Source organism: Monodelphis domestica, chromosome 1 (assembly GCF_027887165.1).
Source record: "Monodelphis domestica isolate mMonDom1 chromosome 1, mMonDom1.pri, whole genome shotgun sequence".
Taxonomy (NCBI): domain Eukaryota; kingdom Metazoa; phylum Chordata; class Mammalia; order Didelphimorphia; family Didelphidae; genus Monodelphis; species Monodelphis domestica.
In genome coordinates this window covers 173,359,510-173,503,688 of record NC_077227.1, presented here as the reverse complement: position 1 = coordinate 173,503,688, position 144,179 = coordinate 173,359,510, and the positions used below count along the sequence as shown (strand labels likewise).

The window sequence follows — 144,179 nt, the reverse complement described above, 5'->3', positions numbered from 1 at the left end:
TTGCTTATATGCAATGGTCCCCTGTCTTCTCAGTTGTTACCCCACAAAATGCCCCTTTTCCTATTGATCCATTATGGTCTTTAGGCATATCTTGCAACTAGACATGAGAAGAGGTTCAAGGGAAGAAATGTAAGGTCAGATGACTGTGGGGGAGCTAAGGACATTCTGGCCTAGGATGTTTTGTCTATTAACTATTCATGTCTCAGAGAGCTCAGGATGTACCATTAAATCAGTTATTTGGAACATGTGCTAATGTCTTCCCCCCACTAATCTTAGACATTTAGGCTTCATGACTCTGTTCATTTCAAAATACTTGGTATGAGATTTAGTAAATGTAAGAAAAAATTTTTTTCTGAGAATAGAGAATAAAACATACCTAACTTAACACTAACTAAACCCTCTCATTTTCTCATGTGCCTCTTTCTACTAATTTGTCTTTGTTCCTTCTATTTGTTTTTACAGTGGCTACTTATTCTTTATGTACAAAGTTTATATTTCCCCCATGATATTTGTAAAAGTTTATCCCTTCTTTCACATGTTATCTATGACACCAAGTTCCAGAAAGCATAAGGACAAAGAAAAAGTATAAATCTATTGAAAGGAAGACAACAGTTGGTAGCAGAAAGGGTCTTGGATTAAGTTTTCGATGTCTAGCATCTAGTCCTTAGAATGCCACTAAATGGCCATGTGACTTCTGTCCCTAAATTTTCCTTCCTTTGTTCTTTCCCTGCATTTTTTTCTTCTATCATTCTTTTTAAAATTCCCCTAACAGCTGTATAGGAATGGCCAATATTCACTTCTCAAAATCTGCTTTACAAGTGCTATGAATCCAGAATTAGTTTTCTGTAGGGCCAGATAAATCATAAAATCTGAGTTGAAAGGATCCTCATAGTTTAAAAATAATCTAATATTCTACCCAATTCCAGGATCTCTTCCAAAACATCCTTGACAGATCATTTGTCATCCACCCACTACTTGAATACCTACAGTAACAAGATATCTCTATCTAACAAAATTGTTTTTAATTCCTTTCTGGGAAGGTATTTCTCAAGTTGAACCAAAATTTACAAACATGGGGTTACAGAAACTTAGAGGTCACCAAGCATCACTCTTACCCCAAAACAAAAATCCTGACCATTGTATATCTGACAAGTGATCATCCAGCCTCCACTTGGAGACGACCAATAACAAAGAACTCAATACTTCCTAAAACAACTCATTCCATTTTTGGACAGTTCAAATCAGGTGCTGGGGATACAAGTAAGCAGTCACTACTTTTAATGAAATTTGATTCTAAATAGGAGGAAACAAGGATGTGTGTGCCAACATGTGTGTGTACTTATGTGTATAATGTTTACATTATAAATATAAAATTAATAAATATATATTTATACATAAAGTAATTATAATAACGCTTTCAGACATCTTGAACTAGATAGATGTTCAATGAACATCCAATGTGTCCAAAATGGAATCCATTGTCTTTTCTCCTAAATCTTCTCTCCTTCCAAACTTGGAAGGAAATAAGCATTTTAATAACACATACTATGGATCAGACACAGTGCTAAGAGCTTTACAAATACCATCTCTTTTGATCCTCACCACAGCCTGGAAGTTAGGTACTATTATTATTCCTATTTTACAGTTGAGAAATCTGAGGCAGGTTTATATAGTTAAAAGATGTCTCAAGCTGGATTTGAATTCAGGCCTTCCTAACAGAAGTCCAATGCTCTATCCACTGCGCCACTTAGATAATTCAACTTTCCTATTACTATCAAGGGCACTAGCATTCTCTTAAATTTCTCAGACTCTCAACCTGAATGTCATCTTCAGATGCTCAGTATCTCTAACTCCTCATATCCAATCTCTTGTCATAGCCTGCCAATTTCACCTTTGCAAAAGTCTCTCAGATATACCCCTTTACCTCTTTTGATATTGCTACCACCCTGGTATAGACTCTTATCTCATGACTGGACATTTTAATTGCCTACTAGTTGGTCTGTCTATTAAAAGTCTCTGTCCACTCCAGTTCATCCTCCATTCAGCTACCAAACTGATTTTCCTGAAAACACAGATCTGACCATGTCATCCATCTACTCAATAAACTCCATTGGTTCCCTATTCCTAGGGAGATAGATCTTCCCTGCCCACCATCTACATTGTCTTGGCTAAAAGAACAGTTTCACCTTATATTTATGTTGGTTCTGATGCTCTAGAATTCTTATTTAGGAATTTTTTTATAGTTGTTTGGGAGTGAATTGGGGAAACTTAGCAAGTTCCTTATCCTGCCATCTTGGCTCTGCCTCTTCATGCAAACTCTTTGTGTCTTTTTAAAAAATAAAAGTTGTCATTTATGGAAAACCCTACTATGTGCCAGTCACTTTACAAATATCATCTCATTGGATCCTCACAATTTGGAAAGTAGGTGCTGTTATTATTTCTCCATTTTCAAATGAGTTCAACCCAGCCTGGGTTGAACTCAGTCAATTTGAGTTCATCCTTAGTCAACTTGGAGAAACTACTAACAACCAGATAAACCAACAAGGGAGGATTTTAGTGTCAGGTAGCATAGAGGGGGTTTGGGGATACTTAGCCAGAAGCAGGGAGTGATAGGGAGCTTCAAGATCTCGAAGAATCCATCTCATGATGGGTGTAGAGGGAAGAGGGAAGTATTAGAATTTAGAAATTAGGGCATTCTCATTTCTAAATCCTCCCTCCTTACCTTCTGTTAATAAATAAATGAGTTACTGTTATACCAAATAGTATTGAAAGACTGGTTTGCACTCTGACCCTAGTGTAGTAAGGCTCAATATGCCTTACTTCACTAAAGGGGACTGTGATACTTATAACCAGCTCATTAAGTATCAAACCCGGTTCCCTAGGATGGATAACAACATCCATCCACCTCAATTATAATCCATTACTTAACCACCAAAGGGTATTTATCACATAATTTTGGCCACCAATCCAGGAGTATGCTATGTCAGTTGATCACACCTGAGTTTTTCCAACAGTTTAGTCTCCATCACTACTTACCTAACTACACTATAGTCTACCCTCTTATCCTTTTAATCTGACCTTTTTAGAGTCATCCTTTTTGTATATACAGATCTAGGGGTATGATTTGGAATTTGTTCAAAATTACCAATAATACCCTTTTACCTCCACTCCAAGCTTTCATTTCTCAATTTTGGAAAACTTTCCTTTATCACTTATATCCCTTTTTTGTTACTATGAAGATAGGATTAATTCTCCCCTTGTCTATTTTTAGCTAATCAAATCAAGAACTTAAAGTACCCCTACTTAACATTAAATATGAGAGTTTACACGTCACTTACTAGAGTAAGCTCATACCTGCAAAGTGTAAGGATAGGAATCCTGACATCAGGGCTGAAGGAGAGAAAGCATGGAGATTCTGGAAAGTAAAATGACCTGAGGAAGATTTAGAAATAATTCTGGGCTTCTGATCTGAGTCTTTGACCTGACAAGACCTATTCTGGGCTGAGGATTTCACTGAAAGCCACCTGAGGGTATCCTGTACCTACATTCAAGCTTCCTAGAGATCTTTCTTCAATCTGACATCTCCAAACACCTCTTAACTGAGAAGAAAATATCTCAAGCCACAAAAGGGGACTGTGGACTCCTGGAGGACAGAGCCCAAATCCCTTGCCCATCCAGCCTCCCCTATACCTGTCTCTTTATAGTTTCTTAGATCACTTAAAGAGATACATAGATTAATAGTGGGATTGATTAGTTGGGAATATGGGTCAGAGAAACCTGAATGGGCAATATCATGCTGTTCAGGCCAAGGACCAAATAGGAAACATTAGAGCAACCAATCCCCACTTTCCATCACCCAGTTTACCCAAAGATCCTCCATTAAAACTTTATAAAGGCAGTCAGATTTGCTAAACCTCTTGATATAATCTTGGAAAGGTATATGATTCAAGAACAAGGGAGTGTCATCTGAGGCAACCCCTTCTGAGGCAAAGCCCCTACTTTGCCTCTAAATCCTCTCAATGGAAGAAGAACTGAGGACATCCTTAGGATTAGTTGGTAGGGGAAACCTGTCTTCAATTCCTCACCAGCCATTCCTCCAGGAACCCAGTGCTGCAACTGACAACTGTATCCCTAAGGGAAAAGAAAGGAAGACAGAAGCTAGTTTCATTCAAGCTTGACTCTCTCCCTCATATGCTGATCCTGCTCTAGAAACTCTCTCTGAGCTCCACTGATACACCATCACAATCAATGGAGAGAACATTTATTTTTACTTCAGAAAACCACCATTTTTTTATGAAAGGCCACTGATCCCTCCCCCATTGGGCAGTGCTAGGCAAATTGAAAGATAGCCATTGGTTTTTGTGAGGAAGGGGGAGTAACAGGAAGTGATATGGAAAAGGAAGCATAAAAGAAAAGACCAGCATTGTCTAATATTTTCATTCCCTTCCTGGTATTTGGAGAGATTGGTTTCAGAGATTCCTTTCCTGGCTTGAAGAATACTTTTTCCCTGGATCCTGTGTCAGCTTGCTGGGTGAGTGGCTGAGATTCCTACCTTGGCTTTGGAGGAGGCTATGTTGGTGGAACCCTGGCTGAAAATATCACAGGAACTTCTGGCTGAGGATTACTGGGAAATCCACATGGAGACAGAGTCTTGGGGGGAAAAGGCTGGTAGGCTTATTAGGAATCTGTCTCTTTATCTACATTCACACTCTCACTCTTCCAACCTCTTTGTAAATAAAAGCTGCTAAAAGTCATTTTGACTTAAGCTATAATATTTTAAAATCAGGGACCATGATATTACTTTATAACTCTCATATTTAACATAAAACCTAAATTTAAACTCTTACATTTCTTACTTTACTGAACTAGTAAGGTAACTTTTAAAATGTAGATAGCAAAAAAAAAAAAGTGTAAAGAGCAAGTGTCACTGTATACTGTGTCAGTATTGATCCCCTTTCTCATTCTTCCTTTAGGAGACAGAATCCAGGAACTGACAAAAAGAAGTTTGGCAAGTTTTGGTACCTGCCAGAATTTTATTGTCAAGTACTCTAAGAAAACAAGAGAAAAAGAACACAAGTGGAGTTGGTACTTTGGTTCATAAAGTGTTTTGTGAATTGTGCTTCAGAAAGTCCCCCTCTAAGCAGTCTTAAATCTACTCCAGAAGGAGAACAGGGGGATAGAGAGGTGTGAGAACTGAACTGGTGTCACATCAAGAACTATCAATGAGGGGAAGAGGACCTCTGTGGTCTCAGAGAGAATCTTATATAGCAATGGTTGAAAAGGTGGAGGGAAAAATTGGAAAAGGGAGAAAAGGAAGGAGACCTTTTCCTTTTGAAAGTGAGAGGGTGTTCCATTAATGATTTTCCTAAAAATGAAGGGAGATGAAGACCCTAGGCTGGATGAGGTTTGGCAGACTTGATGCCTGAAAAATCTACTTATCTTGGTAAGGTGGAGGGGGGTGGGGGGAGGGCTAGAGCGGAATCCTTGGGGACAACTGGCAGTTGGAGGAGTAGGAGAACATGGATACAGGAAAGAGATCTCTAGGCAAATAGAAAGAGGAAAAAAAGGTCAGCCCAGGAGGGTATAGATCTGAGGTGAAGGAGAAGGCCTACCACAAATAGAAAAAGATGGATAATGAAGAGAGTAAAAAAAAAATCCTTTTGGGGAAGAGGCATAATTAAATGCAATCTTTTTTAAACTGATGAGCAGAACTAGCTGAAAGGGAGTAAAGGAAGGGAAAATCTATCTGAATAAGAGGGGGAAAGAGGGTAAAGAAATATTTAACCAAATAAAAGCAGGAGAGAAAAACTAACAAACAAAACTCTAAATGGAAAAGGATAATGAAAATAGGAGATCACTTTTTTTAACTTAAAGTAACAGAAGGAACACAACTATACTTATAATGGAAGAAGAATGAGGAAAATTGTATAACCTAAAAAAACCCAGTTTTAGAAATCAATGGAAGAAAATTTAAATCTAACTCATAACTTTAAGTGTGAATGAATTATACAATTCAACAAAATAAAAAAGTAACAGACTGATAAAAAAAGACTGATAAAAAAACCTAACCCTAACCCTACAATCTGTCATTTACAAGAAACGCACACAAAATAAAACTGAGGAGATAGGAAAGGATTTATTATGCATCAGTTGAATCCAAAAAGTCAGATGTTGACATCATGCCATCAGATTTTTTTATTAAAATAAACATCTTTATTGTATTCTTAGATCCAATAACTCTAAGAGCATTTCCCTCACAATTTCCAGAATAGCAGTATTGTCCTAGGTCACCCACAACCAGCAATATATTGTGATTACAAAACCTAAGACTGTCCATCAGAACTGTGAATGTGGTCAGGGCTTGTGGAGTTAGATGGAAAGAAAAGATACTGAATGTTCCAGGCTAGAAATGTCTTCCTTCTAGAATGGGGCACCCAGAAGTGCAAGATTTAAGGATTATGTGGAATCATAGCACTTTCTGATTCTTTAGGAAATGCTATTAAGAAAGTTCCTCCTCCCACCTTCATTTCAATTTTCTTCTGCTATTCCATCCACAGAGGGAAATAAAAAGGAATAAACCAGGAAACTATATTATGCTGAAGTTAGAAGCATAAACAATTAAACAATATAGTTATCAATTTATATGCTCCAAATGCCTCAACATCTAAATTCATAAAGGAACTATTATCTAAGCTTCAAGAAGATGTAGACAGTAATACAACAGTGACAAGAGACTTTAATATCCTTCTATCCATTTTGAGTAAAACTAACAGAAAGTTAACCAAAAGAGATAATTTGTAATTGAAAAAATTTTTGTTTAATATTAAAAGACTTAGGGAATCTTCTAAATGGGACAGCAAAAAAAAACTATATATGCTTACATACACAAACACACACACACACATATATATATAACTTTTTTTTAATTAACCATGGATGAAGGAACAAAGATATGGCAAGCAAATAAAGAAGAAATAGCGAATATATCCTTAATAGATCATATTGCAATTCAAATAAAAATTGATCCAGGGACCTCAAACAAAAGATACAGACTTAAGTGGAGACTTAACAATGAAATTTTAAATAATGAGTGGGTCAAAAAACAAATTATAGAAATAATTAATAAATATGTGAAAGAAAATTATAATGATGAAATAGCATGCCAAAATTTGGGGGTTGCAGCTAAAAAGTCCTTGGAGTGAAAATTATATCCTTTCAATCATACATTAAACAGAATAAAGAAAAAATTAATGAGTTGAGTATGAATTTTAAAAATTAAAAAGTCAAAAACAAATATTTAAACTATAAACAAAACAAAAATGATAAATGAAACTAAAAGTTGATTCTTTGAAAAAACTAATAAAATTGATAAACCCTTAACCAATTTGATTAAAAGGAATAGAAAACCAATCAAAATAGTAAATAAGGTGAAATAATAATAAAACCAAAAGAAATGTTTTTAAAGCATATTATGTATAGTTAGTTATATGTCAAGAAAACTGAAAACACAAAATAGCAGAGTACCTTCGAAGTATAAAATATCCAAACTATCAGGACACCAGATAGTGATCTTAAATAAACTTATCTCATATAAGGAAATAGATCTAGTTGTTCAGTCATGTCTAATCCTTAACGATCTCATGAATCATAGTACATCAGTCACTTCTATCCTCCACTATCCAAGCTTACTTTCACTTCTATGACACTATCCAGTAATTTCATACTGTGCTGTTCCCTTCTCCTTTTACCTTCAATCTTTCCCTATATCAAGATCTTTTCCAGTGAGTCCTGTCTTCTCATTATGTGGCCTACTGTGATTTATTGTGATTAAATGTGGGTCAGAGTGTCGAATTAGGGGTCTTGAATCAAAGATGGGAGCAGGAGATAAACAAAGGGTTAAAAGGAAAACACTTAGCACCAGTAAGCTTAGTTTATTCTGTCATGTTTCTCCTCCATTAAGCTTCTGTCTTCTCCCTCAGGCTTCTGCTTCTTGCTGAGTCAGAAGCAATGTATATTTATCTTCTCTACCAAGATAACTCATTATGGGAATCAAATGGTCAACAAAAAAATAATTTTGAATAGAGCCTGAAATCTGGAGCCAGAAAGAGAATTGCTCTCTGCCTTCATATCATTATCTTCAAGGTTGCCCTCTTCTCTGCGACTGTTCCCTCTTCTTGACCCCTACAGAATGTAAAGAATTAAATTAAAGGTTTGACTAAATATGTGAGAACTCTAAATTAATATCGTGACTGTCGATTTTAAAATATAGCTCAAGCCAAAATGACTTTTTGTAGCTTTATTTACAAAGAGGTAGAAAGAATGAAAGTAGAAAAATAAAAAAAGAGGATAGAGAAGATGTCTAGTGTAGCACACTAAATATTGCTCTGGGGCTCAGCTCAGCCCAGCAGGGCTTGTTAACCTTCAACAGGAGGACCTGGAGTTCCACCTATGGGGGCCTCCTACAAAAGGGGAAGGCCTCTCTGGAACTAATCTCTCCAGAAGCCAAGAAAGGAAGGTCAAATACTCACTCACCCAGGTGAAGCTCCAAAGGAGAAGATCCAGGAGCAGTCTTACTAGAAGCAGTCAGAGTCCCAGGACGAAGTCTCAAGTCTTAGCTTCAAGCCACAGTCCCAGTCTAAGATCCTCTGAGCACCAGATTCAGTCTGAAGATGACTTTAGCTGAAGAAGTTCAGGACTTTTTATAGTCCTTTCCTGTCCCTTCCCCTCTTCACAGGAGTCAATCACAGCTTCCAAATTGCCTAGAACTGAGGTGGGGTGGGGGTGGGGGAGGCAGTATCTGTGGGATCCATGCCTCATCCTCTGAAGGTGTCAACTCTTATCAAAGGATTCACAAATTTCTGATTAAGTTAAAAGGGTAGAGTTCTCCAAGTAAGTGACTTGTGAATTCTCTTATTTGATAACAAAGTGTTAAGTTTGGGGTTAAGTAGGGGTTTCTTAGATTGATTAAAAATAGAGAATAAAGAATTCCTTTTCACAAGGAGTAGAAGAGTGAGAGTTGGGGGTGGGGTGGGGATTTAACCCCTGGCTTCCCACAAGTGGCCAAAGTATTTAAGTATCAATTTCAGTATTTGACTAGGAAATGTCTTACAAAACAGGTGGAGCTTTAGCTAAGTCCATAATGAAACTAAAGAATCTATCAATCCGTAAACACTTATTAAGCAGCTACTATTTGCCAGGTACTGTGCTAAATGATGTGACTACAACAAGAGACGAAAGATAGTTTCTACCCTCAAGGAGCTTATAGTCTAATGCGGAAGACAACATGCAAACAAATATATACAAAGTAAGTTATATACTGGAAAAAATAGGAAATAATTAACAGAGAGAAGGTACTGTAATTAAGAATGGTTGCAGATATTATCCTGTAGAAAGTGAAATTTTAGCTGGAACTTAAAAGAAGCTGGAGAGGTCAGTAGTTGAAGTAGAAGAGGGAAAACATTTCAGGTATGGGAGATAGCCAAAGAGAAAGCCCAGAGCCAAGAGATGAAGTGTCTTATTGGTAGATTAGTCAGGAGTTCAGTGTTACTGGATAGAAGAGAACATTTTGGGAAGTGTAAACCTTAAAATTTCTTAGACTTATGAATGTTGGAAAATTCCCCATTGGGAAATTTCATACTTGAAAAAATTTTCTACTGATAGTAAGAACTCTATTGGAATGTGAACCCCCTTGGCATGGGAGGATCCTTCTCCTCCCTACTTAAGACTACTTTAAGACAGAAACCTTTTGCTAAACAATGGAAAGGGCTTTGATCTATGCTTAAGCATAGAACAGGAAGTTCTTTGAGTCATGATTGATTTTAGAATTGATACAATAGAGATACTTGGAATGACAGAACTAGGTCTTGGAACTTATAATCTCCACCCTACTCAGAGTAACAGGATTTAGGAAGGGCTGCAGCAAAGATCAAGATTTAATTATTTGAGAATATGACCTTCAACAGACATGTGCAAAGGAAACAGACCTCTGGGTGGTCCTGGGTTAAGCTAGAGCCACCATTGGCACAGGGGAGACATCGACAGTGATTGGTAGATGTGAGAACTGAGGGGAGGGGACTTATATGGTTGCCTTAAAGATAGCGGGGTCTGAGGACAGGAGGAGGAGGTTTTGCTCTGAGAGGTTTTGCTCTGAAGGAGTCTGAGAGGAGAGAGGTCCTGGAGGGAGAGCTCCTGGAGAGATCTGAGAGGAGGGCTTGCTCTGAAGGAGGCTGGAAGTGGAGGCCCCTGAGACTGTTTCTCCATTTTGGTCACGTGAATGATAGGGACTGATCTCTTTTCTTTGCCTCAGCTATCTAAGGGCTTGGGCCTTTGGCCCAGCCTAAGCAGAGGGGGTATTTAAGCCCTATTCCCTTCTCTCCCCTTTCTCTCTCTCTCTCTCTTTCTCTATCTCTCTAATACCTTTCTTCCTCCTGTTTGTAATTAAAAACTCCATAAAAGGTTGACTGCTGACTTGAGTTTTCATTGAGGAATTACATAGCTGAATTCCTTGGTGACCTTAAATTAATATATATCAGTCTTTTAAAGTGATTTCCATATCACAGAAGTAATATATAAGAAACCCAGGAAGGTAAGTCAGGCAAGATTATGAAGGGCTTTGAATGCCAAATAGAGCATTTTATATTTACTACTGAAGACAATGGGGAAGCCATTAGAATTTATTGAGTAGGGGCTGACATGATGGATCTGTATTTTAGTAAAATCAAATTAGTGGCTACATAGAGAATGGATTGGAGTGGGGAGATACTTGAGGCAGACAGACTCATCAGCAGGCTGTTGCAATAGGCCAGGCATGAAGTGATAAGGACTTGAACTAGATTAGTAGCAGTGTCACAGGAGACAAAGAGATATGAGAGATGTTGTAAAAGTGAATCAGCATGTCTTGGCAACAGCTTAGATATGAGGGGTGAAAAGATAGTAAGGAATCCAGGATAATTTCTAAGTTGTGACCCTGAAGGACCAGGAGAATGGCATTGCCCTCTCTTTTAATAGAGAAGGTAGGAGAAGGGGAATGAATTCCATTTTGGACATATAATATTGAGTTTAAGATAATTACTGGACGTCCAGTTTGAAATGCCTGAAAGGCAGTTAAAGATGCAAGACTAGAGGTCAACAGAAAGATTAGAGAAGGAAGGGTAGATTTGAGACTCACCAGCATAGAGATGGCTATAAATCCATAATTGCTGATGAGATCACCACATAAAGTAAAATAGAGGGAGTAAAGGACCAAAGACAGAACTCAAAGGGACACCAGTGGTTAGAAGACATGATTTGGAGGAAGATCCAGGAAAGAAGACAGAGAAGTCAGAAAGGCAGACTAAAAGGTGAAGGTGAGCAAACATACATTCTCAGCATGAAGGACATCAAGTACAAAGATACAAAGACAGTAACCGGAGTGCTGAGTTCAGGGAATAGCTATTAGGTTACGTTGGCTAGTACACAGCATCGCTGAAGGAATAATATGAAATATGTGCAGAAAGGTAACATCCAGCCAGATTGGGAGTGGCAGGCAGAGGGGAATCTAAGATGCCAAATTCAGAAGTTTGTATTTTATCCTAAAGGAAATATTTCACTGATGATTTTTGATGATTTAGATGCCTATAGATAAGGGAACACACATTGGAAAGACAGCTCATGCTTCCAAAGCTACAAAAAGTCCCAGTGTCTTTTCTCTTGTTGTGGTACTCTTAAATTCTTCCTCCTAGATACAGCAACTCTGCTGGGAAAGTCATTTGGCTGGCTTCCTTCAGTTTCTGTCCTTCTGAAACTCAGTTACTGATACCCAGGGCTATCTCTTTCGATATTCACAAAGCTCTTTGGGTCTTATACCTTGACTTAAAAAAACAACGACAAAAACAAAGCCCTTAACTTCTGTCTTGGAATAAATTCTAAGTATATGTTCTGAAGCAGAAGAGTGGTAAGAGCTAGGCAATTGAGGTTAAGTGACTTGCTCAAAGTGAAACAGCTAGGAAGAGTGCAAGCCCAGATTTGAACTTGGGACCTTCCATCTCCATGCCTGGCTTTCTTGTGGAATCATTGAACAATTTTTACTTTCCTTTCATTTTGCACCTTCCAATTCAGAATTCATTTGAGATACATATCTTCTGGTCAGTTAGGTATGGATGAACTCATCCTCCTGGCAGCAGTCATCTCTGAGAAAGATATAGGTACAGAAATCACCTCCTGCTAAGCACCAAACTGGCACCAATACTTACTGTCTCCAGACTTCAAGCTTAACATCAATCTCTTGGAATTTCCATTTTGTTACATGTGGTTGGAGAAAAACACAAAGCAGAAGCGGTATCTAGAGACTTGAGAACCATTCTCATATTCACATAGGCAAGCATATAAACTCATTGCCAGGTATGTGCAGCTATAATAACTGATGCTAGAGAAAAGAAAAAAGAGAGAAATCATCCTCTTATCATAACTAGAAGAGCAAGAGGAAATGTATATAAGAGAAGAATTAAGAAAAGAAAAAAGACTTTGGCTCCTTTTTATTGTTTGAGAAGATTTTCTTGACTCAGTTGATAACCAGTCCCCTTTGGCATAGTCTCTATTGACAGAGGACACAAGGAGCAAAAATTATTTATTAAAAATTTCAATAAATTCAATTATTAATTTTTTAAACCCTTACCTTGTGTCTTGGAGTTAATACTATGTATTGGTTCCAAGGCAGAAGAGAGATAAAGGCTAGGCAATGGGGGTCAAGTGACTTGCCCAGGGTCACACAGCTGGGAAGTGTCTGAGGCCAGATTTGAACCTAGAACCTCCCATCTCTAGGCCTGACTCTCAATCCACTGAGCCACCCAGCTGCCCTCAATTATTAATTTTAAGTAAATTAATATTTGTGATTTCCTATTAATATTATCAATAGCATATATGTTATATAAATGCAATTATAGATAATTATATATTACATATAATTATAGCTCTATTATTATATCATGTATTACATATAATGATTTTTAAATATTCTATATAATTATAATTCTATATTATGTTGTTATATATAATTATATAATATTTATATAAACAGTAATTAATAATTTGATATTTAAGATAATTATTTTAATAATTGGTATTACATCTTCCCAAAGTGCAAGTCCACAGAGACAAGTAAGAGGTTGCTGCTTCATCCCAACATTCAGTTCTTTCAGTGTGGAGCCAGAATATGTCTTTCTCCAAAGACTGACAATTCCCTAGTCAGTAACAAGTGCTCCATCCCAGTAGAATCAGAGACTCCCCCTGATTATTCCCATTTCAATAGTATTACAAAAGCTATCCCCTACATTTAATATAGGAGTGTATTATATGGCTGGAAGGAAGGCAGAATAGGCATCTTTAGTCTCTTCTCCCTGCTCTTCTCCAAAGGTGACTTTATTTCCTGCCTTGAGAGGAAGCAGAAGGTTAGAAGCAGAAGTCTGGCCTCTCTGCTATCTTCAGAAAGAGGATACTGGGCTAGAATTATATCTGTCTGCTCCCATAAATATTATTAGTCTAAAAGACATGATTTTCAGATTCAAGTTAACCTCCAGTTGCTGTTTCATTCATTGAGGGGAAGGGAAGGACCTCAAGCTTTATAGCTAAGGTTTAATTCCTTTCCCACTAAATATCATTTCTACAATGAACACATGTAGTATAAGTAGACAAGAAACCCATTCATCTAAGTCAACAGCAAAAACAGAAATCAGCCATAGTGTGCACAGGAGAATATATATCATAATAGCATAAAGAAACTTTTCCACTGGGAATGAGGTAATAGCTCAATCAAAAAGAGCCCTATATCTCACCCAAGTGAAAGTTCCCCTAAGTCTCTAGTACAGCAAGCTGAGGATAGACACATTATGGAGACTATCAGCTCCTCTCTTGTCAGCTTCTTCCCAGAGTCTTAGTGTCCTGTCAACAACCTGATGTAGGATGGGTATAGTCCATCTTCTCTCACAAAGGTGGAAGCCAGTAGCATCCAAACCAATTGCAGAGCAGAAAGAAACTCAAAGAAATTCAGCAGACTCAAAAAGAAGCTGGTGCTCTCCTCTCTCCCAGTCTCACCAACTCCATCCTCCCTCTCACATAGGCACAGGATATTATCTCCACCAGTATGTAGAGTTTCATGCCCATGGGCTTTAGGACCTAAGTGATAGTAATAACTAAGTATCTAGGTCCAATTTGACTTTCAAAATCCTTAATGTCACTTTAAGGGCGCAAGTTCCAATTGAGGTATACTTATCTCTAAAATATCATCCTTTGAAACTAGTAATCCATGAAAAGTAAAGGATGAAGTAGAAAATGGGCTATAGCATGGGTAAGAAAAAATGACCAAATTTCAGTCAGTGCTCCTGAGCAATTCTTGGGACTCAGCCTGGAACTGGGAGAAAGACAGGGCAAAGATCAAGATTACCAGATAAGGGAAGATATGGAAAGTTAAGAACATTCTGTACTCTGCTATTCTACATTGATGCTGTCTTTCTTGTCCTCATGAGTTCAGGATGTGATATGGGCTCCCTGTTTATCATTATGGAGAAGATGAACTAATCTCTATCAATTATATCATGAACCCCTGCATGCCAAATCTTTTTATTCACCTTTAAGTCCTTAGAGGAATTTTTGAGGATATTTTTGAAATATTTTTATGTAATTTTAAAAAGGATAATTTTATCACATCCTTTTTCCTGACTTTTGTAACTTTTTTTCTCATGAATTCTTCATGGGAGAGAAGCTATCTGATGAATTGTAATGGCAAAGAGGATACCTAAATTCTAACCCCAAATCTGACAATGAGTAGATAAATTAAAAGTTTATTCATAATAAGGGCCCTAGATCTAAAATTCTATTTTACAATTTGAACAAAGGCTAATCATGTTATAGGCCTGTCTATTGCTTTTTTTTTTTATGTGTTAGATGTGTTGTCAGGGGCTTACTTATGTTATTACTACATTCTTTTCATAGGGCCATGTTGGTATGGCAAAAATTTATCACACCAATGCAAAAACTCCAAGCTAAATAGATTTATTGAGAAATGGCCAAAACTCCCAATAAAGCCAGACCCTGGTAAAGAGCAAGACCAGAGATCCTGAGCCATAGGAAATAGCCTTTTTTATGCCAAGAAACTTAATGACACAGTGACAGCAAATGCAATCAACAAATGGGCAGTTCTTAATTATAATGATGCAAGTGTTGATTAAGTTAGAAAGTGTAAAAAAATTTACTATGAGTGGTAACATTTATTATTATAGCTGACCTTTCCAAAGCCTCTGTAATAAGGGGCTGGGGGCTAACTATTTTTCTGCTTACAATTATTATGAACTGCTAGGAGTCAGCAGTTGGGTGCCTGTCTGACTATCTTGTAATTAAAAAAAAAAAAAGAGTAGTCCTCCACTCTTGTGGTGGGCTAAATGGAAACTCTGGGGTAATAGGTTTATGTCAAGATGTAAACAAGATTTGATATCACCCAGAACTGTATTTTTCTTATATGAAGCAAACTAGATTCAAAAACTAATGATTGTATCATGGAAATAATCATAAAGGCTAATACTATTATAATAAATTTTTTAAAAAGGGTAGGGATCTTCACACTCACACTGGCAAACCTATGGCACTTGTGTGGGGAGGGGACTGCTCCTCCCCCATCTCCACCAGGCCTGAGGACATTTCTCACTTCACCCACCCCTCTGCCCAGCAGCCCAATAGGAGTGTCTCCTCCCTCCCCAGTTTGGGGTAAGGGAAAGGCTCACATGTGGCATGAGGGTGCATTTTGGGCACAAGATTTCTAAAAAGTTTACCATCTCTGTCATAGGGTAATCCACAAGAAAAACTATTAAATCACTTGTCCTCATTCTCAGTCGTTCAGTCTTTCATCTCCCTTGCCAATGATCAGTTCCTCCCTCTTCAATTGGAGTCTATAATAGCAGGCCCCAGGGCCTCCCCAAGGCACAGGACCAGGAACTTTGATTCTCTATGAGTCCCAGAAGTTGAATTTATTATTTAACCTATTTGCCTCAGCTGCTTCATCTATTAAATGAGGATAACAATAGTACCTAGTTCCTAAGAGTTGGAGTGTAGGATCAAATGAGATAATATTTATAAAGCAACTATCACAATGCTTGGCTTATAAAAGAAAATGCTTGTTTCCTTCTCTCCTACTTAAAAAGAAAAGTCAATCAATTGCCTAGACTAACAGAAGAAGAAATAGTTTTCTTAAATAATCCCATATCAGAAAAAGAAATCCAACAGGCCATCAAAGAACTTCCTAAGAAAAAATCCCCAGGGCCTGATGGATTCACCAGTGAATTCTATCAAACATTCAGAGAACAGTTAATCCCAATACTATACAAACTATTTGACATAATAAGCAAAGAGGGAGTTCTACCAAACTCCTTTTATGACACAAGCATGGTACTGATTCCAAAACCAGGCAGGCCAAAAACAGAGAAAGAAAGTTATAGACCAATCTCCCTAATGAATATAGATGCAAAAATCTTAAATAGGATACTAGCAAAAAGACTCCAGCAAGTGATTAGAAGGGTCATCCACCATGATCAAGTAGGATTTATACCAGGGATGCAGGGCTGGTTCAACATTAGGAAAACTATCCACATAATTGACCACATCAACAAGCAAACCAACAAGAACCACATGATTATCTCAATAGATGCAGAAAAAGCCTTTGATAAAATACAACACCCATTCCTACTAAAAACACTAGAAAGCATAGGAATAGAAGGGTCATTCCTAAAAATAATAAACAGTATATATCTAAAACTATCAGCTAATATCATCTGCAATGGGGATAAACTAAATCCATTCCCATTAAGATCAGGAGTGAAACAAGGATGCCCATTATCACCTCTACTATTTGACATTGTACTAGAAACACTAGCAGTAGCAATTAGAGAAGAAAAAGAAATTGAAGGCATCAGAATAGGCAAGGAGGAGACAAGCTATCGCTCTTTGCAGATGACATGATGGTCTACTTAAAGAATCCTAGAGATTCAACCAAAAACCTAATCGAAATAATCAACAACTTTAGCAAAGTTGCAGGATACAAAATAAACCCACATGAGTCATCAGCATTTCTATATAATTCCAACACTGCTCAGCAGCAAGAACTAGAAAGAGAAATCCCATTCAAAATTACCCTAGACAAAATAAAATACTTAGGAATCTATCTCCCGAGACAAACACAGGATCTATATGAACACAACTACAAAACACTTTCCACACAACTAAAACTAGACTTGAACAATTGGAAGAACATTAACTGCTCATGGGTAGGACGAGCCAATATAATAAAAATGACCATCCTACCCAAACTCATCTATCTATTTAGTGCCATACCCATGGAACTTCCAAAAATTTTTTTTACTGATTTAGAAAAAACCATAACAAAGTTCATTTAGAAGAACAAAAGATCAAGGATATCCAGGGAAATAATGAAAAAAAATACAAAGGAAGGGGGTCTTGCAGTCCCAGATCTCAGACTATATTACAAAGCAGCGGTCATCAAAACAATTTGGTACTGGCAAAGAGACAGAAAGGAGGATCAGTGGAATAGACTGGGGGCAAGCAACCTCAGCAAGACAGTATATGACAAACCCAAAGATCCCAGCTTTGGGGACAAAAATCCACTATTTCATAAAAACTGCTGGGAAAATTGGAGGACAGTGTGGGAAAGATTAGGCTTAGATCAACACCTCACACCCTACACCAAGATAAATTCAAAATGGGTGAATGACTTGAACATAAAGAAGGAAACTATAAGAAAATTAGGCGAACACAGAATAGTATACATGTCAGACCTTTGGGAAGGGAAATACTTCAAAACCAAGCAAGAATTAGAAAGAGTTACAAAATGCAAAATAAATAATCTGGATTACATCAAACTAAAAAGTTTTTGTACAAACAAAACCAATGTAACCAAAATCAGAAGGGTAGCAACAAATTGGGAAACAATCTTCATAAAAACCTCTGACAAAGGTTTAATTACTCAAATTTATAAAGAACTAAATCAATTGTACAAAAAATCAAGCCATTCTCCAATTGACAAATGGGCAAGGGACATGAACAGGCAGTTCTCAGCCAAAGAAATCAAAACTATTAATAAGCACATGAAAAAGTGCTCTACATCTCTTATAATCAGAGAGATGCAAATCAAAACAACTCTGAGGTATCACCTCACACCTAGCAGATTGGCTAACATGACAGCTATGGAAAGTAATGAATGCTGGAGGGGATGCGGCAAAGTGGGGACATTAATTCATTGCAGGTGGAGTTGTGAATTGATCCAACCATTCTGGAGGGCAATTTGGAACTGTGCCCAAAGGGTGATAAAAGAATGTCTGCCCTTTGATCCAGCCATAGCACTGCTGGGCTTGTACCCCAAAGAGATAATGGACAAAAAGACTTGTACAAAAATATTCATAGCTGCGCTCTTTGTGGTGGCCAAAAATTGGAAAACGAGGGGATGCCCTTCAATTGGAGAATGGCTGAACAAATTGTGGTATATGTTGGTGATGGAATACTATTGTGCTAAAAGGAATAATAAAGTGGAGGAATTCCATGGAGACTGGAACAACCTCCAGGAAGTGATGCAGAGTGAGAGGAGCAGAACCAGGAAAACATTATACACAGAGACTGATACATTGTGGTACAATCAAAGGTGATGGACTTCTCCATTAGTATCAATGCAATTTCCCTGAACAATCTGCAGGGATCTAAAAAAAATACTACCCACAAGCAGAGGATAAACTGTGGGAGTAAAAACACGGATGAAAAGCAACTGCTTGACTACAGGGTTGGAGGAGATATGACTGAGGAGAGACTCTAAATGAACACTATAATGCAAATTCCAACAACAGGGAAATGGGTTCGAGTCAAGAACACATGTGATAATGTTACATTGTGGAGGCCCCGCTGGGATTGCAGGGGAAGGGTTTTGGGGATTAAATTCAGACAAGATTTGCACTACACGAGAGAAGCAGTCTGTTAACTGGGCTATTGGGAAGGTGTTTTCCATCTCTATTTCAGGGAAGGAAATTTCCTCATTCAAAGGTTCAGAAACAGGTCTGTTTCTGGTAGAGTGGTTGTTTGCCAATTGATCCTGTAAGAAACTTTTTAGATCTTCTAATTGGGCTTGCATTTTATCCTCAATTTTTCCTATTTTATCTTCCATATTTCCCATTTTATCCTCAATATTTCCTATTTTATTCTCAATATTTCCTATTTTATCCTCAAGTTTTTCTATTTTATTCTCAATATTTCCTATTTTATCCTCAATTTTTTCTATTGTATCCTCAATTTTTTCTATTTTATCCTCAATATTTTCTATTTTATCCTCAATATTTTCTGTTTTATCCTCATTTTTTTCTATTTTATCCTCAACATTTTCTATTTTATCCTCAATATTTTCTATTTTATCCTCATTTTGTTTTATTTTATCCTCATTTTGTTTTATTTTATCCTCATTTTGTTTTATTTTATCCTCATTTTGTTTTATTTTATCCTCAATATTTTTTATTTTTTCATCTCTAAATATAGTATTGAGGAGTACAAAAATGACAGTACCTATTAATATAAAAATTTGGAGGTATCCTTCATTCCTCAATGCCCCTACTTCTTCAGCTGCCATATAATTGTCAAAGAATGTAGTACTCATTTTTATATATATATATTTTGTAATTTCACAAAACACGTGGGGAGCAGGGCAAAGCAACAAACTTTCCACAGGTTTTTTTTTTTTAATGCAGGAAGTTGTTCCTTAAGGGAAAGGATATTTAGAAACAGCTCTTCCAGCCAGGACTTTAGAGTCCTGTTGCTGAGATTTAAAACAGCTGTTTTCTGTCTGAGTCACACAGCTGGGAAGTATCTGAGGTCCGATTTGAACCCAGGACCTTCTGTCTCTAGGCCTGGCTCTCAATCCGCTGAGCTACCCAGCTGTCCCTTAAGATTAAAGGGAAGAAAAAGAAAAAACTGCTGATTCCAATTTAACTTAAGGAGAAAAGAGAAAAAGTTTTTTATACTCACGTGTTCTAGCAGCTGTGTCTTTAAGCCAAGGTTTTTGTTAAAAAAAAAGGACTAAGTGGTGAGACGGTATAGTAAAAAGGCAAGGAATTTCAAAAGTTTTATTGAGAGGATTCTTTACACTCCCTTCGTGGTTGCCACAATGTAACAAGGGAATCACTTTAAAAGACTGATATATATTAATTTAAGGTCGCCAAGGAATCAGCTATGTATTTCCTAAATGAAAAACTCAAGTCAGCCGTCAGCCTTTTTTGGAGTTTAATTACAATAGGAGTAAGAAAGGAATTAGAGATAGAGAGAGAGAAAAAGGGAGAGAAGGGAATAGGGCTTAAATACCCCTTCTGTTTAGGCTGGGCCAAAAGGCCCAAGCCCTTAGATAGCTGGGGCAAAGAAAAGAGATCAGTCCCTATTACTCACGTGTCCAAAATGGAGAAACAGTCTCAGAGGCCCCCACCTTCAGCTTCCTTCCGAGCAAGCCTTCTCAGAGCCCACACGAACCACACCGACCAACTCTCCACCTCCCGTCTCTCGACCCTCCTATCTTTAAGGAAACCATCCAAGTTCCTCCTCTCAGTTCTCCCATCTACCAATCACTGTTCATCAATTTCCCTGTGCCAATGGAGGCTCTAGCTTAACCCAGGACCGCCCAGAGGTTTCTGGCTTTTGCACATGTCTGTTGAAGGTCATATTTTTAAATGATTAAATCTTTGATCTAGGCTGCAGCCCTTACTCAATCCTGTTAGGACTGAATAGGGTGGAGATTTATTCCAAGTATCTCCATTGTATCAATTCTAAAATCAATAATGATTCAAAGAAATTCCTGTTCTATGCTTAAGCATAGGTCAAAGTCCTTTCCATTGTTCAGCAAAAGGTTTCTGTCCTAAAGTAATCTGAAGAAGGGAAGAGAAGGAACTTCCCATGCCAATGGGGTTCCCATTCCAATAGACTATCAGTAAGAAATTTTCCAAGTATGAAATATCCCAATGGTGAAATTTCCAACATTTATAAGTCTAAGGAATTTTGAGGTTTACAATAACCAGTGGAATCATGCGTCGGCTATGGGAGAGGGAAAGGGGGGGGGGAGGAAAAGAAAATGATCTTTGTTTCCAGAGAATAATGTATGAAAACGACCAAATAAAATAATGTTTTAAAAAAAAGAAAAGTCAATCAATTCACCTCACAGCCTCAGTTTCTTCATCTGTAAAAGAATGAGGAGCTACTACATAGCCTCTTTAAGATTACTTCCAGTTCTAAATCTATAAGCCCATAATCTTATAAAAAAAGGAAAAATTAATAGAAATGAATAGTATAAAAGTTAACATTAAATCTCTAATAAAATATTATATTTTAAGAGATTTATTAACAATCATTAGAAATCAAGGAATAAAGAAGATACAAAATAAAGACCAAAGTGCCCATGACTGATCAGTCAGTTCAAACACCCACCTTACCACCACCAAGCTCAGGACAGGAAGTAAAGAGCTGGGACTTTCCATGTCCCCATCTAATATCCCCTATCTACAGGAAGTACATAATGACAGGAAGTCAGTGGGCTCCTGGGAATTGTAGTTCTTTTTTAGGGTAACAGATTTTTAATTATACAATAGACAAAAAAAAAATCATGTCTCAGTGTAACTGATAAGGAATATTTTGGGGACTGAAATTAATTCTTTTAAATAAATAATTATTTTAAATGGTGGTCAATATTAAATATATAATGTCATTTGCAAAAATAAAAAAAGTCATATCACCTAGATTAAGACAGGTAAGGTGACCTAGAATAGACACAAGGCTGGAACCTCCTCCTCAATGACCTGATAACCACTTCAATCTTTCCTCATTAGAGAAAGTGTGACTGAGGCTGGCACTAAAGAAAAAGTGCCAGACTGAAGAATATGTGAAATTGATCATCTCAATGGGGGAGGGGCCAGAGTGAAGATCCGGAGGAGAGAAGACTCTGGGGAGGAGAGCAGTGAGGCTCTCTGGGTCTTGAGACTTCGAAGAGAGAAGGTGGGAAAAAGACTTTCTCCTGAGGGTTACCCACTTTTCCTGCTGGTGACTGGAAATCCTCCTCCCCCCCCCCCCCCACCAACACTTTGCAATTGAAGGGACTTTCTGAAGAGACTTTTCTGAGCAGACTTTACCCCAGGTCCTGTTGCCCAGGGTTGCGTCAATCTGACTTTCTCTCAGGGGACTCAGGCTGTCAAGGCCTGAGTTCCCCCCAAACTCCAGGAGGGAGGAAAAGAGTTTAGATAGAGACAGGGACCCCCTTTTCCCACTTTCCTTTTCCCATTCTTCCCTGCCAGTTATTCCTTTTATATTACCTGATTGAATTAACATTAAAAGTTATCTGTTCCCCAAGCTGAGTGTGAGTGAATGGTTCAAGGGGAGAACTTTTGGTCTTGAGTAGTGGAGGGGGGGACACAAGGGACAAGAGTGAATTGGGCAGAGCAGCTTTAGCTAAGGAGGGAAGGCAGAAGAGGGAAAATCTTCAAACCCCCTTTCCACTCTCTGAGCCAACCCATTACATCTGCTGTCTCCCCTGAACCCCACTTTTAGAAGAGGGTTCTCCTCTCTTTCCCTCTCCATACTGAAAGTCCAAGCTTCCTTCGGGGTATGTCCCTTCCTTCTTTTATTTTTTTTTAAGACAGAAAGAAAGAGAAATACTGAGATTGGGGATAAGAACAGAATACATATAGTGAGCCAGAATAGGGCTTCTTGAGACCTAAAGAGAAGAGTAAAAGAAACCTCCCTAAAGTATCTTACTGATTCTAGGTATAGGATCTTAGGTAGGACCATCATAGATCAATGTGCTTTTCAGGGAGATCTACTGGACAAGGATATACTAAAATATTAAAAGGTCATTTCATTTTATGTTGGCAAGTCTCAGCAGTGTTTTTATTCAATATTTCAATACAATATATCTGAAATTTCATCAATATAGTTTTCTCTCCACTGATGCAGATCAATATTATATATATATATATATATATATAATAAACCCAACCAGACTTTTGTTACTTATTTTTAATTCTTGTCCAGGTTCTTCTAGATTCTTCATTTCAGATATTCCTTAAATTCTCAAGCTTTTGTAGTTTTTCTTTTTACATTTACCTTTGTCCCAGACTGAGGTCACATTTCAAATGTAAGCTTCATCAGTGCAGAGATCATGTCATGTCCTTAAATGCTTCCAAAGTTCTATACACATTTTCCTTGCACATAAGGAGAGCTCTCTCTCTCTCTCTCTCTCTCTCTCTCTCTCTCTCTCTCTCTCTCTCTCTCTCTCTCTCTCTCTCTCTCTCTCCCCTTCCTTCCCTCTCTCTCTCCCCTTCCTTCCCTCTCTCTCTCTCATCCTCTCCTTCCTCTTTTCTATTCTTTCTTTTTCTTCTCCTCTTTCTCCCCTTCCTACTTCTCATTCTTCCTCTCATATCTTCCTTTCCCCCCTTTCTTCTTGCGTTTTTCCTTACATCTTCCACCTAAATTTATTCTGTTGTTCTTCCTTCCCTCTCTGACTCCCTTCTTCTCCTGTCTTTCCTTTCCTCCTTTCTCTCATCTTTCTTCTCACTCCTCTTCATCTTACTCCCTCTTTATCAATCTATCTCTTCCCTGGGGGCATGAAGTCAGATCCAGGTCTTATTCTGAAAGATTTAAATACTAGGCTAAAATATCTGGCCTGTCTCCATTTTTTTTTTTGCAAGACAATGAGAAGCCATTTGAAAGTCAGAAGAGCAGAGAAGTGATACTTAAAACTCAGCATTTACTAAAATCACTTTCATGATGGTTTACAGATAGTTTGGAGAGGGAAACCAATTAGGAAACTATTAAAGTAGTTTAGACCTAGAAAGCATAATGGCCTGAACTAAGGTGGGAATAATGATAAAAGGAAAAGGAAAGATTATGAGGAATGTTAAAACCAACAATAGCTAAAAAGTAATTGGATATGGGGAGGAAAATGGAGAAAAATGGGTCAAAATCATAGTACATAGAAGAATCATGGTACCATCAACAGAATAAATTATAAAGACCTAGTGACTTGGGATGAATAATAATAATAACTCACTTTGTTGTTGTTTTTTTGATATATCACTTTATATCCTATAAAAACTTTCCTTAGCAATGACCCTGTTAAATAAGTAATACAACTATCATCCTTATTTTACAAATGGGGAAACTGTCTCCCCAAAAGTCTAGCTTTCAGTCTAGTGGATGTCCCTCCAGGCTCAATCAGGGTGTTTTGTTCTTCTTACATTCTTTGTCTTTGAGAAGCCATCAGTTCCCATCAGTTCAACTATCTCTCTATACAGATACCTCCCTAAACCCTCATCCATTCTAATCTCTCTCAAACCCAAGTACCCACTGGGCATATCCACAGGGATGCCAAATAGGCATAGTAAATCAGCATGTCTAAAGCAAAACTCATCTTTCCTTCTTGCCCCACTCCCATATATACCTCCAAATTTTCTTATTTCTTTTGATGGCACCATCATCCTCCTAGATTCTCAGCCTCAGTCATCTTTGACTTTTCCCTCTCCCTCAAATTGCATATCTAATCAGTTTCTAATCTTGTTAATTCTGCTACTCTTCATAATATCTTAAACATTCAGCTTCATCTCTCTAGTCACATGACTACCACCGTATTTCAAGTCCTCATCATATCTTGTTTATAATATTGGAGAAGAAATTGGTCTCCCTGCTTTCTATTTCTCCCTTCTTCAATCTGTTCTTCACATAACTCTACATAGATAGCATTAACTTGGGAAAAAACAGAACTATTAAGTAGTCAGAAAAGCCACTCTTTAATAAAGAAAAGGGGTTCAGTGCTTAATTAGACCTCCACACAGAGCTGCGCCCTACACACACCCACACAGAGCCCCGAAACTCGGGACTCTGGTTGCTCTGACCACTGACTCCTAGGAGAGCCAGGAGCATTAGATTGACAACTCCGAAGACAGATAGAACTTGAGGGTCTCACACCCTCTGGAGAACTCAGTTTGGCAAGCCTGCCTAGACAAACTGCAAGCAGGCTGCCCAGAGGTCTGCAGCCAGCCTCAGGAGATCAGGGAGCGGTCAACCACAACAATTACAAATGGAAAGGGTCAAACTAAGAGCTGGGCTTCCAGAGAGAACTTTAACATAATTAGAGAAACTTCTAAAATAAATAAAGGCACTCCAAAATTTGACTATATCTATAGATCCCACCCACACTAGGGTTCCGAAAGAGTTTTGTTTTTTTTTTAAACCCTTACCTTCCGTCTTAGAGTCAATACTGTGTATTGGCTCCAAGGCAGAAGAGTGGTAAGGGCTAGGCAATGGGGGTCAAGTGACTTGACCAAAGTCACACAGCTGGGAAGTGTCTGAGGTCAGATTTGAACCTAGGACCTCCCATCTCTAGGCCTGGCTCTCAATCCACTGAGCTACCCAGCTACCCAGCTGCCCCCTCTGAAAGAGTTTTAAAGTCTATATATCAACCCAAAACCGGTGTGTCTGGCACTGGGGTGTCTAAAAGGGCAGGGGTAAAATTGAGGTATCCAAATTTCCCGTGGACAAGAGCAAAATTAGTTGGCTAAATTTTAGGTGTGGCCAGATCACTACCGTTCTCAGGAATATTTATGCCTCCAACATAACATGCAAACTCCTAGGATTTATAAATTGATTCCATTCTATCTTTGAAGTGACTCTTTAGAGCAGTAGGCAGTGCGCTTAAAGCTGAAGGTCCTGAGTTCAATCCTGGAAAGGAGAGTGTGATATACTGGGAGAGGCTTCTGGAGACAAGAAGAGTCACTGGGCTTGGGCTTTGTCCCCACCTGAAGTGGAGTGTCATTTACCTTAGGATCCATTATTCAATCTGAAACTGCTAATCTGGAATTCCCTTCAGGGTGGATTCCGAAGGGAACAGGGAACAAGGACAAGCTTTGGTGTCTCCAACTTACAAACTAGTCCTAAAACTTGGGACTTGTCAGATATTACTGGGTTACAAGTTTGGAGTTTCTGGATTCCATGTTTACATTTCAATAGAATCAAGGGCAACGACTAGTATTTGTTTTAGCATTTTTCTCTCCAGCTTTGCATAGGATAGGTTTTTAAAGTTCAATTTTATTTTATTTTCTGTTCCAAATTCTCTCCCTTTCTCTCTTCCTTCAGCCACTGAGAAGTCAATAAAAACATGTTTAGTCACCCAAAACAAAGTCTCATGTTAGCCATATCCATAAAGAAGGGGAAAAGAAGAAAAGAAAAGGAGAGAGAATGAATCTTATTTTCTCCTTTATACTCTTGAGTCCTTCAGTTTTCTATCCAAAGGTGGATAGTATGTTTCATAATAACTCCTTTGGAATAGTGATTAGTTATTGTGTTACTTAAAGATCCTGTCTTTCAAAGTTGATTACCTTTACAATATTATCATTGTATAAATTATTCTACTGGTTCTGCTCACTTTACGCTGCATAAGTTCATACAAACAAGTTTTAAATAAATGTTTATTTAATTGAATTGCACATTCACAGGAATGTGGAAAATGTCCAAGTGATACAATAGATAAAAGTATATCAAGCTCTGAGTTTAAACCATGCTTCAAACACTCATTAGCTGGGTTACTTGGAGAAGTCATTTAACCTCTTTTGGCCTCAATTTCCTTATCTGTAAAACAGGGATGTTGTGAGGATGAAATGAGATAATATATGCAGATTGCTTTGCAGACCTTAAAGCCTATTATATAAATCCTAGGTGTGAGAAAATAAGGTCATAAATTTGGAAAGTTGAAAAGAATCTAGAAGAGAAGAACAAATATTGAATGTGCCCAGCCAGAAGAATGAATAGTGGGGCAGTAAACCTTAGGAAGATAGAGGATGGGCACAGGAATATTTGAAAAAGAAGGAAGGATAATATGTAAAAGAATGTAAATGTAAATGTAAAAGAATAGTAAATCTTTGCTGTGTGAACATGCTTACAAATAGCTCCCCAAACTCTAGCAATAAAGAAATCTGAAATTAAGTGAATAACCTTGATATCAGGATATCAAAAAGGCAGGATTGTGATAAAGGACTAGAGTTATAGAAATGAGTCCAACTTTCTTATTAGAGAGACCAATAAGCTCCTGTTACTTTGTTACTCCTATCAACCAAGGAAAGGAGGACAGGGAGAACCTCCCTGGGACTCATTTTCCTAATTTGTAAAGGGAAGGGATGGGGCTTCTAAGACCCTTCTCAGCTATAAGACTATGGTGTTATGCTGGTGAAGGCTCAGACTAATGCAGCCCTCTCCTTCCCTACCTGAAAATCTTGCTCTGGTGCCCCATTTTTCTTTTGCTCCAGAAGATGCTTCCAGGGCTCATTCAATTAAAAAATATGTCTAAGGCCTCATTTTCTTGTGCAAAGGAAATGTACTTTTTTGGGGTGGCACACTTGACCTCATCTCCTGCCAAACATTTAACCCTGAAGCCAGGACTGTGTGAGAGAAATCAATGGCAAATGAGGTCACTAGGTCACTTGAGGCTGCAGGAGTTTGCATCACCTATGTCACCTAGTATGGGTCACTGGACTGTGGCCTATGAACTTGAAACAGAGATGACTAAATAGAGAACCCCATTATTTAATAAAAAATAACTTGTACAAGCATACCTAGGCACTTTACTACTTTTCTTAGGCATATTAGAACTACCAGCATCATTACTCTTCCTACTTTGGGGCCATTATTAATAACTAAGTTGGTGAAAACAATGTAAATTTAGTTCACACTAATCTTCTCAGAGCAAGAATGAGCATGACTAAACAATCACCCCAGTGCAAAGATCAATAATATAGAAACAGGTCTTGATCAATGACACATGTAAAACCCAGTGGAATTGTATGTCAGATACGGGAAGGGGGTGGGGGGAGGAGAGGGAAAGATCATGAATCATGTAACCATGGAAAATTTTTCTTAATCAATTAAATAAAATTAAAAAAAAAAGAATGAGCATGATTGGGCAAAATGCATCAAGACTATGCTGCTTGGGGAAATAGTGTGGATTTAGCTCATAATTGAAGCTTTTTATTTTATTATTTTCTTGTCTTTATTTTTTCTATTGCAAATCACATATGCCTGAACACACAATAGTTAAGAGTAGGCACATCATGAATACTCTACACATTTGTAAGCCACACTATTACTTTTTTCACCTTTCATGGGACAGACTCCAAAACATCTATTAGTATATGAGAAATATTCATGCACAAATCAAGAAAGTAACTGTAATCTGCTCAAAAGAATCCAAACTGTACATTGTTCATTAAATGCAAGAGTAATTTGTCCTCATTGTATCTACTCATCTCATAAAAAAAACCATACATCTTCTGTCTTGAGGCAAAAAGTACAAGTATCCTCAGACCTTTGGAGGTTGAAAAATTGTTGAATAAGCCAAAGGAAAGATGAGGCCAAGCAGAGAAGCAAAGGGTATTGGGTCCCTTGTCTACCTCTCCCACTCCCAATGAAATCTCTCAAATATAAAGGGCAAACAGATATAATCCTAAACATTGGTCTTCACCATAATATTCCTTGATGAAAGAAAATGAGCTTAGTGAATTATGATGCATCACTTTTTTCCCTTATAGCTCCTCGTGGCCTGAGTCCATAAAAAATCTAGAAGAGAAAGTATGGCAGTCACAATAGCTCCAGGTGAAGAGAAAGAACCTGAAAAAAGAATTGTGTCAAGCTAAAATTTTCCTTCTCTAGCTTAAAACCCTGATACTTACCTGGTATTAAAATTTTCAGCTGCAGAACTCTGGACCTCATTTTCTCCTGACTCTGCTGGACTTGGTTGTCCTCCTTCAGAAATTTCAAGCAATTAACCCTTTCAGGAATCAGATCTACACCTAAAACCTAACTTTCTTATTCCTACTATGATTCTACCCTTCCCATAACTCCAGAGCCTTTATTAAAACATCATTGAATCAAACTTCTCCCCTGGCTTTTCAAAAATAGAAGGGTTTGTGAAGGGAACACAAGCACTAATGAACCCTGAGATCAATGGTGTGGTCATGCTGAGCCTCATGGCAATGGCCAAGGGTCAGTAAAAACAAGACATCTTTGCAAAAGCAATTTTTTTGTTGTGGCCATATCAGGAATTCACAGGGTTAATAAGTACTGAAACCTTCAATAGAAGAAATGATTTATAAGATTTTCACTAAATTCCTAAAGTTAATTAGATATTGCACAACAGACTATTAATTAAACTTCAGCTGCTTCAAATAGGCTAGCCAGTTTGTAATTACAAACAGCTTTGGAATTTTCATAGCAATGTTCCCTTTATAGTTAGATAGTGCCCTTTACAAGGATTCCTCAGTCCTCTAGTTTCACCTATAACTTCACAATCCAAAATCTTCTTTCTCTCATCTTCTCTACTTCCTTATCAGATATTACTGAGACATAAAATGACCTTTGGCTGTACCAGAAATTTGGGGTAAACTATGTTAAAACAGGGCTGATGACGTTGATGTAACCCACTACACTGTTCCTTCTGTCTGCCTCGGGTTGTTAAACAGATAATGAATTCTATCTGGAAGCCCCTGTAAGGGTGGAAGCAAGTGAGATTGGTTTCTAAACCTACCTCTGGCTACAAATCTAATTTCTATTTTTTTTTCTCTCTTTCTCTCTTTCCTCATTCCATATTTTCATATTTGTTTCCTCTGCAGTTCAAGAACCTAACAGTTTGATGGCAGTTATGTGGATTGGCCAATGGATAGAGAACCAGGCCTAGAATTTGGCATCTGGGTGACTCAGTGGATTGATAGCCAGGCCCAGAAAGGTCCTGGGTTCAAATCTGACATCAGGCACTTACTAGCTGTGTGACCCTGGGCAAGTCACTTGACCCTCATTGCCTAGTCCTTACCACTCTTCTGCCTTAGAACCAATACATAGTATTGATTCTAAGATGGAAGGTAATGTTGGGATTGGAGAGAACCCCTTTTTGGAATTCTACAATGATGGACAGCAGTTAAATGACAGTTGAGGACAGCAAAGGATTGTGGGAGAAAACTGTTGGCTGAGGAAGAGTCTGATGAGTCCCAGGTCTTCAGATTCAGGAGGATGAGCTAGAAAGTTCATTTCTGAGGGGCTGAGGAATCATTCCCCAAAGCCACTAGAAGACCTAGACTTCCTGCCTTTGACTTCAGAAGCTATATTCTCTCAAAGAAAACTCATTCCAATACTTCTACCTGCCATCAAGATCTGTTCCTGAGGAGGGCCTGAAAAAGGACTCAATCAACACCTTGAGCCCAGCCCCCTTGCTTCTTCCTGGTCTCTCCTATCCTTCCCTAAACTGATTTAGGACTTAGTGATAAGATACCTTAGCTTAGAGATAAAGAGAGCAGATAGCTGGAAAAGGGGTTTGAGTCCTTTGAGACTTGGACTCCTGCCTCTTGATCTGGCTGCTGGGGGGGGGGGGGGGTAACTTAACAGGGCATCCTTCCCCCATTTTCCTTAAACACATTTACCCTTTTCCTTTCAAAAATAAATCCATAGTTAAGTCAGATCTGGGTTTTGGCCTATCTTCATAACAAAAGGGTGTTGGGCAATTGAGGACAGAATTCAAGGCTGAATTCTGCCCTGTCTGTGGCAAGACTAGACTAGGTCTGTCACAATCCACATTGAGGAAGGTTGACTACAGACCTTGTTCTGAAACAGCTGATAGGGAACAGACATCTTTCCCTTCAGCTTGTGTCCACATTAGTGCTCAAGGGATATATATAGTCTGTTAAAACATCCCTTGTGAAGAGAGACGGAGTCTCCTTTCTGTCTCTCTAGAGGTTGCCTCAAGCTCTTGTTTCAGTTAACCCTAGTGAGGGAAAGATCTTGCCATCTTCTCTCCACCAACATATTACACCTCAACTTCCATATTTTCCCTCACCATTTGATTCACTCAACTGTTTCATTGATGATTACATCTTTCCAGTGAGACAAGGAAAACCTCCTTTTTTTTCTTTTTAACAGTAAAGTGTTTAAAAGGGTTTAAAAAACGGGGTGGGGGGTTAAAAGGGTTTAAAATGTCCTCAGATGCTTTCTAGCTGTGTGACCCTGGGCAGATCACTTAACCCAAATTGCCTAGCCCTTACCACTCTTTAGAACCAATATTTAATATCCATTCTTAGATAGCAAGTAAAAACTTAACTTTTTTGAAGGTGCAGAACACTGAATATAATGATAGACTTGTCGATATTTTGCTGGTGTATTTTCTTCTATTTTATTCTTCCATAAAGGGTAGCTCCCAGGGAAGAAGCAGAGAAGGGTTACAATGGGAAATGTAGATAGTATAAGCAGGTGGTTTTAGAAAAAGTTTGTGTCTTCAGACTCACATCTCAATCCAAATCCCTGTTAAGTACAAGGCAGACAAGGTATAACATAAGCAAAATGTGAGTATTCCTCTCAAAGACGTTATAAGTTAGTGTTGTAGAAGTGATAAATATAGTCATAACTAGAGTAGTAGGCAGAATAAGTTAAGCAGCACAAGTGCAATGCAGAGAACATAGAACATACATCTGACTTGAGGGATAAAAGGAAGGTTTTATGAATGATATTTTACTTGAGACTAGCTCTTGCTTCAAATACACCTGGGTGAAATGTGGTCCTGATCCCTACCCTAGGCAGAGAATGATGACTTTGGTCTTCAGTCTGGCTTCTTTGTCCAGCCCTGGAGAAAGGCCTAGAGCAAGAAAAGTAAATTCATATCCAGAGAATAGCCACTGGTTTTTAATCTGAGGGTTCCAACATCCATGCAGTAGGAGGGAGGGCAGGGGTTGGGACACCACTGATTTCTTTCCCATAGTGGCTTAGAAAGCATTTTCCCTATGTCTCATATCAAACAGTCCTCTAAAAATCACATACCTCCAAAGGAGTTGGAGGAAAAGGGGAAAGGCAGGTTGGTAAAAAAGGGATGCCATGGTGATGGAACTCTGGAAATAGTGGGTCAATTCAGAAGAGGGACCAGGGTTCAGGGCCATAGGGGATGGCAATAGAGGGCTTCCACCTCTCCAGCATGATGGAATTTGTGATCAGAATATTCTCTTCTCTATACCACCACCATTTTCTTCCCCAACTATTTTTGCCCCAGGGAAATAAGATCCCCTCTTTAGGATCTAAAGAGAAGGACCAAAGAATAGATCTAAGAGAATTGGGGAGAAGAGAGAGGAACATTCTGAACTTCACCATTCTGCTTCTACACTGTTCTCCTTAAGGGTTCAACATGTACTAGAAGGTTTCATTCTTCTGGACTGACTTATTACCTTGTCAACTACTACCACTACTGCTCATATTTTCACTATCTGAAACCAAGATATCTCATTCACCTCCAGATCCTTGGTAGGCTAATAGAGATTGGGAGACAGTTATGATGAATGAATTTCTGTCAACAGGTAAATAAAAATCTTGGATTCTTTCCCTGTTATGACAGAGGAGGCAGTTAGGACAGAAAGGAATAAGAATCCTTCCCCTTCCCCACTTGATGTGGGAAGTGCACTGCAAAGACTGGGAAATAGGGACAGGAAAGGCTAGATGAATGACAAAGTTGCAGACTTTATAATTTCGCTGTTGCCTTGCCCAGTTTATTTTTTTCATCTAAGCTGGAATGATGGAAAGCTTTAAGCAATGTACCGTCTTTATCTGTTCATGGTTCCTCACCAATGTAACAATTTGGAGACAGAACAGAATGGCCTGGCATGCCCCTCAGTTAAGTTCCATCTTTAAAGAATGTAATCTCAAAGGTATTGCATACCTTCTCAGTGCCTTAAAGAATCAGCTCTTCTAGGAGCCAATGACTTAAATTCCACCATTAGATATCCATTCCTTTGGTTGATGACTTTGTCCCCTTTTGAAATATAGATATCCCTACAGGGGTATACTGGAGCTAGCTCAAAGGAGCTCTTAAATGCCAACTGGTAAATTTTCAGAGTGAACATTTATACCTTAGAAATCAGTAAATGCCTCAAATCAGGGCTTAGTTTATTATTTTGTTGATTGTTCAGACTTAAAAAGTCTGGATGGAGAAAATGTTAGTAATGCATATTAAACTTAAAAATAAGTCCTAGAGCAGCTAGTTGGCCAAGTAAATTGAGAGCCAGGCCTAGAGACAAGAGATCTTGGGTTCAAATCTGGCCTCGGACACTTCCTAGCTCTGTGACCCTGGATAATCCACTTAACACCCATTGCCTAGCTTTTTCCACTCTTCTGCCTTAGAACTAATACAAAGTATTGATTCTAAGATGGAAGGTAAGGGACTTTTTAAAAGAACTGTGTCCTATGTACATTTTTTTCAAGAAACAGTTGTTAAACATTTACCAGAACATCTCTGCCTTTTTTTAGTTATTAATATCTTAATGTGTTTCAGGTTCTTTCCTGAGAATAGATTTTGAGAGACAAGAAAGTAGAGAAAAGATGAAGATGTTGGGAACAGAATGTGAGAGATAAAGATTTGAAGGTTTAAAAGAAGGCCGCCCCCAAGGGGCAGAGAAAATCACCTAAAAGAAGTCAAAGCTCTCCTATCTCATACTGTTACCTGAGGTTGTCCCTGCCTGAGTCAATCATGCTACACAAATGCAATCTATATTGTTCTTTGGGAGTAGGAGGGGTGGTTATCTATTCACATCAATATTTTAAGTTCAATATTTTTAGAATGTGACCCCAAGAAAGATCTCATTCTTTTGCCCTTGTTCTGTCAAGCCTAACTCCCATTGGACTAAGTCAGCATGGGCGAACCTTTTCGAGATCTTGCACTTCAAGACACTTGTGAGCCCCCACATTACCATAGACAGCAGAGGGAGGAATTAGACTGCTGGACAAAGGGGTGGGTCACATGAACATTGTTTTCAGGCAAGGTAGAGAGGGGGAGGGGAACAGCCCCCTCCTGCACGCAGGTGTATGCATGCCACATCTTCACCAACACAGGATTAGATGCTGTCTAAGGCCTCTTTCAGCTCTCAAATCTTATAGTCCTATGATCTTCTTATCTGCTTTCAATTCCACTCCCTCAATGACTACCTCAGCCACAGAACAAGACTCATTTTTTCTCTGCAGAAACCACAGGACAAGGACGCCAATAGGTGAAATGGCCCCATTTGGATCTCTCCAAGAAGAAAAGCTCAATAGACAAATAGAGAAATTGAGATTCAGGATGGAAAAAGAATATGGTAAGCAGAAATAACAAGGAATCTTTCACAAACATCATTTCATATGGCCCATTTACCAAATTCCTGTGAAACACATAGGCCAGGAATAAGTATGCCTCTTTTGTAGGTGAGGGGGAAAGACAGGTCTAGATTTGCTGTGACTACATTTGCTGTATTACGATGCTTTTTTAAAAGGAAAGTCAGGATTGGGAATCTCTGACTCTTTGCCCAACATACTTCCTACTGTAAGACAATGGAAAAATATATGATGAAGTTCCTCTGACTTAAGTGAAAAACAGAAAGCTACTTAGGACAGAAGAAGGCATTCTTCAGATGCAGGAGAGGAACAGAGTACAGATATTGGATCTGTGGTACAAAGATATGGAGTTAGGATGGTCAAAGGAGATACTATAAGCAATGCTAGTTCGCTTCCCACTGTAGTGGACTCTAGAAATGTAAAGCATTATTTATTAAGAATGACTGAGCCTGGGGGCAGCTGGGTAGCTCAGTGTATTGAGAGCCAGGACTAGAGACGGGAGGTCCTAGGTTCAAATCTGGCCCCAGACACTTCCTAGCTGTGTGACCCTGGGCAAGTCACTTGACCCCCATTGCCTAGCCCTTACCACTCTTCTGCCTTAGAGCCAATACACAATATTGACTCCAAGAAGGAAGGTAAGGGTTTAAAAAAAAAAAAAAAGAATGACTGAGCCTAAGGTGGAAAGCTCCATATAGGCAGTGCCTCCAGCTCATGTAGGACCATTCCCAATTTATCACTGGATGAGATGAGAGAGAAAAAGATGCTACCTAATAAGGGAACCAAGACTAAAATCTACAGACACCTAATTCAATACAGTCTTGCAACTTGGCAATGGAAAGGCTAGAATTGTTACAATGGCAGTTGAAGGTGGAGATAGAGGTTTCCCAATTGGAGTAGGCACCCTGAAATAGGATTCAGGATGGAAGAGGAAGTGTTTGTATATATAGGGACAAGAAGGGACACAGTGAGGACTTAGGGGAAGGCAGGTAGTTGAAAGCAGGGGTATCAAACTCAAAAAGGAATCCCTGTAGCAGCCCATAAACTTAGAAAATCACAATTTGACATTATCTATGTTGTATTGTATTTTTATTTATTTTTTAAATATTTCCCAATTGAATTTTAATATGGCTCTTGTGTAATTAGAATCTGTTACCCTAAAAATTACCAGCCCCTTCTTTTTCCTGCCTATCAGGGCTTTGGTGGAGCAGGGATTTTTGAGCAGGTAGAAAAATTAGTCATGTGGTTCTATTTTGTCAGATAATAAACTTTATAAAAACAATACTTGAAGTATCGAACATTAATTTAACTTTTACACTCTGCTATACTTGGGAGTTTTGCCTGTGGATCTGTGAGCTTCTGTAGAGTGGTGTCATCAAACAGATGCTAGAGCCCCTAAACCGTACATCAGGATTCCTGTGGATGCATATTGACTTAGAAAATCACATATTAACACTTTCTACATTTCATTATTATTTTGTTTAATATTTCCCAGTTATATTTTATTCTGATTTAGGTCTGCTTTGCAGAGAATTGAAGGCACACCCATACTCTAGAGGAAAGAACACTGGATTTTAAATGGAGAGACATGAGTACAAATCCCATGGCTACTCTTGATTTTTTAAGCCCTTGCCTTCCATCTCAGAATCAATACTTTGTACTGGTTCCAAGGCAAATGAGTGGTTGGGCCAGGCAATGGGGGTTAAGTGACTCGCTCAGAGTCACATAGCTAAGAAGTATGTGAGATCAAATTTGAACCCAAGACCTCCTGTCTCTAAGCCTAGTTTACAATCCATTGGGACACCTAGCTGCCCACTATGATATGCTTTTTACTAGCTCTATAGCTGTGTTCAAGTTACTTCACTTCATCAAGCCTCAGTTTACTCATTTATCAAATGAGGATCATAATACTTGCCCTCCTTATTTCACAAGGATATCATTAGGAAATTACTTTGTGAACTATACCTTTTTTTTTATAAATATGAACTATTATTATATTACTCTATGAAATTTCTACTCTGGAGCCTTATCATGGTATAGAAGTGACTCTTCTTGAAAACCATGGTCCTGGGTTCAAATGTGACCTCAGGCACTTTCTATCTGTGTGACCCTAGATAACTAACTTAACCCCAATTGCCTAGCACTTACTACTCTGCTGCCATGGAATCAAGATGTAGTATTGACTCTAAACCAGAAGATAAGGGTTCTATATATATGTATATATGTAATATATATATTTATATAATGATACTGTTCCATATAATTCAAACTACTAAGAGAACACTTTATATAGGAAAATAAATTAATATCATGATTCATTTAGGGCAGAGATTCTTACCCTTTTTTGTGCCCTAGTCTCCTTTGGACAGTCTAGTGAAGCCTATGGACCCTTTTATCAGAATAAGGCTTTTAAGTGTCTAAAATAAAGCATAGAATTAAAAAGGAAATCTATTATATTGAAATACATTTATCAAAATATATTTTTTAATCCAGTGGAATTATGCATCAGTTATGGAAGGGGGATGGGAGGAAAGGAGGGAAAGAACACGAATCTTGTAACCATGGAAAAATATACTAAATTAATTAATTAAATAAAATCTTCCAAAAAAAAAGAACTAAAATATATATTGTAGCATACCAGGCATATTAGCATCATGGAAGTATTATTGGTGTATTGATGTTATATTCTATGTATTCATTTACCAGACTCATGGCCATGTTACTTATTGATTATTGTATTGCCAAATCTTCAGTCCTAAGGACAAAAAGAATTCCTGAACAGGACATTATTTGCCATAGGGTCCTAGCTTAAACATTGTTAGACCACATGCCTTACCAAGTCACAAGCTTGATTAGCCTCCTCCTCTTTGATTACATGATTGTCAATTCAACTAATGTTAAAACCTATGCTGTGTCAAATGTTCATTAGTTACCTCCCACTCCACATTCCTAAATTCTCCACTAAAAGTTTGAGGGCACGTGTAGAATCCTCTCTCAATTCCATCAGAGGAGCACAGCAACATGTAGCCCATATTTTTAAACTCCTTGTCTCTGAGTCTTTATTCCTTTGTTTCTCTCTTTCTCTCCTCTATCCATTTTCCCTCAGTTTCCAAACTCCTTCTCAGGTGTCCACCCACGAGAATTTTAAGATGTAACTACAGGAGGTTACATATATTTTTTAAAAGGTCATGGACCTTGGGTTAAGAATTTTTCATTTAGAGTAAGAAACTCAGTTTCTAATCCGCTCATCTACTTAATAACTGTATGATCCTAGATAATTTATTTTACCTATCTGGCCTTATCTGTAAATTGGACTGGATAAGTCCAAAGACTGCTCCCAGAGTTAATAAATCTTATAATAATATTAGCTAACATTTATACAAAGCTTTAAGGTTTATAGAGAGTTTGATCCTTACTATAACCCTGGAAAGTAGATATGATATTGTTTCCATTTTAGAGATCAGGAAATTGAGGCTGAGAGAGTTTGGATGACCTGCCCATAGTCACATAACTCCTAATTGTCTGAAGCAGTATTCAAGTTCACATCTGAATCCAAGCTCTATTCCCTACATCTGATCATTTAAAAGGAGGGAAAGAGTTTATTAGACTATTTGTTATACTATTCAGTTCTGAAGAAGTGTGATTGTTAAGGTTGTCCACTACCTGAGGTAATCTAGTACCTATCCTTCCCCTACTCTCCAACCCCCACATCAACTTTTTACAAAACAGAAACCAAGAGATCTTCAGATCTCAGTTCTAATTCCAGGCTGTACTGGAAAAAAATATGATCTTGGAACCTTTCCTAGTTGTTGACTCTTCCCAGTTTTAAACTACTTAGGAGATTCCTAACAACCAGGTCCCAACACTTCCCTAGTTACAGTTTTGATCCTCATTCCACTCTCTTGAATCAAGAGTTCCCTTCAACCCTCACATCTGCTTGCCTTAAGGTTCACTTTTCATCACTCCTAAATAGTCACTCCCTATAACCACTCTTACTTCAAACAACTCTCCAAACCCAAATATCACACAAATCCACAACCAAAACACACTTTTATAGCAACAATTACTATGGTATATGAATGGTATATGGTCAGTTTTGAAGCTGACATCATAATAGCATCCAGATCACCCTCTAGGCCAGTGGTGTCAATTTCACAAAGAAATGGGAATCATCACATAAGGATCGATGTAGGCCACTTAAAAAACAAACAAACCATATACTAGGGGCAGAGGAGTCAGTGGATAAAGAACCAGGTCCAGAGATGGGAGGTCCTGGGCTCAAATCTGGTCTCAGACACTTCCTAGCTGTATGACCCTGGGCAAGTCACAACCCCCATTGCCTAACTCTTACTACTCCTCTGCCTTAGAAGCAATGCATAGTAATGATTCTAAGACAAAAGGAAAGGGTTAAAAAAAACACATATTAGCATTATCTATGTGCTAATATATATATATATATATATATATATATACACACATACATACATATATATTTTTAAGGAGTTCGACAAAGTGAGGAGAGCAGTTTAACAGAAACTTTGCTTAATTTAAGAAAGAAGTACAGATAGAAAGATAGAAAAGAGGAACAAGAGATTATTAAACTTATACCCTATAAATATACCTAAAATTCCTAATAACTACCTAAAATTTCCTAAAACTGTCTTAAGACAGTTTCTTCTGCTTGACATGCCAGGCCTATCTAACCTACTCTATCTATAAATGATTCACTAATTACCTAACTCCCTAAAATAATAGACAGCCACCACTCGCTCACTCCTTCAATCAGTTTTCTATAGCAGCCCAACTGTCAGTAGTCAACTGCCAGCAGGTATCAAATGGTTAGGCAAGAAAACAAAAAACAGAAGACAGCTTTGTATGTGTTTCAGCCAGGGGCAGGCTTGAATCTAATGGCTGCTCCACCATGCCCAGGTCTGGTTTTTATTCTTATATCCATTTTTTGGGCACATACCTAACACACATGCTCAAATAAAGATAATTGGGAAAAGTGATACATTAACTTTCAACAAATCACTTATTAATATTCTGAGATCATACTATATTCTTGTATTGTGGTTTCAGATTTTGACAGGATGAACAAAGAGTCACTTTGTAACTTCTTGGTTACCATGAGTGACTTTGTCAAGGCATCATGGCTTGATGGCTCCCAACACTTTGCTACTAACAGCAATATAAGATCTAGGACAATTTTGAGGGACTTATGAGAAAAAAATGCTATCTACTTCTAGAAAAAGAACTTTTGGAGTAGAAATGCAGATGAAAATGTATAATTTATCACTTGTTTATATGAATATAGGATCTGGGTTTTATAAGATTATCCACTTACAAAATTGAATAATATGGAAATATATTTTCAGTGATGATACATGTATAACCCAGATTGAATTGCTTGTCAACTCTGGGAGTGGAAGAAAGGAGGGAGACAACATGAATCATATAAATTTTGAAAACTTGTATATAAATTTATTATTAAAATAAAATAAATATAAAACTAAAAAAAAGAAAAGAAAAGAGTTCTGCATGCATGCCATTCTACTAAGAAGAATAAACAAAGAGCCTTTGCCTCCCCTTGGATGTCTCTCTCATTCAGTTTAGCTCCTGGAGTCAGTAGAGCTAGACACCTAGGAAGGTGTGGGTTAACAAAGGGAAGGTGCCTAAACCCTCAGCAAATTCACATAAATTGAATTATCAAGTTAGCTAATTGTCACCTTGGAAGGTTCACACATTCAGAGGATAGAGCTCAGGACAGACCAGACCCAATTAAAGAGGGAAATTGGAAGTTCTCCAGTGATAAAGGAAGTCTATGGAGGTGCTGCCCTGGACAGCAAGCCTGCCTAGACCCTCACAGGAGGCACCCTGTGAGAAGGCAAAACACACAGACTGAGACAGATGGGCCAAAAAGAGAGGCACAACATTGAGAGACTTAAGGAAAGAGCAACTTGGTAGCTCATCTGCCAAGGCTTATTCCCATCCTGCTCCTACATGGTTATCTCTCTTTTTCTCTTTCCTTTCTCCCTTGTTTCCTCTGTTCTCTATACTTCTTAATGGTCTTCCAGGATATTTTGCAAACCAGAAAGCCACTCAAGAAGTATTTCTTGTGAAGAGATCAAAAATCAGCAGAACTCCAAAAGCTAAACACACAAAGGGGATTTCACTCTCAATATCACCTGGACTCTGTGAAGGTTTATAAAAGGGAAAGTGAATGCGATTCACACTCCTAGCTCATGTGATACAGTCACAGACTGGAGTCATCACACATGATGAGGTTTTCATGTAAAAATAGATATGTCTATACTCTGATCCCTTTATGAGACTGAAAAATTCTCTTATAGAGAGTTGGAAAGGACTAACTTGGCTGAGGGTGGAAGGTAATTTAGCCATGATTCCAGAGGCTTTAAAAAATTAGGTTCTTATGCCCAAAGGGCGCTAAAAGACTGTCTGCCCTTTGATCCAGCCATAGCACTGCTAGGTTTGTATATTGAATATTCATAGCTGCATTCTTTGTGGTGGCAAAAAATTGGAAAATGAGGGGATACCCTTCAATTGGGGAATGGCTGAACAAATTGTGGTATATGTTGGTGATGGAATACTATTGTGCTCAAAGGAATAATAATGTGGAAGAATTCCATGTGAACTGGAATGACCTCCAGGAATTGATGCAGAGTGAGAGGAGCAGAACCAGGAGAACATTGTACACAGAGACAAATACACTGTGGCACAATCAAGTATAATAGACTTCTCTACTAGCAGCAATGCAATGATTCAGGACAATTCTCAGGAACTTATGAGAAAGAACTCTTATCGATATTCAGAGGAAAAACTGTGGGAGTAGAAACACAGGAGAAAAACAACTGCTTGATCATATGTATTGATGGGGATATTGTTGGAGATATAGACTCTAAATGATCACCTTAGTGTAAAAATCAATAAATAATATGGAAATAGGTTTTGATCAAAGACACATATACAAGAGAGGGTGGGGACAGGGGAGGGAAAGAACATGATTCTTGTAACCAAGGAAAAATATTCTAAATTGACTAATTAAATACAATTTTCAAAAAATAAATAAAAATGTAGGTTCTGAGAATTAGGGCAATTATGAAGTTAGACCCCTACAGGAAAGGAAGAGGATATTTATCACTCTTTTTGTCTCTGATCTGTCATAACATCTAACAACAGAAGAGGAAACATCTCATCCAGCAGTTCAAGAGTTAGAGAGATTTCAGCAACAATAAGAGACACTGCCTCTATTAGAGAATGGATAAGAAAGTAGAGGAAAAAGAACACACAGACATACAGTCACCCAGAATCAGAGGCAAATGGCTCAGGAACACACACCTCAAACAGACACTAATACAAAGAGATTGTCACTCAACGGAGGAAGCAATTTCAAGAAATATGACCTCTAACAAATGAGAGTCAGGATATGGAGAGGAAAACACCCTGGAAAACCAAATGAGGAACCAGTTAAGCAAAGATCCTCTGTGAGGAACAAACTCAGCCTAGCACTGGAGCAACATGCCCAACAGAAATGCTGTAGTCAAAAGGGGTAGCAGGAGGACTCTGGGGAGAGGGAAAGTCTTCCAAACCTTGCAATACTATGAGTTGTGTTGCCTTTGCCCCATACCTTTTCTATACATGCGCCTAAATACCATCATGTTCTCTCCCCATGAACTTCAGAGCACACAACTCAGAGAATTGGCCATACTGTTTGAATGTTAAATACTCATTTGCCTAAAAGACTATTTTGCAGAGAATTCACACAAGGCAAACACTCACATGGAGGTGAAAAAAGGTGATACAAGGACACTGTAAAGACCTATCTAAAGATCCATTGTGAGACATGAGAGACATGGGTATAGGACCATCCAGCATGGCATGCCTGCATCAAAGAAGATGCTTTGCTCTATGAGCAAAGTAAAATTTCAATAGCTCAAAAGAAGTATGAGTCACAAATTTAGAAATATCTCTATCCCAAATGTTCATATAGGCTATATGTTCACAACCTATAGTAAAGCCTTATGAGCTCTTATTAATTAGTCTCATCAACCAAAGTCAGACACACAGTACAACAACTCAGACATAATGATGTCATTTTTATCCTCTTCAAATATGAGGGACACAACAACCAAATAATATGGATTTGTGGGATATTATGCCTCAAGTTTATGAAAGGAATGTTTTCTAGAAATTGTCTTTACCCAATTAGTTTAATGAATGATTTTGCTAAAAGCTAATTGCCACTACTGACTGCTTGATAAGAAGAAATGCAACTGCAGGAGCTCCAGAGCTATGGTGTTGTAAAGTGGAGATTTGAACCCTAGACTTCAATCCCCAGAAGTCCTTGGTACTTCCCAGAATTCCCTATAATCTCACCTGAGTCTCCACCTGGGCAAGATCACAAGGACTATTTAACTGGCAGCTTCCCTCTCTGCCATTGCAGTGATGTAGTGGTTAAGCTAAGCACGGGGGTTTTGAATGGGCTAATCAGCCCTAGGCACATGGTTTTTCTATTTTGTATTTTCTTTATTCAATGATTTCTAATAATCTTTAATAAACCTCTTAAAATATAATATTTCTATTACTAGAGACTACTTTAATTTTTATAGTGTTAGCAGCGAGATCCCATAGGACTCCCTTAGAATTTGAGGTAGGAGTAGTGCTGTGTTGGTAAATATTTCACAACCACCCCTCTGAAAACACTCCCAAACTCTAAAGTTTATTCTGCATACTTAGTATTTTCTTCTTCACTTTCTTGAGACTAGAAAACCAACAAAATAAATCAATCAATCCCTGATTTGTAGCATTTACTGATTTCTAAGATGCAAATATTCACAGTGAAAATTTAATGATCAACACTCGTGTGCCAGTTCTAGCTGGCTTCAGCACAACCCTAAACAAATTATATTGAGGTATAAATATTTCCAATATGAGAATTCAATGATTCTAAGGCCTTCTCGTGGTCTTGGAATTTCTTCTGACTCCTTCTGCCTTATCTGCATCAGAAACTTACTATCTATATGTCTCTGGACAAGTCAGTTTACCTCTCTCTGCCTCATTTTTCTTATCTGTATAATGAGGAAAATAATAGGACCCACCTCACAGGGTTGTTGTAAGGATAAAACGAGTTAATATAGGCAAACCTTAAAATGTTATAATTGTTGTTATTATTTCATGCCAGAAACAATATAGAGTTTGTCATATTGTAAAGCCCTAAAAGATTAGAGATCAACCTGCAAAACCCTTTAGAGACAATACTAATGGTCCTTAAACTACATTTTAAAGACCAACAGGGCATAGTAGGCCTACCTGGGCCTGTCTTAACTCTCATATATTACTTTTAAGACCTAAGCAAGTAATTTTAACCTGTCTGAGCCTCAGTATCTTCATTGTAATTCAAGATGTTACTTGTCATCCTTACTCAAAAAGTACTTGTGCAAATCAAATGATTGAATGCTTGTGGGGGCATAGGTGGCACAGTGTAGAGAGTGCTGAGTCTGGAGTCAGGAAGACTCATTTTCCTGAGTTCAAATCTGGTCTCAGACATTTTCTGCCTGTGAGATCTTAGGCAAGACATTTAAACCTTGTTTGCCTCAGTTTCCTCATTTGTAAAATGAATTTGAAAAGGAAATACCAACCTGCTCCAGTATCTTTGCCAAGAAAACCCCAAATGGAGTCACAAAATGTCTAACACAACAGAAACAACAACATCAAATTGATGGGGCACTTGAACAAGTTGTCTGAAACTTAGAAATCTTTGAGATTTTTCTAGAAGCCTCAGCAATTAGACTCACGATCCTACTCATGTGATCGCATAGCTAGTATATGTTAGAGCTAGACCTTGAGGACTCTAAGACTAGACTTCTATCCACAATGCCATCCTAACTCAACAATCATGAAACCTCTGATTTCATTAACATGTGGCATTCCCAAATAAGGGAAACTCTCTCTGCCCATTTGGCATCTTCTCTGCAACACACAGTCTTAAAGCATGCTCTGTCTTAGATCAGCAAAGTAAATGACTTGCCCAGGATCACACAGCCAGTATGGGTCTTTCTCCTCTGATCCTGCTTATTTGACAGCTTTGTTTCGCTGATAGCAATGCTAATTTGACAATTACTTTTTTAGGTCCCTGAGGTTTGATTCTTTCTTTCTCTTACTTTCATCTCTTCTTGGAGCTGCTGAAAGGCCTGAATCCCAGAAAGAACAAGTACAGAGGATTTGAAGATCAACTGCTTTAAGTGTCTGTTACAGAGATATGCTGGGGGCCATCAGTCCATGACGCCTTGACAGAGTCACACGTGGTAGCTGGGGAGACCACAGAGTGGTCCTTGGCAAGATGTGACTGCCCACTCTATTCCCTTTTGCATGACCTCTTTCATCAATGCCCCTCACCTATAAATTGACATGATTATTATTCCCCCTAGTCTCAAAAGAAATAATGCAAGAGCAAAATACCTGTACCCTTATTCCCCAAAACATCACCAAAAGATCAGACCCTCAAACCCAATTCCAAAAGGCTATCATGGGTTAACTTTTATTTAGGTGCATAATTTCCAGTGAAATCGCAGGTACAGGCCAAGCCGAAAACTTTCTCATGAAGCCAGCACACAAATCAATCATAGAGGCCCATACAATACATACAGGTACAATATAGGTACACTAAGCTTCAATATGCCTCAGTGACTCAATTACACAAATCAGTAATTCAAACTCCTAGCCACCTGTGATAAAATCATTTATCTTGTATTCTGTCTGTAATCATAATACAAAAATATAGAATGTTAATCAAGTAATTTTTTTAAAATTAATGTATCACTTTTCCAGTTATCTCTCTTTGATTTTGTATACCTGCATGCCAAGAATATGGATATAAAAATAAATCCCAAGCCTGGGAATGTCAGAGCAGCTGAGATGCAAAGCAGTCCCATGGCCATTATGATTAAGCTGTCTTCTGTTTGTTATTTATTTTATTTTATTTATTTTGACTGATCATTTGCCACCAGTTGGGAACCCTGAAGTCTCAAGTGAGACTGGACCCTGACCGCAACAGAGATATGGGGTAAGGGAAGAGAAAATGTAAACCAAATGAGCTAGCAAAAACATACAAATATCCTGGCCTTGAGGATACTTCCCTGTCCAGAGAAAAGGAGAATATGTTATGGGGACTGGCCAGGGAATTGAAGCATAATGAAGAGAAGTACCTAGTGACATGTGATGCCAGAGATTTTGTATTCAAATCCTGTCTCTGCTATTTACTCTATGTAGGACATTGACACCTACAACCAATCAGAGTCTTTGCTTTCTCATCTCTAAAACAAGATGGTTTGATGATTTGGTCCCTTGAAGATCCAGTTTCTATAATTTGCAATCCTATAACTCATCAGAACTTGCTTCTGAGATTCCTATGTCCCATGGCCTCTTCACTCTCTATAAGACAGGACCAAACAAGTAAAAGTAAAATAAAATAAATTTGATTGAGTAGAAGCCAAAACCCAGTCTGAGATTTCCCAATATTATCCTCCAAACAACTTTAAAATAATGAATCAAATAAAATTTTTGAATGGCATAGACAAAAAAAGATTAAGGGGAGACATTTTTCCTTCCCAAGAAAATTTAGGAGTTCAGAAGGTCTTTGAAACTGGGGTTGGGGCTAGTCTAGAGCCCACACTGAGGTAACACCAGTAGTGGGCTTTGAAAACACCTGTGACAGCAACAGAAGCAGCTTCAGGAGCTCTCAGCCCAGAGATAATAAGGATATTGGACAAATGATCAGAAAGAAATTACAGAAGATACTTAAGCTGATGCTGGGCAAAGAATCAGGTGCTGTTTGTCATCTCAATTCCCATACATAGTCCTGAGTCACAGTTTCACAGTGGAAAACAATGCTAGCTGCAAATGAGCAAGGGATCTTTCTGTTTAAGGATCAGAGGACAGACTAGGAAAACAATGACCAGAACTCTTCCAAAAACTACACCACCTTGGTTCCCAAATTCCCAAAACTAGCTTTAAAAATAGCAATATAAAAAAGCTTGAAACTTGAACCAGTGCATCTCCTCCCAGGTGAGCAGAGAGCCTGAGTTTAATAGCTCAATATCAAGAATTAGGATGGAAAAATAAGCAAAGAACAACAAAAGAACTTGACCATAAAAAGCTACCATGGTGACAGAGAAAATCAAAACACAAACTCAGAAGAAAATGACCTGAAAAATAGCTACAAACAAAGCCTCAAAGAACTTTACATAATCCCAAAAAAGAATTCCTGGAGGAGCTTAAAAAAAACAACAACAAATGGTTTTTAAAAATAAATGAGTGACAGAAGAAAAATTAGAGAAAGAAATGCAAGAAAACTTGTAGATGGCAAAGCCTAACTAACTCCATTCAGCAAAGTTGTGGAGATTAGGCCTCAGTAAAGTCACAGCCATAGCTTAAAGTCAGACACATAGCCCCATGATTTCACTTGAAGCTTCTAACCTCTCCCTGCTGTACCTGGTAGTAACTGGATATCCTTACTAAACCCATTGAAGTAAACATTTTCTCAGGGAGTCTAGACTAGATGGTTATATATTGACATATTGATTTGTCAGCCTATAGAAAACTCTGTCTAGATTCTATGAGGTAAACTAAGTCTATTGTAAGAGAATGATGTCATTATTTTCCATTGTGTGTGTGAAAAATTTATCTAATCCTTTAGTTTATATAACTTTCTCTAGAAAATACTAACAGAGATCAATAAAGTGCTTTTGTTTGCTACCAGCACCTCAAGCTTTCTTGACCATCAATTGTGTCTGGGTCATTTTCCTTGTTGCTTTTTGAGGACCCTAAATGATTTTGTCAAGCTGGCCCTTGCTAGACTTGACAAATATTTTGAATTAATAACTTGGCAAAAGAAGCATTAAAAATGCTGAAGACAATAACACTTTTTAAAAAAGAACTGGACAAATGGAAAAAGAGGTACAAAAGTTTACTAAAGAAAAGTATTTCTTTTTTTCTCAGCTATACATGGCATCTTCACAAAAATTGAGCATATAGCATAAAAACTTCCCAAATAAAAGAAGAATGGTAGAAATAGTAAATGCACTATTTTCAGATCATGAGTAAATATTTTTCTAATTGTTTAGATATATCATTATTTGCATAATTATGTTCCTGTAGTCCCTGGATTTTTCTTAGCAAGTAGTCTCCCAAGTATATTGTCTAAAGTTATTTTAAGTGGAATTTCTCTTCCTGGTGATTTATGTGGGTTTATTGCATATTTTGCAACTTTACTGAAGTTGTTAATTCAACTATTTTTTTTTAGTTGACTATCTAGAATTCTCTAAGTATACCATCATATCATTTGCAAAGGATGATAGTTTTATTTCCTTCAATTCCTTTTTCTTGTTTTATTACTATCATCAGCACAATTCTATTCTAGCACAAAATATTCTAGCACAATATTGAATAATAGTAGTAATAATAGACCCTTATCTTATTAGGAGGGCTACTAGCTTATCTTCATTAGAGACAGTGATTGCTGATGGTATTAGACAGATTCTACTTATGATTTTAAAGAAAGCACCATTCCAGTGGGTTTTTCAAAAAATAGGAATTATTGTTATATGTTATCAAAAGCTTTTCTTGCATCTATTGATGTAATCATATGCTTTTTGTTATTGCTTTTATTGATTATGCTGATAATTTTCTTAATATTGAATCAGCCCTGAATTCTTGACAGAAATATCCATCACCTCCCCATCATAGTGTATAATTGAAAATCTGTTACCCTAAAAAAAAAGAACTACATTTCCCAGGAGCCCACTGACTTCCTGACATTACATACTTCTTGTAGACAAGGGATATTAGGCAAGGATGTGAAAGGTCCCATCTCTTTACTTCCTATCCTGAGCTTGGTGGTGATAAGGCATATTTGAACTGGCTGATCAGACATGGTCACGTGGTCTTTATTTTGTATCTTATTTATTCCTTGACTTCTAATGATCATTAATAAATCTCTTAAAATATAATATTTTTATTATTGAGATTTAATTCTAACTTTTACAATAGTGAATGAACTTCATATATATTGCTTTAATCTCCTTGCTAGCATTTTATTTTAAAATGTTTGTATCAATTTTCATTAGATAGATTGGTCTACAATTTTCTTTCTTTATATTTGCTCTCTCTGGCTTAGGTATCAAAAATATTTTTGTCATAAAAGAAATTTAGAAAAACTCCTTCTTTACCTGTTTTTTAAAATGGTTTATATAGTGTTGAAATTGAGTATCCCTTAAATATTTGGTGGAATTCATTTGTAAAGCCATCTGATTCTGAGAATTTTTTTCTTTGGAAGCTTATTTCAATTTCTTGGCTTGTTCAACTTATTTTATAAGATAAGGTTATTTAAGAACTCTAGTCCATCTTCTGCTATGAATATTTAGTACAGATAAGTTTTTATGGTCAATAATCTCCTTAAGGTGTACTAGTAGTGGAATTTTGGGAAACAAAGGTTCAAACAATTTAATAACTTTTCTTGTATAATTCCTAATTGTTTTCTGTTAGCAGTTAGCTGATTCACAGTGCTACCAGCAGTGAATTCATATTCCTGATTTTGTAGCTCATCCAACAACAAAAAAGTGCTGTTGGGGGAGGGGGGATTTGCCATATTTGTTAAATTGATCTTCAAGACAAGATGGGAGAACACTCAGCAGCAATATTTTGTTAAGAGTTTGTTAATAATTTTGTTCCAAAAAAAACTTGAAACTTGAAACAGATGGAATCCTGCCCTCATTAGGAATGGAGGCTTCCAACAAAGTCAGCACCTAGTTAAGGATGTATAGCCTCATAATAATTTGAGAGCTAGAAACATATGTAGATGGCAAGGCTCTGTGTCTAAAACAAGAAGAGGAAAACTCTCCTCTGAGAAAGCCCCAGAGTAGTTAGCCCCAGTCTGGAGACCATAGTAAGCACATGACCAGGAAGACACCAGTAGGGCACCCAAGTACTCTGACTGAGTCATCCTTATCTCAGGGCCTCTGAGGTCCCTAACACTCTATAGTATACAGTGCTATATACTAAAACATGAGAGAACTAAAGATATTTTGAACTAATGATATAGCACCTTGAAATCCAAGGATCCATAGAGATTTCCAGTGCAGAAAGTCAGGTAACCCAAGGTAAGAACAAGCAGGAACAATTACTAATCCAAAAAGCACAGCAGGAATAAAGCCTGTCCACAGCATAAAGACTCAATTCAGGAACTAAAGTTAGAGATGAGTAAAAACATTAAAAATAAAATTAAAGTTCTTGAGGGGAAAATTGAAAGGAGAATAAATGGCTTCAAAGAGAAAGTGGTAAACCTTTACACACTATTAGGCTCCCTAAAACCTAAGGCAGACCAAATAGAAACAAATGATTCTTTGAAACATTAAGGATAATTGGAAACGCATCCAGCAGAAAACCAGGTTAGGACAAAAGAATTTAAGAATCATTAGATTCCTTAAAAACCATGATAAAACAGGAAGCCTGAACACTACATGTCAAGAGATCATAGGTAAAGCTGACCAAATCTATTTGAACCAGTGAGCAATGAAATCAGAAACTCCCTATTCCCTGCTGAAAGAAATCCTGACATTAAAAATCCCAGGAATGACAAAATCCAAAGGTCTCATACCAAACAAAAAATATAATAAGTATTCAGGAAGAAACAGTTCAAGGACCTTTAGAAACATCTACAGTGATTGGTAGATGTAAGGACTTAGGGGAGGTAACAGAGAAGATTTTGCCCTTAAAAATAAGAGCTCAGGGAAGAGCTGGAACATCATTCTGAAACATTCAGATTGGAGAGACTCATTCTGAGGAGACCGATTCTGAAACATTCAGATGGAGGAGGGAACTGGTGAAAGCAGCTGGATGCTGCTGGCCTGGTGTTATTAGAAATCCTTACTTAGACAGATCTTATGGTGAGTTATAAAAAACTGACTGATTTCTCTTTTTAAGACTCAGGTCCAGGCCATATTGGCTTGAGGCCCTTCATACTTACTCCTTTCTTACTCTCTCTCTCTTTCTTTGATTACTCATTGTATTGTTAATTAAAATCTCTATAAAACCCAATTGACTTAGGTATTTGAATAATTGGGAATATTTCCCTGGCAACCACCTTATATTTGATTTTAAACCCAAGACACTGTAGTGAAACATATTTCTGCAGTCAAAATTTACTCACTCTCTCTTATATCTATCACAATTTATATCTTCCACTATTTTAATCACTACAGTTTAAGACCTCAACCATTTTAAATCTCACAATTGCCTCAATCAATTGGGGAATGACTGAGTTAATTATAGGAGAGGAATATGATGAGATATTGCACTATGAGGAATAACAAAAGAGACTATTTCAGAGAATTTTGATATATTAACCAACACAAAGTGACAGTCTAACAACAAGGCGAATATCAACATCATAAAGAAAAACAATTTGAAAGAATTAAAAATTCTGATCAATGAATAATTGTCATCTGTGCAGTGGCCAATCATGTATCCAGGGGTCTATGACAAATCTTATTAACTGCATCCTGATAAAGAGGTGACTGATATAAGGTGAAGAAAGAGACACAAATATTTTGATACAGCCACTGTGAGTCTTGAAATTTCTCAGATTTGTGAATGTTAAAAAAATTCCCCATTGGGGAATTCTCCATTGGAACAATTCCCTACTGGGACATTCCCCATTTGGAAAGTGAGAACTCTACTTAGATCAGAAATGGGAAGACCTCTACTCCACCGTACTTAAGACTGCTTTAGAGGAGAAAACTCCTTGCTGAAACAATGAAAAAGTACTTAAACCCATACTTAAGCCATGCCTATTTTTAGAATTAATACAATAGGGTGCTAAGTACCTATAAAGGTCAGGCAACTTGTGAATTTACAAGTAGCAAAGAGGTGAAAACTTATTCAGAAGTTTTTTCTGGTTCAAACTTACTAAAAGGATTAGTCGACTCAGCTGTGTTTTTTCTGGTTCAAACTTACTAAAGGGATTAGTCGACTCAGCTGTGAATTCAGAATGGGCTGTCCTTTGGAAAACGTCTACTGTGATTGGTAGATGGAAGAATTTAGGGGAGGTGACATAGGAGAAAACCCCCTATGTAAGAAAAAGGGAGTCTTGAGAGAAAAACTCTTGAGAGACAGGCTCTAAGGAGGGTCTCTTGAGAAAGAATCTCTTGGAGGAAATCTCTAAGGAGGTCTCTCAAGGGAGGCTGACTCTGGCTGGAACTCCCTCTGGGGAGACTCTGTCCCTCTGAATACTTGCTTGGACAAATCTTATGGTGAGTGATAACTGACTGGCTGATCTTTTCTTTTAGGACTTGGGCCTGGGTTGGCCAGGGCTACCCTGGGCCAGTCTATCCTTTTCTCATTATTCCCCTTTTTCTCTCTTTCTCTCTTTCTTTAATTCCTCATTGTATTATTAATTAAATTCTCTATAAAACCCAGTTGACTTGGGTAGTTAAATAATTGGGAATATTTCCCTGGCGACCACCTTATATTTTGATTTAAAACAAGACACTGTAGTGAAAAAATATTTTCTGCGGTCACAATTTACTCACCCACTCTTATATCTATCACAATTTATATCTTCCACTATTTTACTCACTACAGTTTACAACCTCAACCACTTTAATTATTACAGTTTATGGCATCCACTATTTTAATTGCCACACCACTTTATATATTTGTTTTATTTAACTTATTTGTTATAAAGGTTTATTTTCTTTCACAGTTAATTGGACAAGAGGCAGAGGGAGAGGGTTAGCAATATTACTCTCCCTCCCACCCCAAAAAGAAAGTCATTTAAAAAATTTTTTTTTGATGTAAAGAAGAGGCCAGAAGGAACTTTAGAAGGAAGCTCAGCAGAGCAGGCCATTTCTGAAAGAAACTTGTAGAATTTTTTTTTTCATGATTACATGATTCATGTTCTCTCCCTCCCCCCTCCCAAAGCTAAAACAATTTCACTGGGTTTTACATGTATTATCACTCAAAACCTGTTTCCATACTATTCATTTTTGTAATGAAGTAATCTCTTAAAACCAAAACCCCAAATCATATATCCATATAAACAAGTGGAAAAGTCATATGTTTTACTTCTACATTTCTACTCCCAAAGTTCTTCCTCTAAATGTGGATAGCATTCTTTCCCATAAGTCCCTCAGAATTGTCCTGGATCTTTTACATATGATCGTCCCACAATTATTATATACTTTAGAAAAAAGCAAATGGATATAAAGACATATTACATCTAGAAAATGGGTTAAACAGGGGTAGCTGGGAGGCTCAGTGGATTGAGAACTAAGCCTGGAGATGGGAGATTCTAGTTTCAAATCTGGCCTCAGATACTTTCTAGCTGTGTGACCCTGGGCAAGTTGCTTGACCCCCCATTGCCTAGTCCTTACCACTCTTCTGCCCTAGACTTGTTGATGCTAAAATGGAAGGTAAGGGTTTAAAACAACAACAAAAAATGGATTAAATGAATGTTACAATTTTTGTGTTCTTTTGTTTGTAGGTGATGGCAAGATCAAGAGTATGATCATCTTTGTGTGTGGCTGAGTAGGGGGTGGAGAAGTAAGTAATGGAAAATTAATAAATTAAGGAACTAAGAGGTTAGAGTGATGTGGGAGAAAGCACACAAGTTTGTAATGAGATCTCACCCCAAAATGGGAGACTCAAACTCCATTCAGTCCAGAAGTCATAAAGTAATTTTATTTGAAGAAGAGGTGGTTTATGGTGGTATAATAGCAGGTGAAATAGTCTGAGGGCTAAGCAGGTAGCCCTAGACCTGATGGATAAGCCCAGGGCTAGTGAAGTAACCTCTTTGGAGCTGATGTGGAGTAGTTCTGCTAGGGGGTGACAGCTTCCCCCAGGGATGGAGCTACCACACCCTGTGGATCCGGGTTGGCATATTTATTGGGGTCATGGAGCTTGGCATCTCCCTTTCCAAACTCAGGTGGAGGTTCCTCCATTGTCCAACTTGTCATCATTTTTCAGAGAGAGGTCTTGATGCCCTTCCAGAGTGGGAACATGGGGGTTGAGGTATGGTACATTGGAAGACCACTAGAGGTAATTTTTTCTAAGAACACTATAAGCAATTAATAAAACAAAATGAGTACAAAGCTGATGCCTAGCTTAGAATGTTACGGATCTGGTACACAGAGTGTATAACTGAACAATCTACAATTCATGTTTGATTAATGCTGAAACTGCAGGTGTTGCAGCTGATGTTTACCTAGTGCTAACTAGTGAAAAATGCAAGATTTCAGAGTATGAGAGTGCGGTTCTTATTACTGCCCCTTATGTGGCCTGCCAGCCCACATCAAAAGTGCTTGAGGGACTATGCTGAAGTTCTTTAGTATGAGTCAAGAGTTGAGGAAGAGAGAAAAATTGTGAGTCAAAGATCAAAGTCAATAAAGAAGCTGAGGGACTGTAGATAACAGCTACCAACATTTTGATTGGGTGGTAAATATGAATAGTATGAACCTTAGAGAGGTCCTTAAGTGGTACAGTAGAAGTGGCAATGGGAAGCAAGAAATATTCTAACTTCCCTGGTTCTGATGTCTCTTTTTTGGCTCCTAATACTGACTTTTCCCATCTCTTCCCCTATGCTTGCTTACATGTGGAGTGCTAGTAGGTTTCAGACCCCTTCCTGGTCTATTCCTGCTCAGAGCACTGGATCTCTAGGTCCCCTCAATAATTCCCAGAATGCTATGCTTCCCTCCTCTTTGACTTACCTAGTCAAAGCTTCTGCTTTCTGGCAGTTTCAGCTCTATTTATCTCTGCTACCTCCAACCACACCTCCCGTAACAACTGGCGCCCCATGCCCCATGTGCCACAAACTCTGCACCTCAGTCGTTGGACTTCAAAGCCACATGAGAGTACATCAATAGATGATAATGCACAAAAACAATAGTCATTTTCAGTCACGGAGAGACTACCACTATCTCTGCTAACTTTTTGGGTGGAGTCCCTTTTGCAATGCTCCCAGGCTTCTTGCTTTTTGTGTGTGCATGTAGATCTGGGCTGGCTGAAGGAGCATATTATTGTTGTTCTTTGAACTTATTGATCAATACTCAGTTTGGTATTCTTTTTTAGATTTTTGCTGGAATATTTATGAGATAGAGGGGTTCCTTTACAGCCATTCACATCACCCTCTTAAATGGAAATCCCCATTAAAAGTTTTTTTTTACAACTTTGTGAGGTAATTATAGCAAATATTTTCATTCTCATTTTATAGATGAAGAAGCTATAGAAACTGAAATTCAAAAAGCTCAAAAAGACTGATCCAGTGTCTTACAAACAAGAAGGGTAAGCACCAAAATTCAAACTCAGATCTTTGTAAGTACAAGTACTGTTGTAAAGATTAAAATTTAGGGGAGACGGGGAGACTGAGGCAGGTAGAAATTAGTTTCTCTCTGCAAGGAGTATTATATTTTTTAGAGGTATATTAAAGGATAAAGATTAAAGAATATACAAATAAGAAACATGTGCCTAGGCCAGAGGCCTAGACAAAATAACCTCACATCACGCAAGAGACCACCTGCTCCAAAACGGAAGTCCAAAAAGAGCCAAGAGAGAGAGCCTCAAAAGCCTTTGAATCAGCTTAAATACCTTCTCGATCTCGGCCCAGGTGAGATTACAAGGCATTCTGGGGAAGTGGAGCAAAGGCTCGTGGGGATTGTAGTCCTATATTCGAGTCTATTTTTTACATTCCCTCGTATAATCATTTTTGGAAAAATTAATTTTTCCCCAAAAGGATCATAAAAACATAATAAACTTAAAAGATTACAATAGTGTGAGGATAAGAGAAAAAAGAATAAAACCAATAATTGCTGAACACATTGACAAAAAGCCGTTAGGGGGCAGTCCCCTTTGGCATAAAAGTATACATACAAATAAATGTTCAATCAACCACACCCAAAGTTCAATTTTGTGCAACTTGTGGTCTGGAGGCTTCTTCATGGTGGCTTCTCCAACAGTTCAGTTCTGGATTCAGAGAGGTAGCATCTTCTTTACCTAAAATTCTTCTCAAAAGGAATTTAAACTTTGCAATTTAAATAATGATTTTTTTTTTTACATTCTCCCGTGTTGTGGGTGATTGAAAGATTCAGAATCAGTTAGGGATGCATGGCTGAGGTATGAGGTATATGAATCAATTGGCAAGAGATATTAAAAAGACATCAGAAAATCCAAAAGAAAAGAAAAATTTCTGGATGAAAATATAGACTATCAAAGTCTTATGTGTAAAAATTCCAAGTAGAAGAAAAATAAATCTATAACAGGTCCTTCAATCAGGGACCAATCAAAATGATCTAAGTAATGATGCATTTACCCAGTCAGTGCCAGGACTACAGAAAGGTACCACACTATGAGAGGCAGAAAAGGGGACCAGATTATAGGAGCCAAGGTTTCGGGGATACTCATCTGTGAGTATTTTCAGGGTGAGTGTGGATACAAGGAAAGCCTTTGTCTTACCACATGTTAAACATAGTAACCTCGAGTCTTCACACTAGGTTCAAGACCTTTGAATTGGCCTGGAAGTGCATCAATCCATCCTAGATTGGCCTTTCTTTGGCCCTATGAAATGGCTCTTGTTTGTATCTCTTGTCCTGGAATCAGGCAGAATCATTAAGCAAAGTCCCATAATTTATTTAAATAATTAGTGGCATCATTTTTATAGTCACAAGCCTTTTAGGGCATGTATTAGCAAATGTATCTTAAACTTAAAAATCAAAAGGTTAAAGAAAATCTTAATACTGGTGACATGCGCTTCAAATATAAAAAGGAGAGAAAAAATAATAAAAAAAAACTGAAAAAGTATATTGCACATGCAAGAAAAATATAATAATAAAAGAGCTTTAAAAAATTCAAAAATATAGCTTATAACCTGTTAAGGTCCAGGATTTCACCCACCACCATGGAAGTCCACGAACAATGCAAACTGGCAGAGAAAGGCCATTTATTGAACTGATACGCGCATCAGTGGGAACCTCTATCATCAGAGTTCCGAGTTGCTTCTGACAGGCTGGGCTTTTTATACTTTTCTGTAGGTACCTTACCATCCTTGGAATTTTGCCTGCACGTATGGCCCTTATCTGCTTCCTACTATTCTTGGAGCTTTGACAATTCTATATTGTTGGGGTCCCCCTGACCTGTTGTTTGACATATTTGTTGGGGTCCTCCTGGCCTTTATCTGGTACCTACTGCAGCTGGAGGTTTGGCATATTTACGGTTCTGATAAGTTTCTCAAGGCTGACCAGCTCATTAGGCCTTCCTGCTAGGATTTGGTATATTTACGGTTCTGACAGGTCAGCTTGTTAGGCCCTCAAGTTTGGCCATTTTCCGGCCTCCCTCAAACCATTGACACTCTGTCAGTTAAGAAAATATAAAATACAAGGCTTTCTCACCAAAAAATGAGATCCATTTCCTCTTTGTATCTGGCCATGATCACTGTGAGTAGAAGGCAAATGAATTGAACAAGGTTAACAATTTTTTCATTTTTAAAAATACAGTAGTACAAATATGTAGATATCAAAATCCCCAAAATTCTCAATAGCCCAATTAATTACAATAGCAAACAAACACACTTTCATATTTCACATAAGTTGCTGTATGACATTTTTAAAACCTATGAATTGATGGACATTTGTCACAATTTTTACAAACATAGCAATCCTTCAACCTTGGTATTTAAACATATTTTTTAAAACAAAGTAAAACTCATCTTGGGTTTAGAACATAATCAAGAAATCTATATATCATTCTGGTAGAAGTAAAATAGTGAGCTGAAGAGCATAAATAAAGGGATGCTCCTTTTTCTTGGAGGCTTATAGGGATACAAATGCCCTGAGATTAACTGTCCAACTTCCATTCACATGTGGGAAGGTTGGGGGTTTATAAAATGTATTTCACTTCAGCTAATGGGCCTTAGGGCAGGCAAAAATAACCAGATTGTTAAAAAAAAAATTCCAAAAATCATATTTAAAAAACCCTTAAAATCAAATCATTTGAGGTATTTAGCACATTAAAATTCCAAAGGTTGTTAATACAATTATAACCAGTTCTGAAGTCCATCTATCCTCGGCAAAATAGAAAAAAGCTGTTTTTTCATATATGGGCTTATTCACAATAATATTTGTTCAACACAGTTATAGGGGAAAAACAACAGAATTTTAAAACTCAGTATATTCAAAATAAATTCAATCAACCTTCAGTTCACAGAATAATATTCAATCCAGTAATATATGAACTTAAAATCACAAAGTTATATCTTAAACAAAACAATGCAATAGAATACAGAGATTTTTTTATAAACCATTGGAGTCTGAAATGCCTTAGAATATAGCCTTTAGTCTCTTCAAAGTTCCTTGGGTGTTTTTTTTTGTTTGTTTGTTTTTAATTATCCATTTAAATGTCTATTGTCCGAAGGTAGAGTAGCTATGGGGTTCAAGGGATCCGTCCAGGGCCCCATAGCTGGGAAGCATCGGAGGCCAGATTTTAACTAGAGACCTCCTGTCTCTGGGCCTGGCTTCCAGTTCGCTGGGCCACCCAATTTCCTCCCCAAAGTTAAAGTTGAATCTTTGGGCTGAGTCTGCTCCCAGACAGGCAGGTAAAATCAATGAAATTGCCAGAAGAGTCAAAAATCCTTTTAAACAGCCCATTGCTTTTTAGGTTTCTGTTTGAAAAGATCTGTTTCTTCTCTCTAGTCTTTTCTCTCTGTCCCCTCTCTGATCCCTCTATGGCCAATACCCCCATCCACGTGGAGGCTTAGCCTAAGGGAAAATTGCCCTTTCTCCTTTCCCTCTCTTCTCTCCCCTCCACCCACTTGGCCAATACTGTTACCAGCTGGTCGCAATGAGTCCTGAGCGATCTGCTCCAAGGATCTGGGTGATGAGCCAACTGGGGTCACGCTGGTGGGTCTGGGGCGCAGAAATAGGCAGGCAGCGGGCCAGTGAGAGGCCAGGAGCAGGAGCGGCTGCGGGGGTGGGCAAGGCCGGGACCAGGTACCAGGTGAGGAAGATCAGGGCTGCAGGCTGCAGGCAGGAAGCGGCGGGGCCGAGCCAGGTGGGGTGGGCAGCAGGTCTGGAGCCTGTAGCAGCTTTGTGAGGGTAGAAAACCTTGGCCAGAGAGATATGGCTCAAAAAAATTTTTTTTCTAGGTACTAGCTATTAAAAGTTGAACTAAAGATCAGAAAAGAATTCAGAAGATTGAGGTTTTTTTTCCCATTAGGTCGCCAAACTGTAAAGATTAAAATTTAGGGGAGATGGGGAGACTGAGGCAGGTAGAAATTAGTTTCTCTCTGCAAGGAGTATTATATTTTTTAGAGGTTTATTAAAGGATAAAGATTAAAGAATATACAAATAAGAAACATGTGCCTAGGCCAGAGGCCTAGACAAAATAACCTCACATCACACAAGAGACCACCTGCTCCAAAACGGAAGTCCAAAAAGAGCCAAGAGAGAGAGCCTCAAAAGCCTTTGAATCAGCTTAAATACCTTCTCGATCTCGGCCCAGGTGAGATTACAAGGCATTCTGGGGAAGTGGAGCAAAGGCTTGTGGGGATTGTAGTCCTGTATTCGAGTCTATTTTTTACACTGTTCAACACTGTTTCATGCTATTTCTCAGAGGTTTACATCTGACACAAAGTGCCACAAGAGGGCAACACAATGGCACATGAGTTACCCCAGTCCCACATGTTCCCTCCCTATATCTCTTCCCAACATATGTACTTCTCATTTCCTAGCAACTGATCACATGTGTAGCATGGTAACATGTGTATTCAAAGAAAATCTTCCGTCTCATTTATTTGTGATATACTTTTTTTTATTTCTTACCTTCTAATTTATTTTTCAATATAATTTTATTTTAAAAATATTTTTCCATGGTGACATGATTCATGTTCTCTCCCTTCCCTCTTATCTCCCCACTCCCAGAGATGACAAGCACTTCCACTGAGTTATACAAGTGTTATCACTTGATTGCTATTTCCATATTATTCATTTTTATAATAGAGTGATCTTTTAAAACCAAAACCCCAGATCCTATATCCCTATAAACAAGTGATAAATCATATGTTTTTCTTCTGCATTTCTACTTCCACAGTTCTTTCTCTACATGTGGATAGAAGTCCCTCAGAATTGTCCTAGATCATTGCATTGCTCTTAGTAGCAAAGTTGATTACATTTGATCATTCCACAATGTTTCAATTGCTGTGTACAATGTTCTCCTGGTTCTACTCATTTCGTTCCACATCAGTTCGTGGAGGTCTTTCCAATTCTTATAGCACAATAGTATTTCATCACCATCATATACCACAATTTGTTCAGCCATTCCCCAATTGAGAGACACCCCCTCATTTTCCAATTTTTTGCCATCACAAAAAGGGCAGGTATAAATATTTTTGTACAAACAGATCCTTTCCCTTTTTTTAATCTCTTTGAGATAAAAAAAAACCTAGTAACTGGTGTTGCTGGGTCAAAGGGCATGCATTCTTTTAAAGTCCTTTGGGCATAATTCCAAATTACCTTCCAGAATGGTTGGATCACTTCACAATTCCACCATCAATGCTAAAGTATCCCAATTTTGCCATTGTTGACTTTGAAAAACTCAGAACTATTAAATAGTCAGAAAAGTCATTCTTTAATCAAGGAAAAAGGTTCAGTGTGATATACAGCCTATATACAGAGCTGTGCACTAACAACTACCCAGAGTCTGAGGACTGAACTCTGGATGCTCTGGACACTGACCCCTGAGAGAGCCAAGTACTCTAAATTGACAACTCCAAGGAACCATTAAAGTTGGGGAGCTTAAATACCTTTCTAGGTGAAACATGGGGGCTGAGGATGAGATGGAGAGAGTTGATTGACTTTACAATCATAACAAAGGAAAATAGTAGTTCCAGATAGGAATAACAGTGAGGGGTCTATGCTTTACAATGGACACAAAAGAGAAAGACCCAGCCAAAGGCTGGGTCACCTTGGTAAAGGACTTTAGCCTAAGGGGCCAAAGTAATACTTAACACCTGATGGGATTAGTTACCTTAAAGTCTATTGTTAGTCTGAGACCAGTGAAGTTGGACTTTCCCTCAGGGAGGGACTCTCATGTGACAAGGTCAAACCTGAGGCTTTCACCTTTAAGCTAAGTAAACTGGGGGTCATTAAATCTTTCTAGACTACAAGTTTGGGAACTTCTGGATTCCATATCAACACAGATGAAAGCATTCTTCTTTTTTTTACTTTCTTTATTTTTCTTTATGGGGGGGGGGGGGGTCATCTGTGATTTCTCCTGCAGAATATTTAATATGGAAATCTGGTTTACCATGTATAATCTATATAAAGTTACTTGCCTTCCCAAGGGAGAGAAATTTTTTTAATTTTTTTTTAATTACATGTAATTGATAAAAAAAAAATAATCTAATTCAAAAGAAATAGCCATTCTTTATGTCTGACCTCCAATATTCCTAAACATTGCTTTTCTACTTCTTAGGTAATTTTATTTTTCTATTCCTAAATATTGTGACAAGAAATGCTACCATACTAAAAATTAAAGCTAAAATGCAGGCAGACACTCAAATTCAATTAGACAATTTCAGATACTTCTTACATGGCCAAATAGCAAATACTAACCCCACCCAAAACATGTCTGATTTTTACAAGTCTGTTCTAGAACCTCTAAATGAGGAAAATCCTTCCCCCAAACTAGAGATGGAAGACCCCTCTCCTATATCAGCTGCAGAATGACCTCTCATGCTCCGCAACTCAGCTGACCTTACTTCCCAAGATCCTTCTCCTGAAATCCCATCTTCTCCTGTTCTTTCTCCCACCCCAAGACCAATTCCAGCCCCAAGGAAATCTCTCCTCCTTCTAACAAAACATTTCCTCCCCAAGCTGACTCACCATTACCTTATTCAAATAAAGGCCTTTTTCCCTTAAGAGAAGTGTCTGAAATGGGAGGCATGTGAATTTTAAAACTACTCCACCCTACTCAGACCATACATTAGAAGATCTGATTTAGCTATCTCCTGATTAGTAACAATGGAGATACTTGGTTTAACAGAATAAAGTCTTGGGAACTCTACATTTCTCCACTCTACTTAGTTTAACAAGGTCAGGAATGTCTGCACCGTACTCAAGGATTAAATATTTGAGAAAATGACCTTCAACATACATGTGCAGAAACAGCGAACAGACCCTTGGGCTTTCCTAAGTCAAGCTAAGCTAACATTGGTACAGATGAGACACAGGAAAGCGACGTAAAACTGTCTATATAGGGCAAGTCACTTGCTCTCTTCTGATTATTTTTCCCCAGGGAGGCAGCTCTGGCTGTGTAAAATTGAGATTTGAACTCTGGACTTCAATCCCCACAAGTCCTTGCTCCACTTCCCCAAAATGCTTTGTAATCTCACGGAATTCTGAGGTAGGTGAGATCAAGAAGGTACTTAAGCTGATTGCAAAAGCTTTTGAGGTCTCTTTGCCCTTTTTGGACTTCCATTTTGGAGCAGACGTGGCTCTTTCCATAATGTAGGTGAGGTCTTGTCTAGGCCTCTGACCTAGGCATGTTTTCCTTATCCTGTATTTTCTTTAATCCTTAATCCTTAATAAACCTCTAAAAAATATAATACTCCTTGCAGAGAGAAACTAATTTCTACCTGCCTCACCTGCCTCAGTCTCCCCTAAATTTTAATCTTTACAGCTGGCAGCGTGCTAAGCGTTCCAAGATCTTGGAGTGGTGGCAACTATTTGTCTGGGTTTTGGCGGTGAGTTTGCCCTTGAGCTAATTCAGGTTCGGGCATCTTGGCTGAGCCCTCTTGGAGTTCAGACTGATTCCTTACTCTTTCACACCCCAAAACCTTACTTTCTAGATCCCCTAATCTTCCCACCCTGTACAAACCAGTCGGGAGAAAATCCTACACCCTTTCCTTCTCCCTTCTTCTTAATTCCTTTCCACTATATTAATTAAATCGCCATAAAATTTCAGACTGACTTGGGTATTTTTATTTTATTATTTGGGATATCCCATGGTGACCAATAATTAATATAATTGAGGTCACAACACTAAAATTTATCCTTTACATGCAACGGGGATGTGGTGACCGTAAGACAAGATATGACAAAGAATTGATACGTAATATACCCACTTTTAAAGCAGATCCCTTTGTGGTAACAAAAAAGATAGCTGACATATTTTTTCAGTATAATCTGTCTTACAAAGACGTTGAAAATCTACTCCAGGCTTCCCTAATGGAATGTGAGAAAAATAAAATAAATTCTTATATTAATAAAGTCCAGGGGCACAATGCAGCACACTGGCCATCGCAAGATCCCAGATGGTACTATAACATCTCTGAAGAATATTTACAACTATATTGTTGTAGGGAGGCCATTCTAACTGCAATGAATGAGTGCTCTGAAAATACAGATAAATGTACAGAATTTGAAAAACTTAAGCAATCAGATGATGAGACACCCTCCAGATTCATGGATAGGCTCATTGAGTTTGGGGGTCGGTACCTAGATTTTGATCTTTTTAAAGAAAATTACATAAGACAAATTATAAGACACTTTGTCAATAACTCTTGCAAAGTGTTGAGGGATTATTTTAGAACTCATTGCCCAAGGTGGCCTGAAATGGATCTTGATGAATTGAGAAAAACTACTGTTTATGTTTCACAAGGAACCAAGAAAAAGAAAAAGAGACTAATGATTTCATGGAGACAATTGGGAAAAAATTGAAATATTTAAGAAATAGGGTTGATAAACAGGAAAAAGGGCATGATACTCAGCCAATGGCACTTGCCCCTCTCTGAGAATCTACAGGTCTATTAGCTACCACTTCTGTGAGAAGGGCCGCAAAATGATAGACTGTAGAAATTTATTCAAGGCGATCAGAAATAATAACCATAGAAATAACTATAATAATGATCATGGAAATCACAACTTTAGGACTGATAGAAATAACTATAATTACTATAGGAATCACAACTTTAGGAATAACAAGACTAGGAATAGAACTTGGGAAAATGATAACTCAGACCAACTAACTCCACAACAGTATAACTTAAGTGGAGCTCATCCAAGAAATACTCAGGGTGCTACTTCCCCTTCATGTGAGGCAGAAGGTGGTGCCTCTTAAACTCTATTTTTTTTGGTTGATATTAATTAACCCTTTTCAGTTTTGTCTCTCCTCCACATAGTAGCAAAGAAGAAGGAAGAAAGAAGATAGAATAAGAAACAGATTTTTGGATACAGTACCTCTGTAATTATGAAAAATACATATTTTTTAAACATTTTTGTTTTTCTTCTTACATGTGCTATACAGTGTTTGAATTTTTCTCTCATTTTTTGGCATTTGAAGCACATGTCACCAGCATTAAGAAGGTTTTATTTTAACTATTTTTCATTTTTGCAGTAGAATAAGCTAAGATGTCCATTTGCCTAGCATATAAATGCATACCCAAAAGGTTTAGGCTATGGAAACCTGCCATTTATTGATAAATGTTATGGGACTGTGATTAATGTTTGTGTCTGATCCTAGGAAATGGATCAAAAAGGAGCACAGACTTCATATATACAGAGCCATAGAAGCATGGATTTAACATGAATAGTGCCAAAAAAGAGCATACAGGTCAAAAAAGAAACCAATCCAGGTGGGATTGATGAACTTCTATGCCAATATGAAAGGATTTGAACCTATGTGAGTCTCGAGGTTCCATATGTTAAGTCTCAAGGTTGACATATGTTAAGACACAGGACTCCTTGAACTACACTCCTTGTAAAATACTTTCTATCCAAGTACCTAACAATTGGCTATTCTGTTTCCCCTATCCCTGAGAAATGATGAAAGATCAGACCAAGGAAAGATACTTCTCTTTTACACAGAAATCTAGTCCTTTTTTCTCTCTTAAGGTATCACAACTTCCTGTAGTCCTGACTTATAATGGATAAATACAATATTACTGTATTTTTTCTTAACCTACAGATTTGTGGGACAAAAATTTACTTTAATTAGACCCAAATACAAGGGTCTTTTATGAATTTATTCTTGTTTAATTCAGAAATTTCATAGACATAGTTTTTGATATTTTGATTCTGATTTTGAAATTTTTATTTCTCCCAAAGTTTTTCTTCTATTTATTTTTTTCTTTTTATATTTTTGGTTTTTCTTCTGATAATTGACTCATACACCCCATAACATAACCATGTATTTTGGGTTGATCCAGGTATTGTTAAATACCCTTTTCAGGAAGAATTGTATTGTATTTTCTTTCTTTTTTCTTTTTTTAAGTTAATTTATTTAGTCAATTTAGAATATTATTCCTTTGTTACAAGAATGTATTGTATTTTCATAAAAATCCAAGATTTAAAATTTCATTTGAGAAAATTTTCAGAAAAGAAGCTTTTTAACTCCTTGAATCTAGAGAATGAACTGTTTGAAGAAAGATGCCTGCAGAAACCTACACTGCATTGAGAAGATCCAGAATGAACTTTCGGGTGAAATTGATTGAACTGAACATTTATTGTAAAAGTAAACTTTTAAACCAAAGGAGACTGCTCCCTCATTAGCTTTTTGTCAATGTGCCTAGCATTCTCTCTTTTCTATTTCCCTCTTATCTCTATCGTAGTCTCCTCTTAGAAGGTGCAATATTGTATACACCTGGAGTTAGAAAATTTTTAGGGGTATAAGATGATTATGTTAAATGATCAATGGGGAGACTAATCTCCCAATGATCAATTTTGTGTATGTCATCATATGATACTTGTGTTTTATGTTTTTCACACTTAAATTTGTTGTGCATATATTTTTGCCTGGCCTTGAATTTTAAATTTTTACCCTTTTTTGCATGTCTTTTTCTTGGATTCAAATGCCCCTTCTGAAGATGACCACCTTGGGAAAGTAACTCAGTTCAGAAATCTGTAAACTAAAGAGTTTAGCCCAAATGGTCTCTGAGCTTCCTTCCAGCTTTAGACTTTAAATCCTATAAGTCTATTCTAACTCAGATGAACCCACTGGACCTGACCACCTCCACGTCTAGCCATTGTAGATTAACCTGATTGATTACTGAGATTAAACTTGATTTCAATCTAGGGAAGTAGGCTCCCAATACTTCACATTTATTAGTTCGCTATACTGAGCTGCAATACATATATACAAATCCTGGGGGAAAGTTACAAATAAGTATGTCAACATGGAATCTAGAAACCCCAAACTTGTAACCCAGAAAGATCTGATGAGCCCCAAGTTTTAGGACTAGCTTGTAAGTTGAGGACCCCAAAGCTTGTCCTTGTTCCCCGTTCCCTTGGGAATCCACCCTGAAGGGAATCCCAGGCTAGCAGTTTCAGATTGAATAATGGATCCTAAGGTAAATGACACTCCACTTCAGGTAGGGACAAAGCCAAAGCCCAGTGACTCTTCTTGTCTCCAGAAGCCTCTCCCAGTATATCACAATCTCCTTCAGAGGGTCAGATTCATTGGGACCTTCAGCTTTCTAGACTGACCCACTGCCTACTACACTAAAAAGTCACTTGGGCTTAGTCTCCACCTCAAGTGGATTGTCATTTACCCCAGGGCTCATTATTTAGTCTGAAACTGCTAGCCTGGAATTCCCTTCAGGATGGATTCTCAGGGGAACAGGGAACAAAGACAAGCTTTGGGGTCTCCAACTTACAAGCTAGTCCTAAAACTTGGGGCTTGTCAGATCTTACTAGGCTACAAGTTTGGGGTTTCTAGATTCCATGTTGACAAGTGAAATTGTGAGTGACCTTAAAAGGGAGAAAATTTAAAATTCTCCAATATATAAAAGTAAATTGTGTATAAAATAGGTCCTTTTATTTCCACACAGGAAAAAAGGAATCCTATGAATTAAAGCATGTATTGCAGATGATAGAACAGAATCTAGTGATTTATTTCTACTAATACAATCAACTGAGAAGTTGTACTGTTGTTATTTTCTCCTAGGAGGCTGATACTTAAACATGAGACAATTTGCTGGATTGTTGAACAGATATTTTTACATTTCATCTCAGTGTTGGATTATCCAACCCACTTCAAATCTGCATCTTCTAACAAGGCAGGAAAAAGCTAGGGTTTAAAACCTCTTGTTTGTTATCTTTTTGCAGAAATTACAATAATCACTGGGCACTACCAACTGATAAACCAAAGATCTCAATCTTTGAACTAATCGAGGTTATCTATCACATATGATCAGACACATCTAACTCAGGACCATAGTTTGGTCACCTGCAAACAATTAAAGAAGCACAAAGTTGAAAAGGCAGCCAAAAGAGAAGACTGAAGCTTCTCTAGCAGGTCCAGAAGGAAGAGTCACACCTGAGAAAAGAAGGAAACAAGCACAAAACACTATTATCTCATTTGATCTTTGAAACAACTCTAGAAGGTAAGTACTATTATTATCCCCATTTCACATTGGAGGGAACTGAGGGGCAGAAGTTAAATGATTTGCCTAGAGACACACAGCTAATAAGGGTCCAATTTTTAATTCATGTTTAATGGACTCTAGGCTCTTTCACTATCTAGTTACCTCTTAACTCCTACAAGTTATGCTCTTTCAAAGGTATGTTGAATGATTTTTTTCTATCTTTGATTTCCAAAAAATGGTTAAGTTTTTTAGACTATGCCATGTAATTTGTTAACCTGGGGAAAAAAACAAAACAACAGAAGCACCAAAGTACAGGTTTTTAATCAGGACAAGGGAGACAGTGCTCTTATAGCCACCACAAAGAGTCAGGCACATACACACCAATACCACCCTGAGATAAGCTCTGAGAACAATGTACCATGAATGGGAATTTCCATCAAACTAGAGAACTTGGAGTCTTATATACACTTTAGGAATATAGGAAAGGAAGGACAACTAACCAGTTACATAGGGGCTGGGAAAGAGGTTATAGACTGAAGCTAGGGTATCTGGGAGTGGCCCAAATACAATAAATCAAATATCATAATTAAGACTTGAATATCCCTATCATTCCTATTCAGGGTGCAAAATAGGTGCTTGATGGCTTACTGTTCAGGCTGTGAGTTCCTTGTAGGCAAGTTCCCATAGGACAAAGGTAAATTTGGAATTTCATAAAACAAGGTTGTCAAAATGTAGATATTCATATCAATTGTAAGAGTAAAAAATACAAAGAACATTTGTTAACAATGACAAATGCAAAACAATGAAAGTGGAAAAGCAGTTTTAAGAAAATATTGTTGGGAAAGGTCAGACACAAGAGTGGTGGTTCAAGGGGGAAAAAAGATATTTGAACAAAAACTCTCATTACAGCTTTGTGGTGCACAGACTTCCCTGAATACAATGATTGTGCCAGACAGCAAAGCCCCCAATATGAAGATCAAACATTTTTTTCAACCTTTACCTTCTTTCTTAGAATAAGATTTGGGGGATGGGTGTAGAGAGTATTCCTGTGTAGCCACTGGGGATGGGAAAATAAAACTGTCAAAAATCAATGAAGAAAAAACAACAGAAGTCAATAATGAAAGTAAAAGGCCAAATGACCTCAAAAGATAAAACTGGATAAAAAAGGTTGGTCCTAAATACCAACTAATTTAAGGAAACAAGACCAGTAGTAATTGAGGCTAGCTTTTAAAATGAAAAGCAAGGAATAATAACAGGAAAATGAAAATGCATGAAAAAGGATTTAAGAAACTGTTTAAAGGATTGTCAACTGGGTTTTTGAGGACTCCAAGTTGTTTGCCACTTTCTCCAGAGAACTCACCCTGAAGGAAGTCCCAGGACTGCCAGTTTCAGCCTGAACAACAGACCTTAAAGTAATTAATGATCCCAGTTGATGTGGGACTAGTAGACAGTCAGATGTTAAATACCCTTTAGTCTTAGAAGTTTCCCTGCTTGTATCTGAGATCCTTCCCAAGAAGACCAACACTGTGCAGGAACCATCCTTTTAGTATATCCATTGTAGCACTGCCTGATACCCCCAGCCTACTTACAACCTGTCAGTGTTTTATGTCCTGAGTTCCCCAAAAGGTATATAAGATCCCTACAGGGACTGTTCCCAGAGTCCCAGAGTCCTTGGCTCTGTGTGGAGGCCCGATATTGAGCCACTGTCTCTTTCCTGATTAAAGACTGGATTTTACTGTGTAAGGCCTGAACAACCAAAGGACTCATCCCACCAGACTCTTGATCAATGACCTAACCCTACCCAGTATTCCGATAAGATATCCTGACATCCTGTTATTGCAACTCAAGATATCCTGTTATTGCAACTCAAGATATCCTGTCATCCTGTTTTGCAACTCAAACCTACCCTATATAAACCTCCTCTCCCCTTCATTCAGTGTTCCATCTGCCTTGGAGGTGGTGGGACCCAAGCTCGAGCTTGCAATAAAGCAGTATCTCTTGCTTTTACATTATCCGGTGTGCCTCCTAATTTGGGAAATCAGAACCGGGTGGAACAACTGACTATTTTAGTAATTCTGTGTTTTTTCCAGGTTAACAGGATCAAGAGAATATAATTATGAGAGGCATGTTTGAAAGGGGAGGGGTGGGGGGAGATGTAAGTCAACCAAATCATAAATAAGCAGGGGAAATGTTGGTGCCTCCCTTCCCTCATCCTACCTCCATTAAAGATATTCCTTATCCTATCTGGCAAACCAGCCCTCCTCCAACTCTTATTCCACCCCCTTCCAATTCAATACTTTGAAAGAGTGGCAAGTATCTTTATCTTTAATCCCATATGCTACTCAAAGCAAAGAAGTAGCTAAAATATAGCTGGAATTCAGACAGAAGAATAAGTAAAAAATATATAAACTGGCTATGATATGGGGGTATGGGCTTCCCCTAGACACCCCCAAATCCCAAAGCTCTCCCAGATCTGAGAGTACATAAAAGAATTCATTTCCCCTGCATTCCAGCAATGCTGAGGGAAGGTGACTTTGAGTGGAGAGGAATATACCCCCTGGCCTCTCCCCTCATTTTTGATGAACACTGAGGGGCACCTCCCAGCTTGTTTCTGATAAACTTCTGTATTGAGCTCTGATATCTAACCATCCCCCTATACTGGATAAGTTCACCCCCTTTTGACTTTAAGGCATAGTTCATAACCACACAACCCATCTCAGGTCCCAGAGTCCCAAAAGACATCACTCCATCAACCCACTCCTCTGTCTCATAACGTCACCCTATAGCAGTCCAGCCCATAGGTATTATAAAGAGACAAGGTTTGTGAATGGGCACATGGCCATTCTGTGCATGGCAATGAACTCTTTCCCAGCGTGGCTGAACTTAGGGCTCTCGAAACCCTGCTTCCTTTTGTCTCACTCACCTGAGGATAAAAACTCCACCTTCACCTTGTCGTAATTTGCAATTATCCAATGGCAATACACTATGTAACTCATCTATATGTATTGAGGCATTATGTAACTTATCAATATGTATTGAGTTCATTTACGTATCAAAGAGAATAAATGGGAAAGCTGTGGCCAGCTCCTCCTCCTCTTCTTCTCCCTCTCTTTTTTCAGCTCCTTCTACTTGGAGGAGCTACAGGTTTACCATCTCCACCTTTCTCTCTTCTCTCTATCTTCACCTGAGGCCAGGCCTCTCTCTTTCTTTTCCAATGCTAACACCTAGCATTCTCTAATTCTATTAGTCTCTATTCATTCTCCCAGCTGAGCTATATCATCCTTTGACCAGTGCAGTGTTAAATGGGACCTCTGGGCGGAAAATAGCCTCTCAGTAACGTCCATTGATTGGAGCATGGCTGCAGCTCCCAAATATTAATAATATTTGATTACTGACTCATTATTGACATCTCAAAAGCTTGGCTCCTTCACGTCCTTCACGGGATCCAAAACTTCTCTCCCTTTTCTATTTTCCTACCATAAAGCTTCTCACTGGCGGGAGGCTTTACACCCGATCTTTATCCCATTTCTAATCACATAGTCCCTGTTGTCAAGAGGATGTAAGTATCCTAAATCCCCATCTCCCCTGGGAGGCAGTACTCCACCTTCTCCTGCATTCTGGCCAACTCAACTTAATCATCCAACTTGCATTCAATTCAATAAATCTTGTATTTTTAAGCTAATTACAGGAACCTTGTCATTCATGAAGAAAGTGTCCCTTCTGGTCCAGGTTTCCTAATCAGCTCTCCCACATCAGCAAGACTTTCAGTGGAGGAAATAGAATGTCTAAATAACCCTATTTATAGAAAAAGAAAGTAATGGACCCTAAATGAACTTCCCCAAAATAATAAAAGCATCTGAACCAGATAGATTTACAAGTGAATTTTACCTATTGGTATATTTTTTAGTTAATTCCATTACTTACTTTCCCCTGAGGTTGAAACAAAGAACTGACCTGAGTAAATTGACTATGAATCAGTCTTGCCTGTTCCCAGAAACAAGAGGACAATCAAATTTTGAAGAACCAGAGATCTACTCCCAGCCATTCTAGCCACTCCTAAATACAAAGATTGAATTTAACTATGAAGTAAGTGTTCTTCTTTCCTAAGGATTTTAGTTTAATAAAAATATAATTAACAAATTCTTTGCTGCAACTCCTTGGAGTGACTTTTGGGGTTTGGAGGAGATAAGGCTGATAACAGTTATCTTATCTGGAAATCTCTGGAGCCACTCCCATTGAGCTAAAGATCATTCTTATCAGAAAAATTCCTAGGATAGTTCTTAGTCCAGCCACAGTTTGAGCAGCATTCAATTGGTAGGTCCCTATTTCTTCCACTTAAGTTTATAGTCAAAAGATTATTGTTGTGTCAGAAACCCCTGTGAAAAAATGGAGGCTTGAGCAAATCCAACTCTTATACTCAGTATTCCTTTCATTTTCTCATTCATATTAATAGATGCAGAAAAAGCCTTTCATAAAATACAATCCTCATGCCTCTTAAAAACACTGGAAAGCACAGATATAAATGAATTTTTTCTTAAAATGATACTAAGTATCTATCTAAAACCATCAGCAAGTATTAGAGATAAGCAAAAAGCCTTCCCAATAAGATCAAGAGTGAAACAAAGATGCCAGTTATCACCAATATTGGTTCAGTGGATAGAAAGCCAGGCCTGGAGATGGGAAGATTCCCAGTTTCAAATATGGCCTCAGATACTTTCTGGCTGAGTGAACCTGGGTAAGTCCCTTAACTCCCATTGCTCTTCTGCCTTGGAACCAATACACAGGACAGATTCTAAGATAGAAGATAAAGGTTTGTGTTGTGTTTTGTTTTGTTTTGTATTTTAATAGTATTACTGGGCCTAAGAGTATATGCAGTTTTATAACTCTTTGGGCATAATTCCAAATTACTCTGTTTTTTCCAGGTTGATAAACTCAACTCAAGATGTAAAATAACTGAAATTGATGGAGGAATTTTTGGTTAAAATAAAGTATGCACTAGATCTGAAATAGTTCCAAAAAAGAAGATAATAAAATTGAAGTAGATAAAACAGACTTCCTGCATTTTTTAGGAAACAGGCCCAGCCCCCTCAGGAGGTCAAGCTGCTTATGCAGGCTGCAGACTAGACTCTAATTAGCCTAAGGATGAGAATTAGGAAGGTCAGGAAACAAAGAAACATCAGGAATGTCAGCTAACTAGGGATAAATGAATTAAGTACCAATGACCCCTGAATAACCTGAGATTTGTTCATTCATCACTGACCACATATACCTGTGTTTGATTGTCAAATAAGAACCTGTATGTGAAAGGAAATAACTTTGTATCTTGTAACCTACATAAGCTATCCTGTAATGTCAGTCTGATACAGCTTCTACTAGGGAAGGCTGTCCCAGCTGTTAGATTCTTTATTTGTTTTTATCAATAAATAATGATTCCAATAATTGAAATTCTGGGTGTCCAGACTCGCTCTATGAAGTGACCCACTTCAGATCAGCTTTGTTGAAGATGTAACAGGCATGCAGAGCTGGCTCTGAGGGAGCTGCTCTGTTGCCTCTATTCCTACCCCCCAAGAACATTTTTTTGCATGCCTTACCCCTCTCTCCAGCAGCCCAAAGCAAGCAGTTTCTCCTACAACTCTCTCTGGTAAACCGGGGGGCTCACATACAGCTTGAATTTTTCCTTTGGGCATGAACTCAGAGAAGGTGCACCAAGGAGGCAAAAGAAGAGGGTATCCCAGGCACTTAGAACAGTATTTGGTCCATAGTAAGTCACATGGGCATTGTACCCCCAGAAACCCAGGTGAACTATTATCAGGGAAATTCCCTTGCCCTTGCATCCTCCTGACTCTGAACTTAGAAACACCCAATGACCCCCCCCTAGAGTCCTGAGATGTTTATCCTCTTTGATAGTCCTCTAGATTTAAGATAGACAAAAAGATGAATCTTTATGCCTCCAGGCAGACCCCAGTCAGATGACCACCCCACTCCACCAAATGCCTGAGGGACTAACACTCTAGGTCACATCCACACCATGACATAGCATCTGTTGTAAAGAGTGTAAAATCCCAGAACTGATATCTCTGGGGGACAGCCTTTCTGTTCATGCTGTCCTCCCAGGAACTGCTCTCCATCTTGCTATCCCACCTTGCTATCCTCCTGGCCATTCTCAACATTACTTTCTAAATTAATAAATTTCTCTTTTTGTTTTTAAGCTAAGTTTTGGAGTCTTGCATTCTTGCAAAAGGTATCCTTCCTGAACCCCAGGGGTACACATCTGAACCCCATAACAGTAAGTATTTAATGAATACCTTTTATTCATTCATAATGGTTAAAGATAAAAATTCTGATATATAAGTAACTCACAAATTAGTTTTTCTTCCATTTCATTTGTAAAGTTTAATAAAAAATGAGTAATGTTAAAATAATATTAAAATGAAATAGATCACAAAAAAGGGGAATTATCCTTTAATATTTTTAATTAAATAAATGTTTTTCCTGTCTTCTTCCTCTACAAATGTACTAATAGCAGTCTTAAAAAATACAGCTCCCAGGACATGTTAGTTGATGTTAATATAATGATAGTTACAAGACATGTCCCACAGCTGAATAGTGATCTTTTGGGTGGGGTTTTAAAATATTTTCTTTTTCTCCAATTACATGTAAAAACAATTCTTTGACATTCTTTTTTTTTTTTACAATTTTGACTTCCAGATTCATTCCTTTCTTCCTTTCCTCTCACCTTTCTCCCTGAGATGGTGAGAAATCTGATATAGATTTTACATATGCAATCATGCAAAACATTTTTCCACATTAGTCATTTTGTGTAAGAGGTGTCAAATTTTTTTTAAAGTGATGGTTTCTCAAAGAACTAAATTTGTACTTCTGAGCTCCTCCCTCAATTTTGAATTTTGATGGTTGAATCTGGCTGTTTCTAGATTTGACTCAAGTTTTGCGGAAGGGAGCTGGTACTCTCTAACTGCTACTTTTCATGCCTGACCAGATTCCACTAATATTTTGTACAAACTACATCTCTACTATGTTATGCTGGCTTCACAAGTCTCAGATTATTATTCCTCAAACATAATATGGGTAAACCTCCTTTTTGCATTCAATGTCCTCTGCCTGGAATGCACTCCTGCCTTCTATCTTTTTCTAAGGCCCATCTCTCCCATTAAGCCTGTCTCAAAGAATCAATAAACTAAGATGCTACTTGCTGCAGTGGAAAAAAAACAAACAAACATAATATTTGGCATCCTAAGAGATGAATTCAAATTGCAGTTCTAGAGCTCAATACCTCTTAGTCCTGGGCAAGTAATTTAAACCAGATTCCCCTTTAATAAAATTCTGATTTTATTTGAGGATCAGAGGATGATTAGAAGACTTCTAAGATTCCTTCCAGTTTTAAATCAACAATTCTAAGACCTCAGGGGTCATCTAGTTCAGCCCAAATCCATGCAGGAATTCCCTCTTAAAATGACTCCAGGGGACTAACAAAGAGTCCCAAAATTCTACTTGAAAATCTCTTGATTAGCTGCACCCACTGCCTCCTAATGTAACTTGTTCTCCTTTGGAATAGTTCTAACCCTAGAGAAGCTCATCTTAACACAGAACCTAAATCTATTTCTATTTAACTTTCATCCATTACTACTAGTTCTGCCTACTGGGGCCAAGTGGAACAGTTCCAGTGCTGCTCCCATGTGACAATCCTTCAGATACTCAAAAACATCTATCCTGTCCCCTACCATGTCTTCTATTTTCCAACCTGAATTTATCAAGTCCAGCCAATCCAAGATTGGAATGATTCAAAGCTTTTCCCTCTCTTGGTCACCTTCCTATGAGTGTTGTTCATCTTGTCAGAGTGTGAGTGTTTTAATGTGCTGCTAAGAACCAAGCACAGTACTCCAGATGTGGTCTGGCCAGGACCACAGGTACAGCATCTCCTTTGTTATGGAGATTGCACCTCTCTTAAAGTAGCCAGAGACCATACTTCCTGTACTCCCTTTTTTAAACTTCTTTTTGCTTTTATTTACATTTTTGAGTACTCCTTAAGGGCTTCTGATTCTAGTTCCAGCCCAGCCTGACTAAGCAATTATCCAGTCTACATCAATCCATCTTGTCTACAAAGAAAACACTAGAGATGCTATCAAATACCTTACTTGGGTCTAGGAAAACTGTCTATAGATTTCTCTTCATTTACCAGTCTAATAACTATCAAAAAAGGAAATAAAGTTAGTCTGGCACAATCTGTTCATTATGAAACAGTGCTGGCTTTTAGTGATCACCATTTTCTTTTCTAGACGTTCACAAACTATTCCTTTAATTGTCAGGGAGTCTTCAGGGGTCCTGATAAACATTCTTGGATCCTGAATGAGACATGATGAAAAGGATGACACGAGTCAGGAGGGCCACTGAAGCTGGTAGCAATCAGAGGCAAGGTATTCTGACCACAGCTAGTATTTTACAGAGAAAGTGATGTAGGGTAAGCTTTTTACATGGAGGATGGTTATGGTTAGTAATGATTTACAATCTTAGTACAATGACTTAGTTTACCTCATGAAAGCTTAGAGTTTTCTAAAGGATAATAAATCACAGGTAAATATGTAACCATCCAGTCCAGATTCTCAGGGAAATATTTGCTTCAGTGGGTTTCTCAAGAACAGCCAGTTATTACGAAGTACAGCAGAGAAGGGGTTGAAAAGGAGGGGTTTGGGGGGCCTCATGTGGGGAGTGATTCCGGCCAGACAATGGCTTTGATTTTACTGGGGGCTACATTTAATAAAACATTTTATAATTTCACCAGTCACTGAAGTCATCACTGCTTAGAATTTTCAGACTCCATGCACACCCTTCTTAAATCAGAACATTTGTCCTTTTCCTTTTCCATTCCTGACATGTCTCCCAATCCACAAACTTTCAAAGATCACTGACAGCTCAGAAATCATATCTGCTATGTCTTTCAGGTCCCTGGGAAGAGATTTAGCTTGGTCTTGCTCTCTTATTACCTTGACCTTATTTTGGGTTTTATATCCCTTTTTTTTACCATTTTCTTCTATTCTTTCTTTCTTTCTTTTTATTATTCTATCCTTTTCAGGCTAAGCCATCATTCATACTAACAGGAGAAAAAAAGGGCAAAATAAAAAGTAGTAGTTCTGGTATCTCCCCATTAGTCATCATTATCCTATTATTTATCCTATTCCTATTTTGAGTTTTTTTTTTTAATATACTATTCAAAATGTAATAGCCCACTCAGCAGACAGTGCCCTAAAGGACAGTTCTGTGAATGCTGAACTGCATGCCTCTAAAGGAATGTAAGTCCTGATTGGCTAAGAGACTTATAAACTCTTGATACTACATACCTGTGTGAGTGGAAGAGTGACAGTTCAAGTGATTGGTGGGCATAATTTGGAGAAAGATGCTGAGAGTAGATTAGAGAGGTAAAGTGAAAATTTAAGAATGGCAGGCTAGGACAGCTAGGTGGCACAGTGGACAGCTAGGATTAGAGTTGAAAGGACCTGGGTTCAAAACTGGTCTCATAACTTCCTCACTGTGTGACCCTGAGCAAGTTACTAAACCTCAGTTGCCTATTCTTTATCTCACTGTTCTATTGCCTTGGAACTAATTCTCTCTCTCCTCCTTCCTTCCCCCTAATTGATTAAATGATTTTTTGCTTTTTTTTTTTAATCTTCTTCCCAAATAAAATATAACCTGCCGGTCAGCGGCGATTATAAAAAGAATATTCCTTTGTGGATTGGGGCTCAAGAAGGAGCAAGGAGTCTGAGAAAATTGGTGAAGAATGAGAAACACAGACAAGTCAATATTTTTGATAGGGCAGGCGTGAATCTCTATCACATTTTCCTTGGTAGAAGAATTAAAGGAAAATGTGAGAAGTTTGCAGACACATGGAAGTAAGGATTCCAAAAGCATGTGGCTAAGAGTAGCCTTAGTAAAGAGAAAGACAGTAGTGAGAACTTCAAGGTGGCTAGACCAAGAAGAAGGAATCACGCCTTCACCCCAGGCTTTATTGGGGATTGCCAGGATCAATGACCAGATAACAAAGCATAGATAATACAGATTGGATGGGAAGGTAATGGTGACACCTTTTGGGTGTGTTGACTTCAACCTGCCCTTTTACAAAGGAATTTGAGCACCAAATGTTAATGAGTTTGCCTTGAACAAGGGCTGCAGGCTAGGTCAAGAGTCTGCCCACAAATATCAGAGTATAACTTTGTGTCTGAAGACACAATATCCATACATCAATTATATTTCTTAGATGTGAATATGCTTGGAATGCTACATAAAAAACTCTTTTTCTGTTGTTTATTTTAAAGTATTTTTCCATGGTTACATAATTCATGTTCTTTCTCTCCCCTTTTCCCTCTCCCCCTTCTGAAGCCAACAGCAATTCCACTGGGTTATACATGTATTATTACTCAATACCTATTCCCATATTATTCATTTTTTGTAATAGAGAATCTTTTAAAAACCAAAAACCCCAAAAAAATAAAAAACAAAAACAAAAACCCACATCCAATACCCATATAAACAAGTGATAAATCATGTTTTTCTTCTGTGTTTCTACTCTCATAGTTCTTTCTCTCATTGTAAATAACATTCTTTCTAATAAATCCTTCAGGAGTATCCTGGATTGTTGCATTGCTACTAGCAGTAAAATAATTACAGTGGGGGGTAGCTGGGTGGCTCAGTGGATTGAGAACCAGGCCTAGAGACAGGAGGTCCTAGGTTCAAATATGGCCAAAGATACTTCCTAGCAGTGTGACCCTGGGGAAGTCACTTAACCCCCATTGCCTAGCCCTTACCTCTCTTCTGCCTTGGAGCCAATGCACAGTATTGATTCCAAGATGGAAGGTAAGAGTTAAAAAATAATAATAAATACAGTGGATCATTCCACAGTATTTCACTTTCTGTGTATGATGTTCTCTTGGTTTTGCTCATTTCACTTTGTATTAGTTCATGGAGGTCTTTCCTGTTCATATAGAAATCAAGCAGTTCATTATTCCTTTGAAAACAATAGTATTCCTTCACCAACATATACCACAATTTGTTCAGCCATTCACCAATTGAAGGGCATCCCCTCATTTTCCAATTTTTTGCCACCACAAAGAGCGCAGCTATGAATATTCTTGTACAAGTCTTTTTCCTTATTATCTCTTTGGGGTACAGACCCAGCAGTGCTATGGCTGGATCAAAGGGCAGGCAGTCTTTTAGCCTCTGGGCATAGTTCCAAATTGCCCTCCAGAATGATTGGATTAATTCATGACTCCACCAGCAATACATTACATGCTGATATATTCTAAAAGCAGTTAGGGAGAAAATGAGACCTAGAGTCAGGAAGGAGTTTAATTCCTATCTCTGGAATATACTGTGATCTTGTCCAAATGATTTAACTAACAACCTCTCTCAATCTCAGTTTTTTTTATTTATAAAATAGGGCTAATACCTACCTCACAAAGTTGTGAGGATCAAATGACATAACATGTGTAAAGCATTTTGTAGTATAAATGCTATTATTATCTACCGTAATTTATAAAACTTCTGATTTGTTTTCTAATTGCTTTTTTAAAAAACAAAAAATGATTTAATAGAGCTATTCATGATTACTTTCTACATTATAGCTGTTTGATAGGAACTAAGTGATACTCTCCCTTAAGAATTATTAGGGTGAGGATAGCTGGGTGGCGCAGTGGATTGAGTCAGACCCAGAGATGGGAGCTCCTGGGTTCAAAGATGGCCTCAGACACTTCCCAGCTGTGTGATCCTGGGTAAGTCACTTAACCCCCATTGCCTAGCCTTTACCATTCTTCTGCCTTGGAGGCAATACATGGTTATTGATTCTAAGACTAAGACGTGTCAACTAGAAAAAAACACAGAACTATTAAATAGTCAAAAATCACTCTTTAATCAAGGGAAAAGAGGTTAGCGCTACTAATATGACTACAGAGCTGCTTTCCAAGACTGCACAGAGTCAAGAGGCCCCCACCAGCCCCTGGAAGTGCCACTGACTCAGGATGGGCTCCAAGGAACAAAAGAACTTGGGGAACCTATATACCACTCTAGATGACCTGGGGGGGTTTAGGATGAGAGGGACAGTTGATTGACTTTACAATGGTAAGAAAGGAAAATGAAGAGTTCCAGACAGAAATAAGAGTGAGGGTCTGGGGCCCTACAATGGACACAAAGGGGAAAGACTTAGCCTAGGGCTGGGTCACCTTGGTCATGGACCTTAGCCTAGGGGGAGAAACCATTGGGACAAAAGGGATGTTCAATATTGGATGGGATTAGCTGTTCCCACCCAAATTACCAGGAAGTTCGCTGTCTGATAAAGAGGGACCTTCCCTCAGGGGGAAACCTCTCCTGCGACAAGGTCAAAACCTGGGCTTTCTACACTCAAACTAAATAAACTGGGGATCTCTATATTTCCATGTTGACAGACGGAAGGTAAGGGCTATAAAAGCAAACAAATAATAAAATATAATTGGGAAAATGTTTAACAAAATTAAAAACAATTAACAAAATAAAAATATCACCTAGACAGCATTTTTGTTTCTAAGCCAAAATATGGCCAGCAAGAATCTGTTTGAGGTTATAACCAATGGCCTAGACTTCCAATATTTGAGGTGAAGGGGATTGATGTAATTCCAGTCCAATATTCCTTTTGAAAGTCATGAGGCAAGAAGCATCCCATCATAGCCTTTCCTTTTATCCACAATGGAGGATGGATCAAACCCCAGATATCTGTATGTGATAGGAAAGCCAAGCTATCTTATACGGGGTAGGTTTTTTTATTACAAGTTTGTGTTTTTTAATTGTTTATAAAATATTTTCCCATCTTTTACATATTTCATTTTCTTCAAATTTAATAAACATTTCCACTAGGTTATACAAATATTATCACTTATGCCTATTTCCATATTATTCATTTTTGCAATAGAGTAATTTGGGGGGGGGAGTATATGATTAATTTTACAGATGAAGAAACTGGGGCAGATAAGTGACTTTTCCAGGATCACAAGGTCTAGTAAATGTCTAATGCAGAATTTGAATTGTCTCCCTAACTGTTAAGTCCAGTACTCTATCTTCTTTGCAATCTAACATAGAGCAATCTTTTTGTAGGAGTCCAGGCATATAGTAATCTGAAATGAAGAGTAAACACTTAAAACACTTTCCCAAAAAAAAATCTTTCCTACCCTTCTAGAGGTATATGTGACTTGACAAAGCTGGTAACGTGAATAAAGTTCTAGATTTGGGAATTAGGAAAAACTGGGTTTAGTTCTGAACTCTTTTTTTTTTTTGCTTTTAATTTGGTCAATTTCAAACATTATTCCTTGGTTACAAAAATCATATTCTATTCCTTCCTCTCCTCCCTAGTTCTGAACTCTTGACACTTAGTTGTGCAATCCTTGGCAAATCATGTAAACTGTCAAGTCTGTCTTTTATCTGTTTAAAAACAAAACAAAACCGAGGATAATAGTACTTATCCCAGAAAGTTGTGAGAATCAAGTAAGCTAACATATGCAAAGTTCTTTTTATATGTGCTAGCTAGCTACTATCCAGAATTAACCTTTAGGAAACCTTCCTAGACTAACTTCATCTGATTGTGTGGGACTTTGTGTGTGAAAGGTGGCCACACATTAAACAAAGTTCCATATCCTTATGTGAGTTCAAGCTGTTATTTTGTATTTGAAGGACTGCTTTGGAAATGCACAAATCATTTCATTGTGCAGTTCGTCTTCCCAACTCCCTTAAAGCACCCCTAATACCTAGGACAAAGTAGTATACACAGTAAAGAAAGCATGAAAAAAATGCATACAGAATTTATTGATTGGTGTGAGAAAATAAAGCAGTATTAGAAATTTGAGTTACTAAGATTTTCCAGTCATTTAGTGGCCATTTATTAAATTAGGTGATAGATAAAATGCAATTAAGGCAATTATTCTCATAGTATACAATCATTTAGGATATGAAATATACACAAAATGTAAACAGAACTATAGTGCAAATATATAGAAACATTAAATCAAGTACAAAGGGCTATTCAAGAATCAAGGAGGGAAAGTTAATAAATTATGTGGTCCTTTTTTTTAAAGCATTTTTTAAAGAGGTTAAACAGGATAAAAAGGAGAGGAATTGTTTCCTAGGACATTTAAAGCAACAGGAATAAATAGTGAGAAAGGGAATGAAATTTAACTATAAAATCTCTTTCAAGGTTAATTTTTACTCTTCCCTACCTTCACTTGTTGGCTATTGATATTGCTGGGACACCACAATATCACTCAACTTCTTTCACATCAAAGTAAAATTGAGTAGTCATATTATTCCAGTGTTCAACATACTACCAAATAGAGTACAAGTCCTACATGAGCTTTGTAAATAGGAAATCTGTGAACCTCTATTTGACCTGTCTTCCCACCAAATATTGTAATTATATTTGCTAATAATGCTATGTTTAGTCTTGATAAGTCACTAGACACTCTTGGGTCCTTAATTCTTGAGGTGTGTGGTTCCAGCTTTTTAGTGCTACCAATGAGCTAAACCATGGTACTAAAAGATCCTAAAATAGAGCTTTTTCTCCAATTAATATAAAGAAGTTATATTTGGGTGCTTATCTTAAGAAGAGAAATGCAGAAGGTAGTCTCAGTCCAGAATTACTGTTTCTATCAAAAGTAAAAGCAGATGCTAATGGCAGATTGTTGCCTCCTATACAGACCTACCATTAATTTGTGGAATTGCCCATTATAAATAAAACAATTTCCTCCTGTTAATAGTTAGCTGGAAAAAGTATGTTTTTTCTAGATAAAGGGGTCAGAGCATAGGCTAGGAACCAGAGGCACACAGGGTAGAGGTTCTAACCTACCATAAGGTAGCATGAAAGGGATACTAGTCCTGGGGGAAAGGGGAAAGGATAACACTAGTTGCCAAACCAAATGAGACTTTTCTAAGTCCTCATCCTTATCTTTATGCAAAATCTGACCCCTATGACCACCTCCCACCCCTTAACTATTAACTTGATTCCATCCTTGCCCCACCTCCACCCCATGAACCTTTTATTCTTGGCCTCATCTATTCCCAGAACTATTGACCTATACAAATGTATCACAAATCTATCTCCACTTCTGACCATTCCCTGTATATAGCTCTTATCTGCTTGCTATGCAGTTACAACTAGACATTATAGACCAGTTCAAAACAATTCATTCCTTTTCCCCATAAAATTCACCCTTTTTCCACATTTCCATTTAATAGCACCATTATTTCCCAACTTTCTGAAGACCAGAATCTTTGGGATCATTTTTAACTTTCTCCCAACCTCCCAAATCAGTTGCCAAGTCTTATGGAGTCTACCTTTACTGCCTCTTGAATGTATTACTCTTTTCTATTAATACTGACACCAGCTTAGTTCAGGCCTCCAGTTGGACTATTTTCCAAGTTTTTAAACTGATACTGTCCTAATTTGGGGGTGCCACTGTTAGGTGTTTTCAGAGGGAGAGAGATAAAAGATCTATCATCCAAAGGCATTTGGTTGTTAGAGGGATGTGAGATACATACACAATAGAATAGAATATAGTGCAACATTTAAGAGCCAGGAAAAAAAGGTTGAAAGGTTACTCGGGCTATTCATCAACAGAAAAAAGGAATTCAAAATCCCATAGGCAATTACCATTCCAGAAGAGGTATCAGAGGAATTATCTTAGGATTCCTCAAGGAGGAGGATAGTGTGGATAAGGTTAATGGTCTTCAATGCCTGGTTAAGGAATGTGGGTTAAACATTTTCAGCCAGGGAAACAGATGAGCATAATAGGGAATAATAGTGCATTAAGAGGGTGAAAACACCTAACAGTGGCACTTAATGTGTCTACACATTAAAAAGCAGCCCTACATAAAAAGAAAACGTAGCTCCCTGTCTTGCCTATTAATGTCCTGAGCACAATTTACTAATACACAAGTACTGAAACATACTATTAACTGAGAAAGTAGGCTACCCCTCTGTCATCATCATACTTCAATCCATATTTCGATACAATATTCTTGGAGCTTAAACTATATTTATCCCCACCCTGCACAGAAAAGCAGAAACAGTTTTGTCTGGCTATCTTTTTATTCCTGCATAGTACTATTTGTAAAACACACTGGTCTGGGACCAAAGTCTCAGAAGTCATAGCATGGCAGAGAATATGCCCCAGGGAATATTAAGAATAGTAGTCCTTTCAAATTATTAGCAGCAGCTTTAGTGCAATGTGGGCTTAATCCTCACATCCACTAGAGGTGGAATGAAGAATGTGGTCTGTGGGTTAGGAATTACAATGGAATGATCCAGCTTTAGAGGGAAGGGACCAAAGGAATAAGAAAGAGAATTAGATAACATTGGGGGGAGGGGGAGGTCTAATAGGATGAGTAGATATTCCAAGGAGATGAAATACCCAGTTCTTCTATCAGGGAGCTAAGTGGCTCAGCAAGGATTAGAAGTGGTCACTATCTGGAATGAAAAGTAGGCAGCAGGGAAGGAAAGGTCAAAAAGTCTTTTCGGATGGTGGATGAATGTTTTTCACAAGAATACAGACAAATTCTTCCAACTTCTTGGCGGCCTCCTGCCCAGCCATCAGTACTTCTTCATGATTGGCAGTCTCATGGGTTTCGTAGTCCAAGATTGATTTGTTTGTAATGAGGGAGAATCCAAAGACCCGAAGGCCACAATGTCTAGCCACTATCACTTCTGGCACCGTGCTCATGCCTGTTGTGGGGAGAGAAAGAGCTGGGTCAAGACAAAGGCCTCATCACCAGTTCAGGGCTGATCAAACCCATTTTCCAAGAGAGGTCATAGTAGAGAAACTATTAGGGCCACCAACCTGGCAGGCCCCATAAAAGGGGGGCTCTTCTCTTAGGATTTTGTGATATTGCTTGAAAGGGAGTGTTCTGCTAGAGTTTGGAATTCTTGGTATAAAAATGGCTGACCCCAGTTTTTAAGTTCTAATGATCAGTAAGGGTACCATATCCTTTATGTATATGGGGGCATGTGTGGGGGTGTCTTCCCTCACTAGAATTTGAGTTCCTTTCATAGATGGGGATCTCCTTTGGAGATGAGAGGAACTTTAGAAACTACCTAATATCCATACCCCTCATTTTATAGATAAAGGAAAATGAGACCCAAAAGAGGGGAAGCAACTTGAGGGTAGTAGTAGTAAAGAGCAGAACTGAAATTGTAACCCAGTGTCTGATCCCAAATAAAAAGAATGTGTTGTGATTACAGTACCAGGCCTGGATTTTGGAGGACCTGGGAAATCTGAACTCGGACAGGTCCTAGCTTTGTGATCCTAAGCAAGTCACTTAACCCCATTCTCCTAGTCCTTGCCCTTCTATCTTTAATGTTTCTGTCTTAGAAATAACTAAGAATTCTAAAAAGAAAACTCTTTGAAGAAAGGACACACAGTAGGCTCTTAAAAATTTGTCTACAGAGGAAGCTGGCAGCCCTAGTAAGGAAGACCTGAATTCAAATATAACCTCAAGACACTAACTGAGTGACCACCAGAAAGTCACTTAACCTGTTGGCATCAATTTCAATTGTAAAATGAAGATAAGAGCACCCCACCTTGCAAGGTTGTTTTAAGGATCAAATATCTGTAAAATGCTTAGAACATTACCTAGCATATTATAGGCCCCATATATAAATCCCTTCCCTTCCTATTTATCTGTTGGTATTCCTTCAAGTGCTAGAGTGACTATAGTTGATTAAGTCTGGGGAAATTTGTTAATTTTATCCACCAAAGAGTCTTTGATAAACTAGCTTTCTTCCCAGATGAACACATATTAAACCAATAAGTATTAAGTCAAGCACTGACTTTAACATTCAAAATTTAGTTGATTAGAAAAAGTTAAGGATACTGTTATTCCCTACCCCACCCCAAATCATGCATTTATCTAAATAACTGGGTTTCCTTTTCAGCTCTTCAGGATTTTAAACTCCTGTAGGCCTCTAAGACAGAATTCTACCAAGACTCCCTACTTACCCACAGCATCAGCCCCTATTTTCTGCAGAAACCGACACTCTGCAATGGTTTCAAAGCTGGGGCCTCCCACCATAACGTATGTTCCTTCATGAAGTGGTCGTTGTTGATCCATTTTTTTCCATATACCATGGGCCTTCTCTCTCAAAATTCGATCATAAGCATCAGACATGGGAGGAAACCTTTCTCCAAATCTGAAAATGAATGGGAACCAGTCAACATCGCTTCCTTGGACCACCAAAGTGCAGAGAATGAATTTTAGCTCTATCCCCTAAGAATGAAGTCCATGTACCTTCTATCATTGGGTCCTCTGAGTGGATTTTGGCCACTGAGACCTGCCAAGTTGATATGATCTCGGATCAGCATAATATCCCCAACTTCATATTCGGGGTTCAGTCCACCAGCAGCATTGGTGACAATTAACGTATGCACATTCATAAGTTGGAAAACCCGCACAGGGAATGCCACCTGAAGAGACAAAAGGACAAACATCAGGGACCCAGGAATTCCAAAAGCCCCAAAGTGCAAGATAGCATGAGAGGTGGGGAGAAAAGGAAAGGCAAAAAAATGACTGGTCTGGCCTCTCCATTTTTTAGCCAGAGAAATTGAGGCACAAGGTGTGTTAAGTTGATTCATCTTAGGTCATACAGGGAGCACTCCAAATCCAATATTATTGCCATTGTCAAATAGATAGAAACTATGCTGTCATGGAGAGGGAGCACACTTAATCTTATAACCATGACATAGCTTTAGACACATTCTCTTCCAGCCATCCCCTAAAATCCAGACATAAAGGTACAAAACCTTCCTGATATATAAGCTCAGTCCTTTTGCCCAACTATTCTCTCAAATTCCCAGATTCTTATTATGCCAACATCTACATGCCACAAGTATCACCTAGTTACAGTAATGAGCCAATCTCTAAAGATTAATAATACATGGCTGAGGAAACAGGAACTGACCGAATAATAACCTAGTCAGAAACAAGTTTGTGTTTAATTAAATTTCTCTCCATTTCTTTTTTTTTTTAAACCCTTACCTTCCGTCTTGGAGTCAATACTGTGTATTGGCTCCAAGGCAGAACAGTGGTAAGGGCTAGGCAATGGGGGTCAAGTGACTTGCCCAGGGTCACATCTCTCCATTTCTAAAAGGAATCACCCACCTATGCCTGGGCATCAAACTTACCTTCGAGAGTGCATAGCCTTCATACATGTGGAATCGACCCTGCATAATCACACAGCATTTGTCATTTAAGTATCCAAATACCAATCGCCCTTCATGACCTGGTACTGTGTGGGGAAAAGAAAGAGAATAAGGATTAAGTCAACGGGGGTTGTTGTTTCTCATTGTCTGGTCCTCTGAAGGGACGGGAACTGAATGGTTCCTCAGGAGAAATGAAAAATATGACCTATGTACTATGCAATATCTTCCAGGATCGAGACCCCATGATGGAGGGGTAAGAATGTCTCTGGTGGAGGATGGCATTACACTGGTTCTCAGTTACCCAGCTGCCAAGCCTCAGAACTCAAGAGAGGGACAAATTGGGGCAGAAAATGAATGACCCATTGGTAAGAATAGGCCAAAGGACTAGTTTTATGGTCTCTCCTCATATGATAGCTATTATTAATCAGTCTCTTAAATGCCACTTCTAATAAAAAGTAGCCACCTACATATCTGGGAATAAAATGGCCCAGGAGTTGGGATATACTCAGAAGGGGGTTTAGAAGTGAGATTAAGGCTTCTACTTAGAGGTGGAGGTTGAGGAAAAGGTGGGTAATGATATGGAGGGAAAAGAGTACCAATAAACTTTATTTTTTTAACTCAAGAGGGGAAAAGTTTAGAAGGGAAAGTAAAGAGCAATTGTTACTATTTACTGTAAATTAGTAATAGATAGATAAATTCAGTGGATTGAGGACCATGCCCAAAGATGGGAGGGTCCTGGGTTCAAATCAGATCAAAATATTTCTTAGCTGTATGGCCCTGAGGAAATCATTTAACCCCATTGCTTAGGCCCATACCATTTAAAAAAATAAAAATAAAGCCTGGCTCTTAATCCACTAAATCCATCTACCTGCTGTAAGAGGGACTGGACTTAATCTGCCAGCAAAAAAGAGAGAAGCACTTATACTGCCCATAAACTCAGTTTCTAATCCCCTTTTCTTACTTTCTCGGTATGCTGAAATATCTATTTGATAATGATTGTTAAGTTCACAAAAAAGATTTTTTTTAGTTGGGATAGGGCCATTTTGAAAAAGCAACACAAAGACTAGTCAGCCAGTACCCAAGTAGGGCAGAAGTAGATAACCAGTGGCACTCACATAGTTTATGAGAAAAAAAATGAGAGCTAACTTTATTGTCCATATTAGTGGCTTAAAGCCAGAGCTAAATCTTTTGGATATCCTAAACAGCTGTAGAGATAGGAAGCTATATGCCTCCAGGGCCTACGACTAAGGCAAAAGAGAATAACAGAGCCAGGCTAGAGTACATTAGAAGGGAAGATAATTTAGGAATGGATGATTTATATGGGCATTAAGCAAGAAGTCAAATATGCATGGAAACAGATGCCTTGCATTGGTGGCAATGTTTTCTTTCTGACATGTGGGAACTGAGCTCTATCACACCAGGTTCCCCAGAACCTGGCAATAATCTCTCCTAATTTTGATAGGCGTTTGTGGTCTCTTTGATACTTTTTTAGATTAGAGGATTAGAAAACAGTAATCTAATATTGGAATCTTAAGGACTTGCCTCTAGTTTTTAGGAAAACATTTTTTCCCCATACTTTTAGATTTTTTTCCTCCACATCTCACCCAGTTTCCCAGAACAAGTTCTCTGCTCCTCAATGTACCAGTACCAGTTTAATCAGTACCTGTGCTCTGAGGGAAGTTGGGTATCTCACTGTAGTCAAAGGCCTGCAATTGGGTCACTTTATTTGCCAACCCCCCCAATCCAGAACCGCAGATCACTGCTATTTGGGGCCGATGTTCAGTGAGGGATAAAAGCCACTCAGCTGTTTTCTTATAATCCTCATACTTGTACCTGGGAAAGAAAAAAGACATTAAATAAACTGAAAGGGGCAATGAAAATTAAAGAAAGGAGAGCCTAATTAATATGCAAAGATGGGGAAATCTTCTTGAATCAAGCATTCATTAACAAAGGGGGGGGTAGGGAAAGCAGAGGGATCAGAAACAAAGTCTTATTGCTTCAGCTCTTCTACCTATCAGTTATTCAGAATGCCCAAGACGACTTTGTCTTGGGGAAGGAATTGAGTTTTAGCACTGGGGACCAGAGCTCTTGCCAAAAAACACAGAAATTACTGGTCATTTAGGAGTCCACAGAAGAACTCTAGGACCAGGGTTGTGGTTCCTAGTTGTAGTGATATTCAGCAAATCACTCAAACTATCTCATTTTTCTTCAATTATAAGAGTTATAATATCTGCCATAATTCCCAACAGAAATTGATTGAAGTTATATTAATGTGAAAGTGAGAAAAGCACTAAGCAGGTTTTTTTTTTTAATTCATTTGTGTGCCCACCAATTCTTCCTTTTCTTAAAAAGGAAAAAAAAAAAGTCACCAAGAAACTAGATAAGCTTTTCCCTTGAACTAGAGTGCCCTTTAGCTAAAGTTAACCTCAGAAAGCACCACCACAAAAAGTATTACTTTCACATAGACACACACACACCAGCCAGGCATCACTTACCCTCTCTAGGCCTCAAGTTTCTTCTTTTTGTAAAATCATGGGGTTGAACTAGATTAGATGGCTTCTGAGGTCCCTGCCCACTCTGAGATCTAGGAGCCTATGAACCCTCAGAGAAGTAGCAAGCATATCTTCTCTAGTCAGTAGCAATCTAGAAAGCCTCCAGTCCAAGTTCTGCTTTCTCCCTATCATCTTCTCCAGGCCACAACAGGAGGTAAAGTGGTGAAAAAGGAAAGGGAGGGAAAGTACTCTAAGCAGCAACAACCAACAAAGTCTCCAGAGAATTATCTAATTCAAAATTAGAACCCAGGAAACTGGAGCAATGACTTCATGGTCCTGATAGCTTTGGAAAGGAACTGGACAGTAAAGAATGGTCCAAAAGGGTAAGAAAGGAAGGACTGATCAAGATCTTTGCTGAAACCCAGACGCCATGGAGTGGTACTTGAAGAGCTAATAGAGAAAGAAAAAAAAAGCTATATATCAAAAGTGATGTGAAGAGAAAAGGGTGGAGTATTTCAAATAAGCCACTAGGGGCTAAAGTCTCCCAGAAACTGGTTGAATGATAGTATCATAAGTTCAGGACTAGAAGGGCCTTTCAGTTAGTTTCTCATTGCACAAACCAAGGTGGTTCTCACAGGAAGCAAGAGGGTAGAGAAAATGCAGGATATATCTTTTCCAAATCCATCCTTCTTTCCACCACTGAGTGCTCCATTGGCAAAAGCTCAGGACCCCAGAGCCAAAAACCTCAACTCATTTCCTTCTCAAAGGAAGGGAGGAGGCACACCGGCATTCAAATTCAGTGGAGGGGAGAAGAGCCGGAAGAAAAGTGACTCAGCAGCCCACCCCCTACTCCTACCCCTCAGATTTTCCATTTGTAAATGAATTGCCTTTGATGTTTCCCAGATCCTGGAGATTCTCTAGTCCAGCCTCCAACGTGTCCAAGAGACCCATTTCCTGTCCCCTTTCTTGGGTAGCCAGGTTCCTGTCTCCCACTTTCCTTCCAGTGGGCCCCTAGCCTCAAAATACAAAGGAAACCTCTCCCCTCCAAAAGGTCTCTCCTGCTACTAGTTTCCTGGGATACATCACAGAGAAGTCTGGAGCCTCTTCTCCAAGGGGGCACCTCGATCCCCGGGGTCTTTAGACACTGTGAAGGCCTCAACATGACTTATTTTATGCCCGGAGATGTAAGAACAGACACGGTCATAATGGTGGGAAGGGAGTGTGGATGGGTGTGCCTGGGCACAGGGTTGGAACAGGTAAAGTTAACTCCTAATTTGGACAGAGATTAGTGCAAGGCTAAACTTCCTACATTTAAATGTCTGTTCCCTGACTCCCAGTCCCATCTCAGAAGCCCCACTCCCCACCCACATCTCCCCATCCCCAGCTCCACACGCTGGAGAGAAGGTGGGAGCACAAAGCTCCACATCCCCTCAGGGATCTGTCCCTTTGCTGCTGGGCCCAGTGCCAGGCCTCGGTTGTGCCATGCTCCACCCTCACCACGTACGTACTGACTTGCAAGGGCTCCTCTCTGTCCCTGGATCAGTTCCATCCAGCCTCTCAAGTCTCCCTGGCACCTATTTCCCCTCCCCTGCCTTCCTGGGGAGCTCTAGGGTGGACTCACTCATTCTCCATGGCTCCCTCGTGGTGTCCTGCTCCACTCGGCTTCTGCCTACTCTCCTCGGCTCCGCTCCACTAAGCTCCGAATGCCCCAGTCAGCTAGGAGTTGCACATAATTCACTTGCTCGTGGCTTTAAGCCCCAGCCCTTAAGGTCCCCAGCCAATGGCTGTTGCAAACGCAAGAGCTGGCTGTCTCCTTGGAGACCAAGCTTGATTCAATCACTAGGCCAAGTATAACGTCCCGGTGTTTGTTTGGAAGGGGAGGAGGGGAGGAAGGGAGAAGAACCTGGAAGGAATAAATGAATTGACTTTTATCAAGATGGTTAAAGAAATAGAAAGTACTTCCCTTTTTTGTCCTGCGGGGCAATAATCTGGCAGCTGGCCTTTCTTCCCTTTTAACCTGAGTGCAGAAAGTTTATAGCTCCGTCATGATCTGTCATGCATTCATTTTTATAAGATTTGAACATTAGAAGAGAGCTGAGTCTAGGGAGGTGGCCTATGCCTGGCCAGCACCTAGGAGAGGCCAAGATTCCCTGTGAGGTCCAGCCTCAATTCGAGACCAAATTCAGTCTCTGTGGAACATCACAAACCACTCATTCTGTCAATAACTACCAGAGTGACTTTGGGCAAGTCACCTGGATGCACCCAAGTTTCTTCATTTGTAAAATAAAGGGGAGAGTTGCACTAAGTGACTTCTAATGCCCTTCCAACTCTAAATCATAACTAGCCCTGTAAGAGATGGGCATGTCAGTCAACAAGCATTTATTAAATGTTTACTAAATGCCAAACACCAGGTTAAACAATTGAGGAAAAAATAAGGTCCCTCCCCTCAAGTGGTTCAAAATCTAATGGGGAGGGGGGGACTAGTTTGCATATTTAAGATACAAGTAATGTAAATGAAAAGATTATCTAGGAGAGAAGACTCTAGTATAGGGAAGGGGAGGGGAATGAATGTATTGGAGTAGGGAAGAGACTGGAAGCAAGGTGCTAACCCCAAAGGCTGTTGCAATAATATAGGTGATGAGATGAGGTTCTCTACCCAAGTAGTGACTAAATGAATGAAGAGAATGGGTTGCAGAAGAGTGAGGTTGTGAGGGTAGAAATGATGAGACCTGACCATAGGTGAGGTATATGGGTTGCGCACAAGTGATTCCAGCCTGGGTGAAGAAGGAGAGTGCCCTCCACAATCCAAGGAAAGTCAGGAAGAGGGAAGTTTGTGAGAGTAAAGATAAGAATTCTGCTTTGGGCATGTTGAGTTTGAGATGCCCACAAAACACTGCTGAACTGGAGCACCTGAGAGACTAGAGTTGCTATGAATGACCTCATAGACTTAATAATTAAATCCGTGGGAGTGGAGATCACCACATGAGATAGTATGGAGAGAAAAGAGAAAAGGGCCCTAGGATAGACCCTTGGGGGGACATCCAGAGTTTGTAATTAATAGATGTGAACTAGATGTAGATCCAGATCCTGCAAAGGAAACTGGGAGTGAGCACTCTCCTATGAGATGGGAAAGGGGGGAAAAATCCCACAAAGTAGACTACCCATACCTAATACTCCACAACTATGACAAGATGCACATCCTAATGACATAAAGGGTTGTGGGTGTAAAGGGGGGCAAGGGAGACTAAGGATTCTAGGATCCATATCCAGACTATGTAGGATAAGAATAGGAAAATGGAGAGAGGCCTGCGGACCAGGATGTCTGTTTCTTTACAGAATTAGAAATATGAAAAACATGTAATGGTAGGAGATGTGTGTGAATAGAAAATCACTGGTTCTGGTTTTGATTCCTAATTCTGGAGAGAGGACCCTGACCTAGAATTAGAGTTCCTTAATTGGAAGTACCAGTTTTATCCTTGCTCTGATATCCTCACCCACAATGATTCACACCTACTTACCTACATGTTGTTTAAAACTCATCCTTCACAACTCCTAAAACCTTAAGGTTATACCCTTTGTTTTCTCTAATCTCATCACCCAGAACACCATTTTCCTTTCCTGGACCCAAAATTGTATTTTTGCCTCATACTGTTGCTGATACTTCTGTGTACAATCCTGTCTCCACCTCATCTGTCTCCAAACCCATTCTCAGCCTGTTAGGTTCCTGGCCTCTCTTTGTTTCTACCCTTACTCTCATTTCCATTCCTTTCTCTTTTGTTCATTCCTATCTTTATGCTAGTCCTTGAATACAATTTGTCTAATCATATCTCTTTATTTCTCCATAGGCATTAGGCACTTTATCAATTCTCATTCCTCACACTGTTGGCCTATATCAATCTCTCTTTCCCTCCTTTAATGGAAGCTCTTGGCTTAGCATATTGGCCAGAATAGAATACTGAAAATGTCTAGACATTTGTGACATCTTCTCCTGTGAGTTTACCACCCAAACTCCTTCCTACAAGAAGTAATTAGAAACCACTTCTCTGGGAAGTCTCTTGCTTCTGGCCAGAATTCAAAAACCAAACAATCACTCTCATTAGGTTAATTATACCTTATATTACCTTTTACTACCCTTCTTTCTTGAAGCATTGTCTGCACACCATATGCTGCCTCATCTTTCTCTAGACAGAAAAGGAACAAAAAGGGACAGAGAGAGGGACAAGGTCTTAGTAATCCACTTTTTCAAACTCAGTGTAGAGAGAGTCCTCAGAGATCATGGCTTCTAACCTTGTGAATCATTGATATTCCTAGAAGTGGTCCTCTAAGGTTTTTTTTTTTTTAATTACAATTTAAAGTTTTTTTTGTTTTTTTCATTTTTTTTTACAGTTTCTAGAGAAGGGATTCCTCTTTCCTCCTCTCACTTTATATTCTACTCATGGAATCTAAAAGCCCCCAATCTTGTAGCCTAGAAAGATTTAAATCTGAGGCTTTCACCTTGTCACATGAGAGTTCCTCACCTTGTCACATGAGAGTTCCTCCCTGAGGGAAAGTCCTACTTCACCAGTCTCAGACCTTGAGTTAGTTCTGAGTGGGGATGACTAATCCATCAGATGTCTCCTTTTTGCCTTAGAAGAGTCTCACATTCCCCTTTCAAGGATCAAACTAGGGACCTTGGGTTTATGAGACTGATGGGCTACCTACTGAGCTATAACTCAAGATCTATTGTTAGTTTGAGACTGGTGAAGTAGGACTTTCCCTTAGGGAGGAACTCTCTTGTGACAAGGTGAAAGCCTCAGGTTTAAATCTTTCTAGGCTACAAGTTTGAGGGCTTCTAGAGTCTATGTTGACAATATTAAGGTTCTCTTTTCAAATCATGCCTCACCAATCCCTGACCTATTCCAAGCCCCTTTTCTATCATATGTGTCACTTCTATCGCTCTGTTTAAGAGTTTTGGATCCCTGCCTAAGCCACCACTTGCATGGGAGAAGGGGATAAATGTTGGAGAATGTCCTGAAAAGCTGTTATACTCCAGAAAAGACACCAAAATATATCTCCAGACTGATTGCACACCCCAACAGCTAACAGGAAGAGACCTGGCACAAATAGTGGGCTATGAGGTAAAAGAGTCAAATGTGGCAAAGTTTTAGTGCAAAAACAGCTTCCTGAGATTGGAAAGTGCAGGGCCATGTTATACCATGTCATTTCTGCTGCTGCAGCTGCATTTTAATACCCTCACTGGATATACACCTGCAGTTTTTAGTCATGTCTAGGGGTGCTAGGAGGAAAGTAATTAAGAATGGACATTGGGTGTGTTATTTTTATTTTCTCATGATCCAAGAGAGAAGAAATGATAGCAAGTGGGATTTGGTGACAGCAAAATCTCACAAGGGAGATTTTGAAGGAAGAAGGGAAGTAATCAGTGTATCTGGAATGAATATAATAGAAGCTATGAGAGAGGAAGGAGATATGTGGGAAGCACCATAGCTACTTCCTCATGGATCAAGAAAGTGTACTTTCCTTATGCTTCCCACCAAATGCACAGTCTACTCATTTTCCAACTCATCTTTCATTGCTTTACCAAAGATAGGAGTCTGGCCTTGTAGTTCTTTACTGCATCCCCTCCCCATACCACCCCCATTCTCAATCTTGCAATTCCCTGAATGACAGAATCCAGTAGAATATTAAATCCTAGAAGGATAGACTGTTGCATTGTATTTGTATCTCTCCAGTGCCTATTATAGCACCTTACAGTTAATTAATAATCAATTTTTAATTATGTGTTGAATAGAGTAGAATGCAATCTTAAAATGCTAAAATTGGAAGAGATCTTTTGGGTTCCCTAGTCTAGAGAAGCCAAACTCTCCCTGTCCACATGAAGCCATCAAAAGTCCTCAGCACAAAAACAGATTAAAATGTAATTGAGAAATGTTTAATAAAATAAATAAAAATACAATATAATGCTTACTTGTGGCTTTCTAAATCATTATGTAACCTGCAGGGAATCATTTCCATTTGAGTTTGACATTACTGAATTTAGTTTTCCTTAGATCTATTTTCTTTCTTCTTAAGTAAACTAATCCAGATAAGAAGGCTGATCTTTATAATCACACTTTAATGGTACAGATTCCAAAAGCTAAAATTGCTATACAGATAAAAGGTTCTTAATACAGCATTGTTCTTTTTAAGGCAAAGTTGTCCTAAATTGGGTCAGATTGGTATAAAGAGGTCTTACAGTTTCTAGTTTCTGTGCCTTTGTTTATAGCCTTCTTATCTAGAATGTCCTTATTCCTTTCCATCTGTTCAAATGTTCCCCATCCTTGAGCCACTTGCAATACTAAATTCTCTATGGTAAACTTTGTTTGCAACTAACTTTCCCATCCTATCCCTTTGAATGTTTTTATCATGTCCTTTCTGTAAATTTGGTATATTTCAGTGTCTTAGTATAATTTGGTATTAATAATCCTTGCTCTGTTTTTGTTTTTAACTTTCCAGAAGATTCTGGCTTGTCTGAACTGGAATATAAACTCAGGTGGCAGCTTCCTGTGATTGGAAAGTTCTCCTACCTACTGCAGGACCATGTTATACAATGTCATTTCTGTTGCTGCTACTGCATTTTGGTCCCCTTACTTGGTACACAGTCCCCTTACTTGGTACACATGTACACAGTTGCATTTATTAAGATACTTCTAAAATATCCAGTAAATATTAATTCATTTAATTGTTGAAGCTGATCTTCAACTGTTGAACTGTCATCTCCTCCATGAAAACTTGCCTGCTGACTCAGTCAAAAGTAATCTCTGATTCCCATTGCTCTTTGTTCCACTCTAAAGTACCTTTATCACATATCTATGGAAGAAATCTCATCAATTTTATGAGTCTACAGAATCTTTCTATAAAGAGACCTGCCCTTTGTACCTTGTTACCAGGACAAAGAGAACTTCTCATTTAATGCAGTTTTGACTGAGACACTCAGGACTTTTTGTATCTGGGTTAGGGTTATAACATCAAAAATTCAGCCTAAATTAAAAAGCACCTCTCCTGTGGGATGAGAGAGTGAGAAGGGACCTTTAAGGAGACTACCTATCCTCTCACACCCTCCATAGGAAAAGCTTTTGATAGCTTCCTATTTAAAGGAATCTTAGCACCTAGTTATCAATCAAACAGGGCAGCTTGTGGATAGAATGTCAGGCCTGGAGTCAGGAAGATTCATCTAAATCTGGCCTCTAACACTTACTAGCTTTGTGATTCTGAGCATGTGATTTATTTCTGTTTGCCTCAGTTTCCTTATCTGTAAAATGAACTGGAGAAAGAAATGGCAAATCACTGGGAAGTTACTACTTTCTGCCAAGAAAAACCTAAATGAAGTCAAGAAGAATCAAATATGGCTGAGAACAACTGAATAACTAACCAATAGTAATAATAATAATAGCTAACATTTATAAAGTACTATGTGCTAGACACAGTGCTAAGCATTTTACAATCATTTGATCCTTGTAATATTTCATTTGCTCCTTGTAATAACCCCGGGGTATAGGTACTATTATTATCCCCTTTGTAATTCCCATTTCACAGAGACTAAAGTTAAGTGATTTTTTTCCCAGGGTCACAAAGGTAGAAAGGCCTAGGACAGAATTTAAACTTGCACCTAATGTCTGACAGTTACTATGCTGGGCTTTGGAAATACAAAAATAAAAGTGAAACAGTTCCAACTCTCTAGAAGATAGGTTGTTTCTTCATACTTGACATGCAAGAAGGCAGAATCCTAAGGGTAAAGGTAGAAGAAATGAACAGGTATGGTATTATAAAAAGGGAATTTAATTTGGAGTCAGAGGACCTGGTTTCAAATCTTACTTTGATGCTTAATGGCTATGTGAACTTGGACAAATTTTTTATCTTTGACCTCACTTTCCACAAATGTAAAGTAGGACTAGATGGCCTCTAGAACTAGATTCTTTGGGGGAAAGAAAAAGGGCCTATAGCATTCCCCCCATTCCCCAAATCAACTTCTGGGTGTAGCAGGATGGGACTCTAAGGATCATCTAGTCCAACTTAGTTTTATACATGAGGTAATCTAGTCCCCAGAAAGAGGAATGCCCTACGGAGAAGGCTCATTTATTTCTTACTAAAATTAAGCTGAGGTTAAGTCAGATCATGAAGCCCACAAACTAGTCAAAAACTATAGCTATTAAACTTGTTCAAACCCACTCATTTTACAGAAGAAACAGAGATCTAGGTTTGAATGGGAAGAGGGACTAGAACCCAGTTATCCAGCTTCTCAGTCCAGTACTCCTTTCTGACAAGTTTTGAAACCTAGACTCTCAGATGCAAGAAGTGCTGATTCCTATTCTCTAGACTAAGACAAACAGTTAAGCAATAACAGTGTCCCATAGTCATTCCTTATACCTTGGCTCTAAGCTCACCCCTACCTCCATCCCCCTCATATAATCATTCCACTCCAGGGGAAAAACTTAAGCAGCTTTAGAAGGCAAAACTGAAGGAAAGAATGCAAATAAGGGATGAGAGAGACAGCAGAAACTGAGGTAAGGATAATTTTCCCAATCTAGCTCCCATCCCACCTGAAATGACCTTTCCTAGGGCAAAAAATGCTGAAAAGTAGAGAAAGAATTCCTAGCCCAAGGGAAGTATTTCCTCCTTTCTAGGACAACCAGGTTCCAGGAATCTTTGTTTCTTCCTCTCCCTTCCTCTCCATCTTCTTTCTTTCTTTTCCTTCCTTCCTTCCTTCCTTCCTTCCTTCCTTCCTTCCTTCCTTCCTTCCTTCCTTCCTTCCTTCCTTCCTTCCTTCCTTTCTCTTTCTTTCTTTCTTTCTTTCTTTCTTTCTTTCTTTCTTTCTTTCTTTCTTTCTTTCTTTCTTTCTTTCTTTCTTTCCTTCTTTCTTTCTTTCTTTCTTTCTTTCTTTCTTTCTTTCTTTCTTTCTTTCTTTCTTTCTTTCTTTCTTTCTTTCTTTCTTTCTTCTCTTCCTTCCTTCTCTTCCTTCCTTCCTTTTTCCCTTCCAATTACATTTTTTTAAAACCCCATACCTCCCATCTTAGAATCAATACTGTGTATTGGTTCTGAGGCAGAAGAGCAGTAAGGACTAGGCAATGGGGGTTAAGTGACTTGCTAGGAAGTGTCTGAGGTCAAATATGAACCCAGGACCTCCCATCTCTGGGCCTGACTCTCAATCCACTGAGCTACCGAGTTGCCCACCCCCTTTCCCCCATTACATTTAAATTTTTTTTCAACATTCAGAGGTTTTTTTTTTAATTTTGAGTTCCAAATTCTGTCATTCTCCACCTCCACCCCCCAATGCTAAACAGTTTAATATAAATTTTACATGTGCAGTCATATAAAACATTTCCATATGAATCATTTTCTGGAAAACTCAGACAAAAAAATGAAGAAAGTAAATATAGTATGCTTCAGTCTGCATTCAGACTCCATTAGTTCTTTCTCTGGAAGTAGATGGCGTTTTTCATCATGAGTCCTTTGGGATTGACTTGGATCATTGTATCACTGACAAAAGCTAGGTCATTCATAGTTGATCTTCATATAGTATTGCTGCTAAGCCTCTCCACATTTTTTTTTTAATCTTTACCTTCTGCCTTAGAATCAATTGTATTGGTTCTAAAGCAGAAGAGTGGTAAGGGTTAGGCACTGGGGGTTAAGTGACTTGCCCAGGGTCACACAGCTAGGACTAGGAAGTATTTGAGGCCAAATGTGAATCTAGTACCTCCTGTCTATAGGCCTGGTTCTCAATCCATTAAGTCACCCAGCTGCCCCCTCCTCTCCACATTTTTAACCTAGTCTTTCTTCCCAAACCAGGGACTACAGTCCTCAGCACAGTTTGAGAATAACAATAACTAAAATTTATATAGCATGTTAGAGTTTACAACATGTTTTCTATATCTTATTGGATTCTCATAATCCATTTTATTGATGACAAAATTATGGAAGTAAGCAGTGATAAAAGCAGTACCCTCATGGTCTAGAATCTTGTATTTTTTACCAGTTAGCACTAGTTAAGCATAAATGACAAAATCAGTATTACTAATCATTTAACTTGTGCATTATTAATCACCTGTGCTGGTCTTATATTGTTCTGTACTTAGATTAAGTTCTGTATTGCTAGACATTATTAATCACCTTTAGTGGTCTTATACTATATACTGTATCATCCCAATGTTCCCCACCTAGATAAAGGCATTCCAGGAGGGTAGGGAGACTCCTAAGTTGACAAATGATGGCAAGTGGGACAATGGAGGGAACATATGACATGCTACATAAAGACTCTGGCAGGCCAGGGTTATCACTCTGTCAATGTGGACTGAAGTGGATTGTTAAGCCTGAGATTCTCCTCAGGGTGGATTCTCACAGGAACAGGGTCAAACTTGAGACTTTCACCTTTAAGCTAAGTAAACTGGGCATCACAAAATCTTTCTAAACTACAAGTTTGGGGACTTCTAGATTCCATGTTGACTCTAACTCTAACTTGCATATGCCCCTTATTCCCATTTTGATGTCCTTAAATTTACCTGTGATGTGTGTGTCAGACTTCCAAACTCCCCTCTATCTGCATTTCTCTCTTCCTCTATGTCCATTTCCCAGGATTTTCTGCCTAGAATGCCCGAGAACACTCAGGGTAAACTCTTCTGTGGAAAGATGGAGATTTCCCTAGAAGGGGACAAGTCCTCAAATCCTTAATAAACATGTAAAACCCGATCCATAGGAATAGCTATTCCATGAGCCTAGGCTATTTCACTGCCTTAAAGCTCTTCTTTCAATAAACACTTTCATGCCTCTGGACTGAATGGAGTTTTGAGCCTCCGGTTCTTTGGGTGAGATCCTGCTACAAACTTTGGTGTGTTTTCTCACAACAGAAACTTAGGTTCTCAGAGCTAGTACGTTTGTAAGAAGTCTTCTTTACTCCAAGTGTAATATTTTCTCCACTATGCCATCTAGCTGCCATAGATGAAGCTTCAGAAGCCAAAACTTTGGGAAGAAAAGAAAAGAATAATGAGGTAGACACATTCTCAGGAAAGCACAGGTATCCAGCTGGGATGGAATTGCTATGTCTCTTCCCCCAGTTTTAGTCTCTGAGTTTGGAATTCCACTTGCTTTGGAGTTTTTTGTGAAGGAGTTGTCTTTGAAAATTCCTTTTAGGCAGAGGTGAACAGCTCATTCACTGTGCTTCTCTGGGAAAGGGAAGGAATTAAAACTCATACATAGTAGGTACTTAATACATTGTTGAATAAGTGAAAATGAAGAGCATTTGAATAATGAGATCTTTCCCTGTTTTGTGATTATAGTAAGGGTTCAGAGGACATGTACAGAATAGCAATATTAGAAATAGATGTGAGAAAGAGATTCCTTGTTAATCAGAAATTTTAGACAATGGAATGGGAAAGTGAAGGAGACATCTATCTTTCACCAGCAAAATTATTTTAGCATTGATTAGATTATTCATTCATTTATTGGGTGCTAAATAAATATTCCCCTAGAAGAATCAAGGCTTCTTGAGACTAGGGCCTATTTCTTCTTCTTCTTCTTCTTTTTTTTTTTAATATTTGAATGATCCATTGATGATTTATGATACTCAAGTACCAAAAGGATCTTGTTATAAGTCCACCTAGGGTCTATAACACAGATTATAGATACTGATATTACTGCCAGGGGAGAGAAAAATCATTTAGCTCCTATTATTTGTCCAGCACTACACTAAATACAAATATTGTCTCATCTGATTTTTACAACCCTGGAAGGTAAGTGCTATTATTAGCCCCATTTTACAATGGAAGAAACTGAGGCATAGTTTCAGTGACTTATCATAAATAAGTGTCTGAGGCTGGACTTGAATCTAGCTGCCTCTACTGGAGCCTAGAGTATTTTCCAGTGCTCTTTAGTCTCTTGATTGTTGTGTTTCCATTCACAGCCCCCCTCCCCAACACCCCCAATCCATTCCTCACAATGCTGCCAAAATTATTCCTTAAAGGTCAGGTCTAACAAAGTTAGTGCTATACTCAAAATCTTTTGTGGCTCCCTATGGCCTCTAGGACAAAATATAAACTCAGCAGTTTGGCATTTAAAATCCAACACAGTAGGGCTCCAATGCATATTTTCAGCTTTGCAAATGACACAAAGAAAGAGTAGCTTTCCTCTACAAATTTCCATTCTAATTCAGAGGGCCTGTTTAGCACAGTGTCCAGCACCTGGTAGCCACTTAATAAATGCTTGTTGACTTGATTTACTTATTTTTTTGACTTCTAGTATTACTTTTTCTAGCTGGAAGGGGGGGGTGAAACATGAGAAATTTTAATTAGATGATCTATAAAGTCTGTTTTAACTTCTAATCCTAAAAATGATTTCTTAACTATTGAAACTATGCTTAAAAGTTCAGTTCAAATGCTCACTCCTCTAGGAACTCTAACCTTATCTTAGATCTATAGCTGAAAGAGATCTTAAGAGTCCATCTAGTTAAAAACCTTTATTTTACATACAAGAAAACTGAGGCTGAGGGTGATTACTTATACAAGGTTATATAAAGGAAAGATTTAAAGCTAACACCTTTGCCCCCATAGCCAGCTTTTGTTCCACTGTACTGCATAAATTTTCTCTAAACCACACTTGATAAGCACTAGACGTTCCTCAACTCAATCAACACATATTTTGGTTTTTTGTGCACATGACAAGGAACAGTAATTCAAAAAACTCTTGGTAATCACACATTTGATAGACCACAATCAATCAATTTATTAAACTCTTACTATAGACCAATCACTCTGCACATCTATGAGTAGAGATACAAAAAGTAAAGCTATCCCTGCCCTCCCATTTGCAAATTCAGCTAGAGAAACAACAGGTTGAGAAAGTGAAAGGAATATTGACTATAATAATTAGTTGCATTTGCTCAAAACTCCATCTTCCAGGAATTTCTGATACATAACATTAATCCTTTGCAACTATAAACTAAACTGGAGAAATGGGGCCCCAACAACTGACTACTGCCTTAACTGCAGCAAAAGGGCCTGAACTGGGAACCTTTCTGATAAAGCGATCATCTCTTTGGGAGGGGGCTCTAGAGATTTCCAGATAAGATAACTTATCAGCCTTATCTCCTTCAGACCCCAAAAGTCACTCCAAGGACTTAGTCAAGAATTTGCTGTTAATTTGTCTCTCAAGCAATAGTTTTGGGTTACGCCCCCCCCCCCCCCCATCGTTCAAACAATAAAATCTGGGTAATTTCTATATCTAATGAGCCTTGTCGCATTCATGCTCTTCTTCTGAGAATACATTAAAATACTCGTTGCTTCTTCCTCGGTTTCTCACTCACTCGGTTTCTCTACTCTGGACAGGAGAGGTCAGACAACTCAGGAATATAGCGGGTTGACAATGTATAGGTATAATAATAATAATGCTAACAATATTTATATTGCCTCTTACGGTCTGCAAAGCACTTTTGCATACACAATACTTGCAAAACAATTCCACTATCATATGGATAATCATGAAAGGCTTCATGTAGGAGGTAGTGTTTTAAATTGAACCTTAAAGAAAATTAAGGATTATAAAGGTGAGGAAGGAGAGTAACAATGTGTATAGGGGTGGGATAGAAAGGCGGGGGGGGGGGGGGAGGGGCCGGGAGGGGGATAAAAAGTTTAGGTAAGAAAGAGATCTTTCCTCAAGAACATACGAACGACCAAATAGGAAAGATAGTTAGATATGCAGTCAAGAATAGCTAGTGCAGTCAAGAAGGCATAGGTTCAAGTTCTCTTTTGGCCACAAACTCCTTATTTGGTCTCAAAAATACATTTTTTAAGTGCTGAGCCATTCCAGTCGGAAGTTTTGAGGAACACACAAACACCAGAACCAACTGCTGAAAGATCTAGGGACTCTGTGGATAACCACAATAACTTGAGCTCTGCGAACCCCACTTTCCACTCAGCTCTCAGACTCTTCTTGGCCACGCCCTCTTGCGCCGAGTTCCGGCGATAAACCCCAACCCACGACACTACGTGTTCGAGATCACTGGAAAGGAGAGTCAGCAGCCAATGAGAGCACAGCATTATGTACTAGGAACTGAGTACTTCTGCAGGGAAGGAAGCGAAAAGTACGAGTCCTCGTCACAAGGTTAGAAGATTTCAGCCAACTAGGGAAAAGCAGTCATCACGTGCTCAGGGAGCTGGGCAAGCAACTAATCTGAGAGCGACTTTTTTAAACACGTGCCGAGAGTAGAGGTGAAACCGGGCGGGCGCCTCCCCGTGGCCCGGCGGTAGCGTGATGGCCTGTGGCACCAATGGCCAGATGATTCTCTAGTCACATGAAACTTCCGCAGGGCTTTCCAGATCACGTGGCAGCGGCTGTCAGCAAACAGACACCAATGAGTAGAGACTAAAACTGTCATGGGACTAGAGAAAAGGCCTGTCTCTACCAATGAGATCCTGGTGAACTTGCTGATTTCACCGTCACGTGCAGCGGCGGGACGGAAAGGGGCGTCCACCCGGGAGTGAAGCGGAGTGGGGGCAAGAGGGCTTGTCGCGTGGAGCGCAGGCGCCTAGGGGACCCGGTAGAGGAGGCGGCGGCGGCGGCGGCGGCGGCGACACTGGCGGAGTAAGCCGGGTCCCGAAACAGTGGGCGGTGGCAGCCATGGCGGCGGACGGAGAGCGCTCTCCGCTGCTCTCTGAGCCCAACGACGGCAGCGCCAGCGGCAACGGGCTGGTGGGGCCCGGCGGGGGCGGGGCCGGCGCTGGAGGAGGCCTGGTTCCCTCAGCGCCTCCGTATGGATCCGGGAAACATGCCCCGCCTCAAGGTGAGCTACGACCTGCTTACAGATCAGACCCGACAACCGGGGATCGGAGGGGACGATTCCGATGCAGGTTGTAGGTCTGTGACCCTCAGGCTGGCCCCATGGGGAGGGTGAGGGAGTGGGGCTCGTTGTCTTAGCAAGAGGCGGAGTCTTGGGCAGGAATGGGCGGGTCCTTTATAATGAGGGCATTGACTGGTGCCCGGGAGGTTAAGGGTTACCCTAACCTAGGTAAATAGAGCAGGGATCTAAGGCAGATGCACGAGTAACATGTGGTGACCTACTCTTTCTCTACTTCCGCAGCGTTCCCTTCATTCCAGGAGGGGCATCCAGCCGTGTTGCCTGGGGAGGACCCACCCCCATACTCACCCCTGACCAGTCCAGACAGTGGCAGTGCCCCCGTGATCACATGCCGAGTCTGCAATTTTCCCATCAATGTGGAAGGCAAGATGCACCAACATGTTGTTAAGTGTGGCAACTGCAACGAAGCCACAGTGAGTTTCATTATCTTGGATTTTTTAGTTGTCTAACTTTAGATCTAAATTTTTTCCTGATTCCTGTATATAAATCTCAGGAATTACACAAATCCAGACACCTCTTCTCCCTTCCACCCCTCCCAACACTACCCAAAGTAAGTCCCACAATCATTCAATTTCTTATCCATCTCTGGTTTGTCCCTGGTTTTTGCATCTATAACTTAAGTTCACCCCAACTTTCTATGGTCCTTTTCCATTCTCCCCAGTATACCTTCTTTTCTTTCTAATCAGGATCCCTACCAGCTTCCTGGATTATTGCTCTTGGGCCCTCCTCAAAAGGTATGTTTGGGAGGGATTGAGTACAGGGCTTTTGGTGCTCACCTCCCTATTATTCCTTAGCCAATCAAGAATGCTCCACCTGGGAAGAAGTATGTTCGGTGCCCCTGTAACTGTCTCCTCATCTGCAAAGTGACTTCCCAGCGGATTGCCTGCCCTCGGCCCACCTGGTGAGAGCAGAGAACTAGTAAAGGAGGGATGGAGACCAAAGTTGTAGGGAATTTAAGGGTGAAGGATTTTGTGGGCAGAGATAGGAGACCTGAAGAAGAGAATAGTGGTAGAACAACAAGATTCTGCAGAGAGAAGTTCACAATAAAGAACTTTCTCCAGGGCGATTCTGATTTTTATCTAACCAGCCAGCTTCCTTTGATCCCTGAATAAAAGATTGGGGGTTGGGGGAAGATGAGGCTTTCTAGGACTAATGGATTATATGTAGGACTAATAGGTTTGGTGACCTGAGGCCTAGGCTCATCTCTCCTTCAGTGTAGGATTGGGAGGCAAAGGATCTTGTGTGTACAAGGTAGCAGGTAGATATTATCCAAGTGATCTCTGAAGAGGGATGGGAACAGTTATTGGGATTTGATGGTTCCTAAACTGTATCCTTTTTCTCCTGGATAGTAAAAGAATCATCAATCTGGGCCCAGTACACCCAGGACCTCTGAGTCCAGAACCACAACCTGTAGGTGTCAGCGTCAACTGCGGCCATTGCAAGAATACCTTTCTGGTGAGGAAGGATGAGACGGGTTGGGAAAGAGCTAGGAGACATTTATGAGAATATATTCCTGTGGGTGTAGTGGAATGTTGGGGAGGTCAGTTACTGAAATCATCACCTTTGCCCTTTTTTGTTCTTTCCCCTATTCAGTCCATGTGCTTTCTATGGGGATCTCAAAGAACTGATCTTACAAAGCCTTTTTCTTTCTGCTCCTACCATAAACTGACCCCTCATCTTGTTTTCTTCACAGTGGACAGAGTTTACAGGTCGAACTTTGGCACGTTGCCCTCACTGCAAGAAAGTGTAAGTGATTTGGAATTGATATCATAGACCTAGTTATGAGAGGATGTGGAGTACTGTATAAAAATTACAGTTGTGACAGGCTTGTCACCTGTGCTTTTACCTTCACAGGTCATCCATTGGGAGAAGATATCCCAGGAAGAGATGCATTTGCTGCTTCCTACTTGGGCTATTATTGGCTGTTACTGCCACAGGCTTAGCAGTGAGTAACTAGCTCTTTATCATCTGAGCATTCACTTTTCATTTTCCTATTTTATACTTTCTCAAGTTCATCACTAGAATAAAATTTGTTCATAAGGAAAGAATATTTGAATACAAAAACCCTTGGGTTTAGTTGATAAAGGGAAGCTGATGGGAGATTGATGAAGTCTTCAGGGTTGAATGGGAAAGACTTTCTCCACAGAGCAAGACAGGTGAAATGGCAGGTGTTAGGAATAGCTTTCAAGTTGCAAACTGATTACATCTTAAGTGAGATTGGAAAGTCTTCTTTTCTAGAGTTTAAAGTGGTGAGCTACATACAGGTGGTAATCACTATTTTTATTAGTTAGATGGGGGGGGGGGGGGTGTTTGAACATCCCTGGAGGATTTTGTCTCATTTCTGCAATAACTGCCCATGGATTAGGGGTAAGGGAGGGTGGTTCCAGTGTTTTATTAGGAATTGATACTGATCCCTTTTCTTCCCTCTTTCCATATTCTTCTAGTTTGGCACATGGAAACATGCCCGACAGTATGGGGGTATCTACGCAGCTTGGGCATTTGTCATCCTGTTGGCTGTGCTCTGTCTGGGCCGGGCTCTCTATTGGGCCTGTATGAAGGTCAGCCATCCTGTCCAGAACTATTCTTGAGCCCCAAGATGACCCATTAACTGTGCCTGGCCTCTCTTTAATGGGGACAGAGACACTACAGACAGGAATGGGAATGTCCCCATGGCTTCCATAAGAGGAGCCAGGTCATTGCCCTCCTCTGTAGGGAAGAGATGGGAAGGATCTGGGCCCTCAAAGACAAACAAGATTGGAAGGGTGGGTGGGCCACTACTGGCTGCTTAGCCCCTTCTGAGGGCTACCTGTGTTTGGGGTAAAGTATCCTTACCCCAAGTTCTGGAAAATGGTTATAGCTCTTTTCCTTCCTTCATCCTCTTATAAGAGGCCATTCCTGTCCCTCAAACATTCCAGGGCAGGGTAGGGGTAGGAAGCCCTGGGGAGTTCCCTTCTCCCTTTTGCACCCCCCCACCCCCAGGACCTTGCTGCTGCTATTGCACTTCACCAGGGGGTAACTAATTTGGCTGCCCTCTTGGCCTCCTCCTCCACCCCTTTCCATGCCCTGTGGGGGTGGGGTCAGCCGCTGCTCTGTACAGTACCATGGGAACTGATATGTATATAGCTATTTAATGTGGGGTGTGTTCCCCAATCTGTGTTCCCTCTCCCCAAGTCCTTCCTCTCTTGCCGGTTGTGGCCGGTTTGTCTGTTTTTGGGGATCCGGGGCTCATCCTGTGCTTGTAAATAAATGAAATTGTGACTACCTTATTCCTTGTGTCACACCTTTTTTGAGTTGGGGTAGGGAAGAGAAGAGGTAATAGATTCCAGCCCTTTCCTATGAGTAGGACATAAAGACAACAAGGCTGGACCTCTACAGTTCTTTATTCTTGGATGTTTCAAAAAGTCAATGATAGCATTCTCAAAATTAAGAAACAGTCTTGGATTTCTGGGAGCTGAAGAACCTAGTTTAAATCAAATTACAATGCCAGCAAGAGGGTGATGGGACAATGGTCACTACCTAGGGCTTTGGACCGAATCTTGCTATCACACAGGGCAGGGAGTAGGGCCTGGGACAATAAGAAGTAGTCAAGCCGCCAGCCAACATTCTTGGCTCGGGCATTCATCATGTAGGTCCAAAAAGTATAAGCATAAGCTGCCTCTGGATAGAGATGACGGAAACTATCAGTTAGTGGCACTGCCTGGAGTAGTTCCCCAAAACCTTGTCTTTCCTGTGGAGTAAAACCAGCATTTTTCTTGTTCCCTTTGGGATTGCGCAAGTCAATCTCTTCATGGGCCACATTGAGGTCTCCACAGAGCACAAGTGGCTTTTTGGCACTTAGCCCCTTCAAAAACTTGCGAAATGCTTCATCCCATCGTTGTCGGTATTCCAGACGAACCAGCCCCCGTCCTGCATTGGGCACATAGGCTGTCACCAGCACAAATGCCTCAAACTCAGCCACTATTACCCGACCCTCCTGATCATGCTCCTCTTCACCTATAGAACGGATACAACAAACCCATATAGAAATAAAATATTAAAAAATGGAAGTGAAATTGAAGAATGTTTAAACACACCCAGGCTTTGGAAGCAGTAGGGGTCAGGGGCAACAAACTCTCACCAATGCCGTAGGTGACACTGAGTGGGCACTGGCGGGAAAGGAGACCCACGCCACTGTATCCTTCTTTATCACTGGGTGAGGACCAGTACTGGTAGGTAAGACCAGGCAGATCCTGAAGCTCAGGTGGCAACTTGCTCTCTGAACATTTGGTCTCTTGGAGGCAAAGGATGTCAGGGGCTTCTTCCTTTACCCACTGTTCAAGAAGAAAGGAATGCAAGTTACACTGGAATGCAAGGACCTGCTTGTCTTAGTTCATCATCCTCTGCAACCCCCACAACTCATCTCATCCTACAACCTAAATTTCCCTGAATAGGTATTGGCATTTTAAGGGGGAAATCTTTCATTTTAAAACAGCATAGAACTAGATTCCCAAAAGCAAGTCATTTTGAAACTCCAAATTCATTTTTTCTGTCTCTCAGTCATACTCACATCCAAACCCTTTTTTTTGATCCAGGCTCGGAGCCCATCCACATTCCAAGAGCAAATCTTGAGGGTAGAAGATTTGCCACTTGGTGAGGTTTTCTTGTCTGGGGGGTCCTCATACAAGGCAGATCCTTCTCCTGTTGAGGCCTTCTCTTTTGCACCCTTCTTAGTCTTCTTAGGTTCAGGTTCTGTTAAGTATTTTATTGGAAAGAGAAAGACAGGTTTCTCAGGGATAGCTGCTACTTTTCCCTCAAGTGGTCTATGAAACTCAGCTGACCAAGAGACCCACCCAATGGAAACAGTCTTGCCACCGTTTCCCATTTATGGAGATCTACATAAACCATGATAACCTATACTAAAGTCTCCCACCGCTTAGGCCTCAGATTCCTGGGGAGGATAAACAAATGAAAACCATCAAATTACCGTTAGTCTCTGACTCCTCCTCATTGATGCCATCCTTCACCGATAATTCCTTCTTCCCTCGCTTTGGCATCCTTCTGGCCCAGAACAAAGCCCCTCGGCCCAAGCCCTCTGTAGCCCAACGCAGCAGAATAGTGGCCCTGGGGATACATGGATAAGGATAATGATGCTTAAGCTTGGTGACGGAAGAAGCAGAGAAGGGCCATCCTCTATGGATTCCCCTCCTTGTTATTCGGCTTTTGTAATCCCTTCTTTCCCTCTGTTCTTCCTTCTTCCTTCCCAAACATCCCAGGATTCCCAGCCTCTAATTTACCAAGCCCCAGCCTATCAACTTCATACAGAAAACCTTGGGACCACCTCCTCGGCCGTGGAAACACTTCTCGTCTTCAGGTGCCTTTAAAGTACCGCCTAAAGCCCGGAGCGTCGAGAATATACCCCAAAGCAAACTCCACTTAGAAAAAAGAAAATCCTTCCTACCCCAAGCACAAAGAGCAGAAGGCGCGATTCTCCCACGTGGGTTAGTTGGTCTTGGTCACACGGTCTGGGACCTTGGACTTCCGTGTAAAGGAATCGGCGGGGATAGGTTGAATCGGGTTGCATTGAGCCCGCCCCTCCACGTGACTCTATACGTATCTCCTGGGAGGGCCTCTCAACTTTAATATGTATCTCCTGGGAGGGCCTCTCAACTTGGAGGCTGTCTAACTTAGTGCCTTACATTCGACTCCATTCTTCAAGCAGCAACTAAAGACTGTCGAATGAAGAGAAGGGTAAGAAGAGTGCAGGAGGGCGTGGAGGAGACGCAGTGCCTTGGTGATAGGTCAGAGAGGAAAAGACGCCGAATTACCCTCACCGGCAGTAGCTAGGGCAGACCCCACATGACACAGGTTACGAGAGATGGGGGGATGGGGGGGTGTCTCTGGACCCGTCGTTATGGCGACGGGGGCGGGAGCAAAGGAACTCCGTCGTTAAAGGCTGAGTTCGCTAGCTGCGTGTCAGAAACTCTAGTCACGTTCCGGTAGGCCCCCGCTGCGTTCTGAGACCACTCTTCCAGCCTAGGTGGCCGCATCGTTGGGGCATGCGGTGAGGGACCTCCATGGACCTCCGTGACCTCTGACCCTACAACCCCAGCCATGCCCACGGTGCTTGGTTTTGAGGGCAGCGCCAACAAGATCGGCGTGGGCATCGTGAGAGATGGAGCGGTGCTGGCAAACCCGCGGCGGACCTACCTCACTCCTCCAGGCACGGGTCAGTGAATTGATGAGTTGGGGCGGAGTGTACCCCTGCCATTCCTATCCCCTCTCGATCTCTGAAGAACCTGGAGATTAGCAACAGTAAATACGATTCACAGTTAGGCGATTGCAGGTTTGTTTTTTGACCTCATCCTTTGGGAACACAGCTAAGAACGTCCCCGTTTTACAGATAAAGAAAATTGAGTCTCAAAGTGAGATGATTTGTCTGTAACCGTACATCAAAGTCAATATCTTAAAAGTCAGCTAAGTGCTTCACATCTATTATTCTCTTTGAATACTTACTCCTTCAGGTGAATGTAGTATCACAGTTGTTCCCATTTTATAGATGTGGAAGCTGAAGCTCTGAGGGGTTGAGTGACTCACCCATGATCTCATAGATAAGTATTAGAGAGAGATTTTGAACCTCAGTCTAGGATTCTGGTCACCAAGCCAAAGGGAACAGGATTTTGATACAGAAAACAGGGGTTTATGCAACTGATCTTGAGCAAGACATTTGACCCTTGTGGGCCCTAACTTTCTTAGTTATAACAAGAGGGCATTAGACTGAACTTCCCCCAACTAAATCTGTGATCCAATGAACTAACAAGTGTTAGTACTAGGATTCATAGAGGTCTTTTTTACTTTTAATGTTTTTTTTCTATTGTTGCAGGCATGTTTCTTATAGCAGTGGTAACTACTATTAGTTCCCTGAACTGTGAATTTCTAGGAAATGTGTCTTTAAAAAGGCCTTTACCCAGACTGAATTGCTTGCCAGGTCTGGGAGTAGGAAAGGAAGAAGGGAGGGGAACAATTTGGATCATATAACTTTGGGAAACTTATGTGGAAATTTATTATTACATATAATTAGAAAAAAAAAGCTATAAAAGAAAAAATAATTTTTAAAATTAGGCAACCTTTTACTTCTGACCCTTATACTCAACAGGATTCCTTCCCGGAGATACTGCGAGACACCACCGAGCTTGTGTACTGGACCTGCTGCATGAAGCACTGTCTGAAGCTGGACTCAACTCTAAGGATATTGATTGTATCGCCTTTACCAAGGGTAAGTGTGGAAAAGGGACCTTCAGATTAGGAATGGACTGAGATTTGTCTAATTTCAAAAGTTCTATCTTTGCAGACTAGTCTTTGTAGATCACTAATCCCTTTTCTCCTCCACTTCAGGCCCTGGAATGGGTGCCCCACTAGTCTCAGTGGCAATTGTTGCCCGAACTGTGGCACAGTTGTGGAACAAGCCATTGGTGGCTGTGAATCATTGTGTAGGTCATATTGAGATGGGTCGCCTTATCACTGGAGCCACCAGCCCAACTGTACTCTATGTCAGCGGTGGAAATACTCAGGTAATGGGGAAATATCACTCATTGTGCCAAGACTCTAGGCAGTGTCATTTTAAAATGAGTAGCAGGGGGGCACCTGGGTGGCTCAATGTATTGAGAGCCAGACCTAGAGAGGGGAGGTCCTAGGTTCAAATCTGGCCTCAGACACCTCTTTGCTGTGTGACCCTAGGCAAGTCACTTAACCCCCATTGACTAGCCCTTACAGCCATTGGCTCCAAGGCAGAAGAGCGGTAAGGGCTTAAAAAAAAACAAATAAATAAAATAAAACGAGTAGCAGGAACATAATTGTACAAAACAGGGATGTGTAGCTATCTCTGAATTACTAAGGTCATATCAGCAACCTTTTTTTTTTTTAAGACTTAACAGACTATTAAAAAGTTCTGGGAAATTCCACTTAAAATGATCACAGAGTAAGGTGGTACCCAAATAAATTATGAAGTTTAAAACTTTCATCTAGAAAGACGAAGGCTGAAAAAGATTATGATCAAAGTCTGAAGTTTTTGGAAAAGGGAAACATAAGTTTGTTTACCAAATACCAGAAAACTAGAGCTAAGAATATTCATCAAAGCAGGGTTAAAGAATACAGCAGTATTAGTGCGCTTGTGAAAAATTGGATCCAGTAGGGTTTTTTTTTTCTCAATTTTGTCATCTTTGTAGCTTCCTGAAGTGATTTATTTTGTTTATCTTATTTTTATAATTATATTTGAATATTATTTGTTTCCTCAGTAATCCCAATTATTTCATTTTGTGTATTTAAAAGCATTGTGAATAGGCTTCACTAGACTGTCAAAGAATTTGTGACTCAATGGCTAAAAACACCTGGTATGATGAGATTTAGAAATACTATAATTACAATATGTATAATCACAAAACTGATATATAAAGTTTGTTATTACATAAACTCCTGTCTCATTAAGAGCAGGGGTTTTAGGTCAAGAGAAAGGGTTTGTGACTTTTATACTGTCCCCTTTAAGAGAGGAACAGAAAGAGCTGGCTTCCTGCCCTTTAAGGGAAAAGCATAAAACCCAAGTGAAAAAAGAATTCTGGGCTCCATATTTCTCTGGCAGTCTCAGGGAACAAGGGTAGCAGTTTTGAGCTCTCTTGCTCTGACAGTTGGTGGCAGTTAGAGTTAATAGAAGATTACAGATTACTTTGAAAATTGTGAGTTGAGAAAGAAAGTGTTATATTCACTGAGGAGGTTTTCCTCCCCAGTTCCTGTGGGGAAAGAAGCTGCCAGAGAAAGGCTCTGTCCATTCTCTCTGACTTGGAAGAAGGCCCTGTATCAGTTTCTCTCAGCTAGGAGATTCTGACAGTTATTCTAACAGTTTGATCATTTATATTAATTGTAGAAGGTTAAAGATTTTATAAATTACAATAGGTTTAGTTAGATAGAAAATATAAGATAGTTGAGACTAGTTTAAGAAGGTCCACCTTGGCAGACCCAAAGAAGCTGTAAAGAAAGCAGCCAGTTGGTGTTTTTTTTGTTGTTTTTTTTAGAACTCTCAGTGTTAGGTTAAGAGATTCCCTATCTTATTCCTATCCTATTTCCTACCTTCTGTTTTCCTATCAAAACCTGCTCTTCCATATTAAATTAGGATTGGATTAAACTGCTTCTGGCCTTCCATCCACCACCTGCAAATAGGTTAACCCTGACAACTTTATTTACTTATAACAAATATGAGAGGGAATCAGGTCTCAAGTTAAAGTTGAATGAGTGACAGCAAGGGTATTACTGTAGCAAAATAAGTTTTGCTTTTCTGTACCTTATTCCTTGCCAGTAGCTTTCTGCTATTCACTGGTAGTATGGGAAAGGTAAGAAACCTATGACTGAGATTTGGGGCGGAACAAGCAAGTGTTGCCAGCATGAATTGGAACAGAGCCTGTAGCTTCCATGGAAGGACCCCAGCAGGAGTTCATAGGAAGAGATATTCTTTATCTGTACCTCACTGGGACAACTATTCATGAATAAGGGTTCTCTGTTGACTAGATGCTCATAAGAAGAGAGACTATATTGATTGGATTAAAAAATGAGTGTAAATCAGGGAAGTATTTCCTATTTTCCAGATTCCTCAGCTCAGTTCATAGTATACACTTAAACTACTCCTGGCCTCTTGAGTGGCTTCTACAAGACTCTTTTCTGCATTCATATAGGACAGTCTCTTACAAGTCAGACTGACAGGACCATGTCCTCAAAGGATATTTTCCCAAAGGATATATAGGAATTTCATAGACTAGATGAATGTCAGCAAAGTAGATATCTGTTTTTAGCTCTTATGGACTATCTAAGTCTACTGTTCTGGGGAAGTACTGGCTTCCCTAGACTATTTCCTATATTAGGAACAGAGAATAAAAATTAAAAAAAAAAACAAACAAACCCTAGAGACACTATCTCTTCCCCATTTTTTTCTTAGAAGTCTTAGTTACTGTATTTATTGATTGTAATGTCCTCCCCAGACTCAGGGATTCATGGACACCCCTACCTCCTTTAGGTGATTTCATACTCAGAGCATCGCTACCGAATCTTTGGGGAAACCATCGACATTGCTGTTGGTAATTGTCTGGATCGATTTGCCCGAGTTCTAAAGGTAAGAGAGTAAGAGATTTATAGCATATGATAGTGTCCACTAGACTTCCATGGGGACTGAGGGGAAGACATAGGTTCTAAGTAAACTGTCCTTATAGTAGAAAGATCACTAGTGTAATATTGAGCAACTTAGGCTTGTACATCTAGTTTAACCCTCCTCTCACCTCACTGCTTTCCTGTTTCCTCCTCTACCAGATCTCCAATGATCCCAGCCCTGGCTACAATATTGAACAGATGGCAAAGCGGTGAGAGGTTATGGAGTGGGAATAATATTAAATAGTATGGGGAAGTTCAGGAAAGGGAGACTGGTAAGACTTTAGGCCTGCACATATGAATGTGCTTGGCAGAGAAGCCTTCTTATTCCTGATGCCCTTTGTACTCTTTAATACAGAGGCCAAAAGCTTGTGGAGTTACCATACACTGTGAAGGGAATGGATGTCTCATTCTCAGGGATCCTATCTTATATTGAGGTAAGCGTGAGTAATGAAGGCCTGGATCACCCCACCATTTACAGTAGGCTACTACTAGAACAGTGATTATGTATTCTAGAAATGGTGGCTTCCAGACCTCATACTAAAGACAACCTGAGTTTTAGTAAAATAGGTAATAATTCTCTGGTTCAGACCATAGACTGATCTCTATCCTTATTACCTACTACATGCCACCTTTAGATTTATTTGTTTTTCTAGGAAGCAGCTCATAGAATGCTGGCTACAAATGAATGTACCCCAGAAGATCTGTGTTTCTCTCTTCAGGTACTAGGGGAAGGGGCAGAGGTAGGGTATTGACATTGAGGAAATCTTGTGAGTTGGGCAGGATTGAGTTGGAATGATTCTCACATGTTGCAACCTTTTGTTTCTCCCCTTCTCACTCCCATTCCAGGAAACTGTGTTTGCAATGTTAGTGGAAATCACAGAGCGAGCCATGGCACATTGTGGCTCCCAAGAAGTTCTCATTGTAGGAGGTGTGGGATGTATGTATCATCAGTGTCACACACACACACATCTTTATGCATATTCCTCCTATTCCAGTATAATATAGATAATACAGAATTCCAGAGCTCCTTTAGTCTGGTGGAAGCAAGGGTGGGAAGTACGTTAATATTCTACTTTATAGCCTATGTTGAAGCCTTCCCTTTGAAAGGAACCCTCCCCTATTCCTCTGAATTGGACCTATAAGAAGGGTAAAGCTGAGATTTCTTGGTCAGAGAAACAAATGGAATGAAACTAACCTGACTAGCAAGGGTGGGAAGTACATTAATATTCTACTCTATAGCCTACATTGAAGCCTTCCCTTTGAAAGGAACCCTCCCCTATTCCTCTGAATTGGACCTATAAGAAGGGAAAAGCTATGATTTCTTGGTCAGAGAAACAAGTGGAATGAAACTAACCTGACTCCCATTACTAACTTAGGTAATATGAGGCTACAGGAGATGATGGGGACAATGTGTGAAGAACGTGGTGCTCAACTCTTTGCCACTGATGAAAGGTAAGAATACTTCCTTTTTCTCTCCTGTCTACTTCCTATCTTTTCTAAGAGTCACTGATTCTAGCCAATGAACTATAGGACTGAGATCTCCTTCCTTGATTCTCAAGGACTCGTGTATTTCCCCTTTTACCTGCAGATTTTGCATTGACAATGGAGCCATGATTGCTCAGGCTGGCTGGGAGATGTTCCAGTCTGGACATAGAACAGCACTTAGTGATTCTGGGATCACTCAGAGGTTAGATTCTCTACCACCCCATCCTTACCCCCTTCAATATATGCACAAAGATCTTAGATACAGCTCCATATCCTTTGATGAGTGAAGAAGGGGGCTAATATTTGTATACATTATCAGACATGGGTTTTTGTAGTGGATGTGTTTAGTTAATTCTTTTTTAATGTAATATGTTACAGGGATGGTTTTAAGATAAAGTTGTGGTGTATGGGAAATGACTGTAATGTTTTTATAAACTAAAGAGAGAAAGAGATGAAGGTTGTCAGAATTCTGTCTGGGAAGAATCCTAAAGAGATTGATTTTCAATTAATTTCCCCATTCTTTTATCTATCATCTTCCTTCATAGGTACCGGACTGATGAAGTTGAGGTGACTTGGAGGAATTGACCTAGTGAGGAGAAGTTCACATAGGGGTAACACCAAGAAAAATCTGTGGAATTTTCCTGTTTTCTGGCCACATAATAGGTTTCAGAGTATGTTCCCCACTATCTTTTCTAGAAAGCTGAGCTTCATGATTGAGCAATAAAACATGTGCGTTTTTCTGTGCCTGTTGCTGACATGGATTTTTTTAGAACCCAAGTGAATTGTCCCATTCCAGGTACAAAGAGGTGCACTAAATAAAAATGTTGTTGACTAGAAAAGGTGATGGCTAACTTCTTCAAGATGAGGAAGGAAATGAATTGAAAATGCACAAAAAGATGGTTTGGCACAAGAAATTTAGCAATAAACATGGTTGGATGTAAATCTGAAAACTGAAGGAGATTGAACTGCCTTTCCCGGATAAACATTTATTGAAGTCCTATTTGGGAGGAACAGGGAGCCAACTGTATACAAGTGGAGAGTAAGGATGTCATCACTGCATTTTGACCCTAAGTGGTTAAAAAAATTTTTTTAATACTTTTGAGGTAGATGAGGTCTGGAAGAGGGAACCCTTCTTTGGTGTTATATACCCTATTTGGGTGCTTGAGAGGGAAAGGAGAGCCCCTACTTTATGGAGAGCTGAGCCCTTGCCCAAGGCTTCCCTGTAGAAATTCAAAAGTCCTGGAGTTAGGGCCCTGTAGTTCCCTGGGCCTTCTCTTCTCTCCTTTGTCTGCAGCTGTCACTGGCAGTATAGACTAAGTGTGTCCTGTTGGTTTCCACGGTTAAAGGTGATGGGGGCAACTAAGCCCTGAGACAACATCTCCAGCCATGCCATGTACAGAGCCCTAGGACGGGTTGATCTTGGGGCCGCAGGCAGGCTCCTATTGTGACATGGAGTGTCAAAAAGTAAGACAACATATCCGAGCTTCCTTGGTGATTAGGGATTCCCCACCCTAGGTCCTGGGATTTATTTCCTTTGCTATTTGGGATCTTCCTAAACAATAAGGGCAACCTTTTGGGAATATTGCTGCAGGACTTCATAAAGACGCATCTGACATTCAGACTGCAAGGAGGGGAGAGGTAAATGGGTCAGAGATGAGCTGATCACTGTGGTGACTTGGTCATACTGATTAACTCTTGGGCCCTACATACCTTCCTTTGATTAGCCTGCAAGCTCAGAGATGCTCCCTAGAGAAGCAGAAGAGATTGCAGGGTTTGAGTTCAGCTCTCCCTCTAATGGTGACTCCTGTAGCTGATGTCAGGCCACCAGGTCTTCAAATGCCTTTTGACTTCAGATGTGAAGAAAGCTCAGGCCTAGCCCAAAGCAAAGGTAGTCATTGCCATCCCACAGAATTCCCAGGTTCAAGGATCACAGAGCATCCATGGTTTGTTCTCTGCACTGTTTCACTAGTCTTGTATCTCTCCCACTTCAGTCAACTCAGCCCTAGCCATCCCATTGAACATTAAAAACTACTCTGTTTCCCCCTGGTTAGTCCCTGATGCTTTAGTAATTTTTTTTAACCCTGTTTGAGCATCTTGACCTCTTTCTACTCAGCAGCTCTGGTTAAGTTGTGGGCACTTTATTTTTTTATTTTTTTTATTTTTTGTGGGCACTGATCATGGCACTTTAAGTCTCTCAGTTGTGTGAAAGAAGGTAAGACAAGAAAGAAAATACAATAGAGTAGTGGGGGATGGTCCTCACCTTTTCTTCTTTGGTTTGCCTGTGAGTTCAGGAAGTACTTCCACCTCCTAGAAGCCTAGATGGAATATACTTAGGAGAGAGTGGATCCTAGCAGAAGAGGAGATAATGGAGAGTATATTGTATGAATAGCTTTAACTCACTACCACTCCCAAGTATGGGTTGGTGTAAAAAATAGACTCGAATACAGGACTACAATCCCCATGAGCCTTTGCTCCACTTCCCCAGAATGCCTTGTAATCTCACCTGGGCCGAGATCGAGAAGATATTTAAGCAAAGGCTTTTGAAGGGCTCGGCCTTTTGGACTTCCGTTTTTGGAGCAGAGGCGTCTCTTCCATGATGTGAGGTTATTTTGTCTAGGCCTCTGGCCTAGGCACATGTTTCTTACTTGTATATTCTTAATCTTTAACTTTAATAAACCTCTAAAAAATATATATTCCTTGCAGAGAGAAACTAATTTCTACCTGCCTCAGTCTCCCCCTCTCCCCTAAATTTTAATCTTTACAGTTGGCGACCACTAGATTGGATGAGAACTTCTCAAAAAATGTTTTTAGCCTAGAGAATTTTTTTAAAGCCACGATTCTCCAAGATACTCTTTAGAAAACCATCTTGATCGGCTCCTGTTTCTGCTCCTGGCCTCTCACCTGGTGCCCGAGCTGCGCTCCGGCTCCCGGCCCGACCCACCCCGGCGGTCTGTCTCTCACCCATCTGGCCTCTGACCCAGACAGCTCATCACCCCAGCCCCAGACCCACAAGCGCGACCCAGACGGCTCATCACCCAGATCCTCGGAGCAGATCGCTGAGGACTCATTGCGACCAGCTGGTAACAGTATTGGCCACGTGGGCGGAGGGGAGAGACCAGAGGGAAAGGAGACCGGGCAATTTTCCCTTAGGCTAAGCCTCCACGTGGCTGGGGGTATTGGCCACAGGGGTATCAGAGAGGGGAAAGACAGAAAAGACTAAAGAGAAGAAACAGATCTTTTCAAACAGAAACTTAATAGCAATGGGCTGTTTAAAAGGATTTTTGACTCTTCTGGCAGTTTCATTGATTTTACCTGCCCGTCTGGGAGCAGACTCAGCCCAAAGATTCAACTTTAACTTTGGGGAGGAAAATGGGTGGCCCAGCAAACTGGAAGCCAGGCCCAGAGACGGGAGGTCTCTAGTTAAAATCTGGCCTCCGATGCTTCTCAGCTATGGGGCCCTGGACGCATCCCTTGAACCCCTTAGCCTAGCCTTTACTACTCTACCTTCGGACAGTAGACATTTAAATGGATAATTAAAAACAAACAAACAAACAAGAAAAAAAAACCCCAAGGAACTTTGAAGAGACTAAGGCATTTCAGACTCCAATGGTTTATAAGAAAATCTCTGTATTCTATTGCATTGTTTTGTTTAAGATATAATTTTGTGATTTTAAGTTCATATATTACTGGATTGAATACTATTCTGTGAACTGAAGGTTGATTGAATTTATTTTGAATGTACTGAGTTTTGAAATTCTGTTGTTTTTCCCCTATAACTGTGTTGAAAAAATATTGTTGTGAATAAGCCCATATATGAAAAAACAGCTTTTTTCTATTTTGCTGAGGATAGATGGACTTCAGAACTGGTTATAATTGTATTAACAACCTTTGGAAAATTTAATGTGCTAAATACCTCAAATGATTTGATTTTAAGGGTTTTTTAAATATGATTTTTGGAATTTTTTTTAACAGTCTGGTTATTTTTGCCTGCCCCTACCACGAGGTAAGGCCCATTCTAGTAGCTGAAGTGAAATGTATTTTATAACCCCCAACCTTCCCACATGTGAATGGAAGTTGGGCAGTTAATTTCAGGGCATTTGTACCCTTGGGAAAAGCCTCCAAAAGGAGCACCCTTTATTTATACTCTTCAGCTCACTACTTTACTTGCACCAGAATGATATATAGATTTCTTGATTATGTTCTAAACCCAAGATGAGTTTTACTTTGTTTTAAAAAAAATATGTTTAAATACCAAGGTTGAAGGATCGCTATGTTTGTAAAAATTGTGACAAATGTCCATCAATTCATAGGTTTTTAAAATGTCATACAGCAACTTATGTGAAATATGAAAGTGTGTTTGTTTGCTATTGTAATCAATTGGGCTATTGAGAATTTTGGGGATTTTGATATCTACATATTTGTACTACTGTATTTTTAAAGATGAAAAAATTGTTAACCTTGTTCAATTCATTTGCCTTCTACTCACAGTGATCATGGCCAGATACAAAGAGGAAATGGATCTCATTTTTTGGTGAGAAAGCCTTGTATTTTATATTTTCTTAACTGACACAGAGTGTCAATGATTATAAGCTATATTTTTGAATTTTTTAAAGCTCTTTTATTATTATATTTTTCTTGCATGTGCAATATACTTTTTCAGTTTTTTAATTATTTTTTCTTTCCTTTTTATATTTGAAGCACATGTCACCAGTATTAAGATTTTCTTTAACCTTTTGATTTTCAGTGCTACAAGTTTAAGATACATTTTCTAATGCATGCCCTAAAAAGCTTGTGACTATGAAAATGATTCCACTCATTATTTAAATAAATTATGGGACTTTGCTTAATGATTCTGTCTGATTCCAGGACAAGAGATACACACAAGAGCCATTTCATAGAGCCAAAGAAAGGCCAATCTAGGATGGATTGATGCACTTCTAGGCCAATACAAAAGTCTTGAACCTAGTGTGAAGACTCAAGGTTACTATGTTTAACATGTGTTAAGACATAGGCTTTCCTTGTGTCCACACTCACTCTGAAGATATTCACAGATGAGTATCCCCAAAACCTTGGCTCCTACTTGGCTTCTATAATCTGGTCCCTTTCTTTTCTGCCTCTCATAGTGTGGTACCTTTCTGTAGTCCTGGCAATGACTGGGTAAATGCATCATTACTTAGATCATTTTGATTGGGCCCTGATTGAAGGACCTGTTATAGATTTATTTTTCTTCTACTTGGAATTTTTACACATAAGACTTTGATAGTCTATATTTTCATCCAGAAATTTTTCTTTTCTTTTGGATTTTCTGATGTCTTTTTAATATCTCTTGCCAATTGATTCATATACCTCATACCTCAGCCATGCATCCCTAACTGATTCTGAATCTTTCAATCACCCACAACACGGGGGAATGTAAAAAAATATCATTATTTAAATTGCAAAGTTTAAATTCTTTTTGAGAAGAATTTTAGGTAAAGAAGATGCTACTTCTCTGAATCCAGAACTGAACTGTTGGAGAAGCCACCATGAAGAAGCCTCCAGACCACAAGTTGCACAAAATTGAACTTTGGGTGTGGTTGATTGAACATTTATTTGTATGTATACTTTTATGCCAAAGGGGACTGCCCCCTAACGGCTTTTTGTCAATGTGTTCAGCAATTATTGGTTTTATTCTTTTTTCTCTTATCCTCACACTATTGTAATCTTTTAAGTTTATTATGTTTTTATGATCCTTTTGGGGAAAAATTAATTTTTCCACAATGATCACACGGGGGGGATGTAAAAAATAGACTCGAATACAGGACTACAATCCCCATGAGCCTTTGCTCCACTTCCCCAGAATGCCTTGTAATCTCACCTGGGCCGAGATCGAGAAGATATTTAAGCAAAGGCTTTTGAAGGGCTCGGCCTTTTGGACTTCCGTTTTTGGAGCAGAGGCGTCTCTTCCATGATGTGAGGTTATTTTGTCTAGGCCTCTGGCCTAGGCACATGTTTCTTACTTGTATATTCTTAATCTTTAACTTTAATAAACCTCTAAAAAATATATATTCCTTGCAGAGAGAAACTAATTTCTACCTGCCTCAGTCTCCCCCTCTCCCCTAAATTTTAATCTTTACATTGGAGAGGTAAGAATGTGTGGGTAGTAGAATTTGCAAGGACTTTAAAGCAAATTCAGAGACTGTACCTCCTGACCATACCAAGCACAACCTCAAGTTGTGCACTTAAAATTTCCTTTCCCTCCCCCAAAATCAGTCCCAGGAAAGCCTAATATAAAGACAGAAGATACAGAAATAAATCCACTTGTTTGAATCCTAGTATCTGGTTCCTTTCCATCCTGAGTCCTGCTCATTGTGCTACCTGGAATATACTCTATATTCCATATCTAATCCCTTAATTTCTTATCTCTCATTTTCCAATCTCTTGTCCTTCCCTATGACTATCCATCCTTCCCCAATTTACCATGGGCTTGGGGACAAGGAATCACAGGCAGAAGGCAGATTCCGTAGTTGTAATCAAAAGCATCACTAATGAGGAGGGAAAAGAGGTAATTACTGAGGGGATAGGACCTGAAGGGAGCACCCCTCCCTGGGGGTCACCTATTGGCCTAGAAGATCACCATGATCACATCCCTACTGTTTCCTGTCCCCAGTAATAATAATTGATGGGACCATCTCTCCCTTCCCATCACACACTGTATGATGCCCACACAGTCCTCCATGGCAGGTATTAACACCTCTTGCCAATCATGCTTATATCCCAATACTATCACATTAGGCTTCAGCCGGCCCAGACCTGAGACCTGGGAGAAGAGGTGATAAAAATGTGGATGAAGGAATGTAGGAGGCAATATGGTGGGTATAGGAATAGGTGAGAGTTTTGGTACTTAGCACTCTCCAAATGAGACTGCCCCAGCTCGAAACTCTAGTGAAGAGAGAGCTGTGTAAAAGGATTGGATCCTCCATACATTCAACCACTTCACATGGTCCTCTGAATCCTGAATGCCTTGAGTCTCCTAGGGGGCAGAGATTAGAGGTTAGGAGGTTTCCTGATTTGAACCTATCCCTATCCCAACTGACCTGAGCTCAGATGACAAACATTTGTCTTATTTCCCCTAGAAACAGTTGTTAATAGCCTGACACCTTTTAAAAAAAATATCAATTATACATAATAGCAAATTTTCACCTGTTTTCCTAAATTGTATGATCGAATTTACCCCTCTTCCCCACTGCCCCCTTCACTCTGGTGCACCTGACACCTTTTAGGCAGTATTTCTAATTTCTTTTCCCATGTTCCCACTTACTGAGACTACATTCCCACAGAACATAAGACAAAGGCATCCACGAAATCCACCAGAACTGATCTTTGACTGAGTGGTCCAGTCAGCACCAGACATTGAGGGTTGGAGAAAGGAAGGCAGGAATGACATTAAGGTAACTAATCAGCTATTTCTTCTATCCATGGTTAATTTTATTATTATTATTATTTTTACCTTCCATCTTATTGTAAAAGATAATTTTAGCATTGTGACTTAAAATCTAAATTTAGTTGGTCACCAGGGAAAATCCCAAATAATAAAATACCCAAGTCAGCTAGAAATTTTATGGTGATTTAATTGATATAGTAGAGGAAATTGAGAAGAAGGAAGGAAAAGGAGTAGGATTTTCCTCCCGCCTGGTGGAAGATTAGAAGATCTAGAAAGTAAGGTTTTGGAGTGCGGAGGAAGGAGTCAACAGTCACCTGAACTCCAAAGGGGGCTTAGTCAAGATGGCTGAACCTGAATCAGCTCAAGGGCAAACTCACCGCCAAACCCAGACAAATAACTGCCACCCCTCCAAGATGTTGGAACGCCTAGCACACTGCCAGCCAGAGTCACCTCTCCAGGGAAAGAGGGTGAAGAGAGCCAGTGACGTGCCTTATATAGACGGTTTTACGTCACTTTCCTGCATCTCATCTGTACCAATGATAGCTTAGTTTGACTTAGGACAGCCCAGGGGTCTGTCCCCTTTTTCTGCACATGTCTATTGAAGGCCATTTTTCTCAGATACTTAATCCTTGAGTTTGGTGCAGACCTTCCTAATCTTGTTAAACTAAGGAGGATAGAGAAATGGAGAGTTCCCAAAACCTGAATCTTAGTCCAAGTATCTTTATTGTTATTGATCAGGAAATATCTAAATCAGATCTTCTAAAGTATGGTCTTATTAGGGTGGAATAGTTTTAGAATTCACATACTCTCTCTTGGTTCCAAGGCAAAAGAATGGTAAGGGCTAGGCAATGGGGGTCAAGTGACTTGCCCAGGGTCACACAGCTAGGAAGTGTCTGAGGCCAGATTTGAACCTAAGACCTCCCATCTGTAGGCCTGGTTCTCAATCCACTGAGCCACCCAGCTCCCCCCCCACCCCCGCCATGGTTAACTTTAGAAAGATTCGGAGAGAAACCCAAGGACTCTTCCTTACCCTTTAAAAAATTTTTTTTCATGCAAAACATGCTTCCATCTTGAACATTGTTGTAAAGAGTAGTGGCTACATGGCTACATCTTTTATAGGTACAAACCACAGAAAGTAAAAACAATCATCTGTGAGAAAACTTCATGGGAAAGTAACAAGAATGTAGATAGGGCAGCTGGGTAAAAGATAATGATTCCAAGCATCATCTGGGTTCATGGAATGGTCAGCAATGTTGTTATGGGAAGCCAAAAGAAAGTAAAGGAGAAAGCATGTGGACCCATTCTCAGACAGACTGAGTTATTTACCTCTTGACAAGGGCACTTAGATCTTTATCTAAGATGGACTCTGAGTTTATCAGCCTCTGCCAGTCCTCTATCTTCCCTCACCCTTTCCCTCTTTGTTACTAAATGAACATGGATTACTCCTACTAGAGTCTTTCTCTCCCTGATAATTCCCTACTCTGTTATCTTCCCCCTTTTTCTCCCCCACAGGTTCCCTACAATTTAGTACCTCTGCCTGGTCAAGGAGTATCTCACCGAAAGTTCTTGACATGATCCTGATTACTGAGCCATGTGGTAGGTGCCAGCCTGGACTGAGGAACCCCAATTCACATCTGTGTATATGGGTTAAATGGTCAGAGAACTAACCAATATAGGATGAAATAAGGGAACTGCGAAGGAGGACAGTAAGGTCTCACTCTTTTTTTTTTTTAAACCTTGACCTTCCATCTTGGAATCAATACACAGGTAAGGGCTAGGCAATGGGGAATAAGTGACTTGCCCAGGGTTACACAGCTAGGAAGTGTCTGAGGCCAGATCTGAACCCAGGTCCTCCTATCTCTAGGCCTGGCTTTCAATCCATTTAGCCACCCAGCTGCTCCCACGGTCTTTCACTCCTAAGGAGGGATAGACTCAGATGCTACTTCTCTCTGGCCAGGGCTTGGCAAACTATGGCCCCAGGCCAAATACCTGCCAGTTTTTGTCCATCAGGCCCTCGAGTTAAAGGATTTTTTTGCTTGTTTGTTTTTACTGTTCTAAATTTTATTGGAAATTTAAGTTTGGTAATCAGGATTTTGTTCTCCATTTGCTTCTTGCAAATGGCAAAAAACCTACCAATTTGCCATGGTGAAACAATGACAAGGAAAATCTCAGCATATCAAGCAGGTTCTTCCTTAAGAAAGGTTTTTACAAATACAGACAGCTCACTAGATTTGGTCCTCCAACCCTACTTTAGCTTATTCCCAGAGTACCCTCTGCTTTTCTCCCTTCTCAGTTCATGCTCCATTCCACTCCTAGCTCTCTCCACACCCTTTATTACCAGGCTTCTTATAGAAGCTGTACAGCAGCAGCAGAAGAATGAGTAATACAGCTATCAGTGCTGCCCATCAGGTGAGGAGAAGCATGATGAGCAGGCAAAGCAGGAAGCCCAGAAGGGATAGTCAAGGACTATACCATTGGAATGAGGGGCTCCAACATGAGCCAGAAAGGAGATCGTGAGCTATCCCTCACCTTTAATCCCCAACCATTCCTTAGACTCCAAGTTTCTGTTCCAACCCATTGACTACCCATTGGCTCTCGGTTCTTTTCCCATTACCCTCTTCTCAATGTCTACTTCCCAAATCCTTTCCCCAGGCAAAGAGATTCCTAAGCCTGCCCCTGTAGTTACCAGGTGAGTGAGTGAGTGAAGCATGGAAGCAACTGAAGTTGACAAGGGTAAAGGAACAGAGGAAGAAGTTGGAGATGATAGGAACAATAGTGTTCAGCTTAGCTTTAAGGAAGAAATGAAAAAATGTAGTGAGAACATCCAAAATGAGGGACACAGAAATTACACATGCCTGGAAATCTTGGAGGATCCTACCCATTCCCTTCTGCAAATTATTTTCTTAAATGCTAGAGAACTGGAGGAAAGGGCAGTAGGGATAGTAGATGAGGAAGGGGAAGGATGTCAGACACTGTGCTAAGCACTTTACTAATATTACCTTATTTGAAGGAAGGGGTAGAAATCCTGGAGAACTTGATGGAGGAATGTGAGAAGAGTAAGCTATTTAGAAAGGGAACAAAGCAGTATCTGGGGCCTTGATGGGATGAGGAGAAATGCTTACCAATGAGAATGAAACCTACAGCAATGATGAAGGTGAGCAGGTACCCAAGCAGTGGCTCATTGTTCTTGCCATATCCCTTCCTAAGGAAGCCAGTGACAGGATACAGCTTGTCCTGGCACAGACACTGAAGGAGTAGGTGGATTAGCAAGAGCCAGGACTAGGGGCCCCAGATGGTGAGGAAAACGGAACACTCTTGCCACCTTCCTTTCCAGTGTTTAGAAAAGGAGAGGAACAAACACCAGCAATCATGGCGTGGGGGAGGTGTTATGGAGAGGTAAGGGAATGGAGTGAGAACTCAAGGAGTCCCAAGGATGTACAGGGCTCTCTGCCAAGAGGCATTTTTAGAGGAATATGGTAGAAGAGTAGGAGCCAATGGTATACTAGTACAGGCTTCAATAAGCTCCTGAAAGGTTCCTATTAAATTTTCAGTGTGAACATTTATACCTTGAAACTGGCAAATGCTGGGCTTAATTAGTTGTTTCTTTGATTTTGTCAACTTAAGAAAATGATGCAGAAAATGTTAATAATAAGATTAAATTTGAGTGTGTCACATTGTACACTTTCAAAAAAGTTTTTAGAGAGCTGATTGTTAAACATTTACCATCACACCAGAGGTGGGAGGGAAGGACTAAACATTTTTAGACAGGTAAATCAGAATAGAATGAATTTCCTGGGCAGCCTTGAGGGAATAAGAAGTCTGTGAAGTTTATTGTCCCACCAATTCTGCCTCCATCCTGGTGAAGTCATTTATTGATTAATCATGTATACATAAAGACTTCTGGTTTTTGGTATTGTTTTGTTTTAAGGAACAACCATCTGGAGCCATCTTCACCCTCAACCTTTTTTCTACATCTTTAGTTTGACCCTTTGTCCCTGAGTCACAGCCCCAACTCAGGAATACTGCAGCAGGGAGGCACATCCCTAAAGTGTGCCAATAGCTGGTCCCTACCTGACTGAACCTGTCAGTCACACATTTCCCACTGTTCTTGGCCTTTCCAAAGTGCTGACTGACCTGGAAGACTTTGGGAGCAGAGATAATGCAGGAGACAGCAGAAGAGCACTAAAGATCCTTGCAGACATTAGAGGACTGAAGGCAGACACCAGACTCATGGTCTAGAGAAATGCGATTGGTCAGGAAAAGAAATTGAAGTTTAACCAATCACTCTCCCTTTATCCCCTCCCCTTCTTGGCTTTCCCCAAAGTCCTTGAACCAGAAGAACTGCTGTTACTCAACTATCTTAGTATTATATAGTCAGTTGAGCATCTCTTTACCTCCTCACTCACTTGATAGTAATTAAGACAATCCATAAGTACAGGAGCCAAGTTCCTGACAGCTACTGAAGTCCCAGCTATATGGACACTCTAGTCCCAAACAGCTCTTGTTTCTCACATTCATATCTGTTGTGTTCCCTGAAGCATCTCGAACCACACAGGCGCCTGAGAAGGAGGCTGAGGATACAGATCCCTTCCCAGGAAGGCGTCCCCATGTATAAATGAAGATTTTGAACCCTAGACTTCATTCCCCAGAAGTTCTTGGTATTTCCCAGAATTCCCTATAATCTCTCCTGAGTCTCCACATTGTCGAGATCATAATTGGTATTTAACTGGCAGTAACACCTCCCACATTCTCTTCCTTTGCAATGATTAGTAAGTATAGTGGTAAGCTAAGTTCAGGGAATTTTAAATGGGCTAATCAGCCATGGGCATGTGGTTTTTATTTTGTATCTTCTTTATTCCTTGACTTTTAATGATCCTTAATAAACCTCATAAAATATAATATTTTTATTAGTAGAAATATAATTTAATTTTTACACCCATCTAAAGACAGCAGTGCAGATTAGACACAAGGTCTAAGCCTCTCCCTGAACAAGATTTTCTTTTACAATATTACTGCCCAGATGACCCAGATTCAGCATGTCTGCATTTCAATCACCAAAGAACACTGTAAGATTATATGTAAATCAATAATTAGTTGACAGATATGAGTATATACTCATTGACTGAGTAATCAGTGGTTCTGCTCATCGTATTTCTGTTCATTACATCATCTTCATTCCAGCATCTTTGTTTCCAAATAAGGATCAGGCATTTCTGTAGGAGAGGTAAGTGAGGAGGTTCTTATCAATGGTGGCTATGATACCCAGATAAGAAAGGGTAGTCTGTCCAAAAGATGGCAAGTAGGGTCCCTTTAGGGATGACTGTGGTTGGGTCCTGGAAGCAAAAGGAAAATGGGAAGAGGAAAATGGATTGCATTCCTCCCTCCCCATCCCCTCTCTCTTTCTCAAACACAAACACATACACACAGTTCTCACTACCCTCACTATCTTTCCTAGGCCCCAGCTCACCTTGAGGTCTCCAGAGATATTGGCTCCAGCCAAGATCCCTGTGGCTAAAGGGAAGAAGATGGAAAGCATTCCAAAGAATCTGCCTTCTGCACCTCACCATTGTGGGATGAGATTGTCTAGGAAAATGTTCCCTAGAGAAGGCCAGTGAAAAGCAGGAATAAGGCTGTAAGGAAAACTTCAGCCCAGCATCCTTTGGTGTCCCTTTACCTAATAAGTCACAGACTCGTAGATTTAGGATTAGAAGGGACCTTAGAGGTCATGGAGTCCAACCCTTTCATTTTACAGATGAAGAAACTAAGAGAAGGGAAGTTAAGTGTCCAGGGTCACACAAATAGCAAATGTTTAAGGCAGGGTTCAAAATTCAGGTCTTTCTGATTCTAGGCCCAGCACCTTATCCACTACCAAATAATGGCCTCTAGTCCTGTTTTCCTCTAACCCAGCTTAGTTCTAGTAATTTACTTGAAACCAGGAGGACTGAACAATCTTGTAAGCATTTCTCTGCCTTCATATCTCCCAGTCTCCTTCCCTTTTACCTTAGCTTGGTGCCTAAAGAAGCCAGTGGCTTGTCCATTGGGGTTTTCAGGAAGCAAGGTCCCAATGAAATAATTGATGAAAGAGGAGAATAAGGAAGAAAAAAATAATTTGGGCCTGGATGATCATGACAAAAGGAATTATATAAAAAGAGGTCAGAAATGTTAGGATGAAGTAAACAATACATTTGCTTCCCCCCAATAAACAGCTTTATTTAAATTCCATTATACCTCACATCTTCATTCAATGTCCCTCTAAATAGCAGGCTTTAAGGAAACTGGTCAGAAGAATCCCTGAGATTCCATAGCCCCCCTCCCATGGGAAAGAGATCAGCCTTAAGACTGTGATGAGATGTCCTATCTCCTATCACAGGCCTCTTGTTCAGCAGTCTCCGTTTTACTTCCCCAAGGTTCTGTACTTACTATTCTTTCTAGATTCTTTAAATTTCCCCCTTCTTTTTTTAAGAAGTGCCCCCATTTTAAGCCTAGCCCTTTCTTCATTCACCTTCGGGCTTTCCCCTCAGCCCTCCCATCTCCCATCCTGCTCTCTGAATCCTACTCCAATAAGCCCCAGTGTGCCTGCCTTGGACTCCCATTCCATTCCAGTCAGCAAGACAGCTAGCAAGACTGTCACAGTGACAATACACCCATGATCCTCAATTGGTTCTCTGGCTCAATCTGCTGCAGCTACATCCCATGTTCCTAGGGTGGGTAGGAAAGGGAAGATAGAGGAGAGGCATAGGGAGGGTCACCAGCAGTCCTTGAAATGGGGAAAGTCAGGGAACCATAAGGGAAGAAGCCCAGGATGTTCTCTGTCAAGGAGAAATGCACTTCTGGAAAAATAGAAGGGAGGTCAGGAGTAGGAGATGGTAGGGAGTGGGATTGGGTGCCATACCCAGAGCAGGTCACAGAAAGTCTCAGCAAAGCCACAGCATTTGCAAAGGCAAAGATGAGGCTGATGGAGCCTCCAAGCTCTGAACCCAGACTTCGGGAGATTAAGAAAGTGGCTCCTAGTAAAGAAAGGATTGATCAGGAACCAAGAAGCAACTCCTCCCCAAATCTAGGGATGGTAGGAAGTTAAGTTGGGCTGGTCTGGGCTGTCCAGAGTTGAAATTAGATTACTGTCTTCAGTGGAATTGCCACAGATGGGAGGAGGGATTGGTTATGGGGAGGAAAGGATGGAAGAAGGAGGAAGAGGAAATCAAACTCACCTGCTTTGACTTTGCCATTGGTGTAAATGGCTGAAATGGACAGGCCAGTGATGTTGGTGACCAAGGTGGAGAGGAGAATTATGGCCCATGTGAATCCTGGGAGAATCTTAATATCTCTGGATTTGAATGCCTAGACCCAGACACCCTTTCCTCTTAACTGTACATCCTCTACTCTGTTGAAGTCCTATTGATTCATAACTATGTCAGCCTGGGCTGTGATCCAAGGTAGTCAAAGGTAGAGGATGATATCCCAGATGTTAAGCATGCATTGCATCTTAGGGGGAGAAAAACCCAGTGATAGATCTTCTTCAAGAATTTATCTCCCAGGTCCAGTCTGACAATTTTCCTATAGGCCATCTTGCTCTTCTTGATCCCAAATTTCCTATAGTCCATTATTTGTTTATTTTTTATTCCTTCCATGTCTCTTCACCCCTCTTCATTCCCCACACTGCCTTCTCCAGCCCTTGCCATGACTCCCATGACCCAACCAAAGGCATGGGGCCCTTTGTTAGCTAGGTCACCAGTCTCAGCACTTTCCTGCCCTTCATCTTTCTGTTTAGGCTCCTCTCTCAGTTCTTTAGATAAGAAGTTAGCTACTGGTTCCTCAACCTGAGAAGACATTTACCCACCCCTCTGAACCAGGAGTTGACTTTGCCTAGGGGTCCTCTGGGTGTCATTGTCTACAATCAGCTTCATTTAGGAGAAAATAATTCATTATCTCTTGGGGAGGATAAGGGAAGGGTCCTCCAGTGAGACTAGGAGTTTAAGTGGGGAAATAGGATTAGGAAGGAGGGTAGGAGATTAATAGGACTGAAGTGGGTATGAAATGAGGGGTTTTTAAGGAACTTGTATATTACTGAGTATAAGGAGGAAGGAATGAGTTAGAGAGGTCTAGACATGTGAAAGTGAGATTTAGGAATTCTCACCTGAGTCTGGTTACTATGAAGGGCTTCCAGTGAGGGCTGACTTTGTTGGAGACATCCAGGAACTGCCAAGTTGGCATAAAACTCATATTGGGGCCCAATGTCTAGAATCCTGTAGGCTGTAGGTGGGCTTAGTTTGCCTTTGGAAGGTCAGGGGCAGGAAGAGGTCCCTCCTCAATGTGTGTGCCCAAGACCCAGGAGGGGTTGATTCCACCTTGGAGAAGCCATGGGAGTGTGCAGTGGTGGGAAAGAGGGGGCAGAAAAGGAAAGGTTGATGCAAAGAAAAGAGATGGCCACTATCTTTCACCAGAGATTCTCAGAGCCTTGGCCCTGGTATCCAAGATGATCAGACTGCCTTGAGGATCACAGAATTCATTTCTTCTGCTGGTCCAATCCAGGGCTATGATGCTCTGGCCTCCAAGGGGAGGGGGGGAAGGGGTGAAGGTAGTCAGGTCAAGGAAGCAAACTACTAGTGTTGGGGCTTCAGACACTAGACAGTCAGATGGGGAGTCTGTGACTTAGGATCTGGACTGTTACCCAGGTTACTACCTCCCCCACCCCCAGGTACTCCTCACCCTGAAAGCCACCTCTGTGTTTGTTCCTCTGCAGTTCTGTCAGTCAGGTCAGTCTGTTAAGTCAGGTCCAACCTTTTATCCTAGGCTTGTCCTCCTATCCTCCAGGTATGTGAAGGTGGGGGTGGGGTAGAGCATCACCAACCTCTTTGCAAACCCACGTCTCTCAGATTTCTGACCCAGAAAATTTTGTGGGGGATTGGAGTAGAATTTTGCAACCCAAGAGCTCCATCTCTGAAGTTGCCGAAGAGGAGCTCTGAGAAGATCCCAGAGGGTGTAGCCTAGGAATCCTAATGTCTTGAGCCTCAGACAATCTCAGGACTAATTCCTGGGGCTAAAATTGCAGTTATGCCCTACACACCAATCCCCATTCCAAGAGCCAGTCAATCATTGATGGGAGTAGGGAGGGAGGAGAAGGCACAATACTTGAACATTTCAAGTTAGAGGGCTTTGAAGCACCCTGTCCCTCTCTCACAAGGCCTTGGAAATGGATCATTTTCAGTCTGCAGCCCTGCCCCCTGCCCTCTATGTGCCTCCCTCAGTCTCTCAGGCTCCTGGTCCACCTCCAGGATAGAGCTGGCTTCTGTTTGCACGGTTCAGAAGCATTGTTTCCTCTTGGACCTTAGCTTTATAAAGAACAGAAAAGTCAATAACCAGTCTTGGGAGATTGCCCCTAAATATCTCCTTTCCATTCATTCCAGCTCAGCTCCTCCTCAGACTAGACTCTTCCTTTGCTCTCCTTTCTATTGACCCAGCACTGTCCCCAAGCTCAGCTGGCTTCCCGGCTTTTCTCACCCCCTCCCCCTTTAGCTCCGATTTGTCACTAAGTTTTCTCTGTATAGCTCTACTACCACAAGTGGAAGGGAGGTCATCTGGGGACAGGGCTCTGGGGATTGGGTGTCCTCCCAGCCCAGGCAGCCGTAACCTCAGCCCCTTACCTGTCTATAATTAGCTCATGCAGGGCGGCTGGCCAGAGTAACCCCACAAGTTCCCTCTCCCTGGGGGCCAGAGGCAAATCCCAGCACCCAGGTGAGGAGGATGGGGGAGCTTGGGAGTGGGGTGGGGGAGCAGCCATAGAGTAAGTACAGGGTCCCTGGAGCAGAGAGGAGGAGGGCAGTGGTTGGACAGGGACTAGAGTCCTCAACACCAGGAAGAGGGAACTGTTGGGGGGGGGGGGAGGCGGCGGCTAGGGTGTATGTGGCAGAACGCCTGAAGTACTTGGCTTTGGCACTTCAGGAACCTGGTGGGTGGTGACAGAGGCAGAAGTACTTTTTCCTATAAACCCGAGAGAGAGAAGTAGCAAGCTTTGACAGGCGTCTAATTTCCTTCCTCTCCCACCTATGCTCAGACCCAGCTAGTTCTGGGCGATGAGTTCCCCAGGCACCGTGATCTGCCCCCCAGAGGAGGGACAACTTTCTCCTCACTCCAAGAAGGACAACCCCAACCTTCCTTTACCAGCCCGACGAAGTCCCGACTGGCCCTCTTCTCCAGACGAGGACTCGGGTCTGCTCGCCTTCCCTCTGGAAGAACCGCGTCACCCGACCTCAGTCCCCGAGGATCTTCCTTCACCCTCGTTGTCCCTGGAGGAGGAAGAGGAGAAGGATGAAGGGGAACTGGAGATGCTGGTGAGTGATGAGCACCCAGCTCAGTTCTTCGCAGAAGCTCGAAGGCTTCGGGACTTGAGCCTGCTGCTAGATGAAGAGATATTAGTGCAGGGTCGAAGGTACGCTGTGCATCGGGTGGTCTTGGCTTCGGTCAGCAGTCTCTTTCGCTCCCGCCTGCTGGGGAATGGGGGCCCACGGCCCCCCATACAGCTCGATATAGCCCGCCAAGGCTGGGAGGCCGTGCTGACCTTCGCCTATGAGGGGGTGGTAGGTCCTGCTGAGTTAGGGGATGTATTGGCTGCAGCGGAGGTATTGGGGACCCCTCGGGTAGCAGCTGCTGCTGTAAGGAGACTGGAGGTGGACCAGAATCAAGGAAACAAGGAGCAGGAAGGACCAGAGAAGGCTGAGGAGTTGAGAGAGAACCTGGCTGGCATCAAGCAGCTCTATCATGAGGGTCTTGGCTGTGACCTGGAGCTGGAAGCAGAGGACTGCCACCTGAACGGTAAGTGGATGGGGAGAGAGGGAGGTAGATGAGGCAAAATTGAGGAGGGGCATGGGTAGCTACTTGTAGAGTTCCATCTTAGAGTCAACAAGAGGGGTAAAGGCTAAACGATGAGTGTTAAATGACTTACCCAGGGTCACACAGCTAGGGAGTGGCTAAAGTCAAAATTTGTACTGAGGACCTCCCTCCTGGCTCTCAATCTACTGAGGCCCCCCCCCCCCCCCTCAATTCTGTGCAGTTCCTAAATTAAAAGGATTAAAGTGGAACTTGGATGCAAATGAATTGCAAGGTGTATTATGAATTTTTTGTCTATTTATAAATTCCTTGTGCTCTCCATATATGAAGGTAAGCAGCACAGGATTTACTGTCAAATAGAACATGTGCTTTGAGTTGTTTTTCCCTTAGTGGTGATAGATTTACACTGACCCTGCACTCTCCCTATCCCTGTCCTCTCTTGAGATAAACAACATTCATTTACAGACCAGCTGGCTGGAGTTAGTAGTACAATCTGTGGCAAGAGATGCAAGTAGCAGCCAATTGGGGCAAAGAAGAATAAACCTAAGACCTTGGCCTCATTGGTCTGACCATGCTCTGGTGGGACACAGTACTAGTGGAAGGAATGACATGGAAAAGTGAATATCAATTGATACAAATACGCTTGACACCCATTGGCAGACCTGGTATCTCACATTCGCTAAGTAGGTTGTTGTTCTTTGAATTCCGTTTACTATGAGCCTAAAGCTCTTATTCCAAAATGCCCTGGCATTCAAGATGATAGTCTTTCTGACTCATTCTTTATCACCAGTGGAGCCAATGGCAAAACAAGTCAAATGTGAATTAATTTTTTTCTGTTCAACCAAGGAGAGGAATGCTGCTAACTCAAGTCAGATATGACACTTATAGCTATGGTAGATACCAGAAACACAGCCACCTAGGCCTCAGTAGATCTTGAAAGCTGGATCTTTCATTTGTTCCTGGCCCTTAATGCTTGGTACAGGTTCTAAAGGACAAAAAATCTGGTGCCAGGATTCAAAGCAGTAGAACTGAGAGGTTGAAAGGGACTTAGACCTCATCTAGTTCAAATTCATTTTCCAAGCGAGAAAATAGAGGTTCTAAGGGACAAGCAATTTAGGGGCTTAGGACCATGCAAAGACTTAATGGCAGAATACAAGACAAACCATAAACTCAGGTTTTCTGGTGTCCAGTCTGCTGCTCTTTTCATTATATTCCGTGGTTTTCAGAAGAACATTGTAGTCGAGCTACATCTGTGTAACAGTGGTCTTTAAAGCAATGGTATTTGCAATCTGATCCAATAATTAAGTGCCCAGTAGATATAAGATGCTGTAATAAGCATTAAAAGCCAGTGACAAAAGGAAAAAGCCAGCCCTCCAAGTTACTAAGCTCTACCAAATCTATGTGGCTGTGTTCCTAGCACCTGCTATCGGCCTTAAGTCACATCTGATTCCCTGAGCAGTTTCAGCAGCATGCCCCATGAATCCAACTGAACAGGACAGGATTGTTAGCAAGGAGGTCCTGGAATGGGACAGACTTACTGGCATCGAAATAATGCTCACTGCAAAACAGCTTTAATGAATGCAGAAAAGGTACTGGCACACTAGCCAAGAAGCTGTTGTATGTCAAACCCAAAGGAAACTTGCTTAAATACTATATCATTTCTTGAACTTGGGCTTACTTACTTAATCTAAACCTCAGTTTCTTCATTTTTAGAATGGGAGAGGAGAGGAGATGGGGAATGAACTAAGATGGTCTCTAGTAACAACAGCCAGTGAGGAAACTATGGGTTTGTAGTATATAGAGCTCAGGACCTAGAGTTAAGAAGACCTGAGTTCAAATCCTTCATCAGATATTCAGAAACTGTGGGAACTTGGGCAAGTCAATGAATTCCTTTCAGACTCAAGGAATGGGAATAATAACAAAGCCCACCCTATCCAGGTTATTGTGAGGATCAATGCATTATTTGACCTCAAAGCACTATTCTAGAGCAATATAGTTCACAAAGCATTTTCTTCACAATCACCTTTAGGGAGAGGTAGTAGAATATAATATTATACCCATTTTACAAAGAAGGAAGCTGAAGCTCAGGGACATCAAATGACCTGCCCAGGGTCACACAGCTACTGAGTGTTGGAGATAGGATTCAAATCAGGGTCTCTTCTGACTCAGCTCTAATATTCTAGCCTATAAACTACTAGTTGGTTAAGAAGATGGAAGAAATGCCATCGGAGAAGGAGAGCCAGTGTATAATTGTACAAAGAGAACTGGATTTGGAGTCAAAAGACCAGAGGTCTAATCCTGACCTTGCCCATTGTTAGCTAGGAAAATTTAGAGCATTTAACTTTTCTGATCTTTGAGTTTTCTCATCTGAAAAATGGTCATCTTATTATCTGTCCTGCCCACCCCTCACTGATGTGAGGATCACACAAGATAAGGTATCTAAAAGCACTTCAAACTATAAAGTACTTGGTATAAAAATTCTACATTATTAGGCTGCACCAACGCAGAGGTTCAAGTCATGTTTTCTCCCTCTAGACTTTTGGGCAATAACAGAGACAGACAGACAGATGAGCCTCGAGTGTAGCAATCAATCCCTAGGAAACAGGCAATGTGCCAAACAAAGATTTGATTGCAGAACTAAGCAAAATAGCTAGAGATCCAATGGTGACAGCAGTGTCAGCTCCCAAGCAAAGAGCAATCTTCACAAGGTGCAAAGAATGGGCAGAGTTGTTGGTTGTATCTGAGTCTTTTCAGCCACATCTACTGGACCTTGAAGCAATTACTGTCGGTGAGAAATTGTATTAAAAATAAAAAAGAATAAGGTTCTGTTCTAAGTGACTGATTAGACTCTGTAGTTGTCCTGGGATATCTAGAGTAGACAGTATAAAAGGCAGGCACTGAAAACAGGTAAAGCTGTCAGGGTCAGGTGGAGCCTGGCATCTGTTCTGAATCCATGTCCTTCCAAATTTCTTATACCCACAGTTCACCGCGTGGCTCTGGTCTGTGGGAGCGAGTTCTTCGGGGCGATGCTTTTGAGTGGGATGCGGGAATCCCAGGGCTCAGCTATTGTTCTGCGTACAGTCACTGCCCCAGACCTACAGCTCCTTGTCTCCTTTGCCTACTCAGGGGCACTGCAAACAAACTGGACAGGGCTCCTGAGGGCTACCCAGACTGCCCTGCAGTACCAGAGTGGCTCCTGCTTGGCCCTGTGCCAGAGAGCCTTGGCTCGAGGCCTCAGCCCTCTCCGATGCTTAGCTTTGCTTCCTGTGGCTGAAGTCCCAGGCCTGGAGAGACTTTGGGACAAAGCCCATTACTACCTCCTCAGCCATCTGCCTGCCGTGGCCTCCTGCCCTACCTTCCCAGACCTGCCTGCTCCCTGCCTAGTCAACCTCCTGGCCAGTGATGAGCTGCATATACAGCAAGAGTTCGAGGCCTTTGAGGCTGTATGGCGATGGTTGGCGGCAGATCCCACTGGCAGAGAGCCGGAGGCCAAGTCTCTGCTTCGCTGTGTCCGTTTTGGTCGCATGTCCACCCGGGAGCTACGGCGAGTGAGAGCTGCTGGACTGCCCCTGCCTCTGCCCTCATCCTTGCTGCATCAAATTCTGGTGGAGGCAGAGGTGCCGGGCCGAGAAAGGAGGCGGGAGCCTGACCGGGCGCTGGTGGTGATCGGCGGTGACGGGCTCACTCCCGACTTAGCCCAGAGTCAGCCATCCCGAGGGGTGTGGTGGGCACGGGCCTTCTGCAGTGGTGTGGGGCTGGTACACACAGTGGAATGGGGTAAGCTGCCTGCCTTGCCCCCTCCCGGGCGCTTCCGGCATGGTGCTGCCAGTCTCACTGGGAATGAACTCTACGTGTGTGGAGGGCAGCATTACTACAGCCACTCAGACACCTTGGCCTCAGTACTCAGGTATGGGAGAGAAGAGGAAATTGGGGTAGAGTGCAGTCTTTGGTACCTCGTTGTCCTCCCCTGTCTACTGGGGCTACTTCTGCCAGGTAGAAACCTTGTGGCAGAAGCCAGATGTCCCCAGAGTTCTCCGTCCTCTAGCTATCCTACCTGCAGAGGGTTACCATGGGAGGCCTTTTTGGGTGAAGTAAAAAGCAACAAAGTACCAAAAGTCTGGTGGGTGCCAGAACTGGAGAGCAAAACTCAAAGATGGAAGACAGATATCTCCAGTGGGAGGGGAGAGGGAAGGCAAGACTTGCTCATTCAAGAGCAGCCTATAAGTACCAGAGCTAACCCTAACCATCTCTCTTTCCTGTGTGTGTTCATAGGTGGGCACCTGGCCAAGGTAAGTGGGAAGAGTTGGCTCCAATGGGTCAGGCTCGATGCTTCTTCCCACTGGTGGCTCATGATGGAAATCTTTATGCCTTGGGTGGGAGAGATAAAGGGGCTGCCTTGGATTCGGTGGAGGCCTATGATCCCAAGCTTGATGCCTGGAGGTGAGCAAAAGAGGGCAAAGCAAGCAGCAAACCTTTATTAAATGCCTACTATGTTCCAAAGAGATTGGTGATGGAGAGAAGCCAGGCTTCTCCTAAAACTACAGCAACTTCACGCTCACACAAAAATGATCTTTTATTACTTTACTGTCAAAATGCACAGATAAGAATCTGTCTTCTCAGCCCATTCTTAGACCTATAGAATCTCAGAGTTGTAAGAGAACTCTGTCCAATCCCTTCCTGAGCAAGAATCTTCTTGTTCCTTTCTTTGTGCTTTCTGTCTTTGCTAGAAATAATGGGATACCCAGATGACCCACATCAATAACATTTAACTGACCCAAGAGGGTCAAAGGCGTGAGGGGGCTGGAAGGGCCTACAATTAGGCAGGGAAAAGGAGGCCCAGATATCATCAGGAAGTTGAGCATATCAGTTGCCCTTTCTCCACTGAGATGGTCCTTTGTTCTTCCTACAGGACATCACCACCTCTCCCCACACCTTGCTTTGCACATGCTGCCTCTGTGTTGGATGGTCAGGTCTATGTGAGTGGAGGCTGCAATGAGACTGGTCAATACCTGGCCTCTCTTTTTAACTACAACCCTACTCGTAAGCCATCATGGACTTTGTTGAGTCCCATGAAGACCCCTCGGGCAGGTCATATCATGGTGGCACTGGGTGGACGACTCTACGTGGCAGGAGGTCTGGGTGAGGGTGGGGACCTGCTTAGTTTTGAGACGTATGAACCAAGGACTGATACATGGATGGGCCTGGAACCTTTGCCCTCCCCTCATGTGGGAGCTGCTGGAGTCTCTCTTCAAGGGGAGATACTAGTTTTGGGGGGCTATAGCCATCAAACATATGCTCTTTCCCACCTAATCCATGCATACTGCCCTGGTCTAGGCCGCTGGCTTTGCCTGGGAACCTTGCCCCGACCTCGAGCTGAGATGTCTGCCTGTGTCCTTCGTCTATCGCCTGTGTAGCTGCAACCCCAGGAGCTGACTTAGCTCAGACTTAAATCTCTAGTGGGGCAGAGAAAGGAGTAGAACAGCAGGAGGAAAAGATGGACAATCAGTATGTAGAGAGTGAGGATGTGGGGGAAGAGAAGAAAAACATTTGAGGGAAGAAAACTAATAGGTCAGATGATGAGGGAAAAAACTTTATTTATAGTAGGGGTTCTTAATGTTTTTTTGTGTGTCTTGAATCCCTTTGGCAGTCTGATGACACCTATGGACCCCTTCTCAGAATAATATTTCCAATTACTGTGTACAATATAAAACACATAGGAATAGAAGGGACACCAATTATATTGAAATACAATTATCAAAATATTTTTTAAAATGGAGTTCTGGAACCCCTGAGGAAAGATGGTAAAGAACACTTAAGTGAAGGGGAAGGGAACTTTGAATAACTCCATCAAGGCTTATGGACCTACATATGGCACAGGCCATGGCATCTTATCTTCCTAGGATTAAGAACTAGAAGGGAATTTAGAGGCCCTCATTTTATAGATAAAGGAACCAACATCCAAATTTTAAGGGAGTTGTATGGGTTTGTGTAAGCAATAAATGTAGCCTGGGGAAGGATTAGAGAGAATTGGGAAGAAATTTTGATGAAAGTTGGAAAGAGGCTACAAAGAAGCTTTCTCTTCTTCTTTCTCCTTCACCTTGTTAGATAATTCCCTTTTTCCACTGTCCATGCCTCAAGCTGTCTCTACCCTCCTGACCAGACTAGGTCACTCCTTACATTGAACTTTAGACTCAGTGTAGTGTTCCCATATCTCAATCATTAATTCTCACTCTTGGGCACTTCTAGGCTCCAACAAGGTTGAGGTTTCAAGCAGAACAGCTCTTGACCAGGAGCGTTAAGATGCAAAGTCATAGTGGGCAGTGGATAGAGTGCTGGATTTGGAGTCAGGACATCCTGATACTTACTAGCTGTGGAAATTTGAGTAAATCGTTTAACATTTCTGATCATCAGTTTTCTCATTTATAAAATTAGAAGATCTCTAAAATGCCTTCTGACTTTACTTTTATGATTTAATGAAATGTCAAAAATCCAAAAATGAACTTCAAGATAGTTACTGATAGAAGTAAATGTATGTGTATTGGGAGGAGGGGGAGCGGGAGCGGGGGCAGAACAGGGAGATCATGTTCAGGGAGGGGGAAAGTAAGGCAAAGATGAAATTAGAAGAATCTACTGTGAAAGCTGTGGTTTAGAGGATGGAAGATGAGCTAAATAATCTAACCTGGCATCATGCCCAGACCCTGGGATAGATGGTGAGGTCAGGTGAAAGAAACATTTTTTACCTAAGATCCCCTGGCTGGATTTGTAACAGGTGGATAGAAGGATCATTTGGAGATCATGAGAGCTGCATGGGAGTCCCCTAGCCCCTTTAGTCCTGTCCCCCGAGATTTTCCTGACATTTATTTTCTGAGAGGAGAAAGAGAATGGGGCCAAGATACTCATCTAGTTAGTCAAAGGCAAATAGTTATTTCAAAGGTGCTCCAGAGATATGCTTTCATTTTCTTTTTTTTTATTCTGCACATAAGAAATAAAACAAACATTTCCATAATAGAGTAGAATTTAAAAAAGAGGATTGTACATGAAACTGCAACCCTATTATGTACAACATGTTTTTCCTTTTAAATAAGTAATAAAGTCACCATGTAACTTTCAAATGCATCCTGTTTGCATTTCCTTCTTTCCTTTCTTTTGTTCTGTTCTAGACATTTAAAAAAATGCTTTAATGCCCCACTTTCCTCCTCCTCCTCCTCTCTCTCTCTCTCTCTCTCTCTCTCTCTCTCTCTCTCTCTCTCTCTCTCTCTCTCTCTCTCTTTAATAACCCTCTGGCAAACCATTCTAGTATCTTTGCCAAGAAAACTTCAAATGGTCTCCAAGTGCTGGACAGGACTGAAGGACTAAACAGCAATTGCTGATCTCTGTCCCTCCCAACTTCTTTCACCACCTTCCCATTGAAAAAGAAAAACATGCTGGAAATGCAACCTGTTGAAAATATGCTGAAGTTCAGGTTCCAGGTTAAGTCTTGAGATGTAGATTTAGTTGTTATTGTTAATAAGATGAAAGTTGAACAAAGAAAGTCTTCCAAGGGAGACTATAGAGAAATGAGAGCAGAGAATGCTGAAGATAAAACCTTGGTGATAACCCACATATAAGAAGCAAAAGTAGGAAGAGAAGACTGAAAAGAAGCAGTTGGAAAGGAAAACAATCCAGAATAACATATTGTTTGGGAGCCCAGAGGAGAAGAATATTTCAAGAAAAGCATGTAATTAACACTGTCAAATGTTAAAGAGGCAGAGATAGAAGAAAAGAGAAAGAGAACAGAACCCAGGATTGGCTCTTGAGCCATTTCATTCAGTCATATGACTTCAACCCCCATTTCCATCCATCTCAATTAGTCCTTAACACTGCTTCATAGCAATCCTGTTTTTCTTACCTGATTAACTCTCTATCACATTGGCTTTTGAGGGGCATTAGGGCTTCATGGGTAGAAGATGAATGGTGATCCAGTAAAGAATACTAAGGACCAGTTAAACACATAAAGGAACCAAAAGAGTATAGTATCATGGAAAGGAAAAGAGGGTAGGTGATAAAAGTCAAAGAGAGATCAAGTATAGAACTAAGAAATGACCATTGAACTTATCAGCAGAGATCATTGATAATTTTGAAGAAAGCAATTTTCAGCAAAATGGTAGAATCAGAAGTCAAACTACAAAGATTTGAGAAATGAGAGAATGGAAACAACAAGAATAGACCATTTTTCTAGGAATTTGGCCTTGAAAGGGAACCTGAAGAGACAGAAGAGCCAACTGAAATTTTTTCCAGGATGGGAGCTTGATTGTACACATTAGGGAAGGAACCAATGGTTATGGGGGTGGGGGAGCGGGCAATAGACAATAAGAGCAAGAGATGGAATTACTAAGGGAGCAAGCTCCTGGGAGTAGGATAAAGGATGCATTTGAAAAGACTGGATTTGGTAAAGTTAAGGGCCACTTCCTCCTCAGAGACTCAAAGGTGAAAAAAGAAGCAGCATATAAAGGTTTTGAGTATAGAACATAGAGAAAGGGGAACTAAATATATATTGCCTCAATTTTTTGAGTAAAGGAAGAAATTAGTTAGATCATCAGCTAAGAATAAAGGGGTCAGGTAGGAGTCTTGAGAAAAAAAGAAAAAGTTTGGAAATACTATTGTTAAGAATATGATAGTTAATCACATAAGAAAAAAAGGATTGCTATGAAGCAGTGAAAGTCTAATCGAGATTAGATGAAAATGAAGTCATAGGAATGAATGAAATGGCAGAGAAAGAGAATATAGAGGGAAAAGATAAAAAAGGTTACAAATAAAGTCTTGGGGATGGATACATTCATATTAGGGGACCAAGGAAAAAAGATAAGGAATCAGCAAAGGGGACAGAAAAGATGCAGTGAGAGAGGTAGGAAAAGGAAGAAAATGCAATATTTCTGAAGGCAAAGTAGGAGAGAATATTCAGTGAGGTGAAAGAAATCCTCAGTACCAAAGGCTGCAGAGAGGTCTGAAAAGGGGTCTTTGGTTTTGTGATTAGGAAATTATTAGAGATCTTTGAGAAAGCAAGTTTTAGTATAATAATAGGGGCAGAAATTATATTAAAAGGGGTTGAAGAAAAAGGAGGTACTGAAGAAAATGAAGTTAATAAAAATAAATACAAAGCAATTAAATAAATACAAGGTAGTTGAAGAGGGACTAACAGTTGGGGAAGAATGATTCATGTAGAAGGTGGTATTTGAGATGCATATTGAAGAGAGTGAGGGGTTCTGTGAGGCAGAGATGAGTAAGGAGTAAATTCTAGGGATACAGGACATTAAGTGCAAACTAAAGAGATGCAGTGTCAGATGTGAGGAACAGGGAAAAGGTCACTTGGACTCAGTCATGGACTGTGAAAATAGAGACTGGAATCAGGCTGTAAAATTTGCTTTAAAAACTGGACAGAGGAATTTATGTTTAATCCTAAAGCAAATAGAGGCTATTAGAATATACTAAGTAGCATAATTACATGAGCAGATCTGTGTTTATGGAAAATTACTGTGTAGATGATGGATTAGAGGCAGGAGATTTTTGAGACAGGGAGACAGGTAATGATGCCCTTACAATAATTCAGTTAAGAAACAACGAGGGCCTGAACTCAGGTTGCTAGTATAATAGAGAGTCATCCTCTATTACAAGTGGCACCCCAGTGGTTTGACAGAAACAATTTTTCAACTGTCAGCTATTGACAGTTGGAACTCCCTGGGCAGGGCAGCCATCTTGAAGAAGAACACTGAGGTAGTTTATATTTGGGAATCAGACATTTTGATTCCAAGTAAGGGGAAACTGAAACATATTAACAAGGACAGTCTTCCATAAGACAAGATGTTCCAACTAGTGTTCTGGCTAACAATGATGAGAGCCATAATGGCATACTGGGGGTGTTGTTTCATCTATAACACTGTTACTGCAATGATAGCAGAGATTATAGACAATGTAGTTAATATGACAGTTTATTGGACAAGGATGCTTTTTTGAAATCTCTACACTTTGGCAAATTCTACCACAAGCCTACACAGTGTGAATTTTAAAACTACTCCACTCTACTCAGACCATACTTTAGAAGATTTGATTTAGCTATCTCCTGACTGTAACAATGAAGACACTCTCTTTAAGAGAATCAGGAATGTCTTAGTACTTTACATTACTCCACCCTACTTAGACATACTTTAGGGGAAGATAAAATGGTAATCTCCTAATTGAACAATGAAGGTACTTAGTTATCACCTTATAGTGAAGCTAGAACTTTAAGCTAATTCTATTTTTAGACCTTAATACAGAAAGGTGTTAAGTAACTATAAAGGTTAAATTAATCACAAAAAGGTCAAGTAACTAACAAAAGGTGAACTTAACAAAGAAGTGTGAAGTAGTTCAAAAGATTTAAACTAATCAAAGAAGGTGAGAACTAAAAGCATGGGCAGTCCTGGAGAAAGCCTTTGATGGGATTGATAGATGTGAAAATTTAGAGGTGGAGACACAAGGGTGAAAGGTCTATATATTGGAGATTTTTTCATCTCTCAAAAACTCTTTCCCCAGAAAGTTGGATCTGGCTGATCACTTCCTGTGAGCAGCCTGGGTGCCAGTTCTATCTGGAACTCAGCCTGGAGGAGCTCACTCAGAAAGCTTCCTTGAGACGGTCTTGTGGTGAGTGATAAGACTGACTTCCTTTTCCCTTGGGCTCAGGGAGGTCCCTTTGACCAAGACCTTTAACTCCTGCCTGGCTCAGCCTGAGCTGGAGCAGTATAAATTAACTCTTTTTCCTCTCTTTCTCTTTTCTCCTTAAATTTCTTCCCTCCATATTAATTAAATTACCATAAATTTCCAGACTGACTTGGGAATTTTATTTGGCAACCATTTAAATCTAGATTTAAAGTCACAACTCTAAATTCATCTTTACAGTCATCTTCATAGCGATTGGGCAGGCAATCAACTACATTACATCTGGGGCCAGGATGATTATGCATAAGAAAGCAGTAAATACTCTAGCGCAGGATAACAGGCTAGAGGCACTTTTTGCTCAAATTCCTATACTCACAGAGATTTGCCAAGATTATATGCTCAAGAAAAA

The 144,179-nt window shown here is 40.0% G+C and overlaps 5 protein-coding genes across 10 annotated transcripts; 3 read left to right on the top strand and 2 right to left on the bottom strand.

Moving 5' to 3' along the window:
• Window positions 1-80,429: 80,429 nt before the first annotated feature.
• Window positions 80,430-90,111, bottom strand: PNP (purine nucleoside phosphorylase). The gene is made up of 6 exons (XM_001379239.4): window positions 89,947-90,111; window positions 87,497-87,666; window positions 85,816-85,919; window positions 84,923-85,098; window positions 84,634-84,824; window positions 80,430-83,360 (listed from the first exon to the last, which is right to left on the bottom strand). Exons 1-6 carry the CDS (start codon window positions 89,955-89,957, stop codon window positions 83,140-83,142), a joined length of 873 nt encoding a protein of 290 aa, XP_001379276.1. The 5' UTR covers window positions 89,958-90,111; the 3' UTR covers window positions 80,430-83,139.
• A 12,277-nt stretch (window positions 90,112-102,388) lies between these two features.
• Window positions 102,389-106,469, top strand: PIP4P1 (phosphatidylinositol-4,5-bisphosphate 4-phosphatase 1). Its single transcript, XM_056809969.1, has 7 exons — window positions 102,389-103,128; window positions 103,426-103,616; window positions 103,998-104,104; window positions 104,553-104,658; window positions 104,897-104,949; window positions 105,058-105,148; window positions 105,648-106,469. The coding sequence occupies exons 1-7, from the start codon at window positions 102,966-102,968 to the stop codon at window positions 105,789-105,791; spliced, it is 855 nt and encodes a 284-aa protein (XP_056665947.1). The 5' UTR covers window positions 102,389-102,965; the 3' UTR covers window positions 105,792-106,469.
• Window positions 106,470-106,565: 96 nt separating this feature from the next.
• On the bottom strand, window positions 106,566-108,776 carry APEX1 (apurinic/apyrimidinic endodeoxyribonuclease 1). Of its 5 annotated transcripts, none has more exons than XM_007479743.3 (5): window positions 108,641-108,776; window positions 108,167-108,303; window positions 107,750-107,931; window positions 107,321-107,513; window positions 106,566-107,196 (listed from the first exon to the last, which is right to left on the bottom strand). In XM_007479743.3, exons 2-5 carry the CDS (start codon window positions 108,234-108,236, stop codon window positions 106,679-106,681), a joined length of 963 nt encoding a protein of 320 aa, XP_007479805.1. In that variant the 5' UTR covers window positions 108,237-108,303; window positions 108,641-108,776; the 3' UTR covers window positions 106,566-106,678. The 5 variants fall into 5 exon arrangements, with proteins under 5 accessions (XP_007479805.1, XP_007479806.1, XP_007479807.1 ...); XM_007479744.2 differs by having other exon boundaries at window positions 108,477-108,708; XM_007479745.2 differs by having other exon boundaries at window positions 108,503-108,708.
• Window positions 108,777-109,276: 500 nt separating this feature from the next.
• OSGEP (O-sialoglycoprotein endopeptidase) lies at window positions 109,277-115,596 on the top strand. Its single transcript, XM_001368584.4, has 11 exons — window positions 109,277-109,408; window positions 110,336-110,455; window positions 110,575-110,750; window positions 113,237-113,332; window positions 113,527-113,576; window positions 113,723-113,801; window positions 114,021-114,086; window positions 114,214-114,304; window positions 114,744-114,819; window positions 114,956-115,054; window positions 115,398-115,596. The coding sequence occupies exons 1-11, from the start codon at window positions 109,294-109,296 to the stop codon at window positions 115,435-115,437; spliced, it is 1,008 nt and encodes a 335-aa protein (XP_001368621.1). The 5' UTR covers window positions 109,277-109,293; the 3' UTR covers window positions 115,438-115,596.
• A 15,996-nt stretch (window positions 115,597-131,592) lies between these two features.
• KLHL33 (kelch like family member 33) lies at window positions 131,593-140,211 on the top strand. 2 transcript variants are annotated; one of them, XM_056809967.1, is made up of 5 exons: window positions 131,593-132,007; window positions 132,327-133,084; window positions 136,082-137,006; window positions 137,372-137,539; window positions 138,009-140,211. In XM_056809967.1, the coding sequence occupies exons 2-5, from the start codon at window positions 132,346-132,348 to the stop codon at window positions 138,511-138,513; spliced, it is 2,337 nt and encodes a 778-aa protein (XP_056665945.1). In that variant the 5' UTR covers window positions 131,593-132,007; window positions 132,327-132,345; the 3' UTR covers window positions 138,514-140,211. The 2 variants fall into 2 exon arrangements, with proteins under 2 accessions (XP_056665945.1, XP_003340067.3); XM_003340019.3 differs by having other exon boundaries at window positions 131,999-133,084.
• Window positions 140,212-144,179: the final 3,968 nt, after the last annotated feature.

What these genes read in the sequence shown, in the direction of transcription:
- PIP4P1 (XM_056809969.1), top strand. Translation starts at nt 102,966, where the DNA reads ATGGCGGCGGACGGAGAGCGCTCTCCGCTGCTCTCTGAGCCCAACGAC. An exon ending in ATTGCAAGAATACCTTTCTG is followed by an intron (nt 104,659 to 104,896) that starts GTGAGGAAGGAT and finishes TTTTCTTCACAG; the next exon opens with TGGACAGAGTTTACAGGTCG. An exon ending in TGCCCTCACTGCAAGAAAGT is followed by an intron (nt 104,950 to 105,057) that starts GTAAGTGATTTG and finishes TTACCTTCACAG; the next exon opens with GTCATCCATTGGGAGAAGAT.
- KLHL33 (XM_056809967.1), top strand. Translation starts at nt 132,346, where the DNA reads ATGAGTTCCCCAGGCACCGTGATCTGCCCCCCAGAGGAGGGACAACTT. An exon ending in AGAGGACTGCCACCTGAACG is followed by an intron (nt 133,085 to 136,081) that starts GTAAGTGGATGG and finishes TTATACCCACAG; the next exon opens with TTCACCGCGTGGCTCTGGTC. An exon ending in CCCAAGCTTGATGCCTGGAG is followed by an intron (nt 137,540 to 138,008) that starts GTGAGCAAAAGA and finishes TTCTTCCTACAG; the next exon opens with GACATCACCACCTCTCCCCA.
- OSGEP (XM_001368584.4), top strand. Translation starts at nt 109,294, where the DNA reads ATGCCCACGGTGCTTGGTTTTGAGGGCAGCGCCAACAAGATCGGCGTG. An exon ending in TTGTATCGCCTTTACCAAGG is followed by an intron (nt 110,456 to 110,574) that starts GTAAGTGTGGAA and finishes CCTCCACTTCAG; the next exon opens with GCCCTGGAATGGGTGCCCCA. An exon ending in ATTGAACAGATGGCAAAGCG is followed by an intron (nt 113,577 to 113,722) that starts GTGAGAGGTTAT and finishes TCTTTAATACAG; the next exon opens with AGGCCAAAAGCTTGTGGAGT.
- PNP (XM_001379239.4), bottom strand. An exon ending in AAGGCTATGCACTCTCGAAG is followed by an intron (nt 85,099 to 85,815) that starts GTAAGTTTGATG and finishes TTGTCTCTTCAG; the next exon opens with GTGGCATTCCCTGTGCGGGT. An exon ending in AATAGGGGCTGATGCTGTGG is followed by an intron (nt 83,361 to 84,633) that starts GTAAGTAGGGAG and finishes TCCCCACAACAG; the next exon opens with GCATGAGCACGGTGCCAGAA.
- APEX1 (XM_007479743.3), bottom strand. Translation starts at nt 108,236, where the DNA reads ATGCCAAAGCGAGGGAAGAAGGAATTATCGGTGAAGGATGGCATCAAT. An exon ending in GGAGGAGTCAGAGACTAACG is followed by an intron (nt 107,932 to 108,166) that starts GTAATTTGATGG and finishes AATACTTAACAG; the next exon opens with AACCTGAACCTAAGAAGACT. An exon ending in CAGTGTCACCTACGGCATTG is followed by an intron (nt 107,197 to 107,320) that starts GTGAGAGTTTGT and finishes TCCGTTCTATAG; the next exon opens with GTGAAGAGGAGCATGATCAG.